Below are 141,075 nucleotides of genomic sequence, written 5' to 3'. Positions count from 1 at the left end.
CTGTTGTAAAATCTTTACCAAAATTCGAAACGTATATTACTCTGCAAAATTATTTACAGTGCAAGAATGTCAAGTCAAGTAACAAATTTAAAAATACGTCGTGTGACGAATTCAAGATGAAAAAGGTTAAGGATTAAGCCAATGTTACCAACGCTCTTCGAAATAGCGTTACGATTAGTACAAAAACGTAAACGTAAATATGTGACTCTACTCCCTACTTATGGATTTGTCACCAACTGGTTATGAATTTATTACCGTGGTAACAATTTAATACCAAGTCGGTGAAACTTTATAATTAGTTGGCAGGCGAAATGTTACGATACTAAGGTTATGTTACCACCGTATAAATTTTAAGATTTGAAAATACAGAATGAAATCTGTAAATGGAGAATGGCATATGCACATATTTTTAATTTTTGGTTCAAAACTGCATTCCTTTTTAACTTAGGAAAAACATCCTTGTAAAAAAATACAACTTCATCAGAATTTTTAAAACTTGTTACAATTTTATTTTAAACAAGGTACATATTTAGGTCGAACTTACAATGCGATGGTGTGAAGTGTAACCCTCCGATTTTGTTGAAATTTTGAAATTACGTGGTTCATGTCAATACAACCAACGTTTCTTCAGGCAGTTTGTGCGATGGTCAGAATTTGGCAAATATTTGAGGGTGAAGTTGAAAAACGGGCGATTTTTTAGCACGGGAAGGGAATTGATGTTGTGTTTATTTCCTCCGCCTGGTAAAAATTGCCCGTTTTTCAACTTTGCCCTCAACTATTTTGGCAAATTCTGACCATCGCACAAACTGCCTGAAGAAACGTTGGTTGTATTGACATGAACCACGTAATTTCAAATATTTAACCAAATCGGAGGGTTACACGTCACACCATCGCATTGTTAGCATATCTACGTCGGTTTGAACAGAAATGGATGTTTGTCCACAAGGAAATTTTTAAAGAATTTTGAGTTTACATGAGAATTGTATTTACGCCAAATTCCCCAAATTATTTTAACCTCAAGCACTCCAAATTTACCCGACCCGATTAGAAATTTCTCCAAAAACAATGAAAAAAGCAACCATTAAAAGAAATATGAATAAATAAAGTACCATCTGAGTTGGTGAAGGGTGCGTAATTTCGCCAAACTTGAACCCCACTTTCAGACAGGTTTGTTGACCCTTTGTGTAACCAAATTCGTCAAAAGTATCATACTTCCCCGAGGAATAGGCAACCACTCCGCGGGATTTATTTGAATTGTTGGCCTTCATTTGAATCAGGGCGACAGGAGAGGCTACATAATTTTCTGGGGAATGGATCATTTTCAGGACGCAGGCCTCCTCCTCCGGGAAATTGATGGGGGTCCCTTCATGCATTACGTTCAACTTGTGCAACTTGACATCCACGCCGATTTTCCGGATGGAAAAAGTGGTGACAAAACATCTCCCTTTTTCGCCCTTGGCGTCATGTCGCGGGGGCGGGAGAATGATGACGTGTTCGAATCGAGTAAGCTGAAATAATTAAGGAAATTATTCTGACATTTTAAAATTTATAGTACTAATCCTAAGAAGTTCGAAAATGTGGCATGTTTCGGCATCTTGAAAGGACATATTTAGCACGTTTTTTTTTGAAAATTTGAAAGATTTTTTTACCGGTAAATGTATATACACTCTGAGTAATTTTGTGGTACGATTGTTACCAGGGAAGGTACTACATATGCAGAAGTCTACCGCATGGTGACAATGTGTCTCCTGAGGGTCAAAAATTGCATCCGACGCCGCTAGCACATATATAACTTAAGCGTTGACATTAGGGACTTGGTAAGGTTTAGCTCGAACAAATATATTACTCCTCGGTAATAAATTATTACAAGACCGATAGTTCTTCTGTGTGTAACTATTTTGTGTCATAAAATTACTTCTAATGTGAACTAAATAGGTAAATTATTATTTTTAATTTGTCGACATATTTGTATCTTTAATTTGAGTTTCCGTTGAAATTCTAACATTTTCTAACATTCTAACATTTTCACATATGGAGAGGGCGCTCGAGGAGAGAACACGTCATTTGGCTCTCCTCCATTTCTAATATTTTTTAAGTTTTAAAAATTTGACGAATAGGGTCACCCCCATTTTAAAATTTCTTCCCATCCAGTTCCTTTAGACCCCTAGAGGGTAGTGAAAGTGTTTTTCGTTGGGGGGAACGTGTTTTGGGAACTTTCTGTAGTTTTAGTGGGGCCACGTTCTTCCCAACACGTAGCAGTTCGCCCCGCCTGCCCATAGCAACCGTTGTCAAGGGCCAGTTTTCTCCCGTTTTTCACCTGTGGCCGGATCAGGAAGGATTTCCCACGACTCAGTTCGTGTAGGGGGGAGGTCCCTGCGCCCCCAGAAGCGGCACGGAGTTTGAGTGTTCCGTTTTCTGATGGGGCTGGCCTCTCTCACGCATTTTAAATGCCTTGTTCAGGCGAGATTTTTTTTTAAATCTTATTTTATAGTGGCAGGAAACCACTAATTGTTTTTGTTTCCTTGGGTGGGACTAATTGGTCTCTCTGCGCGCTCAAGGCCCCACACAGACAATGTCCACACCGCAGGGAAACGCCGATCCCGCCTCGTCGCAACCCCCGCGGGACGTCTCCACACCTGCACCTCGCCCCCGCGGCCTACCCCGCAAATCCATCATCGAAACCCCCCTCTCTGCCATCGGATCAGGCGGAGATGAGCCTTCCTCGAGTGTCGGGGCGACGTCAGCCACGATTTGTGGCGCTGATCCCCCTTCTCTTTCCGACACGTCACTCATTGTCCCCCGACCTTGCCGATCATCCGTTTCCCCCACGTCCCCTGGTGTTACCAAAAAAGACACCATTTCTTCCGCCCAGGACTGGGTTCGTAATTCTTTTGTTGTTGTCGACCCCAACAATCACCCTCCAATCCGTCTGAAGAAAGCGGACGTCTTCGCCCGCTACGCTGTTTACGTCGCCCAGAGCGGGGAGGGCGGAGTCTCGGAGTCCACCATTGTGAAATACATAAAACAGTTTTTCCCTGACACCATCACCCGTCGCGTTGGAGCCAGGGGTGGCCTCCACAACTGTTTTGAGGGTATCCAGTGGGTGGATGCACCTCCACCTTCACCTCAACAACAACAACAACGCGACGATTGGGGAGAAATTCTCGCCCGCCTCAAGACCACCACGCCCTCTTTGCGAATAGTCCCCCGCGGCGCAAGAAGGTCTGTGGCGCAGTGCCTCGCCACAATTCTGCAGCAAGTGACGGAATCGGACGACGAAGAAAGCTGGGGAAAGTTGCTCCTCTTTCCCTATGCAACACTCCCAGTCCCACAGAAGTCAGATCGCATCAAGAACTTGACAACCTGGGTCAAGGATCATACTGCGGGGTGGGTGGGTGGCTTCTCAATCCCTCGGCCCCTCCCACCACGCGCACCCTCTAAAAAACCCCCACTCGACATGACGGCGAAAAAGGTGGAGGCCAAGCTGGCAGGCGGTGACATTCGGGGAGCAATCCGCCTCGAATGCTCCGACGACACCATTGCTCCGTCCGACGACCACACCCTTTCTGCCCTTCTCACAAAACACCCAGCCCACCCACAACCAGTCAACTTTCCTCCACCACTTGAGGATCCTGCCATTGCCCCGGTTTTGGATGAAGAGCTGCTCCGGGCTATTTCCTCTTTTCCGCCAGGGTCCGCGGGGGGACTGGACGGGATGAGACCCCAGATCTTGAAGGATCTCCTGGGGTGCAGTCAAGGAGAGGGGGGCGACCAACTTGCCGAAGCAATGCGGACCTTCCTCTACAAGGTCCTTTCCGGGGGAGTCCCGCCAACTTTTTGCCTCCTTTTTTACGGAGCCTCCCTCACGGCGTTAAAGAAGAAGTCGGGCGGGATCCGTCCCATCGCCGTGGGGAATGCGTGGCGGCGCTTGGCCGCGAAGATCGTCGTGGGGAGAATTACTCCCCAATTAATCAAACATTTCTCCCCCCACCAATTGGGGGTGGGGATCAAGGGAGGAGCGGAAATCGGCGCCCACGCCGCCCGAATCTACTACGGCCACACCCACACTTCCCCCAAAGCGTTCCTGAAAATTGACTTCACGAACGCCTTCAACGAAATACGGCGGGACACGCTACTCCACGCCGTCCGCGACCTCTTCCCCTCAATCTTCCCATTTGTAGCGCAATGCTACGAAAACCCATCGTCGCTTTTTTATGGGACAATTCCCATCCCCTCCCTCCTTGGGTGCCATCAGGGCGACCCCTTAGGCCCCGCCCTCTTCTCCCTCGTAATCCACCCCATCGTCGAAGCAATGGAAACGGAGAGAAATTCACAGAAAAAGGCCACAGACAAATATCAGTAAAAGTCCCTATAATGTTACTAATTGCCCTAGTAGCTCAGAGGTCAGAGCACTTGACATGAATTCAAGGGAGCCGTGGTTCGATTCCCGGCTGGGTAACAATTTTTGGCATTATTCGGGATTTACGTATTTGATTTCTAAATAAATTTGGTTTCCACAAGGATAGAAGTAGTGTTAAAATCAAAACAAATTCCTAGTTCGGAATAAAAAAGAACTTTCCATCGTAGCGCAACGTGGGAACGTTGCTTCGATTCTGGGTACTCTTCCTCCAGGAAAGGAACTGGAGGAAGTGTACTATTTGTAGTCCGCTCTCTCTCTCCCATTCTTACGGACTTTTTCTGCGATTTTCTGCGTTTTTTTTAAGTTAGGGACTTATTTGTGCGACTGCTGAGTAGTCAGATTTTTCGATACTTTTTGTGATACATATTTTTTTTTACACATACTCTGCGATACACCTTATACTAAGATTTAATAAACATTTTCTAAAATCTATGTTGGGTGAAAATCAATTTCTGTTTTTTTTAATTGCCGGCAAAGTACCTTTTTATCCTGCCAAAGCCAGGTTTCGTCGCTACTAATATTCCCGAAGGGAGCCGTACCGAAGAAGGTGTTCGAAGAAGGAGTTGAAAAACGTGTTAATTCATAAATATATGTAATTGATTGAAAGATTAAAGAAAAGCAAAAAATCTGTTCTTTTCGGTGGAAATCTGCACAACATTTGGTAATAATGGGGTATACGTAATATACAAAGCATTAATACCGGTATGAATAGCACACCGTGTACAAACCGGGTGGTTTATTACCAAGCGGTAGACATTTTACTGCATATTGTAGTACATCTGTCGTACGTCATGGTATTAATTTTATCCGAAAAGTGTTCTTTATTACCACTTCGGGTTCAATCAATTTCTTTACCAGCTGGTGGTTATTATTACCGTTTCTGCAGAGTCATATACGTGTGCATTTTGGTAATGATTTTATTTAGAGTGTACCGGTTTCTCCTGCCTTTCCTATAATCATGGTGGGATGCCTCCATTCCTTAATGACGATGAAATGCACGTCATTTTGTTTCTGCTTTCCGGATACAGAATCCAACCTGATCGGAACCCTGGTTGCGTTTAAAGGGATCGTTTCCTGAAGAGAATTCGGATCCAGGTTGGAATCAATTTCACGTCGTTTTTCCTCGTCTATTACGATGATTAGAAGGACCAGCAGGACATAGACGATGAGTATGCCAGCAAAAATAAATATTTTGCGAAGGTTAACCCGTTGAGAGGGAGGATTCATCGTCATTTTTTGGCAGAGGAGAATACTACTTATCTGTACAAATTTTAATTTTTAATAGGGAACTTATATACGCACTTTTTCAAAAATACTGTGTTTTTAATTTGTTTTTTGAACAAGTTTATACATACATATTTTCTATTTTTTATAAATATTTTAGTTCGGCTACAAGATTGCAGAGTAGCTTATTGTGCATGGATTTTAAATGGTTTAGTTAAATCACCACCTTCGTGAGAACTTATTATAATTATTTTTAAACGGTTAAGAATTATGGAAAGTTTTTAAAATTCGGTTCACAACTTATTAAATTTTAAAGTTAATCAATGCATAAACACCTTCGGTACTGATTCTATTTTTCTTAAAACTGCGAAAACAATGAGAAAAACTGTACACAATATTTGCACTTTTATGCTGGGAATTTATGAAATTAGACAATTAGTGTGCAAAATATTCCTGTATATCTAGAATTTATGAAAACTGTGTACAAAATATGTATTTCACACTTTTATGTTGAGAACACATGTTGAATAGAATTCAGAAGGGATCGATAATCCTAATTTTTTGGGAAGGGTGAACTTTTGTTTGCATCCCTTTCATGTATGTATGTACATAGGGATGGTGCATGCATTAAGGATTTGGTTAAAACGGGGTGGTCTCGCTCCACACTCTAAGAAACCTGGTAATAAAGTTATTACCAGGCGGAGTATCTATGTGACTCTACCGCATGGTAATTAACTTATTGTTGGCTGGTAGAAAATTAGTTACCAACTGGCAATATTTTCAAATTTCCCGACCGGGGTTATTACCGGTTTGGTAACAAAATGTCTACCACTCATTACTAAATTAATTACAATGCGGTAGAGTCACCAATACCGTACCAACCGTGGTATATGGTGGTATCAAATACCAGGCCCGGGGCCCGCAAGGGCCCGGGCCAGGTCACTAGCTTTACACCAGATATAGTGGACTTTTTGTGTATTGAAGATTTTACAAAAAAATATTCCACGTAAATAAATTTTCCTATAGTGTGTCCTAAAAGTTTCTCCCGATGACTTGGTTTTTGGTTGCTAGCTTTTACATCGGTGAGTTCTGTTGTGCAATTTTTTTTTGCAATATCATACCAAAGGTAAAGTCTTCTCGCCAGCAGAAGGAATTGAGTATCCTATCACTATCCAGTGAAGGGGATGAAATTTATTGAAAATAGGCAAATCTGAAAAAAGCTAGGATTGCGGAGCAACAAAAAATATTTAAACCGAACTGTAGCTCAGATAATTCGGGGACACATCCAAAAAATGCTAAATTATATAAAAAAAAATTGGAAGGAAATTGGCTAATTCTGCTATAAAAACAGGAGGTGGATAATTCTTGCAAAACGGCACTTTTGGAAGAATTGAAATACTTTGATAAGTACTTTTTGGGACTAACCTGGAATTACAAGGGAGGATAGCCAAACATATAGGGGTCAGTATAAAACGCTTTTGAACCCACGTGATATCTGTTAAACTTCGCCAAACCAGTTAAAAACATAGATTTTCGACTATTAGGACCCCTCTGGAGTGCGACGATAAGCCCATATTCACCGATAGGAGATAAATTAAATGGCACGAACAATTAAGTCCACAAAATTTGTGATGTGTGAAAAAAGATATGAAGGGTGTGGAATCCATGACAAGGCCGAAACCTAACTTCGAAATCCCGGTCCCAGGTTGGCTTCGTAACCTAACCTAAGGACCACACATTTTGCACTACAGTTTTAAGGCATGAATGGTAGAAATGCTGAACAAAGCCGAATTACGCACACCATATTAAGGTACTTTCGAAAAATGTAGCAATTCGAATAATTCGATCTCTCTGAATTTGTAAGGTAACAAAATTCATGAGTGGTTAACAGGGAGAAACTTTTAGGACACACTCTACATCTAACATTAAACTGCTAGATTTATTTGTTTTTTGTGTGTAATTATGTTTGTATGAATTTAGAGCAAACATACTGTGTCACTTTTAATTTTAATAGTTTGATTTTCGAATTTTAAATAATATGAAAAACCTGATTTTAGCTGAAATGCTATTTAGAATTTCAGTTAAAAGGGAAATTAGCGCACTTCAAGAAAACCTAAAAGTCAGGATGGACTTAGTTCTGTGCTTGAGGAATTTAAAATTTACAGGGTAAAAATCGGAGAGGATCACATCACGCCTGCGCATATTTAGTTACAATTCCGAAATATGTAAATTACCTGACACCAAAATTTGCCAAAAGTTGCCATGTTGCTATTATACTTTGTGGGATTTTGGGAAACTGTAAAGTGTTGGTACATTCTTAATTTCTTGGAACCGAAAATATGCGAACTTCAAAAATTCAATGTGAAAGAAGCAACGATGCTTTCTGGAAACCCAAATGTGCCTCGCTAGGGGACAAATTTAACGTAACCCAGGGATTGGATATGAACTTAGGACCATTAACTTACAATGCGATGACACCATCGGTCTCTCTCCATTCTTGACGAAACCACGATAGTTATGCAACCTTAGACAAATAATAGAACACGTGTTTCAGGATTTTTCATAATGCTCAGCTTAAAGAAATTATAACGGAATCCGTGAGCGAGAACTTCCATTTTGACCGTGACATTTTCTTGCGAGGGAGAAAAATACAGATTCTCGCTTACGAATGCCATCATACATAATTTCTTTTCAGCTTAAAATGCGTGGGCATAGATTGGTTCCCTGCAATTTTGACCCGACCAAATTAGATTGCATACAAAAGGAAATAAGAGGACTTGTAGTTTTGTGCATATTTTCCTGCATACCCCGTTTTCGCCTGTGAGAAAATTTTTGAATTCATGTTGAGCCAAATTTTTGTTTTTCAAGGTTGTGTAAATTTTTAAATTTTGGAATGACATTGAGTTTAAGGAAATTCTCAATTTCAAAAACTTCAAATTTTTCGAATTTTCTGATCTGTAGCATATTTTGATACAAATTTCAAATGTTAAAAGTTCTCCGACAAACAGTTCTTATAATTTTATGGAAGTAATTTTGAGCAAACACGTTCTTTGATTTTTAAAATAGCGTTAAAAATTCAAAATTAACAGCTTTCTCAAAAATCCTGACTTGGCTGAAAATGTTGTATCTAAAAACTTGTCACAACCGAAAAACGAACACACCGGAAAACGAAAATTACGGGTCAAGTTATTTCAGTGTGTGAGCAACTTAAAGTTGGTTAGGCCAAAATCCGAAGAAACCAATTCAGGTACACGCATTTTAAGTTTAAACGGAATTATGATAGAGTTCGTAAGCGGTAAAAATAATGGAAATTCTCGCTCACGAATTCCGTCATAATTTAGGTAAAGCTGAGCATTATGGAAATCCTGAAACACTTGTTTAATTATGTGTCTCAGGCAGAGGTCGACGCCGACAAATTTTCGGCGGCAGCTGCGCCAGCTTTTGGTGATTTTTCGGCGGCGTCGCAATGTTAAAGGAATAGGGAATCAAATTCTTCGGGGCGGCGTGAGGTCGGCGGCGTCGACCTCTGGTCTCAGGTTGTGTAATTATTGTGGTTTGGTCAAAATCGGAGAGACCGCTGACGTCATCGCATTGTGAGTCAGACTCTAGGCTAACTGCTTCAGGCCCAAATGTTTACGATTATATATTTTTTTCGTACCGCTTGGTTGAATTTTAAAAGCTATTTTCAGCTAAAACGTTGACTTTTCAAAATACTGTATGTTTTTGAATTTGTACCTTTTAAGAAATCAAAAATTCGTGTTCTAAGCATTAAATAGAATTGAGTTTTCGGACCTGCATTCTCGCCAATTCCAAATGAGTTTGGGAATTTTTTAAACTTTTAAAACGGATAGAAACGTAATTAATCGAAAAGGGTTTGGGAAACGTTGCGAAATAAGCGAAAAGTGTGTCATATTCGCATATTTATACAACTTATGCTTATATAATTTAATTTTCTCCGTCCCGGCGATGTTTTAAAAGTGTTTAAAGCGCAAGTAAATTGTCACTATCTATTTTCCCATGGAACTGGGAAAACAGTGTACTCTTAATACCTGTAGAATATTAATAAACGATTACATAATATCGAATATATTGAAATGATGAAAGGGCCCGGCACCGAAGCTCATACCACGCCTCACAATTTCACGGTACGGCTCTGGCTGAATTCAAAAAATTAAAAAATCGTCCTGCTCGTGTAGCGACCCCCAAAGTGACACGTAGACTACAGCAGGAATGACAAAATAACCTTGGAATATCAGATGGTAATTTGGGCTACAAATTGAAAACAGCAAAATTAAGTCTACATGCCGTTAAACCTACGAAGTTGGGGGTCAAATCCTATAGGGCGACACCTGCACCAAAGTACAACCAAGGTCAGCAAAAAAGAGCGAAGCACAACTCTCGGCAGAGTGCTGAAAAATGCGTCAAACAAAACATGCCCGTGATTCTGGTCGTGGATGATGAGACCAAGTGCTCGATTGATCCAGATCAAGTCCCTGGGAGGAAGTACTACTCGTGTACTAATAAAAAAACGTTTAAATATTCCTTCAAATACACGCCGAAGTCAAAATTCCCCACAAAGCACATAATCGGGCACGCATTGGACTCATTGGGGGACGTCTCAAAGCCGTTCGTGACCACAGCTACCATGACCTCGGAGAGATATCTGAACGATTGTGTAAAGAAGATCTTGATCCCCTTTATCAATAATCGTAATGTACTTTTCTGACCGGACACAGCAACATGTCATTCTTCAAAAGTTATTCAGGATTACCTGCGGTCGAAAAAAATCGATTTTTTGCAAAAAAGGAATATGCTCCCTACGTCCCTCGGGCAAGACCAATTGAACGATGTTGGGCATTATGCAAGTGAGAATATAGTTGTCGAACAAAACCACCCAAAAACTAGGTAAGATTCCGTTACATTTGGACACACACCTCAAAAGAGGTAGCGAGAAAGAGTGGCAAAGCACTTCTGGGGGCCGCGAGACAAAATATTCGCCAGATAGGAAGGATGGGGGTCTATGGACGGAATGAAGCAAAAAATTGAACGCTAAGGACCTTGTTCTTAACCCCTAAAAATGTAATTGGAATTAATTAAGTGTTCCGGATTTTACAGGATTTTTTTCAAAAGTTTCTTTCTTTTGTAATCGCACTCTAATTCATTTTTGTCCTGACTATACCCTCCCCATCCTTGATATGGAACATTTAGAAAGATTGAAAGCAATTCATGATACCGGGTCGTTCTTCGAATTCAAGGTATACAAATTATACGGAGCTTAATTGTAACAAATATGTATTCATTGCAAAAAGCATGATTTCATCTTTAATACTATTAAACATGAAATGATGATACTATTAATTTAATACTATTGAGGGTGTTCATTAATTCTTCGAATCCTTAGTATTCTTCGTATCGTAAAATAAGTTACTATATAGATTTTCTTAGCAGAGTAAGATTTTCTCATTAAGAATCGCGTTACTACGCTGACGATTTTTACGAAGCTTGATCCCTTGTTTTTACCTCGTTAAATATTTTACGATGCTAAAGCCTAGTACTCAGGTGGGATTAATGTACCGGGTACATTTGTGTAATCGGATAGTAGATTATAAATTCGCAATTTTTATATGTTCATTTTATTATGAGATGTGCCTAACAAAATTACACATTTGAAAGTTACGAATTTGCAACTTTCCACGCGATGAGAGAAATTTATCCGGTACATTTATCCCATCTGGACACGCACCTTAAGGATACAAATAATAATGAATATCCACATTACATATGTATGTACATGTTTACACATATTTCAGAATTCCTTACTGAGCCTAAAAAGTCAGTCTGCTGTTGACCCAGGGTTAAACTATGGTTTACTAGGTATGTAATACTTTTTGACTGATAAGATCGACATATGATAGTACTTCTGCAGTGACAATGAACAAAGCAACCGGAAATATAAATATCAATTCATAGTTAACATTAAGGAGGGAAGTGTTATGTGTATTCCGGACGTTAAAAAAATGTTTTAACCCTAATTTCATGGGGAGCATGCATAAAGAATGTGATTGATCCGTCTAGGGAGGTGGGGGTTGAAATGAGGTAATGCTACGAAGGCATGTCACGTTGAAATTATTTAAAACATCGACTAAATACGTAATTATTGTAAAACGAAATTATTTTTAGGGTGTATGTAAATTGTTAGAGATAATTCCTAACAATTTATTATTTTTAAAAACCCAATTGCCATGAAATTTGAATTTCGGAATTTTTCGAAATCCATAAATATACCAAATTAATATAAACTTTTAAATTCTCAAATAATATTGCAACTAGAATTTTATTATGCCTGCTGATCTAACATGTTTAGAAAAGCCTCAAATTCGCGGCTCGGGCTCTAATTAGTGCATTATGAAAAAGTGCAAATCCTGGTTTCCTAATTTTTTACGGGAACCAAACGATTTATTGGAACCAGGCTCAAAAATCTGAGTTTTACACCTGAAAAACCTGCAATGTTATTAGTACTATGATTAAGATACAGGTACAAAATGAGCCAAAAGTGCAAGTCTTTTTCGCATCGATTTCACCAAATTGCACATAAAAAATTACAAATTCAGTTTTGGGTGGGGGATTAATATAGCATAGCTTTTTTGAATTATATTCAACCACACCCCCTTCAAAAATTGGGGAAGAAAATTGGGAAAAATGAGAAGGTCAATGTACACTCGGTACAGAAAGAAGTAGATACCAACTTGCATTTGACATTTGACTTCCCTCATGAGTATGAACATTTTGATGCATCAAGACTTTCAAAATTCGAAAATTGTCGGTTTTTCGACCTACATATAAATCGTTAAAAAAGTGACCTTAGCGGTCATTTTGCGGCTGACAACCTGATGCCAGATTTTTCTTCGTCAGAAGTGCCAAATTTTCCGCTTTTGTTGTCCGCTGCGAAATGACCGCTACCATGACTTTTTTGGGGTCAAAGTTTCTGAGGGAGGGGCTTATACAGCAAGAGCCATAACAAACTCTGGCCACTAATGAGTACAGAGAGAGAGAAACAGAGTGAGAAAATGGATCGCGCATACGATCCTAACGCACGATGGTGGTGGATACCCACCGCCAACTACTTTTCTCACTCTGTCTCATCTTCTCCTGCGAATATGGGAAATGATTTTGTGTTACATTTGGCCTGGTTTTTATCTACAGTCAAAAAGTATGCGTCCCTTCGTAGTCGCCAGGCTGCTCGGTCACGTGGGCACAACTAATCCCGCATTTTCTAAGGATGACATTCATTTGGACAAAGAACGCTTTGCAGAGTTTGAAATTTTAATTGGAGAAAGCACAAATCTAAATTTCCTCGATGCTGGAGATGGTCAATCCATTTTGCACAAACGGGCCAAAATTGGCTGCCTTAAAAGCGTTTTGTTTCTGTTAAGTAGAAATGCAAGTGTTAATTTGGTTTCGACAAGTGGGGATTATCCGATTCATTTAGCAGCCGAGTCTGCTCATGCAGATTCGCTCCAAGTTATTAAGGTAAATTTTATTTAGATAAGTGAAATCTTAAAATTATAAACCATTTAGTACGAACAAATTGCAACGTTTCCGGTTTTGCTGGTCAGGCCATGGTGCTATTTGGAGCCGACGTAAACACCATAAACCATGAGGGAAAATCTGCAAGACATATTGTAGCTGAAAATCCAAAGCATGCCGAAAATGGGAGCAAACTTTTTCGTAGCTTGGGAGCAAAAAGGTTTAAAGATAAACCATGAAATAGCCTTGTTTTATTAAATATAGTGACAACGGAGAGGTGGTTATGGTTATCGCCGCATTTTACCGGACATAAATTACTCATATTCAGAAGTAAGCGGACAAATTCATTTAGTTTTATAAAAAAAATTTCTCAAAATGCTGGAAATTGTCAAATTTTAACCAGATTGAAAAAATTAGACACAATTTTTGCTCACAATTACTTCCCTGGAATTATAGACATTCATTTTTAGACAGCTTTTAATTTTTAAACAATTAATGCTTATGTATTATTAAAACTTTAGACTAGCAAATTCAAGTTACAAATTTTTTAAATTGAATTTTTGTAATTTGGGGGAAGTAATTCTGAACACAAATTATGTTTATTTATGAAATCTGATCAAAATTTGAAAATGTGCAGCATCTTGAAAAACACAGCTTTTGGCAGGAAATTGGTTTAAAATTTTCCTCCACAGGCGAATATATGTACACGCATTCTGGAAAAAGCAAAATATAGTGGGCTAATTTCTTACTGTGAACGATTTAAAATTAGTCCGACCAAAATCGGAGATAACCACCTTACAAATCTCCATTGTTAGATATGTGAATTCTTCACAGAATTATTTTACAGTTGCCCCGAAAACAGTGAATTCCTCTGCTCACACAATTGTGATGGGAGCAAACGGACAGAAAATGAGCTGAAACTGAATTATAAAGAAGGCCGTGAATTTTCCAAAACTGGAAATTATTTGTAATTAACCATTTCATTGATTAATTTATAATTGAATATATTTCCATAATCATGCTTCTATAAAGATACATTTTTCTCAGTCCATCGACTAATCCGAAATCTTTATGTGTGCTAAGTTTGGATGGTGGTGGAATTCGTGGACTAGTGCTGACTCAAATGCTTTTATTTCTCGAACAGGTCAGATTTTAATATTTGCAAACTAATATATACTAACTGTTACCACTCTGACAATGCAAGTCTTTTACGTGTACAACTCAGATCTGGTCGGGACCAATTTTATTTTGTTCACCACAAAAAATAAGCATACCCGTATTTTTTCATTTTTCATAATGCGCCAATTTGAGCGCGTGGCGCGAATTTTAAAACATTTTTCAGCCAAAACCCCGCTTTTTAAAAATTCTGTAAATTTTCGAATTTTAGCGCGAATCCAAAAATTCGAAAACATGTCTCTTCAGAATGACTTACCTGACTTATGAAAAATCCAATTGTCTCGAAATTCGAATTTCAAAATTTTTTGCCAGTTTTTGAAATTCATTACAATTATAAACTCTTTCAAATTATAAATTTTTCGAAAAATAATGCATGTGGATTTTTTATAAGTCAAGTAGATCATTCTGAAGAGACATATTTTCGAATTTTTGGATTCGCGCTAAAATTCGAAAATTTACAGAATTTTTAAAAAGCGAGGTTTTGGCTGAAAAATGTTTTAAAATTCGCGCCACGCGCTCAAATTAGCGCATTATGAAAAATGGAAGAATACGGGTATGCTTATTTTTTGTGGTGAACAAAATAAAATTGGTCCCAACCAGATCTGAATTGTACACGTAAAAGACTTGTATTGTGAGTATCATAAATTTAAAGAAAATGCATTAATTCGGGGACGTTATAATACATAATTTTGTATAGTGCGGAGGGGGGGGGGGGTTAAGTGGTCTTAATAAAACTCGGAAAAAACTAAACAAAAAATTAGAAATTCCAAAATGTCCTCTTAAAAATGAGACAGAGCAGGTTTTACGCCGCGAAAATAAAATGTTAAAAATTAGTCGCTTTTTAGTCCCTCAATCCCTTTTTTAGTGTTACTTGATGTAAACCAGTCATTAAATTGTACTAATCTAGGAATAACATGCGAATAAATGACTACCAACCAAACAACCAATGACCTTCCAGGCAAGATATTTATCTTCCCGTTGAACAATAACCACAATGTTTTAGGTCTACTTCAGTCCTCCCGCAGAATTATACAACTTCCTATTAAACGACCATTCTTGTCGTTAAATACTCATCAACCTAACTTACGAATGAAACTCAACATTTTTATTCTAGTATACTGGCATAGAAACAAGCGATATTTTCCAATTCTACGCTGGAACAAGTACCGGCGGCATCCTGGCGTTGGGTTTAACCACTGGCAGATCCGTGTTGGAATGTCAAGGGCTATATTTCCAGTTGAAGGATCAAGTTTTTACAGGCGGAAAGCCATACGAAGTCAGTAAATTGGAAACGCTGTACAAAAATGTTTTTGGACATGATAAAAGACTCGGGGATATTAGAGCCTCAAAGTAAGTTGTTTCTGTCGTAAATTTGTTCTTAAGAAACCGAAGACATGTACAGAGTGGTTCAATAAGGACGCTAAATTCCTACACTGGCGAATTTTTTAAATTAATGTTCCAGAATTTCCATTATTTACAAGAAATCACAAATTCCTCCGTAGTATTCCGAGGAAAAAATGCAAAATTCTCCAAATCAGAAGGTTTTGACCTTAATTTTCATGTTTACTGGGGTATTCTAAGGGTGAGGCAAAACGGAGATTTTCCTAATATTTAATGTCACAAAAGGACCTCCGGTGATACTTTGTCCCCAGTTATTTTCAAAATTGCATTTTTGAATAAAAGCCTCCATTTCGCCTTACCCTTATAAAGGTACATAACCATGAAAATTAAAGTCAAAACATTCTGGATACAAATTGTAGTAAAACTTTCAAAATATAGCATATAATATTTTCATTTCGACCTTGATTTTTTTGCACCTGTTGGAAATCATGGAAATGTTGCAGAAAAAATTCTCAATGTAGCGTCCCTTCTTAAACCACCCTGTACATTGACCTCGTATTTTTTTAGAGTAATGGTAACTGCCACCAGAGTGAGTTGTGGGATTCCAGATCTCCACATTTTTCGAAGCTATTCTCCGAATGGAGGTTCCAACTCGGATTTTATNNTGGAGCGCGGCCAAACTAACTGGAGCTGCGCCTTACTATTTCCGGATGGAGCACGCCGACTTGGTAGATGGAGGACTACTTGCTAATAATCCAAGCCTTGACGCACTCTCGGAACTAAGCAAGATTCGGAAAAGTTCTTTGCATACAGAAATTTGGGGAAAGGTGAGTGAAATTGATAAAGCAAGGAATTGAAGAAAGTCACAATTTTGTTAAATAACCTAAGACTACAAAATTTATACAATTCAATTCAAAATTCGCAGTACCAATATGCAATAATATATAGACAATGACGATTCTTGACATGTGATGCCTCGGAGGTCATTATTTTGACCTCCGAGGTCAAAGTAAACGGTCACCATTGAAATCTTTCATAAATATTTCCTGCACAATCCGCGCAAACATGTGACTTAACTTTTTTTATGATGTTTGCCCTTTAAGAGGCAAGTGACCAATTGACCCCAAAATCACTAGCGGTCCTTTAATGACATAAACTTTCGTTTAGATTTTAAAGTTCTTCCGAGGAGCCGTTTTTTAGATAGCTTGCTAACAATCAGACAGACATACTAACTTATCGATAACTTCAAATAACTTGTTACATATTTAAAAGCAATTGTACGTATCAAAATGAATCTAACGTGTTTGGTTTTAAATTAGAATCCAAAGATGTTTGTCTCGTTAGGAACAGGATTTAAGGCAGATGTCGACTATACGGCAGCATATCTAAATTTGTCCTCTAAATCCATCGCATCCTCAACAAAGTCACTATCAACCTTAACAAACACGATAAAGTTCTTTATGGAGCTGGTAAAGAATAATTTTTAAGTCTGGTAGAAATATCGACGGATAAAGATAATCATCTTATACATAATCTTGTAGACAACTGGCGTCCAATGGGCCCTTAATTTCGAGAGCTAAATCTTTGGTGTGATGACCTTGGAACGGAATACTTCCGGTTTAACCCTCCTCTATTACGAGAATATGAAATAGATGAAGTGGATGATTCTCTTTTAGTGGATCTTTTATTTGAGACACGAATATATATGATTGGTCAACAGAAAGAGATTGAAAGATTGTATAATTTGGTGCTTAATTAAATTTATAATTACAGTTTTAAAATTTGCATAAAGTACATATAAAAATTGCCATATATGTATTAATTAGCATGTTTAATAAGTAAAATAATTAACTAAAGCAATAATACAGAGCATGTGGCACTTATTTTCGAATTTTTATGAATAACGCGTAGAGGAAACCCGTTTGAAGTAAAAATACCCAGTTTTCCGTATATGTATGATAAATAAGCGGATTAATTTCGTCAGTGATTTGTTCTTACTAAAACTACAGATAAATACGACCCCCAGGCTCGAAGGGAGTTGACGTACGCGTAAAAAGTTTTCCACCCAAAGTTGCACTGGAAATGTGATAAATTTGTAATTGGGAACTAACGTCATCCTTTTTCAATCTGGTACTGTTCATTCCCCATTTTGTAACCGATATGAAGTGGTTCTTGAGCGAGATGAGTCGTTTTCCCTTAGAGTTAATGTCCAGCTGATACGGTAAGGGTGGAGAATTGGGACGTGGTTCTGTTAGTATTTTTTACCTTAATTTACTTCAACATTTCCTACCTCTTTATTCATAAATAACTATTACGGCGGAATCAGCCGTAACTTTTCTATCTGATGTTGATCTCCTTTTCGACAAAATCCTGAGAAGTTACACGAAAAGCTCACTCCATCAAACCATTCGTGAATCTGAAGGATGGGCTCTTTTTGCCCCTTTTCGACTTTGTGGACTCTTCAATAGAAGATTTGGAATAAACTAAATATATACAGCCAATTTGTCTATTAAAATCCTCCTCCACGGGAAGGTTTACTCAGCAGTAAAGTGGATTCGTTCATTTTTTCCGCGTACCGCTTGTGACGAGCTTGTCGTTCCTTGACTCTTGTTTTTTTCATGGGGAGCTTCATCATATGACACGTACCGCCTTTTTATCGCCTTCAAACCGAGGTTCATTTTGAGTGCATCTCAGACTGATTTTGCCGAGACCTTCATTTTCATATGAAATTGTCGTTGGCTCCGGCGTCAATTACTTAGGATTCTGGCTTCGCGTGCTTTGAACATTGTCAGGTTCCTTATAAAATTTAGGGAATATTTCCTTTGACATTTCTTATAGAGCGAATGCCAGGGTATATCTTGACATACACTTGACCAACATAAAATAAACTTTGAATGGCTTTGATCACTTTATAATTTCAGTATTTTCATTTCCATTGCAAAAGTGAAAAATTTCAATGTTGCCGTATGTACTTGCCTAGATTGTACACTCTAGAATTGAAAAATTAAAAATTCGCCGATAAATCCAAGTCGCATGGGGGTTATGATGAATTTATCAGATTTCAATTTTGTCAAGTACTTTTCGAGTAATCAGCTGTTAGCACTTTAGTGTTGCACGATAGGTATGTACCTAATTACCACGGTGCCCCATTAGACGGAATTGTTCGCAAATATTGTCCAGTTTCTCAAAAAAGCACAGTGCCAACCTGTACGGCATGAAATGTATACATACATGAAGTTGACTTCTAAATCACCGGATTCGATAAGATTGGCACAACAAAAAACAATGATCCTTTCACATTTTCCTTGCTTCTTTGATGATGTTTATCTTCAAGTCGTATCTCCGTGGCATCCAAGAATGTTTGAGAATTTTCGTAACTAACCGTAACCAACAAGCCAGACCGTTCTTGCACTCGACAAGAAAACAAATTACCGCTGGAATTAATAAATAGGCACATACTCCAAAAACTGCGGTTAATATTTTCAACGAAACTGTATCCGCTTCGTGGAAAGTGGCAGAGTCTTTCGGGTTAACCAGAAGCTTATTAAATTGTGACTTTTAATTTATTAAGCGTTTAAATAGTTCCCGCATCCACTCTTGGTGTTCCAGCTTATTCTCAATTCCAGATGCCGAAAAGTAAGCGAACCATTTAGACAACATGGGATGGAAACAGTTCTTAAAGCCAAGCGTCAACCAAACCATGACAAATGGAGTGTCCTCCTTACTGTCTATTATTAAACGTTTTCCATTCAATCTTAGCCATGTCTGTACAGGTCGAATATCCGTATTAGAATCCATAATAGCGAACGTGTGGGCAGTATCGAATCCAAGTTTCGACAATTTTCGGGACTCCGAAATACTTCGAACAAACTCGTGTAGTTTGACCCCCAATTTCCATCTGCAACAAAAACCAGCTTTTTGTCCTGGTATGAATGAAATTATTGAGCTGGGGTTTGCTATCTAAATATTTGAGCAAGTTAGGTATAAACACATCCGACAGGGTGGACCTTTTTTCCTTACTATCGCCGACGTAATTAGTACCTGTCGTCATTATTTGCAGATCAGAGTTGACAAGTTCATCAAACTTTCCGGAACTCGGGATGCTTTGGTGCGGATAGAATTGAGAAGATTGACCCCGTGTATAGGTTATCTGTGACCAGAAGACATCCACACAAGAGCCAAACGGCGACAATATACATTCCTGAGCTCTTGCGTGTGAATTTTGTTAACCAGTCCCCACCTGTCTGACGAAGAAGGTAAGCGTAAACACTTATAAAATTTCGCGTACCTTGTATCAAAATTTCTAGGGAAGTCGTTGTGTTCTGATTAAGCGAAATTATGATTGAAATTAAGGCACCAAAAACACATTAGACCCCACCACACTTCACTTTCAAACGGGATAAGCAGTGCGCCCATATCCTTGAATGGGGCTGCGTATTGTGTTACGACTATAAATTTTATCGCGTGAACCGTCAGCGAATACAGGATACTCTTACTCTGTAGGATCGTTGCCAACGTGCTAGCAGATAGTATGAGGTTGCAGTCATATTGGAAATTCCATATGCTGAGGCAAGCTTATCATATGGCATGTACGTAATCGTAAAGTTGAAATGGAGTGAAAAGGCATTTTAATTCGCAGAGTTTGGCATCCGTCAGCTTTCTTGCCCAAGTCGAGTCAATCTCACAGTGGATTCCTTCTGGATCAAGTTAGTAGGGCGTCAACATTTTACCGCGCATTAGGTTTTTATTGGTGGTTAACCACTCCTTGTCCATGGATTTGATGGAAATTAGTAGTACTTTGCGCAATAAGGCGGTATCGCACGATATACATGGAACAAATAGGTAGTCGGGGAACTTCCCAGCCAACAATTCTTTGTGTTTTCTGGATCAATTCGGCCACAATTTTCGACCTATTCGGGACCGATTTCTTGACGATTCGTACAGAAATCCCAAAGAAATGTGGGAAATGTCCCGCAGAATCGTACAGAATTCTTGACGATTCGTCACGACTTTTTATGCCGAACTCTGTACGAATTCTGTACGAATTCTTTCCGATTCTTTCTCGACTTCGTGACGATTTCTGATGGAAATCCTAACGAATTTTGTACGAATTCTGCCCCGAAATCACTACGATTTACATTTAAATAAAAAATTAGATAGACCAGTTGCCCTTTTAAATAATTTTATTACTTTTGTGATCATAACAAAAAATAAACTAATTATTTGTAAATTAATTCTGTGATGATGGCGAGGGCAGGTTGTTGGTGACTGGCTGTTTCCTGTGAAATTAAAAGAGGTTATAAATATTTTGCACCATATATTGATAATAGCAAAAATTTCTCACTTATTTCTTTTATACACACGATCGCCGGCCTTAGTCAACTCCCTCGAGATTCCGTCATCAATTTTTGAGTGGTCAGGTGTCAAAGGGCTCATCAGAATTGCCGCACCGCCTAATAATTAAAAAATAGTAATAAATTCAAGGGAAGAAACCCTAATTATATGATTCACCCTACTTATTCATACTTACTGTGTAGGACATATTTTATATCCGCTAGCGTAGATAACGAAAGCTTTTTCTGCATTCCTTTTAGACTATATTTGGACAATAAATCGTCGGTCATCAATTTTTTCATCATCTTGCTAATGACATCAACTTCCTCGTATCCTCTCACTCCTCCAGAGACGATGGTGATCTGAATACCCCAAAGAACAATTACCACAAGCAAAACGAGATAAAAACGGATAAAACTTGCTACAACATTTTACAAAATGAAATACTTACCAGGTCACCTTTTGCTACGTCAGACGACTTTACCATGTCATTTAGCTTTTCCAATTCGACAGTATTTGTAATAGGAAACGTAAATTTCTGTAGTTCCATTGAAATCCGTGTATTTGAGGCAGAGCGACCTTTCCCTCCATCGAGAATTGTGTGCAGAATTTCACCTTGTTCTGCCAATGCAAGTTGAATTCCCTTGACCATCTGCAGCACTGTAATTAAAATAACCGAAGGTTTATTTAGATATTCTTTGGATAGTAGAAATAGTACAAAATTTTTAAAAAAAGCTCACATTGAGTAATTTCGCAGGGATCCGTCTGAACCTCCTTCTCATTGGTGTCAATCGCTGGAGAGACGAAATACACCACGTCTTGATCTTGTGTGACAGAAGACGCCTCTCTTGACAAGTTCTCGTTCTCTTCTAGAATAACGTTGGCGTCGCTAGGAATAACGCTTCCAGACTCATCAATTTCGGGTGGCGTGGGAAGAGAAACCTGTCGTTTTGATTTCGATGCCGACGTGGCGCTTCTTTGTTCTTCAAAATCCGAAGTATAGGTTGCTGCTTTCAAATTCTGCCGAGCTTCGTTGTAGCTTCCTGAAAAATTGGACAAAAATTCAATGGTTTATAAAATTATGAATGTAGTTTGGAATGTGAAATGGAATGTAAGGCAAATGACATGTGAGCTTACCGTACGCATTTCCGACGATCAGAGCTTTGCATTTTACCCACGTCTCGAAATTCGGTTCGGCATAATTTTTAACAAGTTTATTTACATTATTCGGTGGGGGTGGCCAATAACAGACTTCTCCAACCATCCACGGCTTGGCAACAACGGCAACAGCATCATTCTCTTCAGGAAATTTCACAATTTGGAATTCCATTATTTAACTACAATGTAAAAGGGAACACAACAGTTTTTAAATTGGATTCGTTTAAAACAACACACTTGTAATTAATCTCGGAGATAGGGATTTGTATTTCACTTGACAATTTTGACAAATCTACATTAATTGTTTAGATAAGTGAAGAATCACAAGGGTAGGTAAACGCACTTTCAAAGCCACACAATTTTCGACAGACTACCGTCACCTCTCCGGTTTTTTCTAAGAACTTTTGCGCGACTGCAAATTGTCGGTTAGCGAAACAAAATGTACCGTTATGAACATAAGTTTTTATATTTCACAGCACTATAACTTCCGTCAGATTGGATTTCTGACAGTACTGGAACTTCTACTTTGTTCACAAAAGGCCCCTGCACTACAGAATCTTTTTCAATTAACCGCCTGTGAACTTGAGCCAAAGAACCAGATGATTTTCGAATTAATCTCTTAATTTCACCAAGTTTATTTTCATACTTGAAGGCACTAAATGTGTCTAATCCACCAAGTCGACGGACATCTGTTGCCAAATGTATTAGTCCATGAATGTTGTACGAAATATTCACTTTTCCATACAATATTTTAAATTGGCTAACAAAATAATGTAATAGAGAATCAGCATAAGTAATAAGTTGCTCTTTTTGTTTTGGTGAAGCCAAAATTCGGATTGCAAAGTTGAGACACAAAAATAATTGGTAATGTTGTTCTGGTAAATGTTTCTTCAAAGCCAAGGGATCCGTATAAAGAAGAAATGTACGTAATTCAGTTGCTTTCCACCTGTCAATTTCTGAAAGTGGTCTTTGTTTCCGGGTGAACTCTACAGGTAAACACTTGCCAACTTTTACGAGTTTTTTTGATATTTTTAAAATCACTTTCGGCCCTAGACGAAATACTTTAACTTTTCCACTTGTCCACAGTTTTACCAACTTTTTTGTAACTCCTAAGCAAATCAAATGCATGTATTCATAGGGAAAACTTTCTACCATGTCGAGGGGAAGCTTTTCTAAGTCACTAATTCCATTATGATGTTTTTCTTGCACCCGTCCTCTAAAAGTGTCATTTGTTCTTAATTCGGCATCCGTTTTTAACCTAACCACCCGGTTGTCAATATATTTACCCTTAACTATGCACTTTCCACAACCATAATAACCGGTATGATTTTTAATGCTTGTAATAAACGCACGAGCAGGGGCGTCACAAATAAATGCTTCTATTTGAAAATTGATTTTATGGCTATTGTAAATAATTCCATTACTAATTAGTTCGAGAGATTCTTCCACAAAATCGCGAAGATAATTATTCAAGTCGTTTGGCTTGCTGCAACCTTCGTAAATTCCAATTACAAACACATCACTAACGTTTTTCACACTTCCAAGAATGGGCCAAAGCTGTTTATTTGTACTTTTGTGAATGGGAATGCCGTCAATATTAATGTGAACAACAACTGTCTCGGGGCATGAATTTGATTTGTTTAAAACTTTTATAATTCCGGCTGCAAGTCCTAAATGGCAGTATTGTCCAGGCTCAACTTGTCGAATAACGGTAGTAGTGGGCGTTTGAAGTAATGTTCTTGCTTCTGATGGCAAGTCTGAGAAACATTGATGAGTTTTTAATATTTCAAGGAGGTCGGAAATAGCTGAGTGAGTCACGTTATGTCCAGTTCCCCATTTCTGAAGTTTTATTCTAAGGTCAATGCTGTCCTCCAATAAATCTATGCAGTCACTATCAGAACTGTTGCTTTCGTCAATTAAAGGTGAAAATTCCCCAATGTCAAACTTTTCTAAGTAATTATTTTGCGCTGGCACATAATTTAGTAAATCACTATCTGCAGTACTTATAATTTCACTTACTGATTCGAGTTGTAGTTTGTGATTATGAGGTGTAGATTCGTGTTGTTCTTTGCTTCTTACGTCGTTGGTTATCACAGGTTGTTGTTGGAGGGAGGATTTATTATTCAGATAACTTTCCAAATTAATGTTGTTCTTTAAAATCCTCCGTTTTTGTCTGAGGGAGAGCAGTAATAAATTGCGTGGGCTCATGGCCACTTCCAAGAACAAACTGCCGCCTTAGCTAGAATTGCTTAAGAATTCGTACAATACAATTGAGATTACCGAAATCTCCAAGAAATCGTGGCGAATTCGGGCTATCCTTCTGTCTAAATTCGATCAAGATTTTCCTTTGAGAATTCGGAGTGAAATCACAAAGAAATCGTACCGAATTTTAGTCATCTTTCGGCCTAAATTCGTTGAAGATTTTTCGGTGCGAATTCGTAGTGAAATCGCATCGAATTCTTCAAGAATTCTGACAGCTTTCGAGCTCGGTGTAATTTCGACCTGTTCGTACAGAATTCTTTCAAAGAATTTTGGCCGAATTGTTGGCTGGGTTGAGGTTGAATAGAAACAGCTTTGTTGTGCCTACATTGTGATAAGGGAAGAATCTAAAATCCTGCGGGAGTAATGGATCAGAAGTATGCTGAAACATGTAGGCAGGATTCCACTTTTTAATTGCGATGAACCCCATCGTTTTAAGTATACCTTCGTCAATCCATTCCGTTCCAAAATGGTGATGAAGAAATAAGATTCCTGGTTTAAATATCTTCTCGGGGACGACACGCGTTTCTTCGCGTTTCTTCTTCGTAAATTTTGAAGACATAATTCATTTCAAATGATTTTTGCAGGAAATTTAAAACAAACAACTTGGATCACTAAAAAATATATCATTCTTGACACGTCATAAAACTTTTTGGCAAGCACGAATAAATTTACATCCTCTAACCTCTTCACTGATGCTGTAAATTTTTCGCAGATAAAAAGTTTACGAAAAGTTTCATATGTATGTACAGCACCAGGGCATAAATTTAAACCCACTCATATGCTGCGCGCCCCGATCGCTCAAGCTTATCAGTAGATTTTATTCTGCCATCGGGTTTAGGTGTATGTTGTACAGAATTTAACTGGCTTTCCAACGGTACTACATTTGGTTATGAAAAAGCTAACGGGTATGCGTAATTAATCATACTAGGAAAAAACACACAAAAATTAGTTGCAAAAGTTTAAACCCGCTTCTTATTAAAAATTACTTCATAACGAAGGGGGGTTAAGGCAAGGGTTTAGCAATTATTTACATTCATCCTAGGTACTCTACTTGCAGAAAAAGCTAAGAAATGGGAAAAAATCGGGAGTTGACCATTGTGATAACAAATTATTGTAAATCTCCGCGAGCGAGACCTAGGACACAAAAATTAGTGATATTACCAAATTTAACAAAAGTTCAATTAAAACAATGATTAGGAAATAGAAAAATATAGCTACTGTACTGAGTAATCCTAAATCGGGACGCCCAACAGTCAAATCTAAGCGAACAGACTGAAATATTGTTCCAAAGGCAATCCAAAATCGTGGGATGGCACTAAAAAATTTGACCTCCGACAGCAAGGGGCATTGTGAGATCCAAATTAGCCCATTAATTGTGAAGGGGAGACCCAATGGACAAAATCTCAGGCGATGATGAGCTCGAAAAAAAAATGTGCCTACCTGTGAAAAGCTTAACCCGAAGCCTGAAATGGGCCAATGAGCATTCTGAAATGTCTTGAACCTGGAAAATGAATGTATTGCACGTTGCGTACAAGTCATTGCTGTTTAAGACCTTACCCAGGTCTCCCCCGAACAAAATTCACCCCTTTATTCACCAAAATACCAAGTTTTATTTTTTCCGACCATGATACCTTGATCCAGTTTTGGGTGGTTTATCCAGAATGCTCATTAGCCCATTTCAGGCTTCGGGTTAAGCTTTTCACAGGTAGGCACATTTTTTTCGAACTCGTCGTCGCTTGGGACTTGGTCCATGGGGTCTCCTCTTTACAATTCATGCGCTAATTTGGATCTCACAATGACCCTTGCTGTCGGAGGTCAAATTTTGTAGTGCCATCCCACGATTTTGGATTTCCTTTGAAGCAATATTTAACTCAATTCGCTTAGATTTGACTGTTAACTGTCCCGATTTAGGCTTATTTGGTACAGTAGCTATATTGTTCTATTTCCTAATCATTGTTTTAATTGAATTTTTGTTAAATTTGGTAATAGCACTAATTTTTATGTGCCCCAGGTCTCGCTCGCGGAGATTTACAATAATTTGTTATCACAATGGTCAACTCCCGATTTTTTCCCATTTCTTAGCTTTTTCTGCAAGTAGAGTACCTAGGATGAATGTAAATAATTGCTAAACCCTTGCCTTAACCCCCCTTCGTTATGAAGTAATTTTTAATAAGAAGCGGGTTTAAACTTTTGCAACTAATTTTTGTGTGTTTTTTCCTAGTATGATTAATTACGCATACCCGTTAGCTTTTTCATAACCAAATGTAGTACCGTTGGAAAGCCAGTTAAATTCTGTACAACATACACCTAAACCCGATGGCAGAATAAAATCTACTGATAAGCTTGAGCGATCGGGGCGCGCAGCATATGAGTGGGTTTAAATTTATGCCCTGGTGCTGTAGGTATGTATGTATGAAAAGTTTCATATATTATATACAAATTAATTCATGAAATCCAAAATATTTATATAAAGTATTTTGATTCTTTGATTATTTGAAGTTCAGCAATTCTCTTTACGCTTTTGTTTTACCCATAATGAGTATGGTTTGCAACGAGCAAGGTTTGCATGTGTGTGGTTTGTACTGAGGAGGAGAGACCCTCTACATCTCATCTTCAGATCTGGATACCCTTTGCATGTGTTGCAGTACTCTATGAGTCTACTAAGGAGGAGAGACCCTCTACATGCCCCTCTCAGATCTCAACGCCCTTTGGATATTTGATAGCCCTAGGCGAATGTAGGATAACCCTAGCGTGATTTGATGCCATGGCCACATTTGCGCCTGCCACACCCCCTCAAAGATGTGAAAAACACTAAAAATGCCCTGTTTTCATGGTGCTTAACTTTTACCAAAAATCCAATTTAGGTCGGATTTTGATAAAATTTGCATTTCTGTGATCCCAGATACTTGTGTGATCATATCCAGTAGCAAGCTCAACATTTTTTAAATTTTCAAAATTTTCGGACATTCCACTGCTAATGAATTATTCAAAAAAATTCAAAATTTCAAAAAAGTGGAAAATGCTGCTGGATATGATCACACAAGTATCTAGGATCACAAAAATGTAAATTTTACCAAAATCCGACCAAAATTGGATTTTTGGCGGATTTTTAAAGTTGCCAATTTTTATGGTTTTCAAGCCTTTGAGGGGGTGTGGCGGGCGCAAATGTGGCCATGGCATCAAACCACTTTAGGGTTATCATACATTCGCCTGGGGCTACTACATATGCAAAAGGCATCAAGATCTGAGAGGGGCATGTAGAGGGGCTCTCCTCCGAAGACCCTGAAGTGGTTTGATGCAATGACCCCATTTGCTCCCGCCACACCCCCTAAAAGGTGTAAAAAATACGATAAAAGCCCTGTTTTCACGTACTTCAACTGTCACCAAAAATCTAATTTTGCTCGGATTTTCATAAAATTTACATTTTTCTGATCCCAGATACTTGCGTGATCATATCCAGTAGATACTCAACCTTTTAAAATTTCCAAAATTTTAGGATATTCGACTGTTCATGAATTATTCGAAAATTTAAAGAATTTAAGAAAAAAGTTGAAACTGCTACTAGATATGATCACACAAGGATCTGGGATGACAAAAATGTAAACTTTAATAAAGTTCGAGCAAAATTGGATTTTTTGTGACAGTTTGCAATGCAAGATTTATTGTTTTCCTACAATTCAAATTTTAGAGATGTTAAGTTTTGAAGTTGTGGTTTCGGATTCACCCAAACCAAAATTTTCCCGTGTCCACCATTCTTCCCATTTCCAACCAACATATTTTAGGTGGGTGGTAAAATTGGCTTTCTTTCCAATATTTCCCACTGCCCTGGTGAATTTGTTTTTTACCAATCGAACCCCTGTTAGCAGAAAGGGGGCAAGAAATATGTAAGGACGTTACTTCAAACTTCAATTTGAATGTCAGAATGTAATAAGAAGAAATCTGTTGAAACCGCAGCTGCGTCGATATTGGAATTAAATGTGAAATCCCATGGAAATTTACATATATGGATTATGTATTACAGGTCACTATTTGCATATGTATAAAATCACTTGAACTGTACTGTAAATAAATGAAATGTACGTATCTCAGTGTGGCTTAAACAGTTATAAATATGTATACCTACATATGCTCAAATATTTCCCTAAGTCAGATACATATTATGAATAGTTCATTTTCCGATTTTTATTACCAGCGTGCATTACCAGGAGGGCACCAGAGTTTGTAAGCGCATATTACTCGATACTTGCATAGTTCGTATTACCCTGTGCTTGTTACCAACATAGTAAAGATTATGTGTGTTGCTGCAATGCGGTAGTAAATAAATTAAAGGCAAGTCACGTATTAATTAATTATTGCTTAGAAGAACTAATTAATTCCTACAGGAATTAGTAGCTAAAGCAAGGCCCAAGAACGTTTGAAGGTATTTAGGTGGGCATTTCGAAATGGCCGTGGTATATTATTTACGTATGCTTAAATTTCTAAAAGGTAATAGAGTTTGAAATATTTGGAATTATTAGTAAAGTAGAAAATGTATGTATGTACACTGTAGATAATCTGGTAGTAAACATTACGGAAAAGCACAAGTATATGATTCTACCAAAGTGGTAATGATAAGTTGTACCGTGTGGTAATTACTTTGTAATAAAGTTTTACCATGATAGTAGCGAATTTTTACGACATGGTAAAATATTGCTACCAAATTTATTATCGAGAAATCATTACCTGCCTGACTTTACTGGATTATTAAGAGTGTAATTAAATATATTGCTGGATTCTGTATGTATTTGCCAACTTCCTAGCATTCCGACGCAGCTTGCAAAGACCAGTGCGAATCATTTCGCATCTTGTCTGATGATCTGGCAAAGTAATATATAGCTTGCTACCAAATCTTCTTTCAACGGCAGAGTCTATTATCCATGGCAGATTGGTCGCTCCAATCCAAATTAATCCCGTGTTGTCCACATCTACCCCTTCCGTTTGAGTGAGGAATCCTGCCATTATTTCAGCGCTGTTTGAACCCCCCTCTTCTGTCCTGGTTTTAAACAAACTTTCCATTTCATCGAAAAACAGGATACAGGGTTGATTTTCTCTGGCGACCTCAAAGATAGCTTGCAACTTTTGCCCAGCCACTCCAACCCACTTGCTCACGATATCCGAGCTTGTGATGGAGAGGAAATGAAATCCCAACTAGTTGGCCATGGCTTTTCCAAACGTTGTCTTTCCTGGTAAGGTCAAAAAGAAAATATGTACATATGAGACTTACCTATTTGTAATAATGTGTAATATATTTAGTATGGAATAAAATAATATTCACTATTTATTGAATAATTGTATGAATATACGTACGTATAATTGATAATTATACGTATTGATTAATATTGATAATTACACGCACAATACTTTTCATTTATATGCATTCACTGACCAGTTCCTGGGGCCCCGAAAAACAGAATGTTGCGGTCCATCGTTTTCGATAGAGGAAAAAGGTCTGGGTATTTTATCGGTCGCACTAGTTTCGTACCTATAATTTTTTTTACTCCTTCTTGTCCAACGATATCATCCCATTTAACACCGTTTTGCATGGAATGTGGTGGCAATATTTTTTTCCGAAATTCTTTCTTTAAATTCTCAGTACCATCTTTGTCTTCGCAAGGCTGCTTATTAGCCGGGGTCATGTCCGCAGGACTCCCTTTGCGAGATGGATCATCCTTCGTTATATTCATCTTCTGAAGTTGAGCAGTTATGACACTAAGTTCGTCGAATAAGGGCTGCATTTCAGCATCAATTGCTTCCTTTAAATTAGGATGCTCTTGCAAGACTAAAGACAAAATAAATTTAAAACTACTACTTCATTGCAGTATAAATAATATTAACTTACAACTGTGCACATATCCTCCCGCTTCGTTTAAATAAAAATACTTCCACAGCAGATTTATATTATCTCCTGTGGTACTTGTGTCGGCAGCCATATTACAATAATTTAAAGCTTCTCCAACAAAATAGTCGTCTTTGAATTGTTCCATTTTAAAACTCGAGAAATAACTCGGCATAACTTTCCTTAGCAAAGCGAGAGAAGGATGTGTGGATTATGGGATGAAATACTCATTCACTAGTTTGCATGCACTAATCATGGGACGGTTATGTATGTATTTAATTCCTGTAAAAAAATGTGGGTAAGTAATGTACGCATAAACATTCTTCCATTGAAATTTCTTATTACATAAATTTATTTTATTTCCTAGCATATTCAAAATTCAATAATATTGAAAGCGAATTTTGAATGTCATCATTATACTCCAGTTTTCATTCAATAGCTGGTAATTTTCAGAAAACCAAAGTTTTAAATTAAAAAAAGTATTTTGATTGAATACATTATAATTTTAAAATATTCAAAGCTCTTTAAACTTGTGAAATAATTCTTACTTATATAGGGAATATTAGTATACAAGCTTTAGTACGATCTGAATAAAAATACATATATATCCGCCGTCTGGTTGAAGTATATCTCACTCAAGGATGAGGATCGCGATATGATACGACACATGATGGGTTGACGTGGATAAGATTGTGTGAAACTAATCTTGTAATGTGATGCTTTCCCCTCTTTATACAGTTTAATGCACATACATATGTACGTATTTATATCTGGTTGTATTTCTGCTTCATATGCAATGACTCGCTCAACCATCATACGGCTTGTTTAGCTAGTATACTTAACACCAAGGGTTAAGTAAAATAATATAAAATTCCCCAAAATCTAAACATCTTCTTCCAATTTTTGTACAGAAAAGGGCAGAAATAACCCAGTCCTTATCCATTCACATCTGCGGAATGGAAATATCTGGAGGAGGGTTCCATAACGAAGTCGGGGATTATTCATGCATATATGCATATTTAGATTATGGGATGTAATACTCATTCACTACTTTGCATGCAAATAGTACTTTTCTTCAATGCTAGTAGAGATATAGGACGCGGATTTCTGTAAGATTTGCCCATTAAACTAATCTTGTAATTTGATGCTTTCTCCTTCTTTGTACGCCACATATTATGCATACATACATACGCTCAGCTCTGCTATTTCATAAGTCATATTTCTGCATCATATTCAATGACTCGTTGATTACATATCATCATTCGTCTTGTTTAACTGATCCATGATCAAGTCAAGATCAAGTTAAATAAAATATTATTCCACAAAATCTCTACAACTTTCTGCTAATTTCATCGCCTGCAAAAATGCAGAAAAAACAACAAAGTCCTTATCTATCCAAAAGATTTGAAAAATGTGGGGAGGAGAACTGCGGAATGGAAGTTCGGCACGATAAACCACATGAACACGCAGCTGCTCGTGGACACCTATGTAAACCTCAGGGACAACGGACAATAAACACAATGTTTATAAACGAGGTAAATTATTTTTTTCATTTCCTTTATTCAAAATTTTATTTCCTGGGAAATTTAGGGAAATAGAATTTTCATGACGTGTTGTGACATTTTTCTTATTATTTTGGTCAGGCTGCTGCTTCTCAGCGTGCAAAAGAAAAAAAACAACTCTTAGAAAAGCAGGAACAAGATGCAAAGAAAAAATTAGCAGAGGAGAAAAAGCAGGAAGAAGAGAAAGCTCGACTGGCAGAGGAAAAAAGCAGGAAGAAGAGAAAGCTCGACTGGCTGCGGAGGTAAAGCATGATGAAGAGGAAGCTCGATTGGTGGCGGAGAAAAGGCAGGAAGAAGAGAAAGCTCGACTGGCTGCGGAGAAGAGGCAGGAAGAAGAGAAAGCTCGACTGGCGGCCGAGAAAAGGCAGGAGGAAGAGAAAGCTCGACTCGCGGCGGAGAAAAAGGAAGAAGAAGAGAAAGCTCGAGTGGCGGCGGAGAAAAAGCAGGAAGAAGAGAAAGCTCGACTGGCTGCGGAGAAGAGGCAGGAGGAAGAGAAAGCTCGACTCGCGGCGGAGAAAAAGGAAGAAGAAAAGCTCGAGTGGCGGCGGAGAAAAAGCAGGAAGAAGAGAAAGCTCGAGTTGGAGAAGAAGCGAGTTCCACGGTAAAGCGTCGTATTTTCTGTGCTAATACGTAATATGTAGCTAGTTAGATATTCGCCACCTTTAATGATTGTTTTGCAGGCCCAGATGCGACCGTCAAGCTCTACCTCTGGCGGCGAAAGTATTACGCCTTCTCATCGTGATAAGAGAAGTAGGGAGATGATGGATCACCCTACAGACCTCACTCCACCAACTTCAGTAATCGAGAAAAATTATGAGGGACACGATGGAGCTATGTCATACGATAATGAACAACGAAGGACCCATACATCTCCACGGTCACCACCAAGAAAGAAACAGGCTGTTGGAGAAGAAGACGATGCTTTAAATAAAGCATATATGGATAGCAAATTTCAGCAGCTCAAACAGCACTTTGAAGAACTTATCAAGGAAAACCGCCATGAAAGTGCTCCAGGGCCTGGACGAAAGGTAGCAGGGACGCAAACGAAATCAAGCGATACCGTCTCGAAAGTTACTGAGACGACGGAGTGGAGACAAGCTGCTGAAAAGTACGAAGATGACAAAAAGCTGGCTAAGTATGCCAGGAGCCAGGAAGAATTATGCAACCATCTTCCTCACATCAAATCGCAATATGCGAGTGAGACAGCCAAGGACATGAACGAACCCGACGGCTTATATTGTTCCACTTGTCTCCCAGATCCAAAAGATGACATCGCTGTTGCGGGGCAAACCTCAGCCCCAAGCCGATTTACGTTAGGAAAAAAAGGGGAAATGAAATGACCAACTTTAAGAAAGGGGAAAAAATATCAAAAGAATTCTCAAACTTGAAAGGGAGAATTCTCGCACACGAAGAATCCTCATCCCATAAATCAAATCATGCAAAACAAATGGAGAGTAAATATGAAGACTTCGTTCCGGCCACTGCAGAAGAAAGGAGGGCTTCCATGTGCTGTGCAAGGTCAGCATATCACGCAATAAGGTCACAGCAGAGTCAGGAGAGTTACGAAGAAGCCATTGCGAATAAAGCCGCAGATGGGATCAACGTAGGGGACCTAAATCACAGTGTGGCATTTGCGAGGAATTTCACTGCATCTCTGTATAAAGAAATTACCAATAAGTTGCGTGAGACAATGAATGAACCATTAGCAGCCACCGGGATCCCTCCTCCTCATATCTGTCGTATCTGATAAGGTTACATACTCCAGAAACACGTATTTAATTACCGGCGTCACACTCCCAATCCAAGGGAAAATGATAACTGCTGTCATTGACGCGAGTGTCGTCACTGACCACACTGGAGCAGGATTAGCAAAACAGCAAATGGATGGCTTAAAGGAATTTGTCAAGGAGGAGGACCTAAAAACCCGTCTGGTGGGAGGTAGTTATGATGGAGCTTTCCACCACGACAATGTCCCACGACACCTTAATTCGACAGTACACCAAGACATGCATGAAAAGAGAACAACTTTAGAAAAAGAGAAAGTTGAGGCCGAAATTATGGAGCAACGCCTCAAATTAGAAGAGCAACGTTTAAATGATATGAACGAAACTGAAATAAATGAATTGGAGCAGAAAAAACACCAAAACGCCCAACAACTTAGAAACATTACGTCAGCGCTGGACACAGCAAATGGAAAACTGGATGCGGTGGAGAAGTGGACTACTTTTACATGGGACCCGGCACACTTAGTCGAACTTGGTGATAAAGATATGAAGAAAAGAGAAGAGGGAAAGTTTCCAAAATCCGTGGAGAAAATAGTTACGGAGGTGCAGAAGGGCGTGAGATGCGGCAAATCGTATATGGAATTGTCTATTGAAATGCAAAATGAAAATAAAGAACCTCGCGCTATAAATGCGTTCAGCGACACCAGGTTCGCCTACGAAGGAAGGATTTTAAATAACTTCAACCATAATTTACCCGGACTGTACAATCATCTGAACAAAACTCGGAATCCTTTGGCAGATAGGATAAACAACACAGAGTTTGTTTCAAAGCTTACAATTACACAAGATGTTTACGAGAAGGTTGGGGAGATTTCCAAAACAATTCAGGATCCAAAGCTATTTCCCTAGCAAGTTGACGCCACAATGGAGAAAGGAATTAAAAATCTCAAACAGAAAGCCGCTGATTTGGAAAGTGGAAATACCGATGACTTTCCTAGCTACCATAAAGCAAAATTGGAAATTTTAGCCAAAAATGAGTACCAAGGGAAGCCGTTACTTGCAGCTCAGCACACCGCACACCCCACCAGACATGTATCATCCGAGCAAAGCGAAGAACCTCCTACTTTTGACCAAACTGCTACAAAAGTAGAGAAAGAGGGAGCGAAATTTGTGAAAGCTATGGCTGAATGCATCGAGCAAAGATACAGTAAAAACAAACCCCCCGTATTCGACGAATTAAAAGAAGTGTTTTCTCGAGAAACTATAATGCATCGCCCTGATGGATACATTCCTCCACAGCTTAAGTCTCATGCGGAGCTAGCGAAAGCAGCAGGATATTTAAGAGAAGATGTTACTCAGGAAGAACTAAATGAACAATATATCTATTTCATTGACAGAATGACTAATGAAGCCCCGCAGCATGATAAAGAAAATGGGTGGTACCATTCAGTGTTACACGATGAAGAAGTAAAAAATCATGCTGCGGATGTTGCTCATTTAGCTGCAGCAGCAATAGCTAGGACCTCGTCAGAAGCAGTTGTTGAGGGCATGGGGAGCGTGGCGAAGAAGCCTAAGGAGAATCGTGGGATGCTGAATCATGAGACATTTAAACAGGAGCTGTCAATACATTGGAATGGACCTCCAACGGGGACCCAGTGCAATAAATTGCTGGCAAATGCATTGGATAATCACTTCAAGGGCAAAGAGTGGCACTTTTTCAGGCGTTCCGACAGACAGGACAAGTTGAAATCTTTCCATGTGTCCAAGACGGTTGACAAGTTTAATAAAACTGATGGACGGCTAAAATGGTAATATTCAGGACGACGGATATGCATATATACATTTATAACTTTTCATATCACACCATATCGTGTGCACTAAAACCTGTCATTCATAAATTAAAATGCTCTAAAAATTACAAGTCATCGAATGAAAATTAAAATACTTATATACTCGTATGTATTTGCAATGTCTTGAAAATGCGGTAAATAAACAATTAAATAAATAAATGTTGTAGAGAATTTCAGGCTTTGGAAAATAATTAAATGTAAGATAATTTTAGATTTGCATATTTTTGAGATTTTTGAGTGCACATTACATAAGTACTTTGAGTGATTTAAGTCATTAATATCCGCCCATGATAATAATAACAAACATTATGTATATATTTATTACTCTTGCATTCTAGACCAGAAGGTACTTAAACTTCGTCATTAACTTGAAACAGTTGTTTTAAACAAAACCAAATCATTGTAAGCATTATAATTTTAAAAATATTTTTCCACACAAATTATTAGTTCATGAAATATTTCAGAAAGTAATATAAAAAGTAATTTAATTATTTCGTTGTGAAGTATGATTCACTCGACGCATCCAATCAATTTCCAGATGAAGGGAACGTCGGGAATCGGTTCGGGGATAAAGTCTCGGACTTTTTTCTCACTAGTTATGAATGTGAGGCTGCTTAAATTCCCCGAGCTGGGAAGTGTATAAATCTGGAAAGTGCTTTCTCCCCCGACTTCATTGGCTTTGAGTTCCAGTTTGTTTTTGTCAATCCCATCTAAGGTGTAAGTGGGAGGTCCCTGACAATAGAAGAAAAGCGACAAGTTCGAATTTTTATTTGTCATGGGGTATATATTCATAAAATATATTAAGATATATATTCATATAAATTTATCCTGATTTTTTAGACTTACATTTAATTGAAACCTTATGTCCACCCATGTTTTGGCCGGCAGTGCAATTTCTCCGAGGTCAATTAACATAGGTTCATTATACCACGCAACCACCTCATGTTGCTGAGGTGGCAGGTACGTGGCCAGGGTCGTGTTCTGACCCCGGTAGGTCTCCACCAATTCTATATTAATTTCGTACATGGCCTCTTCCCACGGCTCCAACTCGGGGCCGAAAAAGGAGAGAGATTTGAGGGCCAGATTTTCCGTGCCTTCGTACATCATTCTAGATATGAACAAATTTACAGATAAAGAATTTAATTTATTACACAATCAATTTATCAATCAATTAGTCCATAGTTATACTATCAACTAATTTATTATGTATTAAAAGTTTACCTGAAGGAATAAAACACCTCAGAATAATCGTTAGCTCGTAGCGATTTCTCGCCACGAGACACATGATAAATCCGTTGCATCACTGAAGTTAAAAGAAGCTTTTAGGAAAATCTAAAAGAAATGCCGTAAAAAATTAAATTGTATCACAAGTGGAGCTTGATACTATCGTGTGAGAGGAACTAGTCTGGAGTTGTGGTTGAGGAACAAGAAAATGGCGAAAGGGTGATGGAATGAGTCAGAAATCTTAGCAAGTACTCAGGAGAACACTCCACCTTGATAATGACATATTTGGTGGTGTCTTGTGTGAAATTAACAAATGTAAAACTGTTTGATACCGTGACCCAATTTGAGCTATCCACAATTGTTTGAAGGGGCGCCCAAAGCTTTATTTAATTTCGTTGACAATGGCTATTACCAAAATTCAATTTGTCGATTTTCGTTATGCTTAGAAATTTACTAAATATATCCTTTATCCTAAATAGCTGACATCAATACCGACTTTAGAAGCTTTGAATTTTTTCAAGCGAACGAAATATTCGAAAATATTTACAATTCTGAAGAGTTTATTTTTAGTTTGTAGATATTTACTTTGCTTTAATGATAGAGTAACTCTCGGAGACCACAACTATTTAAAATTTATAAAAATTTGACTTCGAGTGATAGTTTGGTCAGATAGACTTCGTTAAGGAATCCCTTCAAAGGGGTGTGGCATGCTCAGATTGGGCTGTGCCATCATATCGCTTCACGTTTTGGTATTTTTTCAGTAAGTACTACCAAACATCCAGTGGGCACTACGCTGTGTCATTATTAGGTTAGCGTGTTCTCCTCCCTAGCTCACTCAGGTTGGTGCTTTATCTAAGATGATGAAAATAATATGAATCCGTTATGCATACCCATAAGATCCGATGACGCAAATGTCATCGGATCTGATAGTGCACGGGCGTTCGCTATGAACATTCCAGTGTAAACATTCCTTGCAATTAGTTAGCGTAGCACTTGCATATCCCAAAGTTATATGTATTCCCCATTTCGAAAGCAAATAAGAATATCTACATGGAAATATTTTCCTGTATATAATTTACTTTGCATGAGAATACTTGCAAGGAAATCTTTCCCTCCATGCAAAGTTGCTTTGCATGGAAATATTTCCCTGCAAATATTTCCCTCCATGCAAAGTTGCTTTGCATGGAAATATTTGCAGGGAAATATTTCCCTGCATGCAAAGTTGTCGACTTTGCATGAAAATATTGCCCTGCATATAATTTACTTTGCATGAAAATACTTGCAGGGAAATATTTCCATCCATGCAAAGTTGCTTTGCATGGAAATATTTGCAGGGAAATATTTCCCTCCATGCAAAGTTGCTTTCCATGGAAATATTTGCAGGGAAATATTTCCCTCCATGCAAAGTTGCTTTGCATGGGAATATTTCCCTGCATATAATTTACTTCGCATGGAAATATTTGCCCCAGCAAATATTTTCTTGCATGCAAAGTATTGCAAAGTAACTTGACATATAATTTTTTGCAGTAACACATTTCCCCACATGCAAAATAAAATAATTTTAAGTGGAAACCATATCAATTCTATTCTCCACTTTAGATTGGAACAAAATTGACAAAAAAATTTATTTCGTTTTTATCTTTCTCATCCTCTTTTTTATTTTTTTATTTTATTTTTTTACTTTTATTGTTTAACTTTAATTTTCCCCACACTTCAGAAATTTCCCTCAAGCCAGGCTTCCCAGCTTGAAAGATTATAGACGTATGTTGAACGGACCCGAATTAGGAGCTGGGGACAAGACCATGGTCACGGATTGAGTGCGCATGAGCTGTAACAATTTGTGAATTTTAAGGAGGGTATCATTTACAATGGAAACTTTTTTCAAGCTACACCGGGATTTTCTAGCGAGCTATATCAAAAAATCAAGCCAAATATTAGGAATCACACAGAGCTTATCTTTCCGTTGAATGACCCCCTTGAAGAAAAATATTGGTGGCAAAGTTCAATTTTCGAGTTAATTTTCCCTCGTTTTTTCCTCCACGTAAACAAGGCATGCCCTTGCCCTCCCCCAATATTTTGTGTCAAAGGGCCATTGAACGGGTTAAAATATAAACATCACATGATTCCTAATTTTTGGCTTCATTTGAAAAGCTGTGCTTGGAACCCTGTATGAATTTTATGTTAAAAAATATGACTATTTTAGTCACTAATCCTCACAAAGTGGTTCGGTTCATAAAACCTTTTGTATGGGGTGTTTATTAAAAACACACATTTTTGCGGTCGACGAACACGCCATTCTTTCGAACCACTTAACGAAATATATTTATTTTTAGAGTACTAATCCTTTCCGATTCACCCGTCTACATACATATGTTTCACAATAAATGTTTGCTAATGCCATATCTGAAATTGGCCTGCTCGTGATTACTTTCTTAAGGCACATCAAAAACTGTCAAAAACTTTTTTGCCCTTTACTAATATGCAGAACTTGTGGCAAACTCCACGTTAAAAAAATTGGTGCATACATATATTTAATCACGCTAAGTGGATTACGTCGCGTAGAATTGAAGTCAACAAGTTTTCTAGACATGTAGCTCATGGATATTTGAAATAGTTCACATTTATTGAAATTTATCAAGATTTGTAAATTAATATATATGTATTCATTATGCAATTTTCGAAATTTGGGAACTAATATTTTAACAAATTCAAAATTTTTCATTGACATCGATTTTGTTACACATAAGCGGTGCACCAGGAAGTTTTGTACTGACTGTTATCAGTGAATCCATCTGATCCACCGGGACAGGGCAAACTCCTCGCACGGCACTGCCAAACACCATAACAATCTTTAACGCAACATTTCCCACTTCCTGAGCAGTCTGAATTCTTTTCACACTAATATAAATTAAATTCATGGTAGAAGTACAACCTAGGTATGCGTTTTACATACAAATTTATAAATACTAATTTGTATGTATGTAAATAATTACAAATATCCATTTATGTATGCTGTCAATAATATGATAGGCAAAGTAGACTAATATGATATGTAAAATTTGGTCGGATGCTTTCACATTTTCGTTGGACACAAAAATTAAACCCGTTGCCCATTGCATTATTGGCCAAATTATTAATTTTGGTTGGAATAAACCAAATTTTCGTTGGATGGTATAAAATTGACCCGAGGGTTTTTTTTTAATTTCGTCATTACTACATAGCCAGTGGGGTTCAATAAATTCAATTTCTGTTTGCAGTATAATTATCAACATTTCATTACCGCGTTATGAATAATTTTACAATTGCACATACGTTTTGTTGCTAGTTTTTTTATTTATTTTGCACTTGCATACATCTCTTAAACATATCTTAAACAAATTAAACAGTGGCTCCACTTACGTCTTTTTGAACCCCTGTTTGTCCATCTGTGAATGAAGTTTTTAGCATTGATTGATACTAATTAAAACGGAACACATCAAGTAAACTAGCTTTTTAGCACCGTTGTTTTCGAACAGTCCGTAATGCCAAAGGGTATGAAACAATTGGGGGAATCGGTGCACTAACGCACCAACGTGCAGAATCCCCGGATGAATTATATAGGTTACGAATTGATTGCAAATTTTGTAATGTTGTCAAAATTCTGCATAAATTGTGCCGAATTTACGGACTCCAAAATGGTAATTTTTTTGTTCAAAATTTGTAAGGCGCAAATCCTATCATATATATATATATTCTTGACCAGGGTGACCCAAGGAATGCGTCTAATTTTTTTTGTGAGGTCACACCCCCAGGGGGGCGAACCACCCCCCCCTGTGGGGGGAAGTTGAGACTGACCCCAGAATATTGTTAACCAACTATATTTGATGTTACCTGCCAAATTTCAGAATTTTCGCCCTCATGGTTCGGCTGGTTCATGTGTTTGAAGGTCATCAAACAGGCGTTCTGGGGCTGTTTCGACCACACCCCATGGCCTAACGGGCAGACATGGGCAAATGTATTTGAGGGGGTTTGACTCATCCCATCGAGTACTACATACGCCTATGAGGGCTTCTTGGAATCGGGTGGGATGCTCTAGATATCCCATCAGGAAGTTGTGACAGAAAAATTCGAATTTCAGGTAGTTAAAACAATACTAAGTTCGAATTTTATTGTTTATTTAAACACACCCCTCTAAAAAAATTATTACGAGCGGGGGGATTTTATGAAGTGGTGACCCCCTGAGGAGGCATAACTAAATTTATAATTTTGGTCCTATTTTCATTGTTAACTAAGTTAGGGGGCAGAAATACTTCATAAAATTATAGAATATTGTCATTTTATGAAAAAACATTCTCAAAATTATCGAAACAAAACTTTCAAATTTGCATTTTGACCACACCCCTGGCTGTGGGTGTGCCGATAATGTCCCAATAATGGTCGGAGTTGTTTAGAGCTTGATTAGACCTTTCAAATGACACCCCACTTGATGGGGTAATGCAAGAAAATAAATATTCACCTGTGACCACACCCCCAAAGGGGTGTGGCTTCAATGAGGGTTGCATAGCTTATACCCCTTGGAACTTCATATCTCGATCCCCGCAGGCAGAACTCGAAAAAAATAAATGGTTCGAGAGCTAGAGGTTTTGGCAAACAAATAAAGCAATCCGGACCAGTGTGAGTGGGACATGTCATATTCCGTTCCCTGCATTCATTATTGCTGTAGCATTGCGCCTGCGTCAGACAAATTTTACATATTTCATAATTACTTAATCTCGTTAAAATCTTTGAAATACAATCGAAATGAGGCAATTTAATTTTTTATTTATGAACGTGTAATATAGTATTAATTATTGATTCGAATTTCGAACTGTGTTCGGAACTTGTTACACGTCCATACACACATACACCAGGAATTTCTAATCGTGTGGAATCCACTATTAATTAAAACTCTAAAACATATGTATAGTATTCTATGTATATATTCGTATTAAAAAAGTCGATCCATACCTGTTCACCTTCATTCATTTTACTGGATATGATACTGAATGAAAATGAATTTCCTCTCATTTGTAATAAAATAACTGAAAGATTCAGTCATTTCAGATGAATATGAATAAAAGGATCACTCATTCCTTTAATTTTTCTATGTTAGCCATGGAGCGAAGTGGGAAATGAAATGAGTTTGAAAGAAAATGAATGAAGGTCATACACATAAATCGATGTGACTGATTTTTGAATGAATTTTTTTTGGAATATTTATACCTCAAGACACGCGCAGTAACTGGTATCGGGATCACTATAAGTGCACAACTCTTGTTTCGTTGAGTCGCAAACAATTCCTTCTATGTCGCAGTGTGCATCGGTCGTACACTGTTCAAGCAAAATAATTTGGTTATAATTGGATTACATAATTATAAAAAATAATTACATTATTTATTGACTTAATTAAATATACTATACATTTTGCAACAAATTATAGAAACGTGCTTAATTGTTTAATATTTTATTAGTACCAATAGTTCGTCATCTTCGCGGATCTCGATATCTAGTAGCGCCTTAACCGGGTGGAGGTCAGCAATAATCAGCCAGCCCAAAATTGTGGAGAGTTTAAACACCAAAAGCAATTTTCCAGATGGCATCCTGTAATTTTGAAACAAAATATATTATGGAAAACTAAGGGTTGAAGTAATTCCTAAAAAATTGTTGAATAAAAACACATTTTAGTACAATATTTATACTTATGTGGCTTTTTTATTCAGTAATTGTATATAAATGAATACGTATTTAATGTTGACGGGTTACAAATGGGGTTACGATTATTACCTATTACCAAAAAGTAAACGTATAAATGTGACTCTACCGCCCTGGTTATAAATTGGTCATCCAGAGGTGACATACAATTATAACCGGCTAATTATAAAGTTTCATCAACCTGGTATTAAATTGTCATCAAAGCTAATACATTCATAAGCACGGCGGTAGAGTAATAAATATACGTTTACTATTTTGGTTATAACAGTAACCGCATTTCTAAGGGTGTCCGTATTGCAGGTTTCTTGGTAATTATTTTTTATAAAAATCTAAAACAAGCCCTTAAGAGTTGAGTTCTTGAATTTTTAAACGTGCATTGTCACATATTAAATTAAGTGAAGTTGTAGTTAAATATCGTGAAAATTTTAAAACATCACTAACAAGTCTTTTACGTGTACAACTCAGATCTGGTTGGGACCAATTTTATTTTGTTCACCACAAAAAATAAGCACACCCGTATTTTTTCATTTTTCATAATGCGCTAAGTTGAGCGCGGGGCGGGAATTTTAAAACATTTTCCAGCCAAAACCTCGCTTTTTAAAAATTCTGTAAATTTTTGAATTTTAGCGCGAATCCAAAAATTCGAAAACATGTCTTTTCAGAATGACTTACCTGACTTATGAAAAATCCAATTGTGTCGAAATTTGAATTTCAAAATTTTTTGCCAGTTTTTGAAATTCATTAAAATTATAAACTCGTTAAAATTTTTAATTTTTCAAAAAATTATGCAAAATTATTTGGATTTTTTACAAGTCAAGTTAGTCATTCTGAAGAGACATGTTTTGGAATGTTTGGATTCGCGCTAAAATTCGAAAATTTACAGAATTTTTAAAAAGCGAGGTTTTGGCTGAAAAATGTTTTAAAATTCGCGCCTCGCGCTCAACTTGCGCATTAGGAAAAATGAAAAAATATGGGCATGCTTATTTTTTGTGGTGAACAAAATAAAATTGGTCCCAACCCGATCTGAGTTGTACACGTAAAAAACTTGCATTGTAAGATTTAGACGATTAAAAAAAAATTCTCATCTACTACAAAGGCAAGTCGAAAATTAAGTTTAATCGGTTTGTTGAATTATGCAGCAAAAATTTGAAAAATTTATTTTTACAATTTCGTCATAGGCACGGCGGTATATGCGAGCAAATATCGAAGGTTTTTAAATTAAAAAAATAACTTTTAAATTTGTGCGTTAATTCCACAAGGATATTAAATATTTTCTACTTGAATATTACTAGAGAAGAAAATTTAAAAAATGTTGTTCAAAGTTCAAAGGTTTTTTGAAAACTTTGATATGCTAATTTCGGGATAATTTAAAATCCTGATTGTAATAGTTACCTACAAAATTTGTAGTGCAATGCCTTAAATTAAGTATTACAGTTTTTGATTTTTTCTTAATCAACGAATTTAACGTCTTCCCTAAATTTTAGAAATTTTTATTTGGACTCCTATTTAACAGAAACCTGCTTATTAAAAAGATAGGTTCAACTTTTTAGCTTTAAATAAATACTTTTGGAGCACTCGAAAATAGATCCTCAAATTACCCAAAACTTGTTTTTAAATAATTGGTATCCCTTTTCGTTTTTGGGTTAGAAACCAGAAAAACACAAAATTTTGGGGATATGAGAGGACGCTGACACCAATTAAAATAATTCGATGCTTCCAATTTTTTGCATTTGAATTTTAAATTAATCCTTTTTCATAATTTGTGTGCAGTTTTGTATCATTTTCAATTTTAGAGGGAAATATTTATGTATAAAAATCGGATTTCGAGAAAATTTGAAACCTATTTTCACCAAATGTCAGCCATAAACAGAAAAAAACATTTATTCAAAAAGCAATGCAAAATCTAATATAGACAATAATTTAATTTCAAAAAATAAATTAAATTTAAATAAAAAATTAAAATTAATGCAAAAATTAATTTAAGATGGAAATATGACTCCTTTTTCTTATTTTTGAACCTTCAAGTTGCTACATTGTCAAAAATTTGAAAATATGCAAATGAGGATGTTTAAAGGAATCAATTCTTACATTTTCTTCCGCGGAGGATGTTGCTTTCCAATATTAGAAAAAATTGTGAAAAAGCTGGAATTTTTAGTTGAGCCGGGTTTCGGGTTGGGCTAGTCGGAGTTTTGATTTTTTCAGGATTTTCAAACATTTTTTCGGTGTTGTGGTTGTAAAAAAACGGAAGCCCATGGTATCCATTGCTCGCGTACAGATCCTTGCTTACATTCAAGTTATGAAGCTGCACTCAATTATTACGTGGCAACACCGCTTTACGCTTTTCTGATGTTTGTCGGTCTGTCCGTCCATCCGCGTATCTAGAAGAAGGCACATACTGTCATCGTACTCTACTCTGTCACCTCATTTGCATATTTTAACGCATTCGTGAGAGTCATAGAGTTTACTCAACATGGAAAGCCCGTATCGCCGAAAATGGGCTATTGAGATTTATGCAAATGAGGTGACACGCCTAAATGCGAGGATAGTATGGGCGAGTACGTTCAAACTATGGATTGCATGTCGAGACGGGACGAAATTAGATTTGGGTGGGGTGATGTGACACAATGATAAACAATGCAATGGCGTGCAACGAGTGAAGGACTAGTGGGTCTATTGGTTTCATCCCTTTGCTACATTTCGTTCGGAACGGTTTACTTCAGGGTTACAAGTGATATATATCACTGAGTGAGATTTAATGATATATATTACTCATCTCACTTGGGGCTGAGTGAGAAATAATGAGATAAACATGTAGTTCATGACCCCGTCCGCTAGGTGGCTCTAGTGCATGGCTCATAAATCTCACTATATCTCATATTTCTCATGTCTCACTATTTCTCATTATATCTCAGTGAGATGAGATTTCTGCAACCCTGGTTTACTTATATTTATTGATTTATTTTGTGAAAACTTTATTGATCGCGCTGATTTATGTATATACGTTCATTATGCAAATCAAATTTTATTCAACTCTTAACCGAAAAAGAAATCGACTTTGGGTTTCGGAAATTTGGACCCAGACTCACCTCTACACGTGTGGAGAGGATGTTTGTCAAGTGCAATTGCGAAATTTGCACTCTATCCCCCGAGCATCAGACCACGATCAAAATAAGACATCTGAATGCGTCTTATGTTTGAAGGGGATGCTATACAATCTGGACTCTGTCCTCGCATCGGACGAAGATAATGGTAATCAGAGACGAATGAAAGTGGTCTTATTTTTGGCCAAGATGCTGACATGATTTGTATGCATAAATACATTACCCATGTAAGTGGTACTAAGGATAAGTACTTACATAGTACAATTATAGGTACTTATTTATGCACATTACAGCAAGCATGCAGCATTTTTACAGATTATTCATGGGATTGGCCTCGGGGTCAGGCAAAGCTTGGTGTGTGATCGTTCAATGTACGCGTCAGTCTTAATTGCGATGCTGGCACGGCACGTGGAAATTTTTATGCATAATTGCTGACTTGATATGTATGGGAACATATATATGTATGCACTTGCAAAAATTTGGTCAAAATTTTATTTTCCAGGGTCATCCAGTCCCAAGTTACATACACGCTAGAAAATAATATAACCCTTTTAAGAAATAAACGCACTCTTAACGTTGTGTTATGGAAACTAAACTATATTCAGAATAAAATTAACTAATAATGGAGGTCTCCCAACGTATGCTCACCGATTTGGCCCAAACTAGCGTCAATCGGTCACAAATATAATTAGTATGGTATGAAATCTGCAAATGGAACTATCTGCCAATTCTCAAGTTTAGCGGAGATATTTGCATAAAAAGGGGAGAGAACGCACCCCCAAGGCTGGCAAATTTTTCATTTTCCAAATTTTCTACGCATTTTTCCTGCTTTGGATGCAAATATCTCCGCCAAACCTGCTTATTGGCAGATAGTTCCATTTGCAAATTTCATACTAATTATATTTGTGATCGATTGACACTAGTTTGGTCCAAATCTGTGAGCATACGTTGGGAGACCTCCATTATAAGTAAATAATAAGTAAAGTTTACTCAGGATTTAGAATAATTCACTTACAAAGGAATCCCCATAAACATTGAACTATGGGCCATAGCTGGAATTAGTCAGGGAAGTCTGGCAAACCTCGGCGACAAACTGACTTTGGCAATATTAGTCCATATACATATTCCCGTAGTCCGACACTCATTCTCTGGTCCACCCTTGGCCCATACATGAATATCCAAGTCTGGCTTGAGTCCTAAATAGTGAGTCTGGCCCAAAGCATTCTGTCCAAACTTTCCCCAAAGTAAGAAATTCATCTGTGGGCCAGAGTCGCCCCATAGTTTGCATCCCAAAGTCTGGCAACATTGCGGCAGTTATTATCCGGCCCACTTTGGGGAAACATCTGAGCATTATTTCATCTTTTTGTCAACGGACAACATTATTTTGGCTCCTTCAGTCATTATTTCTCGCACCATGGCCATTAGTATTTCGAAAAAATTTTGTGTTGTGCAATTTCTAAAAGAAAATTCTTTTGCTGCCGTCCCCTCTAAATGGATCATTGAAGAAGAAGGAAACTTGATGTGCAGGTGGCCAAGAGGGACACAACTATTAGATTTAATTAAGAATCCTGATAGCATTCCTAAGAAAACGTGGAAGAAACTAGGAATCAAATTATTCCGGTCCTTCGGTAGTGGTGAGTTCAAATTACATTACATTCTGTTTATTATTTGTGTTCTGGATTTCTAATGTAATAAATATTGAAAAATTTACAGATGAATACGAGTTAGCAAACTTCAATGTCGACCAGGCCAAAGTAATTAGTGGAGGCGAGAGTCAAAGTGGTTCGCTGTCCAGCGACAAAGACGAGGTCAACGAAACGGTCGGAGTTAAGAAAACAAATAATATAATATCGACTGATCTGTCCGTTTCTTCATTAACTGCTCCACCGCTAGGTAATTTAATTGCAGCCTTATGTCATAATTATGGTTGTGCTAATTTTATTGTCCCGATAGATTTTAATCAAGATTTGGAACTCAGTCCTGTCAGCCCTACCACTTCAAACAATTTACAGGAACCAGTGATTTTGGTGGATGACCAGAGAGAAGGTTTTACACAAAATGGTGATAATAACTCTCAAAATGCACCTGATTTGTCTACTCCAATTTTAATTCAAACCCTTCCTTCAGATTCTGACAAAGGTAGTTAAATAATAAATTGGCATGCTTTATGTACATATTTAGTTGTCAATTAACGTAAAAATAAATTCTACAGTGTTTCAAGAGACCGTGATAAAACTTTTGGTGGATCTCAAGACTGAAGTTGCTGTCCTCTCAAGTAAATTGGCATCTCTAACTACTGTGAATAACCTACACAATGGCGACGAGGTGACCTTTAACTTGCCTATACTAACATCTTCAAAATTTCGAGAATCAATTGAATGAACCAACTGCGAAAAGGAGCTTAGTAAGTTGACATACTTATATATTGCGAAATAGGAATTGCATTTAATTACACTTTTATTTCCTATTTATTTGTAAATATTTTTAAAAACATTTAAACATTTAAAAACATTAAAAACATGTAAAACATTTTTAGATATTTGTGTTCTAATAGTTATTAACTTTTATTCTAGTTGATCAAACTCGTTGAAATTGGAGGATTGGATTTACACGAAACGACTACACGGACGCTGGCTTATGTCTTTGGTCAGCCAATTGCAGAAAAAACCTCCAAAACAGGAAAGGGCTTAAACGAGTACGCATTTTTGAAATTAAAGTGCTCAACCATAATAATTGGTAGGTATAACATTTTCTACACGTTTGTTAATAAAATTATCCAAATTAAACATGTACTAATTATCTCGTATCTTAGATGCTATTCTTCACAACTCTAATTGTGCCCTCAAAACAAGGAAAGACGTAGAAGTTGAAGTTGAGAAATGGTTCAACGGTGCAAGGGACAGAGACGGTGGAAGAGAACGACGCCGTAAAATTCCCCCCGGTGCCGTGGTTCCAGATAATTAATTAGAATGGACTCCTCAAGATCAACTCGGTATAGAAGAAAACGGAAATTAGTTGAAAATATCCTTCATAATATTCGACACCCAGTGCCAAATTTACTTCTTACATTACCTATTAATTATAATTTATCATCAAGTACTGAAAATCATAGTAGTAGCCCAGATAGCGTAGCCCAATATTTGCCTGGTTTAAATGACTTCCAGGGGGATAGTTTGGAGTCGACAAATTTAGATAATAGTTCTCAAATAGTTAGTTCTTCTGACGATAGTGATGAGGGGGTGTCAGATATTGAATCAGAAAGTTTATGTGAAGCGTTTAGAGACTGGAGTTTAAACCATAATATAACACATATTGCCACAAAAGATCTGTTAAGTATAATTAATGAAAAATGTGGCGTGACCATCCCTAGGGATTCAAGAACTTTATTAGGCACACCCACTTCAACCAAAATAAGAGAAATGGGTCAAGGGCAATTCCACTACTTCGGAATTAAATCAATTCTTCAAAAATGTATTTCTAGCGGTTGTATATCTGAATCAGATTTAAGTATTTCACTTGGAATTGATGGATTGCCAATTAGTAAAAGTGGCCGTAGTCAGTTTTGGCCGATTATTTGCAAAATTCATCAAAGTAAATGTAATAACTTAGGCATTGTTGCTCTGTATTTTGGACAAACGAAGCCTGCAAGTTGCGCTGAGTATTTAAAAGATCTTTGCTCAGAACTTAATTCATTTCAAGCTGGTACACAATTTTTAGGCAAATTATTTAAAATTAAAATTCATGCTATTATAGCAGACGCACCTGCTAGAGCTTTTATAAAACAATGTAGTCCATATAACGCTTATTACGGCTGTGAAAGGTGCGAACAAAAGGGAAAATGGTTAGGAAAAGTGGTTTTTCCTGAACAAAATGCTGTATTGAGGACAGACGAGGATTTCAAATTAAGGTCTCGTCATGAACATCATCAGGGTATATCACCATTAGCAGATTTAAATTTTGGATTGGTATCGCAGATACCAATCGATTATATGCATTTGGTGTGCCTTGGTGTCGTAAAACGTTTATTACATATGTGGGTCAAGGGTCCTCTCCCATACAAACTCCATAACAATTTGATATCTAAAATAAGTTGCAATTTAGAACGGTATATTGCATATGCGCCCACAGATTTTTCGAGGAAACCGAGATGTATTAGAGAGGTAGACCATTACAAGGCCACAGAGTTTCGACAATTTTTGATTTATACAGGCCCAGTGTGTTTGTTTAATATTTTGCCTTTAAACAAATATAATCATTTTCTATTGCTTCATGTAGCAATTCGAATTTTGTTATCAAATTCTGCTCAGGATATCAGTTGGAACAAATATGCTGACCAACTTTTGCGTATGTTTGTTTTTCAGTACCCTTCACTATATTCAAAGGATTTGGTTACATATAATGTACATTCATTAATTCACCTTAGTAATGATGCTATAAAATTTGGAAAATTAGACAATATAAGTGCATTTCCATTTGAGAATGAGATGCAATATATTAAACGAACATTACGGTCCAAGCGTCATCCAATGCAGCAAATGATTAATAGAATTCACGAGAGGCAAAATATTCACAAAAGTAAAATCCCAGTAATTTATAAAGGTCCTGGGTTTAGTTTAAAATCTAGTTCCGTCGTTACTTGCAAGAAAGGGAACAATGTGGTCCTCTTGAATAGTGGTGAGTGTGTATTAATTAATTATATTAATAATGATATATGTGAGGGGTTTAAATTTAAAACAGTTAAAAGCTTGTATGATCATCCCTGTCAAAGTCAGAACGTACACATGTACTTATGTGCAGATATTGACACAAACAAGATACAATTTAAAAATAGTTGTGTAAAGTCAAAATGTTATATGATTCCTCATTTAGAATTGGACACATTTGTGTGTGTCGCGCTACTTTAATTTATGTTCTTTTAGTGTATCTAATTAATTTTGTTAAATGTTATTCATAATTTTTGTATGTAGCTTACGCTTAATTTAATTCAATAAGAAATAAAAACATATATGAAGGATATATATAGTATATATTTCTCTGGCATTCGATTGGCACATCTCTGGCTGACATATGGCATATGAAGCGAACCCCCAGGCCGAAGTATGCGTCACTTCTGGGATTACTTCGGCGGTTGATATGGGCCAAAGTTGGACCAGTCGCGAACCATAGATGGTCAATCTCTGGCTATTCCTTGGCCCTGTGTTAGGCTAAGTGCGGCCCATCTCTGGCCGACATCTCTGGCACATAGCTTTCCCCGAGGTCAAATCGGGTTCTAGGCCAGACTTCACCCACTTGCATGGGCCATACATGGGCCAAAGATAAAATGTTTATGGGGAAGGCATGGCGTTAAACTTAAAAATCAGCATTTTGGACCAATTTAAATTTGCTAGAAGTTTTATAATTGTTCTGAATTCTCAAAATCTTTTGTTTAAAATGATCACAAAAGTCGAAATTGTAAGGACAAACATATTTTTTTTAATTTGACTTTTTGAGATATTTTCATCATATTTTAGACTAACCTATAAATATGTCTAAGAAAATTGCGAAACATTTAACATACAAACATTTAATTTAACAAAAAATTAACTTGAAAAACTCATTTTTTTACGAATTTCATTGAATACAAAATTTAAACTTTTTGTAATGATTTCAGTAAAAATATACGAAAATTCGTCAAGGATCTTAAAATTGATGGAGGTTTTAAAAATCACAACATTTAACTTTGGCAAATATGGCGCCACGGTATTGCTCCAAATATAAGTTTTACACGAAAATATGAACCGATCCTTCATCTTGGGCCCTAGCGGATTCTAAAAAAATATTGTGGATACTCTGGAACGACAAGCAGTAGGGAACCTCCCCTTGTTAGAAATGTTGAAATAAATTTACTACGGGCATTATGGATTTAATATATTTGCAAGGAACACAATCAAATGTAAATTACTAATTACTAAGTCACGAGTGAGGACCATCCTATTCATGAAGGCTGCAAAATACGAGGCAGGTATGCACAGAGAAAATACTTGATTTTAGAACAGGGAAAACTATCATGAAACGGATTAAATTTTCAATTAGATTTAAGACCATAATTATTGGAGGTAAATCTTTGATTTTTCCAATAGTACACATGCATTTATTTCTTACGCAATTCTAAAATGGATACATGCATATGTATGTACATCAATGATTTCAAAATTTGATTCTTAGTTGCACAAATCAATATAATAATTGAATTTGTCTATAGTTAGGCCGACATTTAATCAACTATGGAACGGGGTGCTGGTTCATATTTGTCGTGGCCATCGCTGCCTCCCATTCGGCAAGTAGTTGAATATTGCGGAGAGTCATAGGGTGGTCTAGACCCCTAGCCTTTTTCTCAACTGCGACAACTTCCCTCTTAATTTGCAGTGCCTCTTCTTTATTTCCAGCTTCCCACAGACTATCCGACAAGGCGGACCTAGTAGAAAGTGTGATTTTGTGTGCTTCTCCATATTTTGTTTTGAATGACTCGTGTAGCTCTCGGAGGTTCGTTATTGCTTCTGAATGTTTGCCAGCTGCCGTTAGTTCAAGGCTTGTCGCAAGTTTTCCAAATCTATCAAGTAGTGAGACGAATTCATCACCCTTGGCACCACTACTGGGTGCAATTGGTTCGTCTCCTATGACGGTTTTGACAAGTTCAATTAAATTTTGAACAGGTGTCTCTTCACCACAAACCATTTCTAGGATTTCCTCTAATGCCTCCCCGAAATCATCAGACTCAGATAGCTCGACCAATCGTCTTAATTTCGCTAAATCATTCTCGTCAGCGAAGGATTTCTCTGTCATGAACATGTCGGTCATTTTAGAGGAGATTGCGTCTAGTTTCTCTGGGTTCTGCGCTAATTTTTGTAAAGGCTTTTCTAAATCAATTGAGTTAAAAATATCTGAATTTGTTAATTGGTCTGAAAATATATTGATGAACGGTGTCAAATTTTTTTCAAGGTTTCCATCTAATTTGCCGTCCGTCACATTTAGACAAACTTTTGCTGCTTGAATACGCACTTTAAGTTCTTCTGCATACCTTTCATCGGCAATTTCGTTTGATGTCGGTGTAGCCAACATTGTTTCGAACGTTTCTATGGCATCCTGAAATTTTCCATTTTCAGTCAAAGCCCATCCAATACAAAACTGTATTAGACGAGCGGGTATACTTTCTTTTCCAAACAGAATAGATAGCAAATCGTAATTTGTTTTTGCAAATGCCACCAACTCAGTGACCATGGGTAGTTCCTTCATACGAGAAAAGATTTGGTGGGCCATGTTTGGCTTGGTAAAAACCGCTCTGTTTTTATCATGAGTTACTATAGAATCCCAAATGCTCATAACGTGTCGCAACTCTGGTGCTGTTGTTTTTTCGAGTTCCACTATTGGGATTAGAACATAACCTGCAGCATATTCTGAGTCAATTTTCGCTATTTTTTGAACCCTTCTATGAACGGATACCTCCTCGTAATCCAAGTTGATTAGAGAAAACTCTTGGAGTCTGAATAACCCGGCGTTAAAATATTTCAATCTTATATACTTGTCGTCTTCTGCTAGTTGGTCGACCTTCTGTAAAATTTCCACCAATTTCATAGGCCGTCCAAGCATCCCTAGGACATATTGGCCAACCAATTTGTTCAGATATTCAACCATAATTCCATCTGGCCTGACCAGACATAACACATCCATTATTTTCTGACTCATTTCTCCCTGTTGTCCATCCGCCTCTCGGATAAATTTCATTGTTTTGTTCACAACGAGGTAGATTGTTTCGTCGTACTTTGACAACTTCAATTTGTACTTAACAAGCTCTGCTTTATCCTGGTTAAATTCGGTAATATAGTCGGAAATCTTGTACCCTTTTCCTGCGGTTGAACAATTTTGTTGAGCACGAATATAAGCGACGGCCTGTGCACATGCTAAGGCATGATTTCCCAACAATTTACAAAGTAGCTGGACATCGGCATGGTCGACATTTTTAAGTGCATTGTGCACCAGTTTATAAGCATCTTCATCGGACAAGGATTGTAACTTGAGTTGCTCCGTTTCTCCATGGAGGAGATTAGCACGTCGGGTCGTGATGAGCACGGATGCTGATGAATCGGTAAATTCTTCGATGACTTCAGGAAATCCGTCGTACTCAGAATCAACGTTATCAATGACAACAAGCTAAGGGAATTTTCTGGGCAATAATTTGGCAGAAATATTATTTATAAGTTTGTCGACTGGGTAAGGTGTTCCAGAGCTATCTTTCACTTGCAAGCCTAGTTGTTCCGTGTATTGAGAGATGGAGGTGACGAGTTGATCATATGTGTCACCTTGGAACCAAGTTACAATTTGGGACGGATTTTCTTCTTGGATTTGTTCTACAAATTTTTTGCAAAGTTGAGTCTTGCCTTGACCACCCATGGCGCTGGTTACTACACAGGTTCTTTTCTCCTTGAAGTATTCCTTAACCTGCACAAGTTCGTTTTCTCGTCCTACGAATGTTCTAATTGGTGGGGTAATGTTAAATGATTTGTCTGCTTGGGATATATCGGTGGAGTTAGATGGTTGTTGCCTTGTGGGAGCTACGATTAAAGTAGTAGGATCACCAAGTTTAAGAATATTATCTGCAAGGTACACAAATAAAATCATTTCAGGCTACCCGGTCAAGGATTTTTCACGGAGCGTGACATCGCCCCAACCCAATCGATGGATGTCAAAACGTCATAAACATTAATATTTTTTAGCAAAATTTTAGGTAAAACAAATTTTATATAAAATTTCTGATTTGAGTACTTGGTCGAATCCGGGCATGCTCTATCCGGTTATTTGCATTTATTACGCTAATGTCAAAAAACTGTTTGTCATGATATTAGAGAACGTTGTTACGGTAAAGAAGGGTGCTTGGGTTATCAGAGCCCAATAATGTCACCCCTATCTGACACCTGGTAAAACCGAATGAGCTGCAGCCTTAAAAACATTGCGTTATGAAGCTTACGAGGGGAAATTAATTTGTGACGTGTTACTAAATGTGCCCACATTTCAGGTAATCGTAACTTTCAAATTTGAAACGCACATACTGGAATTTTTCTGTGCTCAATCTACTAATTAAGTAAAAATTCATTGAAAAAAACCTACAGTGCAGACTCCATATAGCCCGAGTCAGGGACATAGTCCCTGAATCAATAAGTCAGAGCCCACTTCTAATTTTTTTCCGACCGACATAATATCACCAACTTCCGTGTTGTGGATGGTTAAAAGTTTGTTAGATAGTTTCTACTATTTGGTACCAAATTTTTGAATTAGTCACAAATTATGTGCCTTGACCACCATGACCAGTGGGCTTCTTTAACATCGTGAAGTTCTAAGCTGTATGCATGTACTATCCAACAGTGGTTTTCACTTTTTCAGCCTCCATATCAAATTTCAGCTCAATATAACGATTTTGAAAAATCAGTATGGGTCACCCGATAGGGTCACTCTGGTTGCACTTTGCTCACTTTTAACTTCATATTCTTTAATTAGACCGACCCGACCCGTTACCCGCGGCAACCCTAGTTAATACAAGGAAGGCACGAGTTTCTCAATTAAGGTTACGTTACGTTTGTGGAAATTTCGAAATTTTATTTCAAAATTCTAGAGCTCTAGAGTAGCAAATTTGAGCAATTCCCGGGGTAGTAAGGGTTTTCAAATTTAAAATGAGTCGATAATATTTTACAACAGCACGTTATATGTACATATGTATGTACCTATAGTGTGAAAATTAAAAGAATAGTACGTTTTACTTATATACATACAAAGCTTGTGGCCGGCAGTACTCTTTTTTTACAAATCAAAACATTCATGCAGTGACCAAAGGTCTCGTTCATCTTACATAATTGAAAAAAAAATAAAACACTACAATTCCTCCACGGGTAACGATTTGTCTCCACATTATTTAGAGTGTAATTCTACGCAGTTGGCTGCATATGTATTTATTGTAGCGTATTTATTATAACCTATGACTTTATGCATGAATAAGAGAATTGAACTTATTGCGACGTGGTAGGATGACTGCGCATTATTGCAAAAATTGGATTAACAAATTTGCACTTGACTCTTGATAAGCTGTTGTGATAAGGTTTGTACATTTCGTATTCGTTCCAATGGAGTATGGTGTATGGAAATATGTATATTATGCTGTGATGCTGGTAAGGTTCAACGGCTTGGACAAATATGATAAATAACAATATTTTGCTCGTGTATTCATATTTGCAAAGATATTTATTTAATTAATCAGTAAATTTATTTCAGTTATGTACTAGGGTTGCCGCGGGTAGCGAAAATGCTACCCGTTACCCGACCCGCTACCCGCCGCACAACTACCCGTACCCGCACGGGTACCCGTGCGGGTACCCGTTACCCGCTACCCGTTATGAGAATTAAGTTAAAGCTAGCCAACCTTCAGAATAAATTTGATTTAATCAATTATTTGGGCTGTTCAGTAGTTTGAGATAATGCTATGCAAGTTACCAATGCCATAATTCGCTAGATGTCATTAGATGTTTCTGAAAGCAGACTTTTTGGCTTTTGGAACCTTTTTCAAACTACATCAGAATTTCTTAGCGAATTGTGTAAAAAATCAAGCCAAAAATTAGGAATTATCACTTATCTTTCCGTTGAATAGCCGGTTTAACGAAAACTATTGGGGGCAAAGTTCAAAGTCCACCATGGTTTTCGTCCAGTGGAGGAAAAACATGCAGAACATTTAAATACTTAAAACCTACAGTGCAGACTTGATATAGCCCGAGTCAGGCGTAAATCTGTTTTTAAACTAAAATTATTAAAACTTCGAATTCTTCAATTAAGAGCCTTTAGTAACCCATATACCAAAATTTATCCACCATCACTAAATGTAATCGGCTATCACTAAATTTTTGTTAGTGCACACATTTTTTTCCCTTGGTCACCAGTATCGACTGTGACCATAACTTTGAAACGAGTGTATATTTTTTCTTAAAACTTTCAGGATATTATGTTATCAATATTCGATGTAACATATGTAAATTCCAGCCACGCGGGTGACTAGGTTCATATACATTTGTTGGTGCACACATATTTTTCTCCCTGGTCTGGTCATCTTATTGGGTTGCCCAATAAGGTCCTCTAGATGAAAATTTTTCTTATTTTTCTTCGTATTATTCCATTAGGAGCTATTACCAACTTATCTACCAAATTTCAGCTCGATTTGAAGAATTGAAAAATTAGCATGGGTCACCCCATAGGGTCTGTCCAGGTGAAAATGTGTCGAATTTCAATTCATATTCTTCCATTGGTAGTCATTAACAACCTATGTACCAAATTTCAGCTTTATTGGCTAAGTTTTAAAAATCGGTATGGGTCACCCCCTAGGGTCCCTCCAAATGAAAATTTTTACAATTTTACTTTGTATTCCTTCATTAGAAACCATTATCAACCTCTACACCAAATTTCAGCTTTCTACAGCAATTTTGAAATTTTGATGCATAATACCCACCCAGATGACCCCCACCGGTCAACCACTTGACCGATTTCGCCCATCTTCGAACTTAACTCCTCCTTTGACCCTTACTACATTTGTGCAAAATCTCAAGTGGATCGGATTAGTTTTACGGCAGTTATCGCAAACCAGACAGACAGACAGACGGACAGACAGACAGACAGACAGACGGACATGACGGGTACATAAGCCCTGACTCGGGCTAAAAATTCATTCAGTTCGAGTTTAGTTTGACCATTAAAATTGAACGATACTTTCAATTCTCGGAATGTCACTCTTAAATCATCGAGCTGAACAAATGCGAGACCAAATATTTATTAATAATGCCATTGTACGGAGTCTGGAAACGTGTCGTGTACAGCTTTTATCTCAGCTTGTTCAAAATCCATCAGAACAGCTTATCTTCAAATTTAAGTTTCTCTTTGCTAAGTTACAGTTCGTAACAGTAATTTGACATCTTTAGTCTAAAATATAAGGGTAAAAAGAACAAAACAATCCTCCGAATTACTGCTGTGTAATATTTTGAATATTTTGGAATGTCCGCAGTGTATATTCGTCCCACGATGCACATGTATTGTGTATACGTGTGAACTCATATAGGTAAAATCAGTAATAATGTTACATGAAATTCGACGAGTTTCATGCCACCTAAATTCGACGACTTGCCTTTCTGACGAGTTTTTCATTCGACAAGTTGATTTAGACGACTTACCTTTTCGACGACATAGGATTCGACAAGTAACCCGTATCCCATAATACTTATGTATATATGTACAATATTCATATGTTGTCATGGAAACCAGACTAGTTTTTTTTTCAAATTTCACCTGCAGTCTGCACCCATTTTTCTCACCGTACACAGCTCAAATATTTATCTCTATATTCTCTGGAGGATGTATTAAACCCAAGAAATATTCATCATGGGAATTAGCTCGTTCATATGTAACATTTTAAATCCCTTACTTCAACCTCCCCCCGGAGAAAATGGGGCCGAAGGTGTGCGAAATACGGGGCAAATTTTGGCGATTAAGGCCATATCACGGCTCACCTTTTATCCCAGCCTGTTCCACAATGTCATCAAGGCTTGGACGTCAGAAAGGAATTGGTATGATCGGATCGACGAAAACGTGATACTCGGTGCCCTTCCGTTTCGTGGGATGGTGGATGAACTCAAAAGCGAAGGCGTCACGGGGGTCGTCTCGCTAAATAAGGATTTCGAGTTGTGGATGTTCTCGCATGGCAAAGAGGTGCTCATTTCGTATATTTTAAATATAAAATCGGTGATAAGTGTAATTTTATATTGGGATTTTGTTGAGTATAATATTTCTTAGTGATTTGTGATGTAGTTTTGCAAAGAGAATTCACTCACGCTGCATTTTTTCGTTAGCAAAAAATTTTATTGTTGTAAAATGTGTGCAATGTTTCATGAAAAATACTTTAAAGTCAGAAATTGTAAGTCAATGTTGTCCCCAATTTCATATAAGAAGATATGATATGCCGTGAAAACATAGAATTTTATTATTTGTCAATTCACGTAGGCCTTGGTAACTTTGTAAAATCCGCAAATTCTGTAAAGTTACAAACTTTCACAAAAATTTCTAAGGAAAATGAGCTTGCACAAATTTTTGTAAACTTATTCCTCAGATCAAGGGCACCCTTTTAGTTTGCAAAACTTTCTGATTTTACAAGTTTACTAATGACTGCATAAATTAGCTCAGTATTTTTATCACGTATTTTCAGGGCTGGGAGAAAAACCAGGTGCCCTTTTTGCAGCTAGAAACCCGAGATAATTTCGAGGCCCCGAGTCAATCAAAGCTGAAAGAAGGGGTCGACTTCATTATGAAATCGAGAGGGACGATCTACGTTCATTGTAAAGCTGGCAGGACGCGGAGTGCGACGTTAGTAGCGTGCTATTTGATGCAGGTAAATCAATATTCAGTAACTGCATGAATTTCACTCTGATAATTTATAGATATAAACTCTTGTATTTTTTACCCTGGTAGAAAAACAAGTGGACACCTTCCCAAGCGATAGCTCACTTGACGGAGTGCAGATCACACGTATTTTTAGGGCCAGCACAAGTAAAAGCAATCCGTACATATTACGAGGAGAATGTAGCAGAACGGATGCAACTGATGCAAGATGCACTATAATGTTTTTCAAATTTTCTTTGGAAATATAAAATTTCAAAAAGGAAAATATGTTAATATTTATTTCATGTTTCTACATAATCATATGTTTAAAGGCTAATAATATGTAAGGTAAAACACCCCAGCTCTCTACAGATCTGCTCAAGTTTAGGTAACGATTTGAAGCACCACTTCCGAATCAGTACAGCATAAATGGTATCGCAATGTAAGGTCACATAATGCACTATTATGAATCATAAGCTAAAAAATTAACTATACCTAAGGCAGTAACTGTCGTATTGCTAAAATATGCAAAATATATTTGCTCATATTTAAGTTAAAATTTTTAACTACTTCATATTTTTTTAGAATCTGAGTCGTCTGCATAAAAACGAGTTTCTCTCGTCGGAACAATTACCATCATACACTTTCTTGGGTACAATTGCCAATTAGTGTTTTTTTAAGAGTACCTCGAATCTTATTCGACCCGAAGGTGATGACTTCAGTCCGCATATTTTTCTCTACCGGGTTTGACCACGGACCTATGTACAGCGCCGGCCTGCAAACGCCTCTCTCCCCTTGCGAGACCAAGTAGCGAATCAAATCTGTCAAATAATAATGCAAAATTGGAAAAAAAAATTATTCATGTGCGAATTTAACGTGGGACAACCTACCCAAAATTTGCCACTGTCTGTTTTCATCGAGTTGCTTCTCCTCTCCCGGGGCCTGACCCCTCATACGCCGTCCGGTCGGGGTGGCATCGCGAAGTTCGTCCTCGTCAAAGATCTCTTTTATCAAAAATTGTCTCCCCATATGAACCGGACCGTTTGAACGGTACAGTTTCTCAGCACCGGTCCACGTTTTATGGCAAAAAGCGTGCGTGCGGGTAGTCTCGCCGATTTTTAGTGTCTGCGAAAACAAGCATAATTTCAAGAATTTTGCAAAGTACCTATCAGCACATACATACAAATTCTTCAAATAAATTGTGACTGAGAAATTTGCAAATTTCACGTGCAATTTTTATTTGAAGTTCTAACTCTGAACAAGCTAAAAGTGGCTACTGATTTATTCATGAGGATGATTTAATTTTGCAACTACCCATCAGCATACACAAATTCTGCTAATAAATTGTGACTGAGAAATGTGTAAATTGCACGTGCAATTTTTACTTGAGACTGAACAAGCTAAAAGCGATTACTGATTTATCTATGCATGAGGACGCCAGTGATCTACCCCTACATGTTTTTGGAATTAGAATAAAATAAAATTTCCATAATATTTACCAACGACATATAACTTGTTTTGGTGTAGTCCTCTCTCAACAATTTAGGCTCGATCCCATTAATAAGTCCCGTTCGTTTCCATTCCTTCAAAGTTTCCTTATCCAGGAAGTTTTGTACACAAGTAAAACGTTGAGCATCTTCAAGACCGTCGTCGCCTTGTCTGGGGGACAGAACCAGATTTTGAAAAACAAGACCGTCCGGTGATATGGATACATCCATCTGCCCAGAGTCCGAGGTTGCTTGAAATACCGCGGGAGAATGGGGTAAGCAGTGTGGTTGATTTTGGAAGTTGGCAACATTTAGCATATTTGGTAAGGTAGGTGAGTTAATGGCCCCTGACGGGTCAAGGGTCAACAGGTCCTTCAACCTTCCGAGGACATTGTTCCTTCCATGGATCCAAATCTCCTCATCTATCTGTCTGCACTCTTCCAAAGTTGGGTACACGTTATGGTCGGGAATTTGAGAATCATACATCTCCTCGTACCCTCGTTTATTGTGTCGTCTTTCGTACAGAAATTTAGACGCGCCTAAAATATGGGTGCAAAATAAGTATGTACGAAAAAATCGGAAAGATTTTGAAACTTGTCTAATTATATAACTCACGATAGATGGCCAACATTTTGACTGAGCAAATGGATCCGACCCCTTTGAAAGTTTGTATCAATTGCCCAACATCGCCAAAATCTAAGCGAATAATTGTACTGGATAATTTCGCTGCTACTTTTGCAATAGAAATCTCCCCCTGTTTGAATGCTGCTTTCCAACGTTTTTCACTAAATTGAACGCCATCCTGTAAAAATGTAAAAACTAGTAAAAATTGATTAAAAACTGCGATTAAAAATTGCAAAAAATAACGGGGAAACGGACCACGTGCTGATCTGTATTCTGCGGGATGGTGCTTTTCGTCAAGGCGGCCGCTATTTGCGCTGTGTCCATCCTAATCCCGCCAATATTTGAGTTTCTCACCGCCATGACGCACCTTTTGAACATTTCCTCATACTTTGTTTCCTCCTTTTGAGCTTCAATTATGAAGACTTCATAATCATCGGGCAAGTCAACATCGTCCCAGAAATTGTGAGCCAAACCATCCATTCGACCGGATAACTCGTTGAGAAATTGGGCTCGATAAGGCTCGTCGTTCTCGCGGCGAGAGTCATAGTTTCTCAATGTGGAATTTATTACGGCCATCATGGCCTCGTCCGGTTCGGGGAAGCGAGTCATAATTTCGTGGAAACTTGACGGAAATGACCACGGATTTATGTACGAGGTAGGATGGAACTTGGACATCATGAAGATGACGGCTCCTGACAAAATTGGGGAAAACTTGTTAAAGAATAATTCACAGTTTAAGAAATATTTATTATGATGGGAGAATTTTTATTTATTTTTTCATATTTTTTGCAGTCAATTAAATGTTAAACGTATGTAGTAGGCCTTTAAGATACATATTTGGCAACTTGTGGTGATGATGGAAATCTTGTAAATGTGTACATGTACCGTGTGCATGTCAACCTATTATTTCACAACTCATTTAGCAATGGTTTCCAAAATAAAAATAAAAACATGCATAGTTTTGGTGCAATTTGTTAATATATATTAACAATGTCGTACTTTTCTAACAAAAGTGTTACCAAATTTTTACAAGTTATGTTTGCGAGATTTTCTATGTATGTACGCGAAAGTTGCCGTGAGTGCGCCCAAAGTCATAGCAATGTGAAAAGCACTTGCACATTTTTACGCTTATCGGTAACTGATAATCAATTATATTCTGCATATGTAAAAGCTTAAATACGTACCTACTTACATACCTACGTATGTATTTGTATGTATCACTTGTATACATGCATAAATCAATGCTATGTACATACCTATGTAAGCATGCATGTATGCACATAATTTAAATTGTTATTACTAAATTAACTCACGTTGTATAATTTTGACCATGTTGTCTCTCGCAATTTTGTCCAAAATGATAATCTTGCGACACTCCGAGTGAACCATTGCTTTCCAAACGAATTGAATTGTTGAGGCGAGATCTCGCTGATTAAATGCGGTAGCCCATGCGACAGGTTGAATCCGAATTTCAAAAATATTACCAGATTTCGCGAGTGCACTGGGAATCTGTAAATATGGAAGTGTTGCAATTTTTGCTTTAAGAAAAAAACTATTTTTGCGTGGAATGAGGTAAACTATTTTTGCCATATATTTTCAAATTAGTCTAATTTGAATTTAGTGAGTATAAATTTGCATAAAAGATTTTGCTAATTTGAACTTACCCCGCTAATTAGTAACCAGTATTTTAGAAAAGGCTCAAAATATATGATATGCTCGTTTCCCGTCTTTTTAGTCAGTGATGATTCTGGCTCCATCTTTGCAAAATATTTCCTCGACTCGCGAATTTCTTGGGGGAAATTTTCATCCATAAATTTCTGCGTTATGGACTGTTCCCTGGGGCGTTTTTTCCCTCGGGGTAACATCATTGTTGCAGAGTCTTAAGAATTTTAAGGAACTTTAAAATTGGTTGCAAAACGAGTTGTAAAATTTCGAACAAATCAATTAGAAACTTTTTGTAAACGTATTGGGCGTCACAAATAGTTTGGAAAGTAATCTTACAAAGGACACTCGCGACCTGTCGTTTGAGTCCAAGTTACCCACCATGTTTTTTTGAAGCTACTAGGACCCCAGATGAAAGATCCATTCATATTTCGGTGTTAATCTCATATTTGGCGGGATGGCGTAGCGCCGAACTTAATAATCTGCATTTTCGACCAAATTCATACCTCCATAACTTTCAAGATTTCTGTTGAATTTTCAAAATTGTGTGCTCAAAATGTTCATAAAAGTAGAAGTTTTAGGGAAAAAATCAAAAAGCAAACTTTCAAAATTTTCGAGATATTTTTTTCAACGAACTCCTACATATGTTCAATCAAATTGCGAAATTTTGCAAGAAATTGAAACTCAATTTTTTTTTAATTTCATTGCATTCCCCATACGCAAGTCCTGTTCTTTTGAAAGAGAAAACGGATGGGACTTGGCGATTTTGTGTTGATTTGAGGCACATTAATAGATATACAGAGAATGACAGCTTTCCCATTCCACGCGTTCATGACATTCTCCGTAGGTTGGCCAACGCAAAGTATATCAGTACGATGGATGCAGAGAAAGGGTACTGGCAGATTCCTATGGATCGTAAAAGCCGGAAGTACACATCCTTCTGTACCCAAAGGGGTCTTTATGAGTTTAACATGATGTGCTTCGGACTCAAGAATGCTGCGGCGTCCTATCAATGGGTGATGAACGAGCTTCTTGCGGGTCTCGATTAATTTGTGTAATTTATCAAGATGAGCTGAACTTCTTGTCATAATTTTAGTCAAAATTTATGAAAATCCGTCCAGGATTTCAAAAGTAATGGCGGGTTTACAATTAAAAACCATCAAATTTGGCGAATTTGGCCCCACGACAAATTTGGGGCCAAATATGAGTTTAACACGGAAATATGAATGGATCCTTAATCTGGGGTCCTAGTAGATTTAAAAAAACATAGTGGGTACCCTGGACTCAAACGACAGGTCGTGAGTGTCCCTTGTTAGTAGCATGTCGATTTACTGTGTAAATTTGCACAAAGTAAAACTTCCTTCACTTACAACCACACAATTTTGCTAAATTTTGCAACATACGTTGGTCTGGTAAATTTAAAAGTCGCCGTGAGTACTCCCAATAAGAACTAAATCGGGGGTCTATTTTCTTTGACAATATTTTAATTTTGACACCACTGGCCATCAAATTTTGCTATTTTTCCCTTCAGCTCTGTAACATTATTTGACAGGCTCACCTTGAAAAGTGCGATTTGTGTCACTTATTGCATGCGTTCTTCGAATGCTAGATTTAAAGTTTTGGATCATCGACAATTTAGTTCCTTCTTCCGTTAGTTTCCCATCATTGGCCAATCTCTTAAATACCTTCAACATTGCAGGGTTACCACCACAGAAGTCAGCAATTCCGTTTGGGAAATTGTTCAATTCGGGTGCAAATTTTAAGACTTGTTCAGCCTCAAGTGGCTTAATTTGTATGGCCAAATCAAAATCGCCCCATCCTTTTGTTTCGTCTGTTATTACAATCATTTTGTAATAATACTCTTTCTGAAACTTTTGGCAAAGAGTAAAGTATTCTTCCCACAATTCGTTTGCCAAACTGAATCCATCCAAAATTAAGAAATCCGGCTGACTGTTAAGCAATTTAATTACCAAATCATACGGTTGTATTCCTCCAAACGAAATATCCAAATTATCACATGTTTCAGCCAAGGAGCTTGAAAAATTTTGGAAATCTAGCCATATTGTGATCTCCCTGGGACTTTCTGGTGCACCTTGGAAGTAGATGTTTAGCAGCCGTTTCACAAAGTATGTCTTTCCGATACCAATTTCACCATAAACCAGAAGACTTTGATTATCGTAAAATATTTCGGATGCGGTTAAAATTTCTTTTAGACGTGGAATGTGGCCGGGTTCTGTGAGATAATAAAACAAAATCAGTGATTAAATTCAACAATTAATTAGTTGACAGGTTGAAAAGCAGGTGTAAGATAATCTTTCGACGTCACAGCTCGTTACAACTTGAGCTATACTTTCACGCAGAAATTTATTTATCGACATTAACGTTGCTACCGCTTGGTGTTCAAATTATACCGGACCGTAAATATCTGCTACCTAAGTATATGGTAAACTTTAATACCGCTCCAATACTGTACTGTATTACTTATCATTATCTTTTGTCGTCATACATGAAGAGCCCTTTGTGTTATTAAGTAGCTTCAGCTACTTTATGCGAAGACTTTGTCTGTCTGTCTGTCCGTCAGCAGGGTAACGGAAGAACGGATTGAGATAATCGAAATCGGTTTGCGGCATCATACATCTGACTCTAGGGGGAGGATCCTTTCAACTTTTGGGGGCAACCCCCCTTGGCGCCAGGGGGTATGGCCGGGGTAAAATGAGATTCTTAGTGCAATTTAATATATAGGCGAAATAGAGCAAAATTAAATGTTCCCGAGTTGTGCCACACCCCCTCACACCCAGGGGGTGTGGACGGGGTAAAATGAGACTTTTACAAAAATTGAATCTATAGATGAAATATAGTGAAATTAAGTGTTCCCGCGATGTCGTGGGAGTGGTTGGGGCGAAGTGAGTCTGAAGCTACTTCCTTATGTGCGTTTACGACGGTTTATTTGAATACTCAATTTGTGAGATTATTCTTACAATCTCCTTTTCCAACGTGCTTAATATGTATTCCTTACCGTCTTTGTCAACAAATTCTGGTCGAGGGCAGGACGACTTTCTCAACATGTTATCTATCGTTTAGAAGATACATTAAAATAAATTTACACTAAATAGTATAAGCTTAGTTTTGATCAAACGCCGTACCCCTTGCCGTCCACATTCCATTATATTCCAATATTTTTAGCAACTGTCCTAGCGTTGCCTTCCCGTCATGTATTGTTATCCAGTAATGTATTATCTTTGCAATTCGTAGTTTCACATCATTCTGTTTTTTGAAGATGAAACAATACTTTGTATCAATATCGAACAGTTTTGATAACCGGGAACCGTCGTCGTCCGAACGATAATGCTGTAAATATACAAGTAGGTATTATCATATTTTTGGTTTAACTAACCGATTTAAAGATTTAATCCAGTTAATTTCTTACCTCTGATAATTCATCGGCTATAATTGGAAGCAATTTCTTGAAACAGTTTTTTAACAGGTAGCCCTCCATTTAGCTGCAATGTTAAAAATCTGATCGGTATTTCTCGGTGTTAAAGTTGCTATCAAAATTATCCAAAAATGTTAAAATTTCACTTTACCATCCAGGTATTACAACGAGGTATTAATTAGCAATGCCGCTTTTATAGAGCCAAATCTAATTCCTGCTTAATATTTTTTGAATACTTTAATCTCTAAGAGTGCGAATGAGTGAAATTATTTTGGAATGAATTTACTCACTTGGTTTCAATTGGTATTTTACTCTCGTATTAACATGGCAGCCTTGCAAATGCGTAGTGGTTATGATCTCGCAACTAGTACAAGAGGATGAACAAACAAGATAAAATGTACAAGTATAAAATGACCAGTATACCTACATAAATGACGCATAGACAGAGACAATCATGATACAGACAAGCAAACAATTTTACAGTAAGTTATATAAGTGCAAAATTTCTCTGTGAACGTAAATTTTGCTTGATCCCGTGAGTTATCAATATGAACAAATAATTGTTTTTTATCTCTGCACAATTACTTCTTATCAGGAGCCGTGGAAGTCGTGGGGATATTTGGGGCATATGAATAACAAGATTGGGGGTGGAGAGGTTTATCAAGGTTTGACGATGGGGAAATTGTACTCAACATCTCACCCTTCCGCGGCCATTGCTCGTTATCACATTATCAACCACGTCGGCAACATTTATCCACTCTATTTATTCTTTTATTTAAGCATCTATTTATTGCGAAGTTGTCCTGAATGAGTTACAAAATCCATAAGCGATTTCACCTCAACTCGTCCACTCTCATTGCCATGGGTTGCCAAATCACTCGCGAAAAAAGATTACAAATTATTACAATTCTATGCAACGAACCATTCATATTAAGAGAAAGGTGCCAATTTGTTGCGCACCTGGGACCCGCAGAAATTCCAGCGGCCGATATACTGCGTTGGGGTGCAAGCCAGTCAAATATGACGGGATTTGAATTATTCTCCGAAATTATGGATTCCTGGTTAAGCACGAATGGCAACGAAGCCACCGTAGAGAAATTGATAGAATGCCTTACCGCCATGGGGAATGGTACTAAATCCTGTACAGGTAATACAAAAACAAATAAAATCAGTTTTAGAGTAAATGTTTGTGCTTAGTAACCTTGTAAAATCCGGAAATTTTGTAAAATACATAATTTTAAAAACCTGTACAAAATAAGAAGGCACTCTTGATCCGAATAAGTTGTAAAAAAATTGTCGTCTGATTTTCTCAAGCTAAAAGTTTGTAAGTTTATTAGTTTCACAAAATACAGTTACAAAATAGTTACAAGTTACAAAAATACTGCATGAATTGCGTAAGCCGTTAAGTCCTTATATTTGTCTACACAGAAAAAATCGAACTACTTGGAACCCAGGCTCAAAAAAGTTGTGGATTTGGGGATGATTACGACATAGTTTTGATCGACACTTTCAGCCAATTACACTCTTTTTTTCACCCAGAAATGCAATATTTATTTGTGACGAAATACTATAAAAGATTCGATAGTGCAACTTTCTTCAAGTTAACGGAGGACACAGTCCTACAATTTGCACGGCAATATTGCGCCTCAACTTCAGAAAAATATCCAAGTTTGGGGGACAGTGAGAAGGAAATATTTCACTCTCGTCATGGGGACTTGCGTGTAGTTTTACGAAATAAAGATGGCGGTAAATTTGTTGTCGGAATGGTGAACGGGTGTGTGAGGAGCTTGATAGATCCGGGGGAAAATTGGGACTTGCAAAATTTTAGGACATTTTGGGAACATTTGAGGAACGATAATTTCGCTAGAGTTGTCCAAGAGACGAGGTTAATTCTGTTTGAGAAGCTTTTATTAGCTAAGGAGATTTACGGATCAGATGAATAGTAATTGATTTTTAATTTTTATTTTTATTAAGTAATTCAATAAAAAATTCGTACGCATAAATTAGATTCTTAAGTTTACTGAAAATCGTCCATATCCTGAAAAGAAATCGCAAAACCTCGCTAACAGTGTGTCACTGTAGTGAAGTGAAGCATGCAAAAATGTATGGACGCATTGAAACTAAAATGGTACCAATTTGTCCCTAACCCATAGTTGATTTTGGGGTACTTATTAATGAGTTGTTTTGTGACCAACAGAAAATAATTATAAAAAAATCATGAACGAAACATATGTGGCATCAGTGGCAAAAAATACTTTAATTTTATATAACAAGTCTCCTATTCAGATAATTTAAACATCTAAAAGTGTTTAACTTTTGTTAAATAATTAATAGATTAACTCCATTATTAAGTTACTGCATGCATGCTTAGATTATGTAAATATTTACTCTTCTAATTCACTACATATAAAGTCACAAATTATGTGTAACGAAATTCTAAAATTCGCATGTAAACAATTTAGGAATATTAATCAACCTAATTCGTGCGCACCAATCAATAGAATTATTAAATTCTTAATTTCTTTGGCTGATATACATACGTATGTATTTATGTATGTATGTATAATGTGTAATTATTTAAGGGAACGTATGCTAGTTGGTATTTACATGCACGTGTTTCTTGCCCATATCGGCATCTCACTGAGTTCTGGAGAAATTGCCACATGTGCACTTTTGCCCAACCTTTCATTTATTGACGTGGAATTACTTCAATATTGACACCCACACATGACCATCAATTGAACTGCACGCCGAACTTCCATATGTACATATGCTAACATAAATATGCAAAACGGATGGTAAATTTTAGTCAAATTGGCCACTATAATGTAACAACTTGGAATTATTGAGTGCCCCTTTCTAAACAAACATTAAACATTTTATGTCGTTATAATTGAATTAATCCTTTTAAGTTTAGTCAGCCCCGCCCCAAATTATGCAACCATTTAAAATTTTGTTGCGTAATAAATACATACGCTCTTAGAAATCTGGGAAAGTCACACATAAATAATTTCTAGTTTTTAAAATAGCTACGGCTCTATAGTAAAATTGCACCGATGCGTAAAAATCTTCTAGTTCTGAGATAAAACCTTGCCGCCGAAATCTTACTAGAATACCGTATTACTTTAGAAACATTACGTTGGTGAAGTAAGATATTTGGATTAGTGCTTGGTATTATTTTAAAACAAGATTTCTAAGAGTGTACTTGAAAAGCTTAACGTTTTATGCTTTTTACTATACAATTCATACAAATTCTTTCGTGGATAAGGTAGCCCCTCGTTATTTTAAACCAGAAGCTACCCGGATCCATGGAGGCGATTGATCTGTCCGGAACTGAGCTAATTTTCACAGGAGCGGTAAGAATGAGAATTATTACTACGTTTCCAATTAAACATTTTTATCAATTGCAAAGAACGAAGCTGGTTTTGAGGACATTGGGAACTTATCGATCACGTCCAAATCAAATAATTACAGCGCAGCGGTAAATTTAGTGTTGGAGTTGCAATTCATGATGAACTTTAAGTAAATATTTTCCTAAAAATTCCCATAATCTTACATTCCGTCCTTTATTTTCGAACTTTGTTATTATTTTTCAGGATAAAAATTATTCCAGCCTACGACTACTTCCCCGACTTTCCAGAAATATTTAATTTCACAAATTCGACCATAGCGTATCACTTAATTACTGGCAGAGCAGACATTGCGATCGGGAGTTTATACCACATTCTACCCCGTGCAAAGTTCGGGTGCCCAGTGATCACTTATCATACAGAAGGGTAACATTTGTGCTACACTCTTAAAAATAATGTTCCTCTTGTCGAAAAGTAAATGTCCTCTAAATTCAAAAATATGTACGTAAACTACTCTAACTCCCGAGCAAACTTCACTCTTTATCAGGGGATGTAACGTTACTCTTGATTTAGCATAAACACCTTACAGTAGAGGTCCCCCAACATATGCTCACAGATTTGGACCAAACTAACGTCAATCGATCACAAATATAATTAGTGTGAAATTCGCAAATAGCAATATCTGCCAATTCGAAGGTTTGGCGGAGATATTTGCATCCAACGAGGGAAAATTGAGCAGCAAATTTTGAAAATGAAAAATTTGCCAGCCTTCGGGGTGCCGGGTTTCTCCTCTTTTTATGCAAATATCTCCGCTAAACTTGAGCATTGGCAGATAGTGCTATTTACAAATTTCATACCAATTAAATTTGTGATCGATTGACACGAGCTTGGTCCAAATCTGTGAGACCTCCACTGTAAGAGTACATTTGTTTTTCAAAAGAGCAACATTATTTTCAGGAGAAAATTCCAGGAACTAATTTGACAACTTTTCGTAACTAGAATTCACGTCTTCTTCCAACAACCAACTAATATAATGGAACAGGGGGATGTATTTCAAAAACCGATAAAACTCGATCTCGCCGTGGGTATGGTCTTAACATTGTTTGGGATTGGAACGCTAGCGGAATTCTCAAAATGTCTCAAAGTTTCTGGGGTACATTGTATCCAATATTTACTGAAAGGATGGGAATGGGCAGTTGCAACGTTGTGCTCACAAGGTTGTATGTACAATTTATTAAAAAATGCAGTACTGTATTTTGAAAAGTTACGAATTTGCTTTTAAATTATCAGCTGTTCAAAATAAAAAATGGGTTGGCCGACGGGACTATGTCAAGATAATGCTCTTCTTGGGCATGATGTTATCCGTTTGGCTCAATGTGTACTACTCGGCCGCAATTTTGTCATATTTTACCAGAGAGGAAGAAATTATTCGCAAATTTGCAGACTTAGCACCAGCCGGCTTCAGTATTGATGCTTTTTACAGTGTCAAATCCACCTTTCCCAGAGAGTCGGAAAATGTAAGGTTTTATTTACTCTGCACTCTAATTACATAATTCTGAGACAAATCACGTCTGTAGTCCTTTGTACTTGCGTGACGATTAACGAGACGTTTTGTCACCAAGGGAAAATACCTAGTCAAAAAAATATTTACGTAACAGACGTGACGTCGTTACGTAAAAATTGATTTTCTTTTTATAATCCGAGTATACATTTATTTGTAAGTATTTTTTAACATAAAATTGTTGATTTTTTAAATAACGACGTCATGTTTGTTGAGTTTATGAGTTTTTGACTTATTTCTCACTGGTAACAAAACGTATGTATCCTGATTCATTACCCAAGAATATAGCATATGTAAACAGCCGCCTGCGACGATTTGTGTCCAAATTCTATTTGGTGTTTACTGCGTGCATTACCAAAAATTTTGATAAAATTACGGAATATATATTGGTATTGTGCACAGCAAACTAATTCTTACCCTATTGTCCTTTATTCAAATAGCACCCCTTGATACAATTTCTCGGCGTGGGCTATCGGACTTCCATCCAGTTAGTGTATGCAGGGAATCATGCCCACTTGGACAGTTCGGAATCATTTTTTAAATATTCGGCCAAAGTGGGAAAGTCAGTTGAGAAAATCTGCACCGTTTCTAGACTCCCATTTAATACGGGAAACCTTCGTGGCGGATTTTATTGCAGGTTTGGATTTCCGTATGCAGAAGAATTTGCTGTCGGGTATATACATGCATATTGCGGAGATTGCGAATTAAGAGCTTCTGCACTAAATTCTACCGTACTGTAACAGTAATACTGTCTCATTTACGCTAATGCCAAATTTAACGTTTGCGTGAAAATTTAGTTTAAAAACCTTAATTTGTAATCTCCCTAAATTTCATTAAAAGCAAGTTTTCAAATGGGTGAGACATTAAAATTACTGATTTTCACGTTTTTTTTGTTGGTAACCAGGATTCACAAACTTCGCGAAGCTGGGATAATTAAGAGATACTTGACAATAGAAAAAATAGCGGTAACCATTACCTGCACTGCAACCGTAAGGAAGAAGTATCACGATAACTTGGGCCTCAAAGAAGTTTGGATTTTGTACAAGTTTTACATTTCAGCCTCGCTTATCTCTTTGTTTTTTACCATAATAGAATTCCTATTCGTCCACTCTAAGAAATTTTATTACCGGATTTTCGCCAACCGGTGACTCTACCGCATAGTGTGACCATAAATACGCTATCCTTACGTCCCCGCCGATTTTTAAGAAATAAATTTTTAAAATGGAAAAATTGCAAGTTAACAGGGTAACTTTTACTCCACATCTTTGTCCAACAACCTACAAATACATACATATAATGGAACACCACTTTAAAGAAAGTTGTACAAAATTTCTGCAATCTTGTGTGAAATTTTGTCTAAGGTTGTGTAAACAGAGGATGACACAACCGTTGGTTAAATGTTACTCAACCAGCAGGTTGAGTAAAATCTTTTGCTTTGGTGAAAACGACATTTCGCACGCATGGCCTCCTGCCGTGAGTAAAAACACCCACGGTTAAAATTTTTGATCGCAACGATATGGGGCCATTCATATATTACGTCATCAAAAATTCTCAATTTTAGCACCCATCCAACCACCCAACGTAAACATTAAGAGATATGGGATTTTAATATGGGAAAGATAAGAACACCTAACCACCCAACCACTAAAATAATCACGTAATATATGGACGTTCCATATGGGGGATTTGACATGGCTGATAATGATTTAAGTCGATCTTACTCTTCATATCTTCACATATATGGAAATTGTTCGTGGAAACGAAGCACTGCTTAATAAAACAATGTTTATTTATAGAACACAGATGCCAACTATGGTACATGAACAGGAGAAATGTTTATGCAAAGTATAATAAAGCAGACTGGTAGTCAGAATTTCGTACCAACATATTTTTTTCCTCACTACTCCAGAAGAGCTCTTGTTTGCCAAAATTTACCAAATTAAATAATTCAATTCGGATATTAATTTAATATTACAAATCACTAAAAGCTTCATTTTTCAAATGGAACGCACGAAGAGGGATGAATCTCAAGTAAGTAATTGAAAAAGGGATGTTTTTATACTATTTACAATATTAAATTATTTAAATATGTACATTATCATTTTTGAAGGAAAGAGGTGATTTTTTGCCTTGTCGTGATGAAGACGACACAGAACACGGCCCATTCTCCTCTGGTCTTGTGGAAGATGTAAAACTACATACTTTTTATGTTCTAGTAGAAAAAAACTCAAACTTGTCTCTCGCCAGTGTTTCAATCAGGGTTACAAGTTATGTGAGGTTTAAGGGGCCGTTCATAAATTATGTAACGGAAAAATCGACTTTTTTCAGACCCCTCTGTCACATTAGTGTAGCGCAAGACCACTACCCCCTCCAGTTGTGTAACTTCTCGCAAACCTCATTTTCCCCAAAAAAGAAAGATTTAAAATGAAAGTGCGTATTGCCGAAATTTGTTTATTGATTAGGATTTGAATGACGTTCTGAATTAATTTCTATTATTTTAATTACAAATTTGGACAAAATCATAGCCAGCAGACTTGTGAATTATTAAGTGAAGTGTATAGATAGACTATAGATATTCCAAACGTCCATACTTTCATGCTGATCATGAATACATATTCAAAAAGTGATACACATATTTGACATTTTTTTGCAAATCGCTTATTGCAAAATTTCTAAAATCTAAATTTCATATTTTTGTTAATTCCGGCAAAATTTAAGTTTTTCAAAAATTAAAATTTTTCTTATTGAAAGAAATGGAGAAACTTTCCAGCAAATTAAATTACACAAATACAAAAAATTGCAAAAAATGCAAGATGCATTTTTCCATAAAACTGCAAGATACAATAAATTTGCAGTATGAAATTTGCAAGAAGTTTAAATGTGCAAAAGTTTGCAATTTTTTTTTGCAAATTTCAAATTCTTTTGGATTTTTGTAATTTGATCTGTTGGAAATTTTCTCATATCCAAAAATTACTGAAAGTATGACATTTGTATTTTTTTGTTCTCCTTATTCCCAGGTAATTCCTCATGTCTGCAAATTCCTCGGGCCCAAAGACATCAGACACTGCCGACTCGTCTGCAAGTCGTGGAATTACGGCGCTACTTCCGTCCTAAAGAACAAGACCATCATCATAATTCCACTTTACCCTAAAAAATGTCGATTAATCGATTCAGATGAGACCAAAGACAAACTGACATTCGCCCACACGTCTGTCTGTCTCGTAATTGGAGGTCATCAACCCATCGATCCCAAAATCTTTGACGAGATCACCAATCTAAAATCAATTGTTGTCCGTTCCTCTACAAAAAAACCGTTGGAAAAGGACTTGTTTCCCAAAATTATACTGAATTCGGCCTCCACTCTGAAACATTTAAAGTTTGGAGGTGGAGAAAGCTTAGAGTTCCCCTCATTTCGTGGCGTCGTTTTCCCAAAATTAGCCAATCTCGACCTACACCACTTCTGGGATGAGGGATCGCAAGATATCGAAAGAATTGGTCACGCCATCACGGAAGCGTTCCCAGCTTTACAACATCTCAGAATTGCCTACCGCTATATGCCTGGACTGTCATGGATGAAATTTTTGCCAAAGTTTCCGACGTAAGCCAAGTAGAAATTTTGGATTTTTACGTGAATTTTGCGAGAAATCACGGTGATTTGGCCAATTTTTGCCAGTGAAATTCTCGTGAAATTTACATGAGTGTAAAATTCACGTGATCACTGAAATTTCACTTGAATTTCACATGCATGAAAAAACCGTTCAAATCGGAGTGAAAATCACGTGAGAATCCGAAATTTCTGTTAACTAACTCTTAATTAACTAACTCTTAATTAACTTTTCAGATCACTAAATTCCTTGGAATTACACGAACTTTTAAACATCAATTATATGAATTGTCTGCTGGAATTTCCTCATCCTTTGAAGACCCTTAAATTTACTTCAACTTCGTTTCAAGATCGTGTCGACGATCTGCCATGGCTTTTCTACAAATTTTTGAAAAAACATTCCCCCACATTGGAAAAACTTTGTTTACAAATATCCACAAACAGGATGGATAACCTCAAGCTGAACTGGATTTTTCCAGCATTTCCGGTCATGCAAAACTTGACGATTTGTAACAGTGATATGTTTGCAAGCCTAAAATTTGAAATTAGCCTAGGAAATTTTGGACAGATTAATTACAAAATTTGTTTTCCAGTCTTGCGAGTTTTGCGAATTTGTAGGACTCACAGCATTCCCAACGTAGCTCATGATTTATCCTGTATGGCGGGATTTCTTCCGTTGCAAGGCGATAACGGATGTCCGGAGTCAGTGAAAGAAGTTGACCTCTACATTTTGGACGAAACATTGACCAGCGACCGCAATTTAGTGAAGGCCGACCTTAACGACCAATTGTTGAAAATATTTCCTAACGCGAAGGGATCAATCAAAGATGTGTGGGAATTAGTCGTTTGATAAATGTATCTAGATATATTCGCAAAGGAATGAGAGTTACATACTTAATTGATTAATTGTGCTAGATAATTAAATATGCAAATATTAGCTAAAAATAACTCATACTGTTACTCATAAATAAATACAGATTAGGTATACTTCTCTTGGCAAAATAAAATACGCCGATTTTATAACTCAATTCTGACCACTTGAATACAAATGAATGTTCATTTGTTGATAGATAAATTTTAAGAAACTATTAAAAATAATTCACTCATTATTCAAGATTCAGCATTCATCATACCCTTATGTTCTCAATGTGCCCCATGTATTTTATATAACTATGTATCCTATGGGAAAATTAAATGGGACCATGGAATGAAAATGGTCGTTTTAGGACAAGTGGTCATAACTTATCCTGAACGCTCTATCAATGATTCATGTAATTCCAGATATGTTCGATTAAATAATAAAACATGTCAATCTGTAGATACCGTGAAAAATCAAATAGTAGCCGCTGCTCTAATTGTGGCCGTATCTTCTCAATTTTGTAAATAGTGATCTTTCCCCTTATTCGGATATTTAATATTGGCATCTCCATTTCCGGTAATCATAGAACCCACACCTCTTGCCAGCGAATTCAGGTAATTCAGTTACAAGTTAACTAACTCGCAAGTAAACAATATTGAAGTGATGAGTCGATGACTAAGCATGCATTTTTTTAACTTATTAAAGAAGTCAATGAAGAGCTTACAGAACAGAATAAAAACAATAGTGTCCTATTGCACTATGATTCAAAGGGCAAAATTGGCGTTGTTATTACAGTTTATTAATTTTAGATTAGTTTAATTTTGGGAATACAAATTATAGTCGTACGCAAATTATAGGCGTCCTCTCTTCATAATTTTATGAATGGTAAGCTTGACATAATTGTAGCCTTGCCAAAATAATAGCCGGGCCTTAGCCACGGATTTTGTAAATAGTAGGCCTCGGCTTTTATTTAAGTTTCTACTTTAAATGTACAGTCCTAAGTGCGATTTCTACATATTTTATGTACCACGTTTGTAGATAGGTATGTATGTATATCAAAAACGGATGTATTTATATATGTAGATTCATATGTTTACTACTACATAATTACATATATAAAAGACGACGATATGAATTCAACTGCCTATATTTGAGTTTAATCAGAACTACAGAAACAAATAATTTAGATTTGTATCTAATGACCAATTTACAAAGGCTGAACACAAATTAAGGGAACAATACAATTTGAAAGCAATCAGATCCAAACCTACACAGAACATAATTTTGCATTTGTTCATGAGCCCCAATTCATTCAAATAAATAACCTGCATTCAATGGTATTTCGGCCAGATTGTGGATATCAAATTTTTCATATTTCGGCAATATTGAATTAAACTTTCTGCAATAAATGATAGCCCATAACATGGCAATAATTACTTCAATTGTTTTATAATGATTACGAACCAACATGAGGCCATACAGGTTTAAAATATTCACAACCTGGTTAAAATCATGGGATAATAGTTCTAAATTGGAATTTTCGATCATATTGTAATTCATATTTCCACTGTCATACAAGCTTTGTCCAAATAATTGCATTTTAACCACATGTGGATTGCTTTCAGGATTAGCGATAGATATTAGAAATATTAATGGTTAGTTCCAATCCGCCGCAGACCAGCGAAACTTTTTTGCGAAGCCAAAACATGCGAACGAGGTTAATCAAGGTTTCCAAATCAGACCAGTATCCTCTTATCGTTCTTTCTTCACCTTCCATCGCACCAATTCCAGGAGATATAGATTCAGAATCCCCTCAAAAACTTAAAGTATGTATCTCTTGACCACAACTCAAAAGAAGCTATGGAACCTTTCTTACAAAAATTACGTCCCGTTGGTACTATTTCATTCTAAAATTTGTCTGATCATGAACCAATTCACCTTCATTATACAAAACCAAAAATATAAATCTTACAAATCCGGCTCCATCTTATTCTTATTCCCAATTTTTGCCATGGCCACAACTGTTTTGCATTTAGCTCTGTGTCTTAACTGGTTTAGAATTCAATGGTTCAACCGGTCCGGTTCCATTGACAACTGGAAATTTATTTTCATGACGTACTGCGTGATACTTTTTGCTTCAATAGCATTTGGAATTTATCACATCATCCGGGTGCAAAGAGAATGCATGATTATGCTAAATTCGTCAATTCTGATAGAATATAAAGCTCAAAGAAGCACTGGTAACTAAATATTTTTTAACCGTTAAGAAATTCTATTTGCTAATTAACTTTTTCAAGTAATTGCGCGTATATACTACAGGGGGAGCCACCAAAGTAACATTGTATTTTGTATTATTTGTGGCAATTGCAACAGCTTCTGTAGTTGTAGGTCCAATTGTCATATTTATTTTGAGTCTGGTTCAACCCTGTATGCCGCCCCTGATAAGTAGCCTGATTTTGGCGTCTTGTCAAACTTGGGGAGATGTTAGCGGGCCAGGATTTCTTTTCAGGATCGTTATTGGCTTCTTTGAATGGTACACATGGACAATTATTATGGGGATTGTATCTTTCGCAGTTATGATTCTGCTCTTGTATCCTGTGGAAATAAAGTTGTTGTTCATTGCCATGATGGAGAGGTATTTACTTCGTTTAATTACTACTAATCTCTTGACATGTACATTAAGTGGTACTTATTCAATTTATATTACAGAAATCGAAAAAATAGCAGATACATCAATTTAATACAGTATAGGACTTTACAATTGTTATCAAGTTTCCATAATTTTGTCTTTTCCTACCCAAGCATGGCTATACTGGCAGGTGTGATAACACTTTGCGAGAGTATCTCCTTGTACTTAGTAATTAGCTGGACCAAAGGTGTTCCATTGCCAGTCCTTATTCTATTCTCGATTATTGCATTCGATTTCTTCCTCGTGATTCATGGAATTTTTAAAATTGTGTCGTATCCATACATCAAATCCCTTGGTTTCATAGACCTCGTCAAAGATGGAAGATATACGACAGCAGATTTGTGTTTTATTAAGTCGTGTCCTCCATCAAAATTATCTTTGGGTGATGGCGGATTTTTTGATAAGTTGACATCTTTTGTTATCTGGAAGAAATGTATTGATTACCTTATCACGTTTTTACTCATGTAAAATTCTTTGCACGTACTTATAAAACTATATCATCGATTTATACTAGGGACAGTTTTGCCTCGATCTGAGGATGGAATCTAAAAGGTCTCCCTTCCTTAGTACGTTTATGTAGTATTTTATTGTTGTGTCCTTAGCAAAAAAATTTCGTATTTTGTATTTACGAGTTAACAACGGTATATTTTAGTGAAATATATATGCATACGTATATATGTATGTAGTTTTCACAAGTATATATGAGAATTTCGAACAAATTGTTACGAATTTGATAAAATTTACTTGTAATTACTTACCTACAATATGTTCTTTTAAGCTAATTATTCCGGGGAGATTTTTAGTCGAAGTCACAATCGACCAGGAATGATTCTAGGGCCAAACTTCTCTCAGTATGCACAGGAAATAAGTGAAACCGAAGTGTAGAAAACACTACCTTAGACGCGGTCCATAAATTACGTAACGCAAGATGGGTTTCTAAGCCTCCAGTGATATCGTTCCTAGGTTACACATATAAAAGGGGGGTCTACATAGAAAATCGGGATGTTTGCGCTACGTAATTTATGGACGGCCCCTTACTGTCAATATTGACTTAACCAGTTCTTAACCTAATAAAGGCAAAATAATTATATAATCAACTTAATTAAAGAATATTGACAACACCCATTAAATACACAGAATATTATTTCATCATTGTTTACCCTTAATTTAGCAAATTGCTTGAAACAAGATAATGGTTCCCAAAAAATTAATATTGGGTATAAAAACCTCCAAGGAAGAACTATACATCGAAACCGGACATCTCGTTCCAAATTTCTTATCTTATCAGATTGCTTGAAGCCTAAATATGGAAAATAAATTGGTTGTCCCAATTCGTCCCAAAAATATTTCGAAAATTTCTCTCCTTCATGGGGCTCGAATTCCTTTTAGAATTTTACAATTCTGTGGTTTCTTTCCCCTCACCGTGCCCCCAAAATCAAACCAAGTTATTCACACCTCCTGGTACAAATCGTACCCCACGGGTTGGCTTCTCGCCATAATTTTCAGTGTTTTTGTACCCTTTATAGTTATCGCAATTTACGGTGACGATGGTGACAAGCCGGCCGTTCTCAATTTGCAGAATCAAGGGCGAAACACGTTTTTGATAATAAACATAGCGTGGGGATTATGCAGTGTGGTTGCCCCGTTAATCGTGCGTTTCCACTGTTTAGCCACTAGAGGGTGTTTTGTCGAATTTTGGCGAAATTTTGTTAAACTAGTCGAAAAATTTGAAGCCTTGGATAATTATGAGAAACAAATCGTCCAACAATTGAACTATTCCCGGGCAAAGTTTATTACCCACTTGGTCGCACAATTAGGAATTTATTTACTGGAAAGTGTACTGTATGGACCTTCCGTTCTCGGAGTGTTGGATGGCGTCGGCTTGCTAAGTTCGGTTCAGGATTGGACCTTTTCGCTTAACAGAATTCTGACCTTGTTTTGGTTTCACGGATTAATTTTCTTCTTATCAAGCTACAACTTTATTGCTGGAAAAATATTAGCGAAATTGGAGACGGAGCGGGAATGTCGAAAGTCAAAAATGAAACTGGAAGAATTGGTAGACTCGTACATCGCGCTGGACCACAATGTGTCGCAATTTAATAAAGTTTACGGTCCAGTTTTTGCTGTTTTTGTGATTTATTCCTTGGTTTATTTGCTGTTTTGCACCTATGTCGTTTATGTCTCGGTTAGAATGCGTGAGTTTTTTGTGATTGGTTTGTCAATTTTGGAGCTATTGGTTTTCACCGGATATTTTTACTGGTTGGCGGATTGTGCGAGTGGGTTGGAAGAAAATAGCAAAACGTTTTGCAAGTTGGTCAAGTATTCCAGTTTCGAGGGTCGAAATAAAGATGGTGGGAAGGATCTTCAAATTGTTCTGGAACATATTAAGGTAGATATTGCGGTGCATCGAAGTCAACCGGATGGATTTGATTTGAATTTCGGCCCGCCTCCAATGTTAATCAAATGGGCACGTGATTTTGGCGCGTAGAAATTCTGTCCGGTTGACTTCGATCCATCGCAATAGTCGACGATATAATAAAATGTTTAGATTGGGACATACATGTTATTGTTCATTCAATATTCAAAATTTGAATGAGTAAATATTGGATGAATATTTTATTCTGATTTTTGAATAAATGAATATAGAGTAAATATCTATTCAATAATTCAATTCGTGTGAATTAATAATGAATGAATATTTTTTCCATCATTCATTTTTTACCCAATGCTAAATACATAGGGAAAGTCGAGAAAGTCAACTTCGAATTTTTAATAAAATGAATAATGAAGGAATGGTGAATAATGAATAAATGTTGAATAATTAATTTTTTTTTTAGAAATTGCGAATGAGTGAATAAGGAATGAATAATTTTTTCATCATTAATTTTTAACTGTAATATATAAGAAAAGTTGAGAAACTCATCTAATACTGTGAATTTTGTATAAAAAGAATAATGAATAAATGCTGAATAATTAATGAATATTTTTTTACAAATGGTGAATGAGTGAATGCGGAATGAATATTTTTTTCAAGGCTTTGAATAAATGAATTTTGAATGAATAAATATTATTTGAACATGTATGGATTGGGACCATAATTGAAAATACCATTTTTTCATTATGTAGCTCTATCAGTCCCTCGTTTCATTGCAGCCGATATCAATACGAAATTCAGTTTTGGATTTGAATTTACGGCTTCTGGTTTCGGTGAGGTTATAAATAAAATATTTTGCGAAGAAATAAAACAAATAAAGAGGTTCCTAATTTTTAAACTTTAATTTACAGATGGTAGCGGCAATGACGACATATTTGGTGGTGATTGTACAATTTCAAGTTGGAGATACTTCATAATATTTTGCCTATTTAATTTTGTTCAATCATTTAGAAAATGTCTATTTTTGAGCGTCAATGTAATCCACCTTAATTTTGTGTTGAAACAATTTATTCAAAATAAAAAGTATCTCACCTGCAAAAGCAACAAATTAAGCAGTAAATACAATTCCTGGAAACAAAAAATTGTTGGCGTTGAGTTAGTACGGCTATACATGCTACTGCTAGTGAGGCTCTTAGAGTGAAAAGTTTGGAGACCACATGGTAGTATTAATTTTGTGACGTCACCGGCCCAAAAATTTGTTTTCATAAAATGTTGCAAAATTAAAGACTGATATGAATATAGGTAAGGAAAATTGTTTTTGTACGCCAAAATAAAAATAAGAGGTATTAAATAATAAAATAGGTCGGATAAGTCGGCTGATCCGGCTAATGTAATCCGAAATAGCCGCGGCCCTTAAGTGGTGACCCAGAGGTCACAGGACGCTAAAAGCAATTTTCCTTACCTACATATATTCATGTCTTTAATTTTGCAACATTTTTAGAAAAACAAATTTTTGGACCGGTGACGTCGCAAAATTAATACTACCATGTGGTCTCCAAACTTTTAGCTCTAAGAGCCTCACTAGCAGTATGTACTAGGTGCTAATTTTTGTACTACATCTCAATTAAAGTGTTATCTCACCAATTGTACGATATATCACTGTGCGAATGTTGAGCGAAGACTTATGACGGGCAGTGTACAATGATTAATAATATGAATTATCGGGACACTCTTTGTCATAAAACTTCGAGGGAACTTGAGCCGAGGCAAAGTCTGGGTGAATATTCTTATCCCTTAAGTGACGAACGAAATCATCATTATCTGCGAATATGACATTAGGTTGGCATACTTGACACACAAAGTTTGGCTTAACATAGGACGACTCCAGCGCTGCAAAAAGAAGTTCATAGACTTTAAAAAAACTGGTATTAAATCGTTACCATAACCATACGTCGGATATGAATGAAAAATGACTTTTTCCATTTACTGACTTACAGTGGTCAAACTTTCTGAGAATGTTTATGGTCACTAGTAGGTCACGTAGGTCAAAGCATATTTTCTCATATTTGACATATTTTCGGGTTTTGGGGCATATTCATATTCCCGATCATATTTCCGGCTTTTTTCGTTCATTTTATCATTTTTGGCCAAATTAGAAGATTTGGCAACCAAATCGACAGAAAATGGCAAAAGAATCAGTTTTCTCAAAATGATTCATTGTGAGAAACTTGCAGAAATTTACTTTCGCTTTGGCCTAAGGTGATTTAATTCATTGGGAATGAACTAAATCACCCCAGAACTTGTTTAATTGATGAAAATTGAGCATTATAGGAAAATATATAAACAAATTAAGCCAAAAATTTAAAAAATAAAGTCATTTTTATGGTCATATTTTGAGGATTTTTAGTCATTTTTCATTCATATTTTGAGGTTTTATCGGTTATTCATATCCGACGTCTGACCATAACTGACCGGAGTACATACATATGTAACTTTCGCAGATTTTTAGCATCGTATTAAGCCTTACCCTCACGCGAAGAGGAGAATTTCGGAGCAGGAGTATTCTCCTAGTTTCATCCTTCTCTCTCGCTTTGCAGAATACATGGAATCACACATCTCGGAACTTCGCATCGACCCTGTGGGGGGGAGGAGTCGACCTCAGGGAAATGCATCCTCCGGTGTTTAGAATTTGGTTTTCTGCGTCTGATGGTATTTTTTTCAAATTTTTTGGACTGGCGCAAGGTACACTTATGCCCCTTACCATCAAGTGATGTAACCTTATGTAGACTGGTAAGGGGCATAAGAGTACCTTGCCCCAGTCCAAACAATTTGAAAAAATACCATCAGACGCAGAAAACCAAATTATAAACACCGGAGGATGCATTTCCCTGAGATCGACTCCTCCCCCCCCCCCCACAGGGTCGATGCGAAGGTCCGAGATGTGTGATTCCATGTATTCTGCAAAGCCAGAGAGAAGGATGAGACTAGGAGAATACTCCTGCTCCGAAATTCTCCTCTTCGCGTGAGGGTAAGCCTTAATACACTCTAAGAAACCCGGTAAGTAAGTTATTATCAGGCGGAGTATTTATGTGACTCTACCGCATGGTAATTTATTTATTATTGAGTGGTAGACATTTTATTACCAAACCGGTAATAACACCGGTCGCGAAATTTGAAAGTATTACCAGTTGGTAACTAACTTTCCACCACTCAATAATAAATTAATTACAATGCGGTAGAGTCACATAGATACTCCGCCTGGTAATAACTTAGTTACGGGGTTTCTTAGAGTGTAGTAAAGTAAACCTCACCCAAAATCTCAGCCTCGGAAATGTCCGGATGTATTTTCTTGTTCCTCAGGTGACGATCAAAATAATAAAATACGTTGAAATTCATTTTACATAGTTTGCACACCCATTCCTTTCGTACTTTACGAGTTGATATGTCTAAAAAACAAATGAGACATAAATTTCAGTGATCTATCTATATATATCAAGGATTTTTAATTGTTATGTAATATAAAAGAACGAACGGTAAAAATCAGCATGAGGAATCTCGGGATGAATCTTTTTGTTGCTCAGATGTCGCATGAGACTCCTTTTTGTGACGAATTTCACGTTACATATTTTGCATACACATTTGTCTTCTGAATCAGCGTCGTATTCTGGCCTTCCAGGATCGTAGAGAGGATCAGAAGTGGTGTTGTGACGGTCATCGTCGTCCTCGTCGTCGTCCGTGGGCTCTACTTTTATGAAGAATTCTTCCTCCTCAACAAATCCAGTTAATTGTTGAGCATCGTCATTGTTGGAAACGTGGTCAGCGGGACAGCCACCGATGTCATTTGAAAATTCTACATTAAGTGAGATAAAGACAGACATAATTTAACGATTGAGTTGAATTTAAGACGATGATGAATCGAGTAGGGGCCATCCATAAATTACGTAACGCAAGAAAGGGATCTCAGGCTCCAATGATATCGTGCCTATATTACACATGTTAAAGGGGGGAGGGGGTCTAGAAAATCGCGATTTTTGCGTTACGTAATTTATGGACGCCCCCGTAGATTAATTGTTATTTACCACTAATTTTGCCCTCATTTTTCACTTTGTTGAATAGCCCGTTCCTCCTGGAAATGACGGCACGTAGAGAAATCGTAATATTTTCAATTTGCGTGGATAACTTGGCCAACGAGAGGATCGCAGAGGAGCAAATTTTACAACAAAATATTGGAGGATGATCTTCAAAAAGAGAAACCTGCTCCTGATTTAGGACGAATTTGGCAAGAATTTCCATTTGTTGGACGGTAATTGTACTTAGACTTGTGGATTCGGAGCAGATCGAACAGAAGAACGATGATAATTCTGGGGATAAATTATTGTCCTCAATTTGCGGGGGAAAGAGGTCCCCAAAATTTGACCGGGTCAGACGGACCGTGGACGAAAGTAAATCTTGCAAAATGTGTCCTGTTCCATTTCGCTTGGATTTGAAAATGCCGTCTTTCGCCATTTTATGCATGGGCCTAAAAAGTAAAACTTCTTGTACAATTTTATATTTTCTTCGGTGTAATAAATACAGACAGGTTTCTGTAAAGAAAGTAAGCTTTAAAATTTACTTTTGCATTGGAATTATCTATTCCAATTTATGCATGTATTGTATGGAATTATTAGAAGATCGTGCCAATTAAGTATTTGAATTGAGTCAATTTAAATTTTTACAAGAAGGTTAAACAAAATTAAATTGTTACCGGTTTCATAAGAAGATTTATTTTGTTTTTGTCTGTCAGCTGCTGATGCGTTGTTTCGAGGGCTATGGGCATAAAGCTACCCCGCATCGCGCATCTAGCTATCCACAGCTGCACAGTTGACAGTGAGTTATTTCACGAAAAAATACGAATCAATTATTTTAAGGTTTAAAATAGACCCATGTGGGTGGGGGAGCATAAAAATATGGGTTATTGTGGTTTTTGAAAGGGGGTGTGGTGTCTGGGGGGGTTTTTTATGAAATTTCAAAAAAGTCTCAAATTTCCTCCAAAACCACACCCACTTTGAAGAGAATTTAGTGCTGATTAAAAAAAGCTATTATACATGCCCCTAGCTCCTATCATTCTCACGGGAAAAAATTAAACCTGGCGAAGAAACGGGATTTTTGTCCAAAATGACAATTTCGACGATTTAAAATGGCTGGCAAATTCTTAAATCGAAAAAGTAGCAGCCAATGACCTATACGCTATAAACTGCCCATATAGGTGTACCTAATGACGCAACGTTTGGCTTTCGGGGGGGTGGCCATTTTAGGAAATCATCATGCAAAGTTGGGCAAAATTAAGGTTGGCGAATAAATGATGTTTACACGAAATATGAAAAGGGGCAAAGTGAGAAAAAGTCTTAGAATTGTCTGAAACGTAAAAATCCGAGAAATCTCACATTGCCCCAAAAATCTCACTTTACCCCAGGTTCGGATTTTTACGTTTCAGACAATTCTAAGACTTTTTCTCACTGTGCCCCTTTTCATGTAGGTCATTGGCTGCTACTTTTTCGATTTAAGAATTTGCCAGCCATTTTAAATCGTCGAAATTGTCATTTTGGACAAAAATCCCGTTTCTTCGCCAGGTTTAATTTTTTCCCGTGAGAATGATAGGAGCTAGGGGCATCCCCCCCACACACCACACCCCCTTTCAAAAACCACAATAACCCATATTTTTATGCTCCCCCACCCACATGGGTCTATTTTAAACCCTAAAATAATTGATTCGTATTTTTTGTGAAATAACTCACTGTGAAACCTCCTCCAAATTGATGGTGGTTGGTGTGGGGTAAACTTAGATTTCTGGGGCAGAGTGCGAATTTGACCTGCGCGAAGCGCTGAAAGGGTAAAATCGTTCAAAAACTCCCAAGAAGTGTGGCCAGTGGAAAACTGAGATTTTCAACTGAGGCGTCACAAAAAAATAACTACTAGTACTTCTGTATTTACCCCTAGGGGCCATTCATACATTATGTAACGCGAGAAGGGGTCCCACCACGAAAATTGGAAAATTGCAGAAAAAAGATGCACACTCACTTCCACCACTGTAAATTGGAAAATTGCAGAAAAGACGCACGATCACTCCCACCACGGAAAATTGGAAAATTGCAGAAAAAATATGCACGATCACTTCCACCACTGTAAATTGGCAAACTGCAGCAAAGACGCACGATCACCCCCACCACTGAAAATTGGATAATTGCAGAAAACGACGCTCGATCACTCTCACATAGGAACGGACGCATTCGAATCTACTCTTTATGTACCTATTTTCTCATCATTCAACTTCCTGGACGCTGGGCCGCGTCCCAATTTGCATGGAGTTGAAAAGTGCAACTTTTGACATAATAGGTGAACCTCATCAGTATTCACTCCACTCATCTTTCTTCTCATTAATCATGATCGCCTCAGGGCATGAAGCGATTAATGTCACATCTCTCACAAGTCATCCCATATCCCACTTTCTAAGACTTGTCTATCGGACCGACGGACCAATAACGATATAGCTTGTAGGTATTCTTATAGGTACATGTTTACTATATAAAGAGGCAACAGCCGCAGTACAAGGGGTTGTCGTTTGTAGGACAAGTTCTTGACTGCTGCTGCTGGCCTGCCGCAATAACATTATAATTGTGTGCGAACAAGAGAATAAAAGTCGATCTGTTAATTATCAACCTACCTCTCAAGTCGAGACGATTCATTCCGCATCTCCTCCTCTCCTCATCTCATCTCTAAGTGACCCAGCTTCCTGGCCATTGTGGGGTCATCGAAAGGGCTAAATTACATTTAGCACATTTCACAATAAGTCGATGCTTATCCAAAGGTACCTACATTCGTATGCACATCTATATCATACTATAAATACACCGCTTATACAAAGTGCATACCAATAATTCATGATAAACTATACTCTTAATGTTACTTGGTAACAAAACCCCAAATGTCGTTAACACCAACCGTCGGTGCCAAGCTCATTCACATTAAATTGTGTCAAACTGTTTTGTAAAAATGACACTGAGGAAAAAAAATGTTTCGACACTCCACCAGTAACATAGACACGCCTACAATGATTCACAACATACACGTCAACATTTTGGAGAGCTGAAAGTACGCTATTTGATTGTGTGCATTAATTACTCTCATTCATTCACGCATAACCAGCAATGTTTTTAAGAATATGTACCTGACCCAAAACATGGGTTAAGGAACTAATATGTATAAACTGGAAAAATGTGGATGCCAAATTGTGAACAAAAAAATCGAAAAGACGTAGACAGTCGTAAACAAAAAGTAAACAAAAAGTACTAGTAGACAGTTGCAGACAAAAAGATATATTACAAAATAAACTAACATTTAGACTATACGGACTGGAGGAAGTGTGGATACAACAAATCTCGAAAATTGATTTTTCCGAGATAATAAAAATCTACATAAATATTATATCGACACCCAAGGGCTAACTAACTCAATGTAAAAATTCCGCCCGCGAATAAATTCGATATACACGGAACAAAATTATACACGTTATCGTACAATCAACCGCGAACAGTAATTCGACCCAGGCTTCGGTACTGACATGCTCGGGACTGTTCTTCTCATCCGGATTTGGAACCTTGTCTAATTGGAACCCCATCTCGATCCAGCTTAACTTGCTCAAAGTGGAATCACCGCACTTAACGTGCATATCACACTGCCGATCCTGGCATCGACCCTCCAAGGATTTGAATATCATCCTAAATCGATTGAATTTTCAGGTTTAGGAGTGATGAAACGAAACGGTTCAAGCCCCTAGAAAGTTTGGTGGTATGTAAATACGTGAGCATTTCGAAATGGACGTGGTGGAGTAGTTACGTACGTTTACCCATTTTATATTGTGTATATTTCTGTAAGGTAATAGACCTTGAAATGTTTGAAATTATTAATAAAGTAGAAAATGTATGTAATTCAATAATTCAATATTTTGCTGGAATGGGAATTTTTACCTTTGACAAATTCTTCCATTGTAGCGTGACTGCAACGTTTAAACCATTTTTTAATTTAATAACGAAATTCGACATCTACAAAATTTCCAAAATTAAACAAAATGTTGAATGAGTTACATAATACAGAAATCTGAATACCTGCATATTTAATTCAAAAACATTTCTTAAAGCAGAAAATTTTCGAAATCTGAATTTTCGAAATAAACGAATCAATTATGTCAAGCGTAACTTAGGTTTTAGGCAATAATATCTAGATAATGTTTTTCGTACCTTGACCCCTTTTTCATTTACCATTAGGTGGATCAATTCCGTGCTCCCATACGACGACTAATCTCGCATCTGTCCACTCCTGCAGCAGCACAAAGTTAAGGATCAAATCTTTTCCGATCAGTTTTGTCGCTACCCGATCTACACTGATTGTGACGTTGGTGGCGGAATATCGGGCGGGCGGGGAGCTTGGGGCGTATGCATGCCAACGTGACGCATACCACGTGGTGCCCTCACTCCTAATTTCGGTTCGGTCGAACAGAGGCAGACTGCTGACAACGTATGTTGCAAGGACCACGGGTAGGACACATTCGAGGATTTTGCGATAAATATTTACTTCCTCCGTCTTAAGGGGAGGGGGTTGAAGAGAAGTCTCAGACACTATGGCAGACATTTTGAAAATTTTGCGGGACAATGGGATTTAATTACTAAGCGTGTCGTAAATTTGAATTTATTTTATAAGCAAGCAGATTTTGTTTTTTTTTTACTTTGAATTTTATTTGTGTAAGTGGTTTGGAAATTTAAAGGTTTTGTATTAAGCTAAATGTATGTATCTACACTTTTAGATACATAAACACCCGCCATCCACGCAGGATTGAACTTTTACAGAAATTGAGAATTATAAGAAACTACGCCACTGCAAGTCGCAATGTTCCCTATCAGCATTGTATGAGGAAAATTAAGGCTGGCAGAGGCGTCGTTTCTTATAATTCTCAATTTCTGTACAATTTCAATCCTGCGTGGATGGAGGGTATTCATGTACGCAAAGGTGCAGATTCATTTTACACAATTGGCCCCTTTTAAAAGTCGGATTTAGAATTTGTTTTACTTTCAAGATTGAAATTTCTTAAAATTATTCAGTAAAATTTCTGTATTTTGTAACCCAATTTTCAATCCTCCGGGGATGAAGATTAGCTACGTTTATCGTACGTTGACCCAACAAAAGGTTGCACTTACCACTGCTCGATCCAATCCCGTCCTCTGGTACGACAAATCTGAGAATCTATGTTATATGTGTTATTTCACTCTGTTTCTCTCTTTCTGTTCTGCATTCTTTCACAATCTCCCTCTCTTCTGTGTGCTGTGTCACTCTCTCTCTGTCTGTTCTGTGCTTCCTTTCACTTTCTCTGTCTGCTGTGCTTGCTTTCGTGATTGGTTTCTCTCTATTTTGTGCCTGTCTCTCTCTCTCGTGCTAGCTTCGTATAGTGGAAGACATCCGTGGTGATGTGTTCCAGGGTCACCCTTGAGGCGAGATAGTAAGGGAATGGTTCTGCCCGTCTCCCCCCGATTGTGGGGAATGCTTATCAACATTGAGATTGGCTATGTGGTCGAAATTTTCGACTACGGCGTGGTTTCGACAGCTCCCCCGCTCTTAAATGCATATCTTTCTCTCTGGTGTGTGTGTGTGTCTCTCTCTCTGTATATATACAAATATCTCCATGAAATTGGGTCTCTTATCTCTCCCCATTAAATTTGATCGCGCTACCATTACCACGCCACTTTCCTCGTTAAAATGGGTAGCCATTTACGCACTTGTGTTTCCAGGTCGTGCACATTATTGGAAACCTATCAGTACAGCTCTGCTTGGCCCGAACCAGGATTGATTAGTAAACCCATTTTCGACTCCTCACTAAATTTTAGCAAATTGAATGAGTGAATGATATCATTGATAATATATGACTTAGTTAGTCTGTCCGTCCGTCCGTCCGTCCGTCCGCCCGTCCGCACGATAACAGGGGAACGGATCGAGATAATCGAAATCGGTTTTCGCCATCATACGTATGACCCTAGGGGGAGGATCCCCTAAGCTTTTGGGGGCAGCCGGACCACACCACCCGGGCGCCAGTGGGTGTGGTTGGGGCAAAATGAGATTTTTACAAAAATTGAATCTATGGATGAAGGGCAGTTAAATTAAGTGTTCCCAAGTTGTGCCACACCCCCTCGCGCCCAGTGGGTGTGGTTGGGGCGCAGTGGGTGTGGTTGGGGCAAAATGAGATTTAAAAAAAAATTGAATCTATGGATGAAGGGCAGTTAAATTAAGTGTTCCCAAGTTGCGCCACACCCCCTGTCACCCAGGGGGTGTGGTTGGGGCAAAATGAGATTTTTATAAAAATTGAATCTATTGACGATGAAGAGTTGAATTAAGTGTTCCCGAGTTGTGGCGCACCCCCCGGGCGCCAGTGGGTGTGGTTGGGGCAAAATGAGATTTTTACAAAAATTGAATCTATGGATGAAGGGCAGTTAAATTAAGTGTTCCCAAGTTGTGCCACACCCCCTCGCGCCCAGTGGGTGTGGTTGGGGCGCAGTGGGTGTGGTTGGGGCAAAATGAGATTTAAAAAAAAATTGAATCTATGGATGAAGGGCAGTTAAATTAAGTGTTCCCAAGTTGTGCCACACCCCCTCGAGCCCAGTAGGTGTGGTTGGGGCAAAATGAGATTTTTACAAAAATTGAATCTATAGATGAAAGGCAGTTAAATTAAGTGTTCCCAAGTTGCGCCACACCCCCTGTCACCCAGGGGGTGTGGTTGGGGCAAAATGAGATTTTTATAAAAATTGAATCTATTGACGATGAAGAGTTGAATTAAGTGTTCCCGAGTTGTGGCGCACCCCCCGGGCGCCAGTGGGTGTGGTTGGGGGAAAATGAGATTTTTAGAAAAATTGAATCTATGGACGAAGTAGAGTTAAATTAAGTGTCTCCGAGTTGGGCCACACCCCCCGGGCGCCAGTGGGTGTGGTTGGGGCAAAATGAGATTTTCATAAAAAATGAATCTAACATGTTGGACAAGTAAAACAGCAAGATTGATTAATTAATTAATTAAGATTGATAAAACAGTAAAACATGTAAGATGCATGATTTTTCATAGTGGCTACATATAAATGAGGGAGTTTTAATTATTTAATTATTTTGAAATAATTCAGATTCTGCGATCTATATTTTGTATCGCATTATCAGCATTATTGCGCTACTTGTGTACCCTGCGTTGCCGCAGTTTATTCGTTCTTAATTCGCAAAATGTTCCCCTCGCGTTATCATTGGGGATATTGAAGTGCTTGGTTGTCTTTATTGATGTTTATCGTGTTTGGAAAAGGGAGACAATTTGTTCCCTGTGCGAGGGAGTTGTGAGACGTTCTGTTGGGTCGTTTTCTGGTTTCAGAATATCGCGGACACGGTATTGGTTGCGGAGAGTATGGTAATTTTTAAATCATAATTATTGTTATTGCAATAATTTTATACATTCTATTTTAAATAACTATTTCATAGGTGAGCTTCCTGTACGTGTGCTTGCGTGGTTGGAAGATCCTGGATTGAATATCTCCAATTTCATGTCAAATTTAACCTTTCTGCTAAAATCAATAATTTTTCAGATCAATTTTCAATTTTTTTTACATATATAATAACAATGTATGAATATGTACATATGTATGTATTTTGTTTTTACCAATAATCCTTGCTTAAAGCTACTCCAACAACTACCCCATTGACCACGGAACAGACAACGACCATGTCGGCGACAATACCATCTTCGGAACAGACAACAACCATTTCTCTAATAACCATGTTTTCGGAAACGACCCCAATGTCGCCGGGGACCTCCCCAATCAGCCCGGTTCATGAAGTCAGCGATGAGATTTACTCGTCCCACTCGTCACTGAAAACATAGAGCAGGGCCCCAACTGACCGGAGTCAACGGAACAAGTGAGGACGTCCAGGTGGGAGTGGTGTAGTGATGGGTATGGTGCAGAAATTCTGACCTGTTTTGGCACGTGGTTGACCTTAATAATTTACAGGGAAAAAATATTAGCAATTGAGACATAAATTCCGTTTTTTAGGTGAATACACTTCAAACGAGGATTTGTTTATTATTAAATGGTTGAACAAGATTTTTCTTGAAAATTTGAAATAATAATTGGAGTGCACTAAATATAAAAGTTTATGATAAGAAATCTTAAAGTAAAATTTACAATAATAATTAGTTATAATTTGTGAATTTTGAAAAATTTACGTTATAATATTTGAAGGAAATAAAGATAGTGAGTATAACATTTGATAGTTATCGTTGAAAAATCGGAGGGATCATGATAAACTTTTGTGCGTGGATTAATTGGGAAAATTTTATTGAAAAAAATTGTGGCAATTTTCATAACATAATTTTTACTGTGTTATAATTATACTGCATTGTTTGTAAATTGTAAGTCTTACTGAGGCTTTGTAGCTAAATTCCTCTGCACTTTGTTTCGATCCAGGGTTTCCATATTTGGCCATTTGGCACCACCACCAAGATTTGCATTTTAAATATGAAAATTGCTACGTGAGGGAGAAAATCTGTGTCAATTTGACACCAAACCGGTAGAGTCATATATATATGTAGACAATGAAGTCAATTTGGTGTCGATTTTTCTGTGAGTGTATACATCATGGTGTCCATATACTATTTACATACCTCCGAACGACGAAGTACACACATTTGTGTAATAATTTTATTTTCTGTTGACGAAATACACAAATGTGTGTAAATTTCATTGACAACAAATTTATTTAAAAAAATTATATTCCTTCGGTATTTTGTGGAAAACTCGATGATGGAAAGTGGATTTTGTTTTAGATATTTGTCTTCACAAATTTTGTAATTTTCCGTATACCGACCAATGTTAAAAAGTGGATTTCTTGTGATTTTCGTCAAAAAATTCGAAAATTGGAAACTCGTTAAAAATATTAATTCGTTGCAGAGGTCGACGCCGACAAATTTTCGGCGGCGGCGGCGCCAGTTTTTGGTGATTTTTCGGCGGCGTCGGCGGCGCGGCGCGGCGTAGCAATGTTAAAGGAATAGGAAATTAAATTTTTCAACGGCGGCGGCGCGGGAAGATCGTCGGCGTATGGCGGCACGGCGGCGTGAGATCGGCGGCGTCGACCTCTGATTCGTTGCTATCAGGTGTAATTATGCAATCAATATGGAACTGGAGGGCAATTTTATTTAAAAAATTAGTAGTAAGAAAGAACTTAATAATACGCTATTCAAAGCAAGCCAATTTATTATTAAAATTTCAATGATCTGGTTGGGTGGTTTTATATTTTCGTAATAAAAAAATTACACTCATTAAACATTTCATGATTTGATAAATTACTAATTTTTGTTGGGGGAAATTACATTTTCGTAGGGATGAATCAACTGAATCATTTGCTGAATACGGACTTAAATAATTTATTTAGAGTACAAGCTCTAACTGAATTAATCTGGATCTTATCTATGGGCCAATAAGTTATGTATGGTAAAGATCTACTAACTGACGTTCAAAAACGCTTGGTTTCTACTGACTAATGTTAATTTTTTTTTTGCAAATGTTGCTCTCAAGGATGAAGGCGATACTTGAGATTTAGTCCACTGCGGCGATTAAATACTTTCTCGCCGCCATCACCTTTAAACAATCCGTGTAATTAAAATATTTTAGTACGAATGTGGTTGGATTAAATAAAATATTTTACTTGTGTTATCACTCCGTTCCCTGGCCCAGTAGTGTTTTGTTTGATGAACTACGAAAATGGTCAGTTAAAGGTATACTTTTATGGAAAATATGGGTAACAATTTTCAATTTAAGTACATACGTGGAGCTCGTTTTTCCCTAGATGGAATTTTTTTGTTTTGATCAGGAAGGAATTTAAGAACTGAGTTGTTGATTTCCATTTCGATTAGGGAACCCGATCCCTTGTCAGGTAACTCGTCACCCTGCCTATTAGTGAAAGTGGGTGCGCCCATGGATAAGGCAAACACGCCAAGAATTAGAAATATGGATACAATGAATTTATTCATTATCCACTCTTTAGCTAAAGCTGAGGAATGTCAAATTGGCACCCTTACTGGAATGTTGTCGATACTTATATGTAGGGAAGTCAGACTGAGAAATGGATTTAAACGTCCTCAAAGTGGTTCGATTATCTGCAACTGGGTAATTGATAAGTCCTCCAATGGGATAGTACATAACCTTGCGGGAGATACATGATTAATTGGCGAGAGAGCCAGGAAAAGGATTTAAATTTTTATTGAAAGTGCGGTGCAGAAATCAATGGCTTGTAATTAAACTAAATAATTTATTTCAACTGCTACGAAGTGGTTTAGACAGGGAGGGATGAAAGTTTGTGATGTATGTACGCATTTATTCTTTAATACACATTATGTTTACTAGTGGCGTATTAAAAAAAACGGAAAGACGCAATGGAAATACCTACTTTTACAATTAACTAGCGAATAAGCCCGTCCTACCAGGGTGCTTGTGCATATATGAAAATAAAACGTATGTCTATTGTGTCATGGCCTACCTATTTTAAACCAACAGCCGAAACTATATAGTTAAAAGTGGGCTGGTACATACTTACCAAAAAAATAATTTATACTGCACGACAAAAGTTTATTTTCCTTCAAATAATTTCTTACACTTTAACCAAACTTTCTTACAATTTGCCCCAACCATAAATTTTTCCCCTGTAAAAATTACTGCGGCCAGAAGGCCGAAGACCCCGACAGATATTGTGCTGACGTAAATCTCGTGACCTCTTTCAGGTTCGGACTCCATCTCTACAAGATATAGCTGTCTTTTGGCCGCTCTCTCTTTGGCCACTTTTATCCCCAAGGATTTCTTCTGCTCGTTGTAACTCTCCCAAAGGTAATCCATCAGCCCAGACTCCATATATTTGAGGAGAATCCAGTTGTACGTGGGCACAATGTGGGGCATCTTCTTACTAACGAAGCCAACAGTGTGGAAAGAAATGAAGGGCGTTTTTGCTAGACGAAACAGTTTCTTCCCTCGGTCAGTCACCAGCTCCTCAATCGCTTCGGGTATGAGGCCATGGAGGGAACCCATGCACACGTGACGGCCTTTCTGAGTAACCCTTAAGCACTCCTCCTATAAAAATATTATCATATTGAAAGAAAATTGTACTCACTCTAAGAACCCCGGTAACTAAGTTATTACCAGGCGGAGTATCTATGTGACTCTACCGCATGGTAATTTATTTATTAATGAGTGGTAGTAAATTAGTTACGAACTGGTAATATTTTCAATTTTCGCGACTGGGGTTATTACCGGTTTGTTAACAAAATGTCTACCACTTGATAATACATAAATTACCATGCGGTAGAGTAACATAGATACTCCGCCTGGTAATAACTTCGTTACCGGGGTTCTTAGAGTGCAATCTCACAAATAGGGTGACGATTAATTAACTTGACCGCCGTAGTTATAAATTTATCAGAGACTAGTTATGAGGGATTTCATTTGGTGACAATTTATAAGAAATTAGTGAGGTATTTATAAATAAATTATTACCAGTAGTCCACAATTTGTAACCATGGCGTTAGGGACATACAAATACCTTTATTTTCTGATTATGATCATACCTGTCCACGCTCATTTAATTATTACGAAATGAAGAATGAATGAGTGAATAATTCATTCAACGAATAAATAATAATGAATAATTCAACATTTCAAAATGAATGAGTGCGTTTTTTATTCATTTATTTTTTGTCCTATGTTAAATACATGAGACGAATAAATGAACGAATGATTCATTGAATGACTAAATAATGAATGAATAATTCAAATTGATTTCCGAAATGAATGAATTTTTGATGAAGGAAAAAAATTTGAACAGGTATGACTATAATCATAACTCTACTTCCAAGAGTGTAAATATGGGAAAGGAATTAATTCATTAAAAATTTAAACTTTGTAGACATAATTTAACGAACGTCGAAATTAGGGAAATCCTTAAAGACCCGCGTGTTGAGGTGGGAAATTATCTCGTTTCCCTCGGCTGCCAGGGAGATGAAGGAACGCCCTTCAGCCGTACTGTTCATCGAGGCAAAACCAATTTTGTACTCTTTGGCATCGTAAAGTTGCTCAAAATCTGCTGGAGGATGACTTAGCTCGGGTTTGGTCAGATTGGAGATGAAAGCCGTTTTAAGGTCAGCGCTGATGACGAACATCGCACAAAACCAAAACGCCAAAAGTAATCGCGAGAAGCGGTTGTCGGAGAGTTTACTTGAAACAAAAAGTTTTTAAATATTCAAATTTACCTCAAAATCTATCGTTGTTAATTTAACAATGCGATGACCCCAGCAATCTCGCTCCGATTTTAACGAAGCCACAAGAATTGTGTAGCCTTAGATAAATAATTGAACACGTTTTTAAGGATTTTTCGTAATGCTCAGTTTAAACAAAATTATGATATAATCCGTAAGCGAAAATTTGTATTTTTTTCCCTCTCGAGAAAATTTCACGGTGAAAATGCGAGTTTTCGCTTACGGATTCCATCATAAATTAGTTCAAACTGTGCATTACGAAAAATCGTGAAACACGTGTTTAATTATTTATCTTAGGCTACACAATTATCGTGGTTTCGTCAAAATCCGAGCGATACGACTGGCGAGATCGCATTATAAGTAAACTAAAATTGTATAAAATCTTGTATAAAATATGTGTGCAATATTTTTTTTTAAGTTGTAAAATTGTCTCACCTGTAATAACATTTGGGCACGCTCAACTCCAAGAGGCACATAGCCAAGAAAGTTAACGCGTTTGTAAATCCCTTCCACGAGCATTTCGTCAGCAAAGCATATACGAGAAATGAAACAGACATGAATAGAGCAAATTGCAATCCAATCCCATCTCTCGCCACGGCTAGCAAATGGGTGGAGCCTTCCTCTTGTGGGAGTCCGGTCACAAAGCTGAGTCCTTCCGGTATCAGGGCAACGGTGGGAATGGAGATCTGAGCACGGTCCAAGGTCAAGGTCAGCCATGGAGTCAGGTGGCAATCATGATATAGAATGTGGGAGAAAATCCCGCTCCATGTCCCACTCTTGGGGTCTTTTTCCCCATAAGTGTTAGCTATTACAGGATTTAGGGTGGCATTCAGTTTTAGAGAAATGGACAACACTGGTGCCAAAACGTAATGTTTGTCAGTCCCGTTTTTTCTGCAATATGGATTGAAATATTTTGTTATGTAAGTTAAACCAGTCCTAATTTAAGTGTAGATATATGTACTTTTTGACCATTATAGCCTTTAAAGCCTTCAAACTTGTCAAACTTAGCATGGAAATATGCTTAAGGAATATATTTACGTGTAAAATTTAGAGCCTACATACATAATCTTGCCCTTAATGTACAGATAGACGGTTAGAAGTTTTTTTGAAGTGCGCATACGAAAGTAAGGCTTCGTGTGGTTTCAGGGTTAGGGACAGTCCGTAAATTTCGTAATGCAAAAATCGCCATTTTCTAGACCCGCGTCCCCCCTTTAACATACGTAATATAGGCACGATATCATTACAGCCTAAGACCCCATTCCCCCCTCATGCGCTACGTAATTTATGGACGGGCCCTTACACAATATCAGACCTGGCCAAATTAGTAATTGACAATTACAATTACAATTACAAATTACAAATTAGTAATTGTAATTTGTAATTTCAATTACTTCGTTCACAAAATGTAATTGTAATTTAATTTGTAATTGAACTAAATGTAATTGATAATTTGTAATTTGTAATTGCACATTTCAACATAGTGTAATTGTAATTCAATTACTTCTTCAATTACAATTACTTAATCACCATCTATCGTGAGTTGAACCAATTAAAAACCACTGTTTTTGTTAAATTTACCAAATTTCACTAGTGAAAATTTCACTGCATTTAACTTTTTGGATTAAAATATACATTATTTCGCATTCGAAAATTTTTAAATTACATCAGAATTCATAACTACGGTTTGCAACAACCTCAACACATTGGGGCTTATGCATGAAAATAAGTATGTAAATGCTAAAAAAATACGCCATTGAATTTTAAGACAAATTACTAATTATAATTGAGATTTTTTAATGAACATTCATCATTGATATTCAAATAATTTCAAGACTTGTTCACTTTTAACAGGTTTAAATATAAATACAAATGCTTTTACTCCAAAATTTGTCGGCTAATTATTTTTTTCTAGCCGGAATTTTTGAAGTAAAAGCATTTACATACATACATTGCTAAAATTGAGTAAGTATTGAAGTATTTGAATAATAAATGATAGATGTTCATTTAAAAAATCACAAATGTAATTGTAATTTGTAATGTAATTCATTACGTAATTTGTAATTTGTAATTGTAATTGAAGCGAATTTTTTTAAAAGAGGTAATTGTAATTAGTAATTAGTAATTGAGTTTTTTTGAGTAATTGTAATTTGTAATTGTAATTGAAGTAATGTTGTGATTGTAATTGTAATTTTTAATTTGTAATTTGACTTCCGAGTAATTTGGCCAGCTCTGCACAATATCATAAACTTTGAGACTTGCATGTGTTGCCTAACTAGAGCTTCATGATGCCAAGGGACTACCCAGAGAAGTTTCCCCTTGTGGAAATTTGTACGATCGAAATCACACGAATTTATTTCAGATAATTTTTCAAATTCAATTTCCTCCGAATTGCTTGACATTGTTTCGACAATATTTAAACGGCAATGAAACGCAAACTCCTTCAGCAGATCATTTTTACCATTACTTACATCACGTTTAGAGAAATAAAATAAGTGAGCTGTTCTCTTAAAAAAATCAAAATTGAGACTGGACATCTGGGAACCTGAGGACAGGATGACGGTGCACTTCACATTTTTCCTGTTCGTGCCGACAGCTTCGACAAAAAATTGTGACTTGTTGTTATCCTTATCCCAAATTACAGAAACTGAGGCATGAGGGTGTCTAAAGCTGAATTCAAGATATCTCTCCATCTTCAAAAACAAACACGGTAACAATTTCTGGAAATTATTCTCCTCTAGGTGACAAAAAATACTGGCAACTAAAAACAATAGAATCTTGTAGGACAAATTTGTCTTCATTTCTTCTTCCAGAAGAACCTAAATACTCAGAAAGTACTGGAAGTGTACGTGACAAAATAAATATTTGGTCTAAATATGTCACCTTGAGTAGTGATTGGCACTTATAGAATCGATCAAGCTTGTAGATAAATAAATATCCAAATATCCTATTTATATTTCTATCAATGTTCAAGGGCTACCTTCGATATACTTCGATCTACTTCGTGTAATCGATACGCAATCAGTTATATATAAGAATTAATACTTGTCAAGGGTATGCATATTTAATTCAAATGCGTTTCAGGCTTTACGACGAATATGTATGGGTTAAGCCAGTTAACCCCCCTTATTTTCCAGCTATGCATGTGTGCCCTGTGGTACATATTTAGTAAGAAATAATTATTATATCTTCTCCCTTATAGAATCCCATTAACATGTTTTTCCACAACATCCTAGCAGCTAAACTTGGGAAATTTGGATGGTATTCACTTCTGGGGTATGGTATTATTTAAATTGATGAAATATTGAGATAAAACTCACCCTACCGGGTGATCTATCGAGGTTTCTCAACAAATAAATAACCGAACCTATTACTTACCACAAATTATTCGGCCCTTGCGTGTTGTGCCAAAAATCGTATGAAAGCATTCTCGGATAGAAATGAGCCAATGTAATTTTCCAACAACACATTAATTAGTTGGAAGATATTACTTTGACGTCTTATTTATGGCTCATTTCCGCCCTATTACTGTCGTCTTTTATCTCTTGCACTTCAGTATTCCCTAATAGCATACCCATGCAGAAAGCTGGAAGGTGAAAAATATCATTAATTATTTAAAATGATTTACATACTTAAATCAGAATATATACTAACAACAATTCTCCCCGATGTATGTACTAATTGCAAGTATTGCAATTAGTTTCTCACCGCTAAAGCCTAAATAGTCCATTTCCTCTAGGGACCATGGCTAAATAAGGGGCCGTCCATAAATTACGTAACGCAAGAGGGGGGAGGGGGTCATGGGGAGAGCGTTACGAATCGTTATGTAGGGGGTGGGGGTATAACAAATTCGTTACGTAACACATTTCATAAACTCGGCTAAAACTCGCCAAGTGTTACATGGATTGAATTCATGTCATCCAAAAGGTTTCAGTGTACGCATGTCAATATACATTTTCCATTATGGTACGCAGTACGCACATTAAAAGAAGAGTACAATTCTTGCCTGCTTGTAAACCATCATCCCTCCACAGTGACCTCGGAGGGCGATGGTGTGATATAAGTTTCATGATTAATTAAGCCTTGCATGTAAGGTGAGAAATTGATCGGAATTTTCCGATCACCTGAGCCCGAACGAGATCATTGACGATGAGGAGGCATGATGGTTGTCAATCTTCTTTTAATGTTCACATTAGTTCTCCTTTGAGACAAGGTTCCATTGTAAGTTTAAGGTGAGAGACCTGTAAGATTCACAATTTCCATATGATTGCGGTTGTTCTAGGACAACAAGAAATTAACAAAATTCTAATTTCTCTAGCAATTTAAAATAAATAGAAGCAATAAAAGCGACACTTGTTTACACAACCTGGAACAATTGAGAATTTTGCACGTTACTGTTAAAGAAATTACCTGCGGTGAAATCAAACTGACGTTACGTTACGAAGGGGGAGGTGGGGTAGTCGAGAAGCGTTACGATGCCGTTACGAGGGGGGAGGGGGGGAGTTTAAAAATGACGACTTTTGCGTTACGTAATTTATGGACGGCCCCTAAATACGTGCGAAAATACAATTAAATATTTAATTGGATTCGCTCTTCCATACGCAAATATATATGTAGAGTGCTCAGTATAAATACAACATCTGTCTACTCCACTTTTTTGTTTAAGCCACTGCGAATCCAGCCATAATTTACTTCTCGGATTTGAAACCCGTGGAAAAAAAGCACCCTTGAGATATTCACATCTTTCAAGACGGACAACCGATAAATGTCTGAATCACTTTTGAAATACGATAACTTGAATCAACAAGGAAAAAAGTAATTTACTATATTTCCCTCCTCCCCCCACTGAGTAACCGTAAATAAGATATATAGTTAAAGATATGCTTAATTACTCATCCTCAGTTAACAACTCAAAATGGGAAACATTCCACATTTTCTTCCAATTCTACTGTTCTATTTAGTCCAAATCCAATCTCGAATTCTTCCCGTCTTTCACACTCTACTCAACAAAATGGAAACTTGCGACATTCGCATCCTGCATGACCACCCAAACCAAACTGTTGACTGGATTAATATCAATGTACCCCTGAAAATCGTCTACACACCGGAGAAAAAGGAACCCTTACCACTCGACGTGTTCAAATCACGCGGACTAAACTCCTGTAAATAGGTCGTGCTCCTTTCCAATTATGGATTAAGTGAAGCAGTTATTGACACGAAATTTTGTTTCGAAAACTGGATTGGAATGTCGAGTATTCGCAATTTATTTTATCTTAAAGATCTGGAGAAGATATATGCTCAAGCTGAGAATATCGTTACCACATTTGTGACCACGAAATCTAGGAGACACCACCTTGGCCGGATTTACTTTCGGCCAAAACCATACTTCAAAACTTCTGTTGTCTTTCTTTCATATGATAATTCTTATGAAATATACCTGTGGTTTGCAACCTCGTGGGAAATATCAATCTCAAAGAACTATTCCATAGTTAGCGAAAACTTTATGTATCGAGCCGGAAAGCTGGGTACCGTAACTACCGTGAGAACCTGCGTTTTTACCACTGTTAAAAATCTTCCCACATTCCCACCACCCTGGTGCCATATGGATTTATCAAATAAGGAGGTATCCGGTTCCAAAATTACGAAAAAAACAAAAATCTCCGTCAATCAGTCTTACGAGCAAAAAATTATTGACGACATTTTCTTAGCGGCCAACGAAACGCTAGGGAACATCCACGGATGCTCAACCCTTTTTCCATTGGTAGTCGCGAAATCAATTCTGCCATCAACTGACCCAGAAATAACTTTCGTCACCACGGGAGATGTTGGATATCAATATTTATCCTGCTACCGCGAAGAATATGTGACCTTCTGGTTGTACGTGGCGCCGTTTAAGCCCTGGTTATGGGGCACGTTGATTATATCGCTGGTAGTAATAACATTAATTACGACGGGCTACACATACTGGAAACAATTTGAATTTGCACCATGGTTGTTCCTTCTTGCCACGGTTTTTGAGGAGACAGGTCACCTACCAGAAAAAGTGGGAACAAACTGGTTTTTTCGGCTTACCCTTGGCTCCTGGTGTCTCATGTCGGTCATTCTTACAAATTGCTATAACGGAATTATGATATCTGAACTTAACTCACCCCTCCAAGCCGTACGACCTTCTTCGTTCGCCCATCTTTTATGTGGTGACAGAATAAGTGTGACTGATGTACCTCAGCTAATCCGAAGCCATTCAGAAAACAGAAAGCAAAATTTGAGTGAAGAACTAAAAAACCACGGTTATAATCGGGTTGTCTTTCACCTAGCGAAGTTGCAAAATGTAGAGTCCGGTTTTTATAAAATATGGCAGGAATTTCATTACCAGTCCTTAAGATTTTTAACCCTTTCGCCATCACAGAATGCTTTGCCTTGATATCACTACCCGCCGGTTCCATTTCAGAATTCTTAATATACCCCGAATTTCTGGCATACTTAAATCTCGCCGCAAAAAAGGACTTAGATTTTAACCTACTGTCCACCGGTGTTGGGGAAAAAAACCTGGAAATATTTAATTTGCTCGATCCCAAGCACGCTCATTATCCGAGAGGCTTTCAGTATTTCGACCGTAACCAGACCTTAGTCGACTTGCGAAACGCGGTAGAAAGTCAGTTGGTGGAATGCGGGAAGTCTGTTTTTATTTCAAGACCGGATAACATCCACACAGAATTCCAATTCATGACGAGACATTATCCTTCTAAAAAATTCTACAAGGGCAAGGAAGTCCTGGGGGTGAGCCCGATAGGTTGGTATTTTTATCGAGTGGGCGTTTCTAAAGTTCCCAGATATTTTAAAAGGGTAGTCGAAACTGGAATATTTCACAGGTTACGAGACGAGGATAATTTCCAGAAACTATTATCTCGATCACCTGTTAGCAAAAACACAATGGAACAATCCGTTCAACTTGTCGAATTATGTGGGGCAATTTTAACCGTGTTCATTATTTGTGGGATTTGCATATCTGGAGCCATTTTAATCTTCGTTGCTGAAATACGTTACAAAATGTGCACCTCAACTAAAATAATTTTAAAATCGTGGCACAGTAAGCTATCAAAGATTGAGAGTTTTCTCCTTAGAATAAATTAATTGATCTGTTTGGGGGAAATACTTTTGCATAATAATATGTGTAAGTAATAATACATAGTATACAAAAAATTCGAATATATTGTATGTTCAATCCTCTAGAAACCAGTAAATTAAATTGGTTACTCAACTTAAAGCTGCCATTATGGAAACAAACTTTTTTCGTTTGGTAATAAATTTGTACAAACACTCAAGAAAGCATATTTAGTAATAAATAATTTATACCTTGTTGAATGACTATGACGTTTTACAACGTCGTTGAGAATAATTAATTTTAATAATAATTTCAGCGAAACCCTTAATTTATTACATTTACTCTTTAAAAAATGAATTTCATAATTACAAAAAAATATTTTCGCTCAAATTATAATTACCAATTCTGTGACAAGTTATGTATAAACGGCGTGGTATAGCATGATAATCATTCCACACGGTACGGATTCTTATTGCGTTTTTTTAACATATTCAGCAAGCAATTCACAACCTTCATTATAAAACTTCTGAAAAACATTATAAAATCTTTATTATAAAACTGTGTCCACAAACCATAAAATACCAGACGGAATTAATTAGAGAATACGTGCTTAGAAACCTGGCTGCATGTTTGCGTGTCCACGCAACACGGAAACGTTGTCATTTTTCACCATTTATCATGCATGTGGCACATGCCATGTGCTTATGCAAAACTGGTGCTTATGCATTCTCATCGATTGACGGAGAAAAAACAAAGCCCGTGTTCAGAGTTAATGATACTGAAAAATTTACAATAATGAACATGGCTACTTGTATAGAAATAGGAATTCCTTACATGCATATTTAACCCCCTCATCCTCACAAAAACTCAAACTCACGTCAACCAGGACACGCATTCCAATCCAATCTTACACCAAAATTCCATCACCGTTATAAATAAGTTGAACAACTGAAAAGCCTCGTTTCTTTGGAAACCTTGGTATGATTCCTTAAGTTGGATTTGTTGTTTGTTTCTTACTTTTGTCTACCATCGTTTTTACCACTTTTTGCTCTGCCAATTTTGCGGTGAAACCGCATCATTCAACGTAATAATACTAAAATCAATTGTTTAACTCATTGTTTCAGACTCACCCATTATAAGTTATCGCCATAATGGCACAAATCACAAAACATTTATTAACGAAGGAGGTGCAACAAAACCTGATACAAATTAAGGATGTTCAAAAACTTTCACTTATAAAGAATATGGATTTGGTCAAAAAAAGCTATACCAACGCCACTGGGAAGGGTGAGTTCTGAATACCCTAATTTTTACACTCCAAGGAACCCGGTAACTAAGTTATTACCAGGCGGAGTATCTATGTGACTCTGCCGCATGGTAATTAATTTATTATTGAGTGGTAGACATTATGTTACCAAACCGGTGGTAACTCCGGACGCGACATATGAAAATATTACCAGGTGGTAACTCATTTTCTACCACTCAATGGTACCATGCGGTAGAGTTACATAGATACCCCGCCTGGTAATAACTTAGTTACCGGTTTTCTTACAAGGGACACTCACGACCTGTCGTTTGAGTCCAGGGTACCCACTATGTTTTTTAGAATCTACTAGGACCCCAGATGAAGGATTCATTCATATTTCCGTGTAAAACTCATATTTGGCGCCATGGCGTGGCGCCAAATTCGCCAAATTTGATGGTTTTTCATTTTAAAACCGCCGTAACTTTTGAAATCCTGGACGGATTTTCAAAATTTTCGGCAAAAATTATGACAAGGAGTTCAACTTTCGTATTCTATGAAATTTTTTCCAAAATTATCGCTTTTAACTTTTCGAAAAATTTCGAAATTTCGGGTTCGTCGAAAAAATGCTAAAAATATCTCAAAAATTAAAACTTTTTTATTTTTATTTTTTTCTCTAAAATTTCGACTTTTCTGATCATTTTAAGCATAAAATTTTAAAAATCCGACATAAACTGCAAAAGTTATGGGGGTTTGAAATTGGTCGAACATGCAAATTTTTAAGTTGGGCGCCACGCCATGGCGCCAAATATGAGTTTTACACGGAAATATGAATGGATCCTTCATCTGGGGTCCTAGTAGATTCTGAAAAACATAGTGGGTACCCTGGACTCAAACGACAGGTCGTGAGTGTCCCTTGTTAGAATTATTCGGTAAAACCTAATCTAATTTGTCCACAGAGCTAACGAAGGAAGAATTTCTTCACTCTGCTCGAATCATGTCGCCCTTTGTAACCGAGTTAGACGTGGACATAATATTCTCCGTGTGTGATTCACCCAACCAGAATTCGCGAGCTAAACAATATGACCATGAAATACGACCAGAAGACTATTTCAAACACGTCAAGAAAATATTTACCGACCTAAATGCTCTCTAACCAGCTGATGATAGTGGAGTGAATCTAATCAAGTTTAGTATCAACTTTGTAGTTACATAAGTAAAGTTACATTTTCCAAATCGTTATTATTTACTAACTTTCGCAAAATTTTGATTTTGTAAGAAACAAAACTATTCGAAAATTGGTATCAATTAAGTATATTAGAGAAATTTTAACCATGAGCCCTTAAATCGAAGCGCTTTAAATTTCGAAAAGGATTTTCATGAGTGAGCACAGACTTGCGCTTTAGAACAAGTGGGATTACAGAGAGCACCCTAATTGTATAAAAAAATTGTATGGAGGTATGTAAGATCAATTGTGGGAAATTTCTACATTAGCATGCCTACCCTCCATCCGTGTGCAGTTGAAATTTTACAGAAATTAATAATTCTGAGAAACTACGCCACTGTTAGTCTCAAAGTCTCCCGTCAGTATAAATTGGAGCAAACTTGAGACTGATAGTACCGAATTTCTGTTAAAGTTTAACCGTGTGCGAATGGAGAGTAGTTACGATAATTGGTTAACTTAAAAGTTAACACTTCCGTACTTATCTTTAGTTCATCTTATTTAATTGTCTTACGCCTCTTTGTACCGTTTAATAGGATTGGTTAAGAAATGTGTTCCCAAATTTAGCCACTGAGTTTATTTGCACGCGATATTACCAAACATTTATAGTTTACGTACAAAAAGAAGTGGAAATGTGGTTCACAAAATCGTAAAGAATGTTAACACCAACATCACGTTTAATTACTCCATTAAGATTAGAATGTCGGAAAATGATGAATGGAAAATAAAGTGGTCTTGCGTGATTTAATTAATCCTTCCATCACGTTTTCCACACACATGCGGACATGGTGTCATTTATATAATTATTTTCCTTCACCAGCATGCTCAATTCAAAACTGGGTTAACAATCTATTTTTGCAAGTTTTTAAAAGTGTAAAATAATGTTTCATAAGAATTAAAACTTTAAGATAAAAAATCTAACTGGAAAATTATTAATGTAAAATTGCTTAAAGTTGTATCCAGAAGTATTGCAATACAGTGACGTGTGTCATATCCAACATTTCATACCAAACTTATCCCATTTTAAGTAAAAATTCTTATTCGGTAGCATAAATAAATACATAGATACATACAGAACCAAATGCATTAAAGAAAAGTATTAGTCTAGGTTTTAAGTTGGACATAAGTATATACATATACGTCCATTGGTATATATGAATGCAAGGATAAGCAGAGTTCAAAGAAACATATAATTATTTATGTAAGACATACATATCCCGCAAATAATCCAATTTACTGACAATCCGATAGTGTGAGGTGGTTATCGCCGATATCCACCGGACTAATTTTAAATTGTTCACGTTCAAAAATAAGTGGACCCGTATTTTTTCGTTTTTCATGTGGCGGAATTAAAAAAAAATCAGCCACAATTCGGATTTTTAAAAACGCTGTAACTTTTCGAATTTTAACCCGATTTCAAAAAATAAACCCAATTTGTGTTCAGAATTACATCGCTGAAAATATTAAAATTCATTTTAAAAAATTTAAAAAATTTGATATTTGCATGCTATTTCTGAACTTCTAGAAACCCAAAAAACGATAATTTTCTTTAATTAAAAGTTTTTTTTAAAATGAATTTTTATGTTTTCAGGGATGTAATTCTGGACACAAATTGGGTTTATTTTTTGAAATCGGGTTAAAATTCGAAAAGTTACAGCGTTTTTAAAAATCCGAATTTTAGCTGAATTTTTTTTATTAATTCCGCCACGGGCGTGAACATGCCCATTGAGAAAAACGAAAAAATACGGGTTCATTTATTTTTGAGCGTGAACAATTTAAAATTAGTCCGGTGGATATCGGCGATAACCACCTCACACCTGCTCATTGTAAGTTTCTAGACTAGCTACTATCCCCTAATGCATACACATTTACGTTTCGTTGGACGGAATCTAATTATCCTTTTTTACTTATTATAAATTATACCCTGTTTAGGAGAAATAGCAAGTTTGAAATTTACCAATTTGATTACATATCTACATATATTTTCCATACATAAATATTTAAGAATATGTATTACACCATCTTGCAAATATGTCCGACTCGCCTAAATATTATCTTTACATAGAAAGGTTAAACCATTTCTGTCTCACTCCTTGTGTAATTCAAACACAAAACAACATATGTCGACTTTTCAGATTCGCATCTTCTCTCATGCCGTTAACACAGTAACACCCAAGTTACATATTAAAACTTTGTCTACACATATTCAAATCCATAATGTCAACTAGAAACCCCTGGGGTAATTATTTCAACAAAGTCACAACCCTTAACTCATTTAATTATTCCGAAACTGATCTCCTTTCTCCCGGATTATGGAACGTTTTAACCAAGTACGCTTCCGTATATGGGCGTGTCCTTCCTTACCGAGTGTTACTAAAAGAAAGAAAACTATATTTAGTCAAATGTTCGCTCCTGAAGCGGATAATTCTTGCAATTTCCACGACTCTAATATTCGCGTATCCATTCGTCACGTTTCTCTTACTAGTTAAGAAACTGCTGTTTACGTCGGCAGAAGCCTCGGACGATATGCAGGGATGGATAAGGACCTTGGCCATGTTTTATGTTGTTTTTCTTCTTCCCGTCCTCTCCCCAAACAGCGTAATGATTTCTTTCCGAGGTGACTCAATTTGCCAAATTCTTAATCCGATTGTGGAATTCCGTGATGGAATAAGAGGTCTGTATGTATGTAAATATTGGCGAGGTTACTGTTTTACATTTTTAAATAATACGTGGACCATTCTTTTAAACCTTTTTGGTAAAAACTACACTTCAATAAGGCGCATTTTCTGATTTTTACACCCTAAAATTTATTCTCTAACTGTGGTTTCTAAGATGCCTGGAGCTAATTAGAGGACAGTGAAACACCTCGTTTAAACTATATTCTAGAGAAAAGTCAAAACCTCGAGGGGCATATGAAAATGGCATTTTCGAATGCATTTTTTATTAATTTCCAAAATTGTAAGAATTTTATGTTCAGTCCGAATATCAGCAGGGTTCGTAAAAACCTGGGGTTTTACTCTGAAAACAACTACCCCAGGGTTTTACTGGGTTTTGGGGTTTACTGGGTTTTACTGGGTTTTGGGGTTTTACTGGGTTTTACTGGGTTTTACTCAATATTTGAGGTGAAGTAACTTCATTAACTTAATTAATTTTATCAAGATTTATCAAAAAACTTCAATTGAAAATGCCAGGAATACAAGAAAAATACGAATTTGATCAAACTCCAAGTTAAGCTGTATGATTTTTAGATCACAAACAAAAATTCGAAATAAATAGAGAAATTTACGGAATATTAATCAGTGTACTTAATTCGAGTTAGATATGCACCTGCGAATGATTCTACTGATTTATATGTTTGAATTTTAGATAAAACTTAGTAAAACCTATTGATACTCTACCAAAAGCTTCCCTTCCTTTTACACATGTTCCGACGTGATACGAATGACGTCTGACTTTTCTTTTGACATCCAAACAAAATATTGGCATTACTCCATATATCAAAGGGAGAAACTTAACACTTTCACTTTCACATCTTTTTCATTAGGAGATTCACGTCATAAATAAAAATTCAAATAAAAATACAATAAATAAATAAAAAATTTCCCGACTTACCAGAACTTTAAAAATCTTTTGGTTTTCCCGTGTACACATTTACAGATTAATTTATATAAATACAATTCACCAATTGGATCCGTTTACTCCGATAAATTGTCCCATAAGTTAAGGGTATGAAGTATAGATTTATGAATGCATAGAAACGAAATAGTCCTGGTAAGGAAATTCGTCCATGACGATCGCCAAGCTAAAAGCGACCCTCATGGACGGATGAGAGTTCTTTGCCTCGCTCTAGATCCGAAGCTCGACCATGGCGGAGGCGTTTTCCCGCTATGCTTGGGTGAAGGAGATCACGACGTCAGCTCCTCCCCGTCCTCCATAAACGCTGGCGGAGTGGGGCGGATGACTGTTGTGCGGAGAGAGCAAGGGCTCGGTACCTGGGATTATTTAATGGATAAGAAAGAATAGTTTAATAGGCCCCGTTCTGCTCGACCTAGACATTTCGGTGAGTAGAACTGTGCTTCCAGGATCCTCCCGGGTTCTGGAGCAGAACTCCTGGACACATCCTCACGCACAAAGTTAAGAACCCACTACTAATTGGTCAATCAAAAATACCTTCTACGTATTCCTCTTCGTAGGAATTAAAATTTGTCACTTGAAAAATATCTCCTCTCCGTAGGAATGGCATTAGTCAATTAACATGACATACTCCGAAACGAAAACTAGAAATCCTATCCGTTGGAAAGTAATTAAGCCCATCCGTTGGGAAGGAAAAGTAATAAAATCCTATCTTCTGGATTAAGAAATGTCGACGGTTCGGAAGAACGTACCCCCAGTTACAACTGTTAAATGTAAAATGATGTATTTATGAAATTGTTTTATGTATTTTTGTAAATTGTTGAATATGCGTGTAAGATTGCCCCGTGACGTGGTGGTGGTTGCCATGGTGACGTCAGGGTGGGATTTTGGGTGCGCGTCTCTCTTTGTTATAAGTCGTAGTAAGTAAGTAGGTAGAAGAATTCTACACAGTCGAGTTTTAGTCGTTGTCAGAGTCAGACATTTTGGATTTTAGTCGTCGTGGTAGGAAATCAAGAGTAAGAATTGTTAATTCTTTGTTATTGATGTCCACGATTAATTTGTCGTTATAGTAGTCACCAATCAACTCGTGTTAGTGCAGAGCTCTGAATTGTGTTGACAATTAGTAATTTATTGGAAATAAAATCTAGTTTAAGTAGATAAAATAATCGTATATTCACTCAGTCACTTTCTTAATTCCAACGAGCAAAGCACAATTAAATATACGTAAAGACACTATACTCCGGGTAGGTGATAGCTTGGTTTTTACAACAACTGAGCCTACGAAAAATTTCAATCATTATGAAAAGGCATCCGGCAGTTGAAAAATAATTCGTAATTTGAATAACCCATTAAAATTCAATCATCAATTTATTAGGGCATCCGCGCCTTCCGTTAACTAATTCACAACGAAACAATTATAATACGAAAATTCACACGATAATTTACTCCATAAAAGTTGTCACCTTTTGTCACAATCTTTCACGAAACTATCACGAAATTAAAAAATTGTATTTAAATTGATTTACCACCCGAAATTATACATATGTACACACCGGATCCTTAGCAATAATACACGTCAATGTAAAATTCTCTGATTAAACCAAATACGTAATTTATATTTTTTCCGACTAAACAAAACTCGAAATATCACATTTTAAATTTATTATTAATTTTTGAGATGCATACCCCGTAGACACTCATACTTATATCCAAATTCAAAAATGATAATTGTATTTCTCTTATCTTCCACAACACTGCGAAATAATTGAGCTATTAATTATCTCGTCCCGACGCCACGTCCCGAATCAACGTAACTACCACGCCACGACGCCACGACACTTCATCATCCCACACCGACGCCACGCCATTCAAAAGCTACGACACTTTGGACTCAATATTTACCCCGTCTCGTCACCACTTTACACCCCGACACCACACCCCGTCTCGTCCAAATTCATCTCGATGTCACACCTCGACAATTTTTGTCCCATTCTCCACCCGTTCCTTTTATAGGTGAGGAGGAGACGACACCTCCGGTATCATCACGGAATAAACCTCACGTCATTAAATCAAGCGGAATTCGACACTCATGAGAAACTCATCTTTAACAGATTAAGAATATCGAAATTTTAAATATTTAAAAATACAAAATTTGACACACATTGGAATACAAATTAATTGTTTCTTTTCTTTGATTATCAGGCTGGCTGTCCGTAACTCCAAATTTCTGGACACCCAGTCTGCACCTGTCTACAACTCCGTACTTTAAACACACAAATTTATACTAAATTAAAAATATGTAAATTGTTGTATGACAAATATTATCACGAAAATTATTGTAATTATGAAATTAATTAATATGAAAAATTAATTGCCCACAAAATACTGATAAACATGAATACACCAAATTAATTATTATCCACGTTACTTCAACATAGAAATTGATATGAAAAATTATTTGTTCAAAATTAATGATAAAAATGTTCCTAAGAAATTAATGAAACAATTGTAACATAATTTAAAAGATATTATAATCCTTGACGCGAACACCTCCAACAAATATGTAATAATATAAGAATTATTATCTCCGCAGATTTGACTTTGAAGAAAGTTTAAAATTCGTCTCCTCATGTAAATGAGTACCCCGAAAAATCTGTATAAATAACAACCCACAACCAAATTAAATATTTGTTATACTACAAACCCCGAGAACCCTGCTTAAATTATACAATAGAAATTTTATACCGTTAATATGATTATCAAAATATTGATTGGAAAATGTTTAAAATTTAGAAATGTATGAAATAATGTTATTACGCAATATCACGTTAAATTATTTATCACAGAAAAATGTTTAAAAATATAATTAAACTCTAAAACCACACTAATGATAATTCGAAATCAAACTCTGTTAATTAATATGCTTAAAACGGTATGAATTTCCTCCGTATTTAGCCCCAACCTTGAATACCTGCGACCGTTGAGGACAACGTAACAAGACAACATAACAACATAACCCACTTCCCATCTCCGGGAAAACATTGGCACGACTGCCAAACTCTCTCCCAGAATAACTCCAAGAGAATGAATAAAACCAAGACCCTAAACCAGAAGAGGAGATCCAGACCATCAGGATCACCAATCCCCCTCTCCATCGGGATCATCCACGACACCGGGATAACAAGTACCGTCCGGACCGGACTTGTAAGTTTAGTTAGATTAAGTTAGTGTAAGTCAGGCTAACAAGGGACACTCACGACCTGTCGTTTGAGCCCAGGGTACCCATTATGTTTTTTAGAATCTACTAGGACTCCAGATGAAGGATTCATTCATATTTCCGTGTAAAACTCATATTTGGCGCCATGGCGTGGCGCCAAATTCGCCAAATTTGCATGTTTTTATTTTTGAAACAGCTATAACTTTTGAAATCCTGGACGGATTTTCAAAATTTTTGGCAAAAATCATGACAAGGAGTTCAACTTTCGTATTCTATGAAATTTTTTCCAAAATTATCGCTTTTAACTTTTCGCAAAATTTCGCAATTTTTTTATAAATGGGGGTTCGTCGAAAAAATGCTAAAAATATTTCAAAAATTATAAATTTTTTATTTTTATTTTTTTCTCAAAACTTTCGACTTTTGTGATCATTTTAAGCATAAAATTTTGAAAATCCGACTGTAAAAGTTATGAGGGTTTGAACTTGGTCGAAAATGCAAATTTTGAAGTTTGGCGCCACGCCATGCCGCCAAATATGAGTTTTGCACGGGAATATGAATGGATCCGTCATCTGGGGCCCTAGTAGATTCTAAAAAACATAGTGGGTGCCCTGGACTCAAACGACAGGTCGTGAGTGTCCCTTGTAAGTTAAGTTAGGACTGTATGATTGACTGGAATAAATGAGTTTAGTTTTAGTAAACCGTTGTTGGGACTTAAAGTTCATTTTAATTAGCACACCTGCTAATTAAAAAAAACCCGCAACACGAGTAAAACTCAGTAAAAACCCGAGTAAAACCCAGTAAACCCGTGTAAAACCTGTTGTATACTTCTATCTATCCGTCCCCACTTGGAATCCATGCAAATCCACGCATGATGACGTAGTTGGGTTACGCATGATGACGTGGATTTGGATGGAGGTCAAGTGTGGACGGCATTGAGGGTGAGGGGGTAGGTCAAGGGGGGTGTGGTTTCTCATGATAATTTTTGACAAGTCATTAATGCAGAAAATAATTTATTGATTCATGATAATTAATTTACATTCATACAAACCCATTCATACCATACACTATTCTATTTCACATTCATACAACTTTTTTCATTTTTTCCCCGTTTCATTCAACTTCTTATAATTGGTTTGTTTTTTAACCGTTAGTGTTAGCTGTCCACGTGTCGTCGACGCGCTGTCCCCCAAGATAATCATAATAATAATCGGCGTACTCATGCCAGCTTCTGCATATCTTGCAAATTGAACATAGGAACATAACTTGCAAAGTTTTTCGAAGATTTTTCAAAATTGTTGCTAGAAAATCATTTCGAGATTGTAAGTCATATTTTACGAATCCTTTCACGACACAATTTTTTAATCTTTGCAAGTTTGCTAAATGAGTTGCGATTCGAAATAACAAGTTGTCGTGAGTAAGCCCAATATATAATTTACCCACCAGGTGGACTGCCGTGGTTGGAAAGGTCATCTGGTGGGGCTGCCCGGTGTAAGTAGAAGAGGAGGAGTGAGAGGAATGAGAATTTGGTTGGGAAATCAACAAATTAAATTTTGAAGGAAAGGTGAAAACCGATGACCTGATGAAGAGAAGCGCAACAGAAAAGCGGAGAGGTGAACTCCGTATAGTTTGCATGGTGAAAATACGCGTTATTGTCAACTTAAAACAATCGCCATTTCGCGAATTGTGCCGAAGTGCTCAAGTGCCACACCAAATGTTGTTTGTTTTTAGTTTCTTGATAATTTAGTGCTGGTTTAAAGAGGATCCGTGAGAAACATGTCTGACATGTGCATTGTTAGTAACTTCATCTCACCCGCGGTACGCACGCATTCCACGGGATATTGGTCTTAGTTCTAGGCTATAGATTTTTTTCAGGATTCCAAGTTTATGTGAGGTTTAGCACATGTATATGGCTTGGACCATATATCGTATTCCAGAGGTTGAGGTTCGACAATGGTGAATTTTTTCTGGGTCCAAAATTGAGTCAGGAATTGTGGATTTCAACCACCGTTTACTATTTTCGTCTCATGAGCAGGACCTGAGCCCCCCTTGAATGTCTAGCGGCTATTTTTGAGTTCAGAGAGGTTCGGGGCTTTCACAGTCCGCCCGATAATGTCAAAAAATATTTTTTGACACAAAATTTCACCCCCAAAGGAAGAAAAATCGAGTTTTCGACAAAATCAAAGTTACGCTCAATAAAAAAGCAAAATTGTGGGTCCGATTGACGTTTCTGAAATTTTTATGGATAGTTTGGACTGATGCATCAGTCCAATTGTAAAAAGTTGCTCTTCTTTTAAAAATATTTTTTTCAAGAGCGTACCGCACGATCAGCGCCGGGCATCTGAAGGGTTTATTTTCCCTTGCCGTATGAATTCAAAGTGTTGTTCTTCACATCTTAACGACTTAAGTCCAAGGTCAAGTTTAGGGACCCAGGACATAGTTTTACTTCATCCGTTCATTTGTAGGTAAATTTTTCTTGGGGTTATAACACACTCTGACCCTTGTTACCCAACTTACGACTCCCTTTATGTCGTGACCTCTACTCTTCCGGCATTCCAACCAACTTCCCCCTAAGGATGATGATGATGGCGATGTTTGTTGATGAAGGGTGCCTTCTAGATGATAATATGAAGTAGGGTGTGGCTTCTAAATAAATCCGGATGAGAAGAGCCAGATGTGCTTGTCCAAAGGAGATTTTATTCACACTGCCTCTCAGACACGAAATACATTACAATTTATGTGGCCAGCACTCCGTGTCCTTAGGATGCGAGATTGCACACGCAACTCTCGTCCTGCTACTCAGGTGGTGCTGGTGGTCCCGTCACAGGGTCCGGCATGGATTCGGCTGAATTCAGGTTTCCCACGCCTTCATGATTTCTTATGTCCTTTTTGACGGTCTCCATCCAATTTCGTTTTACTCATCAACACTGCCAATGTCAATGGATCATTTTATGGCACGGTTGACCATTTTGCGATCAGTTCCGATTTTTATTGAGCAGTTGAAAAATGCCGGATTTTTTTTTGTTTAGCAAAATGTTGCAGAAAAATTGGAACACATTGGCTTGGCCGATCTGTCATTCAGGCACCTTGGGTCACAAAACATTTTAGATCATGGTTCCTAATAGACAGGGCATGGGCATTTCAATAAAAAAACAGTATTTACAAATGTCTAACATGGCCCCTACTAAATAATTTTTTGGCGCGCGGAAGGCGTTGGTTAATACAATTGGCCCTACTAGGTATTCACTTACTAAAATTGCAACCTCATAAGGCGACGCGAGCCGGGAGTCTTGGTGTCAACGTCAACGGTCGATCATCTTGCGATCAGTTCCGATTTTTATTGAGCAATTAAAGAATAAGGAATTTTTTGTTTACCAAAAAGTCGCTAAAAAATTGCAACATGCCGTTTTCACCATTCTATAGTCAGGTGCAAATCTTTACAGCCACTCTGATTTTCATCTTCAATTTTGATCGCGTCAACAAAAAATTACCAAATTGAGATATAACATGTAAAACACTATACTACATAATTGACGGAAGCCATGAAGTAGAAATATACAGCGCAATATTTTTTTCGTACTGAATGTAAAAAATAGGTGGTGCAAAACTTTACAGCCATCTGGAAAATTTGGCTATTAAGTACATTAATCAGTTTATGACCGAATGCAACACGAAGGATTGATATCTATGACTTCGTTACACTTCAGTTCTTCAATGTAAAGCCACAGATTCTATTCGGCATGAAGTCGGCACACTTTTTTCACCTCTTTCCCAATACGCCAAGAAATTTCTTGTTTCAAGTGGTTGTCTTCGTCGGGTCAGCTTAGCTTATATTTAGATTATCTTAGCAATTATCTTTAATCACTTTAGATTGAATTGAAGCCAGTCGACGTTCGCAGACAGCCCCCTAAATGGGTTTTATTGTCATCGGAACGTTTTTCCGTCGTTCTTGGGGATAGAATTTTGCGCTATAATATTGCAAAACGAGTTCCCTTCGCCCATTTGGACTTACCCATTTAGACGAGTCGTCACAATTTGATCTTAACATATTTTGTTACCACTTTCCCGGACCATTGAACCCAGGACAAGCTTTACATACCTTGCAATATATTCTGGCGGCGATACTCAAAGTCTTACATAAACCACTACTGCTTTGCTTGGTAAGAAACCAGTGGATTCTCACCAAAATCGTCATAAAATAGAAGAATACGGTCGAAGACATTCATGCAAAATTATTTCATGTTTTTGTAGAAGACTGGGTGGACGATACCTTATGCCCATTAGTCTACTCCAAATTGTTGGTTCGTCCATGTTGATAAATGGAGGTTTGCTTCCTAAATTTCGCGAATTCGAAGGAAAGCGTTAGCTCCAAAACTCCCCTAGAAATTCTCGTAGAGTGAGGAAGTTGAAATTGGTACTATTGAGACAATCTTTTTGACTTCTGCTGTAAAATTTAATTATTATCCATGTGGTTCCAGCTTAGACCTCATCCATCCCCTGCTGTTCTACCATGATCTTGCCTAAATATTACAGGATTTTGTATATACCAGCAACTCTGACCAATTTGTTACTAAATCTGGTGTGATAAAGTACCAGATGACTCTGAACCCGATACCTGTGTCGGTTCATATTCAGATGGTCATAATTACCTTCCAGTCCTCACATAATTGCGGGAAAAAATTTAGTCATCCCAAAATGCATGCCAATCGGCTTAGAAACTTGTGCGATACTAGTTAAAAATGCAAACTCATCAAACTCGTTCCCAGATTAGAAATCAAAGAATAAATCTGAAATAGAAACCAGGTGGCTGTAAAGTTTTGCACCCCCTATTTCTTACGTTTAGTTGAAAAAATCGTGTGCGATGTATTTCAACTTTATGGTCCCTGCCAGTTGTGTAGGATAGTGTTCTACATATTATATCCTAATTTCGTAATTTTTTGATGACGCGATCAAAAGTTATGACGATAATCAGGGTGGCTGTAAAGATTTGCACCTGACTGTATCAATTTGGTACCTTGGGTCACAAAAAGTTTTGAAATATGGTTTATGACGGACAATTGCACGGAGATTTCAATTAAAAATAGTACAACTTTCTAAAAAAATGTCTAGCCTACTTAATTTACCCGGGCAATCTTGTAACAGTTCTTTTGCGAGTACTAGGTAAATTATCAGTCAAAATCGGAATTTTTCAGATCCATATAAATTTTGCAATTCCAATCCGACTTTAAGCATTCAGAAATATGTTTACCGAGATTGCATTGATTGATTGCATTGATAATGCGATGGTGTGATGTGGTTATACCCGATATCGACCGGAATAATTTAAATTTGCTCAAAACTAAGTGGACCCGTAGTTTTGCGTTTTGCTGTATATACATGATTACGCACGTGGCGGGATTAAAAAAATTAGTCAAAGTCCGGATTAAAAAAAACGCTATAACCTTCCGAATTTTAACCTGGTTTAAAACATTAAATACAATTTTTTCTTGGAATTACTTCCATGAAATTACAAAAATTCATTTAAAAATCTTTCAACTTTCATAAAATTATGGATTTCAGCATTTTTTAAAATTCAAAAATAGCATGAAAATATCAAATTTTAAAATTTGTTAAGATATGTTTATATTTTCAGGGAACTAATTCTGAGCAAAAATTGTGCTGAATTTTTTGAAATCGCACTAAAATGAGAAAATAGACGATTCGATAAGGGCTTTGAAAAATCCTGATTTTGACGGAATTTGTGTAAAATTTCGCCCTTGGCGAAAACATGCGCATTCTGCAAAACGCAAAAATATATGTCCGTTACTTTGTAGCGTGAACGACTTAAAATTAGTCCGATCAAAACCGGCGGTAACCACCTTACACCTCTTCATTGTTAGCACAATTGTAAAAAAGTAGCAATTTTTAGAAATTGTTCAAAGAACGAAATTGTGGAAAAGTTTTGAAATTTTGAAATTAGATAAATTGCGAGAAATATTGTAAAAAATCCAAAAATTCTGAAATCATTATTTTCTAATGTCTTGCAAAATTTAAAAAATATGTAGTTCTAAGTCTCTTTTGTTGCTGTAGAGTTTGAGCCTGGACAACAAGGTTGACTCATTTTTTGTCCACCAGGATTAACTCAAAATCGCATTTTCATTTGATCCAATTTAAATAATATCTAGTGTAGAAGGGCACAAAATTACACGCAAAATTGCAAATTCCAGTCCACCACCACCATAATTTAGTCCAAGAGCTTGACCATCATCATTATCATCTTGTTCGTACTCGTGCATGAATAATAACTGACGTGTCCAAGATTATTAATTATCATGAAAAAACCACACCCCCCTTGACCTACCCCCTCACCCTCAAGGCCGTCCACACTTGACCTCCATCCAAATCCACGTCATCATGCGTAACCCAACTACGTCATCATGCGTGGATTTGGATGGATTCCAAGTGGGGACGGATAGATAGAAGTATACAACAAAAACCTCTTTAACATAGTAAAACCCGCCGGGTTTTATTAATTTACGACCCACTAAAACCCAGTAAAACCCGGGGTCGGAATACCCTGAATATCAGCCTAGTCTTAATCTAAAGAAAATACACATTATTTTGTATACATAAATAACCAAAGTTATTTCGCTTTGTAAAATAGTTACAGAAATTCGAGACAACATTGTTGCTACTTTAAGAATAGGAACAAAAATTATGCTAAATATATTTAATAGTTTAACTATATACAAATGTGAAAATATTCTTTGTCATTGCCCAGCTCTAGGTAAAATCCATCACCAGCCCCCAATTAATAAAATACTGGAGATTTCGCTGCAAGCCTTCACACAAATTTCGCCCTTCCTCCCCCCTCTTCTTGTTCCAATCCCTATCTGGCTTGATATCGATCCGTCTCGTATTTTCAGCCAAATCCTAACATTCCAAGGATCTGATTTTATAACCATTCCATTACGAATTATCACCTGCACCTGGGTCGGGTTAGAGTTAGCAAAATTATCCTGTGGTTTTTCCGCAATAGCGCTGATATCCTTGGCTGCATCGACTCAAATAATGGCGCGGTGTAGAAAAGGGTTGAACACATGGGCCAATTCTCAAATCAAAGTTATGAAAGTGTATAAGGAATTGCAAATTTGGAATTGTTACTATAATTAAAATTTTTGCTACTTTGCTGTCCCACCACTAATATTTTTTGGGATGAGTCTAATAATCTGTGCGACATATTTGACCATCAGAGTACCAGGAAAAATCCCATTTGTGTTGTATTTGATGGCTGCTGTGACTAGTTTGATTGGGTTAGTCGGATTGGTGACAATCCTGCCACAGGGAGCAGTGGTCTGGGAAGACTCGGTCAGTTTTCTTGGATTTTTGAGGGGTACCTGCTTCTCGAAGTATGAAGCACGAATGGTCCGGTCATTGAGTAAGGTCGGGATTCAGATTGGACCTTTTGGAATGGCATCGAAATCATGGATGGTGTCTATTGTGTGGAATATTGTGAATTACACAATTAATTTGTTGCTGACTTTTTAAAACAGTATATTTATGTATTAACCTATACAGTTATTATTTTATGTATGCATACTTAAATTTATACATGCAAAAACAATGTCCAGCATCAAAAGCATGGATCCCTATTAAAGACCAAGAAATCCAACGAAAAAGGGATTAGTTCTAACTCAGGCTTCTCACTGACCGGGTTGATAATATTGTTCACTTAACAGTAAGGCTCACTTCGAACTAACTTTCTAACATAGAAATTTCTATACTTGCACTCACACTCACAAGGGCTAGAAATATTTTATTTGATGTTCCTGCACATGTAAAATCTTTTTTTTAACTTTTTGAAACAATATTTTAGATTTCACATCAGCTTTCGTTAACAAACCCCAGCATATAGCATTAATGTACGGATAGCATTGTAACATTTTTTATTGAAATCAAATAAAATACGCTTTTCTACATTCGCTGATGAAGATTGAATTTTTTTTAACTTTTAATTTTAAATGTTGCTTCCCTTTAGCAAGCAAAGGGACACGGTTTGGCTTAGGCAGAAGTTTTGCATAACCAATGGTGTCCCTTTATCGATGAAGTTTGAGCCGAATTTGATTTTCAGAACGCCACAAGCCTTCAATTCTTTCCACAACAGGTTTCTTTTCCCACCCTTATAACCCACAATTGTTTGCATTAGGGCAGTTAATATCCTTTGTGACGAAGTATTCACCTTAGAGGCAAGCGTAATGACAAGAATGTTATTTATGGATGAAATGATTGCCAGTAATGGGAATATTGCGAATCCGGGGAGAGCAATTTCCCCATGAAGTGTGATGCACACGTATAATCCTGTTATTTGTACTGCTGGGACGCAGGACATTATCGTGGGAACGATTTTCTCCATGACGCAAGCGTTGAGCGATTTCTCCAAAATTTGAATATATCGGTACAGCCGGATGCAGGTGTTGATGTCGGTTTGATTTTTGATTTTCGAGATTTCCCTAAAAACAAAATTGATTCTCGATAATTATATAAATTATGCCTACTGAAATGACATACCTACGTATGTAAATTATATAGAATGATATCAAGAAATTTTATAATTAATAGGCAAGAGTAATCCAGGTTCCCCTTTGTAATCCATATTTAATTGATTATGGTCTATATGTTAAACCCTTAGCATGCGAACTATAAGAATTGCATTTATTTATGAATCCTAATTGATTACGGTAACTATGAATATTCTAGTTATTGTTATTTTTATTTTTCAAATCGAGTTACCTGTTAAGAAGTTGGAAGTTGTGCAGGATAAAGCAAATTCCGACAAAAAGAACGTATTGAATCCACGTGGTCCCCGAGTACGTGATATGAGAGCCCATCCAAGTTTCGAAGATGTGCACTCCGAGTTTTACTCTGTAGGAACCTGGAACTTCGTCACTTCCACAATTTTCAAACATCGACAATATGAACGGCGGTGTGCAAGGGAGAAATCGCAGCAAAGTAAAGACAAAAATGGAGTATAAGAACACGCCAAGTTCGACAAGGTAGATAAACGTCTTGATTGCCTTAGTTCCCAGGGAAATTGGCATTTTTGGTAGACCTAGATAATTGGGTGACAAAATTTAATTTCTCAATATATAATTGGGCTAGTTTTAAGTTTATGAAGCTACGACAGATGCACTTCTTATCAACATGTTTTGTTCAGTATATTACTACCAAGCGTGAGATCTATGGAAATCATTCAAGCATGTATTGTCCTTACATTTAAAATTATACTAGAAGAACCTTTCATTCATAAGAAATGCATATGAAGGGGATCAAATTGTAAAACACAAACCATAAATATGGCCATTGTCTTATATTATTTGTAAACTTTCGGATACTTATTTGAGCTTAAGGAAACCATCAACCTTTTTGAAAATTGATAAAATCAAGATCACTCACTTTCTGTAATTCTTGCTTCGAAATCCAGAAAAGCATTTATGATCTGAACAGGTGAGATATCAATGGAATAATTCCATCTTGCAATTGTCCCAGCAAGACAGGTAAGAAATATTGCAAATCCCTGCAAACGACCAGATGTTGTTAACGGACCGAAACAAATGTTCGCAAACATTGCCGTGCAATACATCGCGGAGAGGGCGCATTGCAGTTTGAAAATGCGAATTAGTCGAGAAGACTTCGTTTTTATTAAACGTCCCGATTGTTGGTCAAATTCGAACGGTACACATTGTAACTGTTTGCAAATTCTTAAGCGAAAATTCAAGACTCGGAGAAATTCTTCTCGATACATTTTGTATGTTGATTTACTCTGACTAGTGGACGAGTTGTGGCAAGAAGTTTGTTAAATTTGATAAGGTAATAATTTATGAGTTTAATAATTTAATAAGCAGGTAGTGCGGTGGTGTTAATAACCCCACTTCACTTCCTGTGCCCTGACTAAACATAAGTCTTTCGATGTGTTCGTGTGCAGCATGAATAAGTAGTCTAGAATGTTCTATGTTTAATAATGCAAATATTAAACGTACATACTAAGCAAGTTTCTGAAAGTGCCGCCTGAAGTAAAAGATATGACGTTGATCAATATACGCCTTCTGAAGTCTAGAATTTCTGTTTCTCGAAAATCTCTTTTAGCCAAGGTATAACCATATTCGCTCCAGCGAATTAAAATCGCGAGCTAAAATCGCTTACTCCCATGTCTTCCAGTTTGCAAGTTACGCGTCTAAAAATAATCGTCATAACTTTACAGAAATTCCGATAAAAATTATTATCAAAATACGGCAAGTCTACATATCTTGTGCCCAGTCTGATGCGTATTTTAGGCCAGCCTGGAGTCAGCAGGCCTCTCAATAATTTATTTACTTAATCCATTTGGAATAGTGTGGTACAGATGACATATTTACATATTTAGAATATTTAATTGTCAAGACTGCTGAATAAATTTACCAAATGCACATATCTAATCTGCGTATTTATGTCGGGTTACCCTTAATATCTACATAGTCGTTTATATGTCTAAATCCGAAGGATTGATTTATCGATAAACTAAATTTTCGATGTGTTAAAACCAACCAACATAATTTAGAGTGGCAAATAAATATTTGCACAATATGAATTTATGGCACATTGGTAGCTCACCCAGTCCATCTATTTCACTAATCATCCGTCTCTCCATCCTCTTTAATAACTTATGATTTGTATGACCGTTTTTATGAAATGCTTAATGATTCCGTGAAGTTTTTTTTACACCAGTGAATTGAATCATTTAAAAAGATTTAGAGTTTAAGCAATTTATGGCTGATTGCTTTTGCCCTCCTAGTGCTCTTACGGCCCGTAAGAACACTAGGGCCTACCCGTAAGCTACGGGTAGGCTTGTTTTAAGCATGGGGTGAAAAATTAAAGGAGTGGAGTGAAAATTGCTTTCATTCATAGTCATTCATTTTAAACGACTGAATATTTCAGTCATTGTCATTCAAATAAATAAGCAGGAATTGATTTCTCACTCAGTGCCATTCACTATCATAAAATCACTCGAATGAATGATGGTGAATAGGTATGTATGGTTAGCATCTACCATTTTTCTTACCCACTTGACATGCATGCCAGCATAATCAAGTATTTTACGAAACGTGTGTATCATAAAATCCCAATATTCTAGAACCCCCAGGCTTTGCGGGATTGTTCAGTTTCAGCTTTCTTTATTTCGCATGAAACTTATTTGAGTACTTTGTCTCGTTGCAAATAAAATATTTTTGTACAAAATTAACTTACTTAAATATATATGCCTTTACCAATTTGAGTTTATCATAGCATTTTCTGGCATTACGCCCATAAGGCTACAAGTATGTTAGGTTCCAATATTAAGCATTAAACTTAAATATACATATTTATAGGCACATATGTAAATATAAGCAGGCTGGGCACATCGGGGCACCAACCAATTAATTATTTACGTTAGTCATATCCCTCAAACAACTTATAATGCGATGATATAATGAAGTGTAACCCTCCGATTAGGTTGAAATTTTGAAATTATGTGGTCCATATCAATTTCAACCAACGTTTCTTCAGGCACTTTGTGCGATGGTCGGAATAAGTTTCCTGAGATTATAATGAATATGTGTTTATATGTACATGTTAAAAATTGTAGCCCAATATTAAACAACCTGCGGGATTTATTGGATTGTTCGGCTCCATCTTCATTTCTTTTCGCATGAAACCCATTTTTGTTTTTCGTCTCGTTGGAAATAAAATATTTATAGACATCTTGGACTTACCTACGTACATAAATATACTTACATATATTTATAGACTTGTATTTAAGCTTATCATACATAACTTTTTCGGGCATTACGCCCATAAGTTTATAAGCGGGCTGTGCATATCAGGGCAGCAACCACTTAATTATTTACTTCATATCCCTAAAACAACTTGGTAGAAAATATTTCTCATTTTATTATTACATAGATTACATAATATGTATATTCCAACATCTTGCCAATATGTATGATAATTCGCCTTTATACATACATAAATAATAACTATGTACTGAAGCTGGGCTCGGATCTGCGATGTCTAAAAAGTCCTGTTTTGATGGGAATCGAGCGTGCACGCGCTCTTACCTGCTTTAGCCGATTCACATGAAATTTTAAACTTGACATAAAGATGCGAAATTTGGCATGCGCATGCACCAACATATGCTGCATCATAATATAACATCAATTCCCGTTCCGTTCGCTATAAATTTTTCAGGAAAAATCAAAAACCAAACGGAATAGGGATGACATTTGGTTTTTGATTTCGCCACGGTGAGTTGTTCTTATAACAGAACTTTTGCGAGTACTATGTAATATTATAGTATAATTAACTCGTAAATGCCAAATAAGCGATTTGTGCCAAAATTTACCTTAGAACCACTTTTGAACGTAATTATTTAAACAATCTATGTAAACACTTTTTACTTTATCAATTATACATATATATTTACATAAATATATTTCAGTACATGCCGAGCCTTTAAAAAAAGCCAATATTCCAATGAGTAACAGGATTATTTGACATACATATTTATGAAAATAACTTGGTTTTAGAATAAAATACTTTATGCAAGATAGTGCCTCGCATGAACCGGGATTTAGCCGGAGTCCGACTCACATGAATCTGGATTCGGTTGCAATAGGAATGCGGATTTTGCAACCGAAAAATAGAGAATAGCAAAATGTTAAAGTTAAATCAAGATGGAAAACAGAGGGTCGAATTCGACACGGATTCACGCATAATTATGACTACTCGGCGAACACGGAGTCGGATTCACTCGAGTGGGGATTTGGCTCTATTACCCAAAAATGCTCGATTCTGATCCGGACTGACCATTTTCGAATCGAACAACATAACGGAGTCAGAAATTATGACTCCGTTAATCGACTTGAGGCAGAATCCGACTCGTGCGGTGCCCTTAGGCAAGGCATGTACTTAAATACATAAATATACTATCCATTATGTAAGCGGGCTGTACGAAAGAAAAGAACCACTTATTTATTGATGCAACACGTACTTATCCCTGAAGCAACCAACTTACGTTAAGTTTCCAGACTAACCATTTTATTCCGCAATATATACAAACATATGTACTTATCTCTGTTTCCCTTGCTGGTAGCGGATCAGACGTTTATTATAAATTATCCAAGGTTTGGTAGAAAATGTTTAATATTTAATAACCTGATTACCCATGGTTTCCTTACTTAAAAATCAATACTCTAAAATCTTGCCTTTGAATTGTCCAGTACTCCTCCTATTATACATTGTTCCTTTTGCATTCCTTACATGTCGCAATTTTATACTCTCTACTCTCTCAAGAAGTCAACGTCAAAACTCAAAATTACATAATCTCAGTTTTAACTGTATAATGCCAATTCGGACCACCTTCGCCAATTATTTAAGCAAAGTCACAACTTTTAACTCTTTTAGTTATTCCGGAAGTGACCTGATTTCCCCCGGATTATGGAACGTTTTAGCAAAATACGCTTCCACTTTTAGGCACTTCCTCCCTTTCGGAATCGTATTAAAGGAAAGAAAAATATATTTAGTCAAATGCTAGGATGGTTAAGAACTTTGGTAATGTTTTATCTTGTTTTTCTCCTTCCTGTCGTCATCCGGCGAGTGTCATGATTTCTTTCCGAACCGGCCTAGTATGCCCAATACTTAATGCGATTGCCAAATTTCATGCTAGAATAAAAAGTAAGTTTTTGGTTTGCATTTTTAAATAGGACAAATATTTTTTCCCGAAAGGTGTGAAAAGAATCTATTCATCAACTCTATCAAAGCCATGTCTGTCATTTAAAAATACAAACCAATTTTTAAAAATTTATGATAACTTCGTAAATCTTAAGTTTTAATTGGTTTTTCTCCTCAGCTTTAGGTAAAATTCATCACCAGCCCCCCATAAATAAAGCCTTGGAAATTTCGCTGCAAGCCTTCACTCAAATTTCACCCTACATCCCCCCAATTTTAGTTCCCATTGTTGTCTGGCTGGGTATAGATCCGTTTCGTTTTATCAGCCGAATCATGATTTTTCAAGGATCGGACTTGATAACAATTCCGCTACGAATTTGCATCATGACTTGGGTCGCAGTGGAACTGCTAAAATCATTTTGTGGTCTTGCCGCAGTTGGTCTGATAATTTTGGCGGCATTGACTCAAATAATGGCCCGCTGTAGAAAAGTTTTGGACAAATGGGCAAATTCTCAAATCAGGGTTATGAAAGTGTATAAGGCATTGCAAATTTGGAATTTTTACGGCAACCACATTTTTTGAAAGTTTGCCGTCCCACCACTCATATTTTTGGGGTGGGTCTTATAATTTGTGCGACATATTTAACCATCAGAGTACCAGGTAAAATCCCGTTTGTACTTGGTATTTCCAACTACCAGTATGGGGGGGTTTGCCTTCGTGATAACGATTGGCCCTCAGGCAGCGATGGTCTGGGAAAATTAGTTTTCTTGGATTTTTGAGGGGCACGTGCTTCTCAAAGTATGAGGTGAGAATGTTCCGTTCATTGAATAAGGTCGGAATGGCGAATGGGCCTTTTGGAATGGCAAAGAAATCATGGATAACGGAAATTGTGTGGAATATTGTGAATTACACGATTAATTTTTTATTAACGTTTTAGAGGGTCTGTCGCCGGAATTTGGATATTTTTGTATGATGTATTATGCATTTTAAATGATTCATGATATTTTAATAATGGTATATTTACGCAACCTTGAAATTTGTATACTTGCAGGAAATGAGAAATGAACAGAGCAGTATGTATGCAGCGCGAGCTGCATATACTAGTAGTTGGCTCAGCAGGAGCAATGCACCCAAACCAACCTTTCTTTAGTGATAAAAAATATTTTACCCAAATATTCTATTGCATAAGTTCTATTGTATAATTTTGTGGGTTTCAGTCTTAAATGTATGTAAAATTTAGTGATTGTGAAATTAACCTTTGTGTGAGTGACCGGGAAGCGTCACTCGTGTCAATAAAAGGACCAGCGAAAGCCCATAAGAACAGGACAGAACACTTTTAGCCATAGTCCACGTTAGTTAAGCTCATGATTTTTTGTAAAAAAAAACTAATTGGCCTGTTCTCAATGAAACCCTAACTTTCTTGCTGCTATGATTCCACTTGTAGTGTCGTGAATAATTGCCAGCCAGCACTATTTTAAGTAATTGTGATGGGTTAATTTCACATCGGGAATTAGTAGTAGTCGAGACGGGGGTTAGGAGCTTGGGGGTGAAGGAGAGACTACGCTACGACGAGTGCGTGAGCTGTGACGTGCCTACACGAAATCGGGCGTCCCCATTTCAGGGTCATTTTAACCTGAAATAGTGTACGTTTGGAGAAGAACGTGAAATAATAAGTGTCATAGGAAAATCAAAGTTAAGTGCTGATGTATCTGTAATGTAGCCGATGATGGGAAATTTAAGTAGTCTACATATGAGTCACTTACAATGGGGCGTTTTCTCAATCTATAACGGCACTGACGAAGATCTGTGTTTGATCAAAAAATTTAGTCTCCTTCAGTTATTTGACCATTTTGGTGTTGCCTTTTTTATCGATTCCACTAATTGCTTTGTACCATACAAAATAGATAAACTAAATAAAAATTTGGATTAGATGTATGTTTAGATTACTTTTATTTAATTTAGGGATAATTAACTTAATGCAGATGTTGGTGGGTGGTGTAAAAATCAGTGGTTTTTGATGACGTAATGTATGGACTTTCCTCCAACAATGTTCTTCGTTCGAGGCGATCGACTCACTCTCTCCCTGAGGATGAGTATGAACACAAGAATAATCCGGCAACAAACAGCGTACAAATTTGTCATGGCTTTCTTTAAACCAAAAGATGTGAATTTATTCCAATTTCCATGATCGTGTCTCATAATTATATTATTACATAGATTATTAGCATATACATACATATACGTAGATTATTATTACGGGCGATAAGCATAGCTTTGCAGATTATATAGATAATATTACTACATCTACCATACATATGTCATTATCATAGTTAAAATTTCCAATTAAATGTTAAAAAACAACCTAAACTGAGTCGACCTCTCCTTGGACGGGGTTTGCTTTTATGCGTCGTAATGATGTGAATAAGCCATAACCTTCGTTGCGAACCTGTTATTACCTCTTAAATCGTTACAATTGTAAATATCTTTTGTTTTGTAAACCGCACCATATTTCAGTGTTGTGTAAGAATGTGTTTACAGATTTTGTTAATAAATAAATTAATTTAAATTTATTTATTTATAAATTTATTTAAATTAATACAACTTTTGTACGTACTGTATTCCATTGGTGCGATTTTGAGTTCTGTGTTGGCTAACGAGGGAAAACCCAATCCAGGAAGATTACCATATCGCGGGAATATGGGACCCTAAAACGGGGCCTGCCTAATACCATGTATTGTCATAACCAGTTTTAATGACTTGCATTATTCCGTTATTAGTATCTTGTAGTTTTCAATTACAACAATTTTAGTGTATGACATAATTTATTTTATACTCGTTTCATTTTGAGCCGGTGTGCCTGCTGAAAGTGCAATCATGTTGCAAGAAAGATTAATTAAAACAATAGTACGAATAAATCAAATGGAAATATGTCATTGATCAAAACTCCTCTGCAGGAACAAATGAAAGACATTCAAGATGTTCAGATGGAAGCTTACAAAACCCATCAGCTTTTGGAAACAGAAAGCAGCCAGATGCCAGCTTGACAGTGGATAATTATGTTACTTATAACATGATGATTTACTCTATCATCAGTAAGTATATGTGTTTGTATTTTTTCTTAAAACTTGAAAATTCGTTAGGCTCCCACGCGGTCCTAGGCACTATACTCTAGGTTAAATTTGCAGAAGATCATCAAGAAGCAATTATCCTATTGAGAGCAACTATCCTATCTTGTTCAGATATTTCAAGCAAAATCGACACCCAATCCCGGAAAGTCGACGAGTTAAAGATCTGTAAAGCCCCTATGTCCGTGCAAACGACAAATTGTAAACTCGGGGAGAAAGCATTAATTCCTTTTGAAGCTCCTTGACAATTATTTTGAATTGAATATTTAGTCTGACGTGGACCATGTACTTATCCCGGGTGATTGCATCACAGGAATTTTCTGCGGCCTGTGCTACGATGCTTTGGATTATAAAAATGAAGCGGGCTAATTCAATCCCTTGCATGGTATGGATTTCACAGAAATACCTCAACCAGAAGTTTATCGCAATATAAAAAGAATGTGCATTCCCATATGGAAGGTAAAAATATATTATGAATTAATAGTTAAAAGCAAGCGGATTCAAGACTGGCGGAAATAAATAAAGAGGCCGGAATGCTCTTGGGAAATTTAGCATACACATTAATTTCATTGGATCGAAGCATCTAACGATACGAGGATTACGTTGCACTAATTTCTGGGGAACCAAACATTGGCAAAATTAGATATGCGCAAGAATACGGCCGAAATTCATATGTTATAGGAAGGACGACTAGTGATAGGATGCGATTACAAAAGAAAGAAACTTTTGAAAAAATGCCAGTAAAATCCGAAAAACTTTCAGGGGTTATAAATAAGGTCTCTACTATTCGATTTTTTGCTTGATACGGGCCATAGACCCCCATCCTTCCTATCTGGCGAATTATTTGCCTCGCGGTCCCCAGAAGTGCTTTGCCACTCTTTCTCGCTACCACTTTTGCGGTGTGTGTCCAAATGTGACGGAATCTTCCCAACTTTTTGGGTGGTTTTGTTCGACGACTATATTCTCTCTTGCATAATGCCCAAAATCTTTCAATTGGTCTTGCCCGAGGGACGTAGGGAGCATATTCCTTTTTGCAACAAAATCGATTTTTTTCGACCGCAACAAGTCCAGAACAACTTTTGAAGAATGACATGTTGCTGTGTCCGGTCAGAAAAGTACATTACGATTATTGATAAAGGGGACCAAGATCTTCTTTACACAATCGTTCAGATATCTCTCCGAGGTCATGGTGGCTTTGGTCACGAACAGCTTTTAGACGTCCCCCAATGAGTCCAATTCTTGCCCCAGTATGTGCTTTGTGGGGAATTTTGACTTCGGCGTGTATTTGAAGGATTATTGTTTTATTAGTAGTACATGAGTAGTACTTCCTCCCAGGGACTTCATCTGGATCAATCGAGCACTTTGTCTCATCATCCATGACCAGAATCACGAGGATGTTTTGCTTGACTCGTTTTTCAGCATTTTTCCGAGAGTTGGGCTTTGCTCTTTTTTGCTGACCTTTGTTGTACTTTGGTGCAGGTGTCGCCCTATAGGATTTGACCCCCAATTTCGTAGGTTTAATGACATACAAACTTAATTTTGCTATTTTCAATTTGTAGCTCAAATTACTGATATCCCAAGGTTATTTTTGTTTTCTTTCTGAACTCTACGTATCACTTTGGGGGTCGCTACACGAGCTGGACGATTTTTTTATTTTTTGAATTCAGCATTCCTCCTCCCCTCATACATATCTAAAACTCCGAAAATTGACCCATTATGAATTTTTTCTCTTTCGAAGTGGCTATTAACCATTATCCGGACGCGCTCGCACACGTTTTCGCTGTAGTGGCAAATCTTATTTGCGAGTTGTTCCCGATTTTTTGTTCTCATTTTGGAACTAGTCGAGATATCGACTTCCGGTTTTCTGATTTGAGTAGCTAATCGCATGGACTACAAAACTACGGCGTTTCAATTCAGTGGCAATTTTTCTTCCATATGAATAAATACATTTTCCAAAAGTTTCTTTCTTTTGTAATCGCATCTTACTATTCGGACCTGAACGGGTTTATATACATTAATATTCACAATACGAATTTGTGAATGAATTTGCACACGTCATGTATTGTACGCATAGGTACATACATATCTGTACCAACTGCAAATATATTGCAGTTCCATCGTGATGGGACGGAAGAATAAGCTGGAGCAGAACAAGCGCAAGCAGACTAAAATTCAGGGGACAGGCTAAGTTGGCTGATTTCTTAAATTGAGTGCTATATATAAATGGTCTATAATATTAAATGTTGAAATGTTCTAAAATCTTCCGACGTGGTGTCACAATATTATGTCACCTGTGCCGAGTATGAGAATGTGTACTTCCTTCCGGTTCGAGTATTAGAAAGGGCTAGTATACTGAAAAACGCCGTACAACGATACGGACGCGCTATGTCGTAACTTTAGAACGGTGTGAGGTAGAAATAAGCTATCTTCACAACATATATTGGATATATACATATGTATAGATATTAGTAGCACCTAGGTCAATGAGAATGGGAAAATGCCGTGTGTGGGTATCAAAACAGAATGATTTCAGTCAGGATTCCAGTGATTACATTAACGTACGCCGTCCCCTTACCACTGGGGATCGGGGGATAATTCGGCTTTAGGGGTTTTAGAATTATATTTTGGGTAGAAAGAGAAGATCTTTTGTTGTGAATTATATGAGAAAGAAAAAGGAAAGCCGGCCCATCAGGAAACGTTGAACGAATATGGAATGGAAAAGAAATTGAGCATCGTGGTTTCCCAGTGCTTCAGCATGAAAGAACAAGTAAAGTGTTACTCTATCACAGTATCAACGTATATAAAGCGACCAACGCAAAAAGACGATTTAGGGACTTTTTTCGCCTGAAAAATTCGAAAAAAAGACGCAGCTTCATTTTCACGGGGGATTAAATAACCTCGTCAAGCAAATGCAATGGGAGCTAATGAATAGGAAACGCGTAAATTTGGAAAATGATCATCAGCCATCAGAAGGTGATCGGAGAATTCCTTCTCCCCCAAAGTCCAAAATCTACCTCCATGTTGGCCAGCCATCCTCAGAGGTGGCAAGACAAATGATGCGAAAACTTCTAGGAGACTAGTCGGAGATGATAATAGGCAGACATTTGCAGAAATCATCCTATGCAACTAGTAAAACGAGTTCATGGCCTTCATATTACTTCAACTCTGACCTCCCTATCAACCTTGAAGCATATGAAGCTTCACATCAACAAAACCAGTGACTACTCCAAATGCTTCTACATGCTTCAAAGTACAAATTAAAATCTTGGTTCATGGAGGGGATATTATTTTATTATATTAAAAAATTCTTGCCTACCTATTTGAATGCTTTTCAAACAAATAGCTGAATCAAGAAACAAGGACTACCGTATTCCTAGGGAACACAACGCTCCCGACACAAGCTGAGAGGTTAATGCGGGTGATGCGCTTAATCTTTGCATAGAAACATCCGATCCAATCGTATTTGGACTTGGTGTTGCAAGTAGAATAATAGAAACAGAAAGCCCATTCCGGAAGACACAGCGGGACTGCTTCTACCCCCCAGACAGACATACCTCCTAGTCCGGAAAGGATCCTGTTTCCTCGGGAACAAAACTATGATGAAGGCCAAGTACGGTGATGCGAATGTGAATAAGAAAGTTTGCGTTTTGAGAACGAGGACAAGGAAATAGAGTCAGAGAGACAAAGATGAAGCATTCGAAGATAAAAGTTGCCAAACCGAATACCTTGTGGAATGTCAATTTTTATATGTTTGTTTAACCATTTCATTGCAACAAACACGGATTAATGTTACTAGTCGTTAAAAAATCAGCTTTTCGAGACCCAACACTGGTTTGGGTAAATTGTACCTGCATTATTAATGTTATTTATATTCTATTTAATTGTTTTCTATAGAACAGAAGTGGTTGGTAAATAAACGCAATACATTTTGCATTATTCAAAATGCAACTAATCTATTGTCCTTTAGTATAATTGGCTTGCATGGTATAAAGCATGAATGTCTTGATCAACCGTTTCTGGTCCCCACTACCATGTCAATCAAGCTGAATGGAAATCCATACAAAGGGACAGCCACTTATCTAACAGTTAAGGGGCCCACCATGGTCACGAAAGCAAACTGGATTCTAACCCCTAAATTGAAAGTATAATACCTAAAGGAGTCATCCACTCCTTGCAGGAGACACAAATCATGCAGTAGTTATTGATGGAAATGCTCTATTTGTACGCTAAAAGTGAGATTTGTAGTCGACTAACTGTGAAAGTTACATGTAGTGAAACATGATTAAATTGTGCGATCAGTAAATGTTTTTAATCATTTGATTTCTTTCAGGAATTTAGTGCAAATTGAATTTGTCATTTTCGGTATTATTATCTTGAGGGAAAATCTTGAACATGTATGTCGCTTTATTCTCAATCAAGTTTCTCCAAGGAGCATAGTAAACAATGATACTTCACTGTAGCAACTTGCCCAGACTGGACAAATGTCAATTGCTAGTTTATTTGAAACAAGTACTTTAACCCGGTTAGAGATAATTCAGCTCCGCTCATTTATTGTCGAGGCTAGACCTCGCCAAAGCTTTAGGTTCACGATTATTTTGAAAGTTGTGTTTAATAAAGTCATACCAATCCTAGTTTGGACGTCATTTACAACCGTACCTTCATCTTGCTTTGATTTAGCACACATGTTTAGAATTAAAATGCCATGCATTATTAAATGGGGCCAGGCCTGGTAAAGTTCCCAGGGCCGGGCTAGGCAAGTTTGGGATGCCCAATACCACGTATCGTCATAACCAGTTTTAAGACTTGTATTATTCCGTAATCAGTATCTTGCAGTATTCAATTACAACAATTTAAGTGTATGATGTAATTTATTTTATACTCACTTCATTTTGAGCCGATGTACCTATAGTAAAGTGCAAATCAAGTGGAAATATGAGACTGATCAAAATTCCTCTTCAGCAAACACAATTGAGGAACAAATGAAAGATATTCAAGAAGCTCAGATGGAAACTTACAAAACCCATCAGCTTTTTGAAACAGCAAGCAGCCAGATACCAGCCGTTGAAAGTAGAGAATTATATTACTTCTAATTTGATGATTTACTCCTTAGTATATGTGTTTCTTAAGACTTTTAAAAATTCCTGACACTTTCACGCGGTCTTAGCCACCATACCATCCGTTAAACTTGGAGAAGATTGTCAAGGAGCATTTATCCCATTGAGAAGATATTTCAAGCAAAATCGGCAGCCCAACCCGGAAAGTCGACGAGGTAAAGATCGGTAGATCCCTTATGTCTCGTGCAAAAAATTCCAAACTCGGGACGAAAGCATCAATTCCATTTGAAGCTATTTGATACTTATCTAGAATTAAAAATTTAATCTGAGGTGGACCATGTACTTAGCCCGGATGATTATGCCACAGGAATTATCTGCGGGCTCTGCTACGATCCTTTGGATTATGAAAAAAAGGCTGGCTCATTCAAGTATAATTCATCGCAAGGTATGGATTTCACAGTAGTTCCTCACCCAGAAGCTTTCCTAAATAAAAAAAATTGCATTCCCACACGGGAAGGTAAAAATATATTGTCAATGTTCAAAGCAATTGATTAGAAAATGGCGGAAATAAATAAAGAGGCCGGAATCCCTTTGGGAATTTAGCATACACAGCAATTCAATTGGATTGAAGCATCGAGCGAGACGAAGATTACGTGGCATTAATGGCTTGAGAAGCAACCATTGGCGACATTAACCATGAGCAAGATTCCGGCCGAAATTTTGGACACTAAATATAAGTGACTGAATATAAGTGATATAAGACACTCTATATATTACTTCAAAACGCCAATTCCGAGCACCGAGCGTCCGACGCCAGTATGCTTCCGTTGAGCAAAAATTTGTTGAACAAGCTCAGAAGATAATACTCAAGTGCAGAGGGATAAAACATTTATTGTCTTTTATTTCCGGAAACGTAGGTATGGCGATAACGTTGACTTGATAAATACTTTAAATACTTGTTTCTGCATTGGACGAATACCCGTGTCCCTACACAAGAAGCTGAGGAATATAAAGCTAGCATAATTCTAACAAAAAGTCATGAATTTCATTGCCATCAAGGATAGATTATCGTCGACACCGTTCCGAGTAAGCTAAAACTTGCCATCCTTCATTAAAACCTGCCATATCAAGTAATCTATGTCGCTAATTTTATTGTTCCAAACAGGGCCCGGGCTGGGCATATTTGCGCCCTAGGCAACATTTTTCTTGCGCCCAACTACCTGCCATTACTGAGGTTTGCGCCCAGACTACTCCTCGCTCTTAGCATTTTTAAAATAAGGGGAGAAATAAGGGGTTTAAATAAGGGGAGCAATAATGGCAAGCTTTGTAATTAAAATATAACAATTCTGAATTTGTGATGAAAACTGAATAATGAAGCGTTGCATCGGTAATGTTCTCACGTGGGAGTGAAAAGGATCGAGGAAAAAACGAGAAAAATCATACGTTGGGCCGGAAAAGGAAGGAGAAATTAATTATGTATTTTGGCGAACTTGAGGCATGCCTACTGATATAGCTGAATTTGTAGCATCTGCGCAAGTGCGGAACTACTGTAGTTTGGAAAGAGTTACTCTAAAACTAAAAAATCACAAAATTCTCTGGGCTGAATATGGTTTGCGCCCGCCTTGTGAGATGTTAAGTTATTCTAAGATGTTGTTAATTTTTGTAAGCGTCAATCCTATTTGCATATTTGAATACAATTTACATAGTAAGCGTAAATTATTCACCGCATACCGTTCTATACTTTAATCTTAATTTATGTCTCCTCAAAACTCAAAATTTGTATATTTGCGCATAAGTGTTTATCTCCTGTCATCGAAATTATTTGATTAAATGACTACTTCCTCGCACCGTAACCGAGATTTGCCAATATGAATAAAATAAAGTCCTTCGTTTTTTGCGCATTTCATGGAACCTTTAACATAAAAAACTGGTCTTTCTATATTTTTAATAACTCTGTTTATTCATCTTTATTTCATAAATATGACTTAAAATAAATTGTAGCTAACTAGGATTGTTTTTTAATTAGAAGGTACACGAGGTTAAATACAAATAACGACTACGAACATTCTAAAGTGACGACTAAAACAGTACTTTTCGGGATTTCCTCAATGCAAATTCATTGATTATATCATCAAAATCTATTTCACAAGTCAATTCCTTTTCAATTGATAGAATTGCTAATCCACACAATCTTTCTTCACTCATTGAAGATCTCAAGTAATTCTCGATTAATTTTAGCTTTGAGAAGCTGCGTTCTGCTGAAGCAACGCTGACAGGAAGTGTCATAACTATACGCAAAGAAATCCAAATATTTGGAAAAACTCCCTCCAAGCACGATCCAGCGATAAAGTCAAGCAAAGCATGCGGATTTGATTTAAATTTTTCAGGAAATGAATCACGCAATAACTTAAATTCATCGAAGAGTTGACTTCCTTCGATATCCTTATCCTTGCCGTCCATAAACCTAAAATGTAAATCTTTACAATTTCTTAATAGCTCCCCTTCATCACAAGTACTTCTACAATCAGCGTCAATGATAATTTGGAAGTCCGAGAGGTTCTTTCTCATATGTGTGAATCGACGAGTCATCGAGTCTTGAACGCAGCTCACAAGTTTATCAAAACATGAATTTTTAAATTTCAAAGCGGGGTCATTGTTGGAGTTGTTGGTTGCATTTTCAGAATTTTCCTCATCAAAATGTGATTTTCGTTTTCTCATGCGAGCAGCGGTGAATATCATTTCATCCTCCTCCAGGCCAAGTTCTTCACCTAACTCCCGTGCAGTGATCTGGGCTGTTACAAATCCATTTCTGCCATAATCTTCAAGAAATTTCTCGGTATTGTTTAGGAGTTGCAATGTGGCACCAACGTTTACGGTTTTCTCTTGAGTCATTTTGCTAACGACATTAAGGTGATGTAAGAGGTCATACCAAGCGGACAAGAGTACAAGAAATTCAAATTTTTCGATTTGCGAGCAAATGTTGTTGGCCTCAAATCTTGTGTCGACGTCAAAGTTTGTATTGGCGCCTATTTCGAGTAGTGCGTCCCGCACTCTACTTATTTGAAACCTCAACGCCTTCAAACTGTCAATCCGACTTTCCCACCTAGTTGCCGATAAAGGTTTCACGGTAAATTGCGTGGCATGTTTTCGAAAAATATCCCATCTATTTGTAGACGCAGATGCAAATGTAAAGATCTTCTGAACGACTCCAAAAAATGTGATTGTTTGCGTCGCTGATTTAGCTCCATCTGACAATACCAAATTGCAGGAGTGGTGAACGCATGCTATGAAAGTGGCCTTAGGGTTAACTTCGAGAATTCTGCTGTGAACACCCCTAATGTTCCCTTTCATGTTGCTGCCATTGTCATAAGATTGGCCCCTAATATTCTTCAAGTCAAGTCCTGCGTCTTCTATGAACTTCAGTACGGCATCGGTAAGCCCCATTCCAGTCTTGTCGTGAACAACCACAAATCCAAGAAAGCTTTCCGAGATTACTACTTTTTTCTCTTTGCAATCCACATATCTGAGAATAACTGACATTTGCTCATGATGGGCGATGTCCGGAGTGCAATCCAGAATTATGGAAAAGTATTTATTACGCATAGAAACATAGAAACAATTAAAGCCGAAATACCAGAATTACGAGCGAAATTAGTGCTGCTACTCGCTTTAGCAGAAGCCATTTTAAAAGAAATTGAAGAAATGGCTCATGAAGAATAGTGAAAGTGCTAATTTATTGCACGCGAACATTAGTGAAGTGGAAATTAAGGACACAAAGAGGACTAAGATAAACTAACTTTTCGCAGTGAACTATGGATTAGTCCGCGGTTTAAAGCGGTTTTATCGACTACTTATTATTTTGAATTCCGGACTCCCTATCCACCCTGAGGCATCACCAACACTTCAAATGGTTGTACTTGCCTCGAAGTAAAAAAAAATAAAAGCTTGGTTCATCGAGAGGATATAATTAAAAACTCTTGCCTACCTCTTGGAATGGTTTCCGAACATTCAGCTGAATCAAGAAACAAGGACTTCCGTACTCTTAAGGAACACAACGCTCGCGATGCAAGGCGAGAGTTTAGTGCAGTTGATGTGCTTAATCGTTGTATGGAGACATCTGAACAAATCGTATCTGGACTTGGTGTTGCAAGTAGATCGAATTATAGAAACGGAAGGCCCATACCGGAAGACGCAGCGGGACTGCTTCCACCCCCCATACAGAATACCTCCTAGTTCGGCAAGGATCCTGACTCCTGGAGACGAAAATGACGTCGTAGGCCAAGTGTGATAAGGCAAATTTGAATAAGAAAATTAGCTCATTCCATCCAAACATACAATTCACCTGTGAATCAGAAATAGACAAGAAAATTGCCTTTCTCGACATCATAATTACATACAATAATGATGGACAAATACAACGACAAGTTTATCGAAAACCCACTCACACAGGGAGATACCTAAATTACTCATCTTACCACCACCCTTCCCAAAAGATTGCTGTAATTGATGCTTTAGTTTACAGAGCATTAGCAATTTCTGATGACCAATTCTTAAAGGATGAACTTACCTTTGTGGCCACCTCACTAAAAAACAATGGCTACCCAAAAAGTCTCATCAACCAACGAATATCAAGAATGAAGAAAAAATTCTCAAATACGACACTCCAACCAAACGGTGACGAAGAAAAAAAGCCAAGGATCATTCTTCCATATATGGGACCGCTTACCCACCGATTAACTGGTTACCTCCGGAGAAAACTTCAATGCGAATTTGGATACCTCACGGGAAAAAAGATGAAACAATTTATTTGTGATTACAAGGAAAACCCACCTCCAGACCTGGTAGGAATTTATCAAATTTTATGCTCATGTAATGACAAATACATAGGAGAAACCAGCCGACCCCTCGTCAAACGCATCAAAGAACACCTGAACGATATCAAAAAGAAAAATGTCAAATCAGCGGTAGCATTACACATTTTAGAAAATCCAAGTCATCGGATAACAGAAGACTCAGCAAGTCTCCTTATTGCCGAAAGAAGAAATTTTCACAGAAAATTTCTTGAAAGTTTGCACATAAGAAAAACCACCAACGCCATAAACCAAGACAATGGGATGAACCTCAACCCCATCTGGTCATCATTAATGTTGCCACTTATTTAAATTCCATAACTACATTTGTATAATTCAACAAATTATCATTTCTTGACAATTTAGAACTGCACTGTATTTCAATTCCAAAAATTGTTAAAATTCCTCATTTTCCTGATGATGATGCGAGTTTAGCATCGAAAGCTCGAATAAACTGCTTTTATAAACCACACCCATGTATTCCGACGAAGCCTCCTCAAAAAGAAAATTAGCGTTTTGAGAACGAGACAAAGAAATGAAGTCAGAAAGACAAAGATGAATCATTCGAGGATAAAAGTTGCCAAACCGAATACCTTGTGGAATGTCAATTTTTATATTTTTTTTCTATCCATTTTCTTACAAGTATTTACTTGCTTCGCACTAATTTGACAAACCCCTACTAATGTTACTAGTTGTTAAAAAATCTGCTTTTCCAGACCCAATATTGGTTTGGTTAAATTGTATTTGTATTATAATAAGTTATTTATATTGTATTTAATTGTTTTCTATGGAAGGGCAGTGGTTGGTAAATAAATGCAATACATTTTGCATTTATTTGCAAAGTTTGTTTCCCCATCTAATTGTTACAAATACGTACCACATAATAATTAAATAGTCGCTATATATTTTAGGAACAATGAATTGGTTCTTCTTTGCGGATAAAGCAGAAACTGTTTATGATAATACGTCTAGAATCTTCCCAG

The 141,075-nt window shown here is 37.0% G+C and overlaps 17 protein-coding genes across 37 annotated transcripts; 8 read left to right on the top strand and 9 right to left on the bottom strand.

Annotated features, from left to right (window-relative positions):
• Window positions 1-9,806: 9,806 nt before the first annotated feature.
• On the top strand, window positions 9,807-17,151 carry LOC110860282 (85/88 kDa calcium-independent phospholipase A2-like). Of its 2 annotated transcripts, XM_035860301.1 has the most exons (10): window positions 9,807-10,723; window positions 10,853-10,899; window positions 11,455-11,518; window positions 12,848-13,174; window positions 13,261-13,391; window positions 14,019-14,138; window positions 14,219-14,315; window positions 15,462-15,697; window positions 16,256-16,515; window positions 17,008-17,151. In XM_035860301.1, the coding sequence occupies exons 4-9, from the start codon at window positions 12,857-12,859 to the stop codon at window positions 16,437-16,439; spliced, it is 1,086 nt and encodes a 361-aa protein (XP_035716194.1). In that variant the 5' UTR covers window positions 9,807-10,723; window positions 10,853-10,899; window positions 11,455-11,518; window positions 12,848-12,856; the 3' UTR covers window positions 16,440-16,515; window positions 17,008-17,151. The 2 variants fall into 2 exon arrangements, with proteins under 2 accessions (XP_035716194.1, XP_035716192.1); XM_035860299.1 differs by having other exon boundaries at window positions 9,807-10,899; window positions 12,873-13,174.
• Window positions 17,152-20,856: 3,705 nt separating this feature from the next.
• Window positions 20,857-21,532, bottom strand: LOC110860381. Its single transcript, XM_035860278.1, has 4 exons — window positions 21,474-21,532; window positions 21,219-21,384; window positions 21,033-21,141; window positions 20,857-20,967 (listed from the first exon to the last, which is right to left on the bottom strand). Exons 1-4 carry the CDS (start codon window positions 21,507-21,509, stop codon window positions 20,919-20,921), a joined length of 360 nt encoding a protein of 119 aa, XP_035716171.1. The 5' UTR covers window positions 21,510-21,532; the 3' UTR covers window positions 20,857-20,918.
• Window positions 21,533-21,694: 162 nt separating this feature from the next.
• LOC118439170 lies at window positions 21,695-22,369 on the bottom strand. Its single transcript, XM_035860259.1, has 2 exons — window positions 22,160-22,369; window positions 21,695-22,065 (listed from the first exon to the last, which is right to left on the bottom strand). Exons 1-2 carry the CDS (start codon window positions 22,350-22,352, stop codon window positions 21,710-21,712), a joined length of 549 nt encoding a protein of 182 aa, XP_035716152.1. The 5' UTR covers window positions 22,353-22,369; the 3' UTR covers window positions 21,695-21,709.
• Window positions 22,370-29,859: 7,490 nt separating this feature from the next.
• Window positions 29,860-30,465, bottom strand: LOC110860324 (vacuolar protein sorting-associated protein 4B). The gene is made up of 2 exons (XM_022109369.1): window positions 30,321-30,465; window positions 29,860-30,260 (listed from the first exon to the last, which is right to left on the bottom strand). The coding sequence occupies exons 1-2, from the start codon at window positions 30,463-30,465 to the stop codon at window positions 29,860-29,862; spliced, it is 546 nt and encodes a 181-aa protein (XP_021965061.1).
• Window positions 30,466-31,681: 1,216 nt separating this feature from the next.
• LOC110860323 (vicilin-like seed storage protein At2g18540) lies at window positions 31,682-33,219 on the top strand. The gene is made up of 3 exons (XM_022109368.1): window positions 31,682-31,805; window positions 31,961-32,472; window positions 32,560-33,219. The coding sequence occupies exons 1-3, from the start codon at window positions 31,682-31,684 to the stop codon at window positions 33,217-33,219; spliced, it is 1,296 nt and encodes a 431-aa protein (XP_021965060.1).
• Window positions 33,220-39,711: 6,492 nt separating this feature from the next.
• On the bottom strand, window positions 39,712-46,638 carry LOC118439197. Of its 2 annotated transcripts, XR_004837278.1 has the most exons (5): window positions 46,524-46,638; window positions 44,496-44,785; window positions 42,170-42,296; window positions 41,919-42,026; window positions 39,712-41,387 (listed from the first exon to the last, which is right to left on the bottom strand). XR_004837278.1 is itself a non-coding variant. In XM_035860298.1 (3 exons), the coding sequence occupies exons 1-3, from the start codon at window positions 42,293-42,295 to the stop codon at window positions 41,169-41,171; spliced, it is 453 nt and encodes a 150-aa protein (XP_035716191.1). In that variant the 5' UTR covers window positions 42,296-42,356; the 3' UTR covers window positions 39,712-41,168. The 2 variants fall into 2 exon arrangements, 1 of the variants encoding a protein (XP_035716191.1); XM_035860298.1 differs by lacking the exons at window positions 44,496-44,785; window positions 46,524-46,638 and having other exon boundaries at window positions 42,170-42,356.
• Window positions 46,540-50,861, top strand: LOC118439195. 5 transcript variants are annotated; one of them, XM_035860297.1, is made up of 3 exons: window positions 46,549-47,142; window positions 47,222-47,401; window positions 47,462-50,861. In XM_035860297.1, exons 1-3 carry the CDS (start codon window positions 46,923-46,925, stop codon window positions 47,653-47,655), a joined length of 594 nt encoding a protein of 197 aa, XP_035716190.1. In that variant the 5' UTR covers window positions 46,549-46,922; the 3' UTR covers window positions 47,656-50,861. The 5 variants fall into 5 exon arrangements, with proteins under 5 accessions (XP_035716189.1, XP_035716190.1, XP_035716186.1 ...); XM_035860293.1 differs by having other exon boundaries at window positions 47,011-47,142; XM_035860296.1 differs by having other exon boundaries at window positions 46,540-47,142; window positions 47,222-50,861.
• Window positions 50,862-51,579: 718 nt separating this feature from the next.
• On the bottom strand, window positions 51,580-53,386 carry LOC118439201. 2 transcript variants are annotated; one of them, XM_035860312.1, is made up of 3 exons: window positions 52,988-53,386; window positions 52,566-52,929; window positions 51,580-52,404 (listed from the first exon to the last, which is right to left on the bottom strand). In XM_035860312.1, the coding sequence occupies exons 2-3, from the start codon at window positions 52,570-52,572 to the stop codon at window positions 51,770-51,772; spliced, it is 642 nt and encodes a 213-aa protein (XP_035716205.1). In that variant the 5' UTR covers window positions 52,573-52,929; window positions 52,988-53,386; the 3' UTR covers window positions 51,580-51,769. The 2 variants fall into 2 exon arrangements, with proteins under 2 accessions (XP_035716205.1, XP_035716204.1); XM_035860311.1 differs by having other exon boundaries at window positions 52,566-53,386.
• A 4,476-nt stretch (window positions 53,387-57,862) lies between these two features.
• Window positions 57,863-59,223, top strand: LOC110860322 (phosphatidylglycerophosphatase and protein-tyrosine phosphatase 1). Its single transcript, XM_022109366.2, has 3 exons — window positions 57,863-58,276; window positions 58,770-58,952; window positions 59,033-59,223. The coding sequence occupies exons 1-3, from the start codon at window positions 57,950-57,952 to the stop codon at window positions 59,180-59,182; spliced, it is 660 nt and encodes a 219-aa protein (XP_021965058.1). The 5' UTR covers window positions 57,863-57,949; the 3' UTR covers window positions 59,183-59,223.
• LOC110860321 lies at window positions 59,214-66,531 on the bottom strand. Of its 2 annotated transcripts, none has more exons than XM_022109365.2 (13): window positions 66,439-66,531; window positions 66,300-66,362; window positions 66,143-66,215; window positions 65,859-66,063; window positions 65,732-65,785; window positions 64,274-64,948; window positions 62,718-62,932; window positions 62,367-62,562; window positions 61,309-61,745; window positions 61,045-61,231; window positions 60,442-60,968; window positions 59,833-60,067; window positions 59,214-59,763 (listed from the first exon to the last, which is right to left on the bottom strand). In XM_022109365.2, the coding sequence occupies exons 3-13, from the start codon at window positions 66,209-66,211 to the stop codon at window positions 59,579-59,581; spliced, it is 2,985 nt and encodes a 994-aa protein (XP_021965057.2). In that variant the 5' UTR covers window positions 66,212-66,215; window positions 66,300-66,362; window positions 66,439-66,531; the 3' UTR covers window positions 59,214-59,578. The 2 variants fall into 2 exon arrangements, with proteins under 2 accessions (XP_021965057.2, XP_035716143.1); XM_035860250.1 differs by having other exon boundaries at window positions 66,300-66,365; window positions 66,439-66,529.
• A 392-nt stretch (window positions 66,532-66,923) lies between these two features.
• Window positions 66,924-72,300, top strand: LOC110860371. Of its 2 annotated transcripts, none has more exons than XM_035860219.1 (8): window positions 66,924-67,295; window positions 69,442-69,504; window positions 69,561-69,670; window positions 69,745-69,924; window positions 70,498-70,715; window positions 70,789-71,015; window positions 71,500-71,732; window positions 71,964-72,300. In XM_035860219.1, exons 1-8 carry the CDS (start codon window positions 67,275-67,277, stop codon window positions 72,205-72,207), a joined length of 1,296 nt encoding a protein of 431 aa, XP_035716112.1. In that variant the 5' UTR covers window positions 66,924-67,274; the 3' UTR covers window positions 72,208-72,300. The 2 variants fall into 2 exon arrangements, with proteins under 2 accessions (XP_035716112.1, XP_021965100.2); XM_022109408.2 differs by having other exon boundaries at window positions 66,926-67,295; window positions 67,577-69,504.
• A 69-nt stretch (window positions 72,301-72,369) lies between these two features.
• Window positions 72,370-75,691, top strand: LOC118439151. Its single transcript, XM_035860218.1, has 4 exons — window positions 72,370-73,090; window positions 73,170-73,247; window positions 74,077-74,657; window positions 74,901-75,691. The coding sequence occupies exons 1-4, from the start codon at window positions 73,061-73,063 to the stop codon at window positions 75,511-75,513; spliced, it is 1,302 nt and encodes a 433-aa protein (XP_035716111.1). The 5' UTR covers window positions 72,370-73,060; the 3' UTR covers window positions 75,514-75,691.
• Window positions 74,151-85,428, bottom strand: LOC110860353. Of its 11 annotated transcripts, none has more exons than XM_035860221.1 (9): window positions 85,198-85,335; window positions 84,665-85,104; window positions 84,118-84,435; window positions 83,897-84,031; window positions 82,227-82,475; window positions 81,678-81,713; window positions 78,970-80,585; window positions 78,696-78,808; window positions 78,151-78,633 (listed from the first exon to the last, which is right to left on the bottom strand). In XM_035860221.1, exons 1-5 carry the CDS (start codon window positions 85,203-85,205, stop codon window positions 82,291-82,293), a joined length of 1,086 nt encoding a protein of 361 aa, XP_035716114.1. In that variant the 5' UTR covers window positions 85,206-85,335; the 3' UTR covers window positions 78,151-78,633; window positions 78,696-78,808; window positions 78,970-80,585; window positions 81,678-81,713; window positions 82,227-82,290. The 11 variants fall into 11 exon arrangements, with proteins under 11 accessions (XP_035716122.1, XP_035716114.1, XP_035716116.1 ...); XM_035860223.1 differs by having other exon boundaries at window positions 78,696-80,377; window positions 80,456-80,585; XM_022109395.2 differs by having other exon boundaries at window positions 78,696-80,585; window positions 85,330-85,428.
• Window positions 80,399-81,631, top strand: LOC118439152. Its single transcript, XM_035860231.1, has 3 exons — window positions 80,399-80,600; window positions 81,338-81,418; window positions 81,497-81,631. The coding sequence occupies exons 1-3, from the start codon at window positions 80,403-80,405 to the stop codon at window positions 81,560-81,562; spliced, it is 345 nt and encodes a 114-aa protein (XP_035716124.1). The 5' UTR covers window positions 80,399-80,402; the 3' UTR covers window positions 81,563-81,631.
• Window positions 85,429-94,179: 8,751 nt separating the features above from the next.
• LOC110860370 lies at window positions 94,180-94,710 on the bottom strand. Its single transcript, XM_022109407.2, has 3 exons — window positions 94,458-94,710; window positions 94,338-94,385; window positions 94,180-94,270 (listed from the first exon to the last, which is right to left on the bottom strand). The coding sequence occupies exons 1-3, from the start codon at window positions 94,660-94,662 to the stop codon at window positions 94,203-94,205; spliced, it is 321 nt and encodes a 106-aa protein (XP_021965099.1). The 5' UTR covers window positions 94,663-94,710; the 3' UTR covers window positions 94,180-94,202.
• A 10,216-nt stretch (window positions 94,711-104,926) lies between these two features.
• Window positions 104,927-107,418, top strand: LOC118439154. 2 transcript variants are annotated; one of them, XR_004837256.1, is made up of 3 exons: window positions 104,927-105,010; window positions 105,157-105,319; window positions 106,235-107,418. XR_004837256.1 is itself a non-coding variant. In XM_035860236.1 (2 exons), exons 1-2 carry the CDS (start codon window positions 105,184-105,186, stop codon window positions 106,429-106,431), a joined length of 333 nt encoding a protein of 110 aa, XP_035716129.1. In that variant the 5' UTR covers window positions 104,941-105,183; the 3' UTR covers window positions 106,432-107,418. The 2 variants fall into 2 exon arrangements, 1 of the variants encoding a protein (XP_035716129.1); XM_035860236.1 differs by having other exon boundaries at window positions 104,941-105,319.
• Window positions 107,419-137,321: 29,903 nt separating this feature from the next.
• On the bottom strand, window positions 137,322-138,782 carry LOC110860320 (zinc finger MYM-type protein 1). The gene has a single exon (XM_022109364.1). It carries the CDS (start codon window positions 138,780-138,782, stop codon window positions 137,322-137,324), a length of 1,461 nt encoding a protein of 486 aa, XP_021965056.1.
• Between the last annotated feature and the right edge of the window lie 2,293 nt (window positions 138,783-141,075).

The sequence above is a fragment of the Folsomia candida genome, unplaced genomic scaffold (assembly GCF_002217175.1).
Source record: "Folsomia candida strain VU population unplaced genomic scaffold, ASM221717v1 Fcan01_Sc031, whole genome shotgun sequence".
Lineage (NCBI taxonomy): Eukaryota > Metazoa > Arthropoda > Collembola > Entomobryomorpha > Isotomidae > Folsomia > Folsomia candida.
Note: the sequence above shows the minus strand (reverse complement) of the source record. Positions and strands in the feature narration are given on the sequence as shown.

Bases quoted from the DNA above. Each gene is read 5' to 3' on its own strand.
- LOC110860320 (XM_022109364.1), bottom strand. From the start codon at position 138,782: ATGTCAGTTATTCTCAGATATGTGGATTGCAAAGAGAAAAAAGTAGTA.
- LOC118439170 (XM_035860259.1), bottom strand. From the start codon at position 22,352: ATGGAATTCCAAATTGTGAAATTTCCTGAAGAGAATGATGCTGTTGCC. The intron at 22,066-22,159 runs GTAAGCTCACAT...CCAATTTTTCAG, and splicing joins GATCGTCGGAAATGCGTACG to GAAGCTACAACGAAGCTCGG.
- LOC110860321 (XM_022109365.2), bottom strand. From the start codon at position 66,211: ATGGAGGGCTACCTGTTAAAAAACTGTTTCAAGAAATTGCTTCCAATT. The intron at 62,933-64,273 runs GTGAGCCTGTCA...AAAATTCTTAAG, and splicing joins CACAAATCGCACTTTTCAAG to ACTCTGCAACAATGATGTTA. The intron at 62,563-62,717 runs GTAAGTTCAAAT...CCATATTTACAG, and splicing joins ACTGGTTACTAATTAGCGGG to ATTCCCAGTGCACTCGCGAA.
- LOC110860371 (XM_035860219.1), top strand. From the start codon at position 67,275: ATGGTACTAAATCCTGTACAG. The intron at 69,505-69,560 runs GTAAGAATGAGA...TCAATTGCAAAG, and splicing joins AGCTAATTTTCACAGGAGCG to AACGAAGCTGGTTTTGAGGA. The intron at 71,016-71,499 runs GTAAGGTTTTAT...TTATTCAAATAG, and splicing joins TTCCCAGAGAGTCGGAAAAT to CACCCCTTGATACAATTTCT.
- LOC118439197 (XM_035860298.1), bottom strand. From the start codon at position 42,295: ATGCCATCTGGAAAATTGCTTTTGGTGTTTAAACTCTCCACAATTTTG. The intron at 42,027-42,169 runs GTACTAATAAAA...TTGCTTGAACAG, and splicing joins GCGAAGATGACGAACTATTG to TGTACGACCGATGCACACTG. The intron at 41,388-41,918 runs GTATAAATATTC...TGTCTGACGCAG, and splicing joins GTTACTGCGCGTGTCTTGAG to GCGCAATGCTACAGCAATAA.
- LOC110860353 (XM_035860229.1), bottom strand. The intron at 84,436-84,664 runs GTAAATAACAAT...CACTTAATGTAG, and splicing joins AAATGAGGGCAAAATTAGTG to AATTTTCAAATGACATCGGT. The intron at 82,476-83,896 runs GTGAGGTTTACT...TTCTTTTTGCAG, and splicing joins TTCCGAGGCTGAGATTTTGG to CGCTGGAGTCGTCCTATGTT.
- LOC110860381 (XM_035860278.1), bottom strand. From the start codon at position 21,509: ATGGTAAAGTCGTCTGACGTAGCAAAAGGTGACCTG. The intron at 21,142-21,218 runs GTAAGTATGAAT...TTTAATTATTAG, and splicing joins TATAAAATATGTCCTACACA to GCGGTGCGGCAATTCTGATG. The intron at 20,968-21,032 runs GTGAGAAATTTT...TTAATTTCACAG, and splicing joins CGTGTGTATAAAAGAAATAA to GAAACAGCCAGTCACCAACA.
- LOC110860370 (XM_022109407.2), bottom strand. From the start codon at position 94,662: ATGAATAAATTCATTGTATCCATATTTCTAATTCTTGGCGTGTTTGCC. The intron at 94,386-94,457 runs GTATGTACTTAA...CCATTTTCGTAG, and splicing joins TAGGGAAAAACGAGCTCCAC to TTCATCAAACAAAACACTAC. The intron at 94,271-94,337 runs GTAAAATATTTT...GATTGTTTAAAG, and splicing joins GGAACGGAGTGATAACACAA to GTGATGGCGGCGAGAAAGTA.
- LOC118439151 (XM_035860218.1), top strand. From the start codon at position 73,061: ATGGAACGCACGAAGAGGGATGAATCTCAA. The intron at 73,091-73,169 runs GTAAGTAATTGA...TCATTTTTGAAG, and splicing joins CGAAGAGGGATGAATCTCAA to GAAAGAGGTGATTTTTTGCC. The intron at 73,248-74,076 runs GTAAAACTACAT...CCTTATTCCCAG, and splicing joins CCTCTGGTCTTGTGGAAGAT to GTAATTCCTCATGTCTGCAA.
- LOC118439152 (XM_035860231.1), top strand. From the start codon at position 80,403: ATGCGTGAGTTTTTTGTGATTGGTTTGTCAATTTTGGAGCTATTGGTT. The intron at 80,601-81,337 runs GTAGATATTGCG...TTCATTATGTAG, and splicing joins TTGTTCTGGAACATATTAAG to CTCTATCAGTCCCTCGTTTC. The intron at 81,419-81,496 runs GTGAGGTTATAA...TTTAATTTACAG, and splicing joins ATTTACGGCTTCTGGTTTCG to ATGGTAGCGGCAATGACGAC.
- LOC110860324 (XM_022109369.1), bottom strand. From the start codon at position 30,465: ATGGAACAATTCAAAGACGACTATTTTGTTGGAGAAGCTTTAAATTAT. The intron at 30,261-30,320 runs GTAAGTTAATAT...TTTTGTCTTTAG, and splicing joins GGGAGGATATGTGCACAGTT to TCTTGCAAGAGCATCCTAAT.
- LOC110860322 (XM_022109366.2), top strand. From the start codon at position 57,950: ATGGGAATTAGCTCGTTCATATGTAACATTTTAAATCCCTTACTTCAA. The intron at 58,277-58,769 runs GTGCTCATTTCG...ACGTATTTTCAG, and splicing joins TGTTCTCGCATGGCAAAGAG to GGCTGGGAGAAAAACCAGGT. The intron at 58,953-59,032 runs GTAAATCAATAT...TTACCCTGGTAG, and splicing joins TAGCGTGCTATTTGATGCAG to AAAAACAAGTGGACACCTTC.
- LOC110860323 (XM_022109368.1), top strand. From the start codon at position 31,682: ATGCAGAAAAAACAACAAAGTCCTTATCTATCCAAAAGATTTGAAAAA. The intron at 31,806-31,960 runs GTAAACCTCAGG...TATTTTGGTCAG, and splicing joins AGCTGCTCGTGGACACCTAT to GCTGCTGCTTCTCAGCGTGC. The intron at 32,473-32,559 runs GTTCCACGGTAA...ATTGTTTTGCAG, and splicing joins TCGAGTTGGAGAAGAAGCGA to GCCCAGATGCGACCGTCAAG.
- LOC118439154 (XM_035860236.1), top strand. From the start codon at position 105,184: ATGGCACAAATCACAAAACATTTATTAACGAAGGAGGTGCAACAAAAC. The intron at 105,320-106,234 runs GTGAGTTCTGAA...ATTTGTCCACAG, and splicing joins TACCAACGCCACTGGGAAGG to AGCTAACGAAGGAAGAATTT.
- LOC118439195 (XM_035860293.1), top strand. From the start codon at position 48,478: ATGGACTCCTCAAGATCAACTCGGTATAGAAGAAAACGGAAATTAGTT.